This window comes from Phyllostomus discolor, chromosome 4 (genome assembly GCF_004126475.2).
Source record: "Phyllostomus discolor isolate MPI-MPIP mPhyDis1 chromosome 4, mPhyDis1.pri.v3, whole genome shotgun sequence".
NCBI classification, from domain to species: Eukaryota; Metazoa; Chordata; class Mammalia; order Chiroptera; family Phyllostomidae; genus Phyllostomus; species Phyllostomus discolor.
In genome coordinates, this window is record NC_040906.2 from 95,523,117 (window position 1) to 95,654,583 (window position 131,467).

General features: G+C 39.8%; 1 pseudogene; it reads left to right on the top strand.

Annotated features, from left to right (window-relative positions):
- The first annotated feature begins 20,402 nt into the window (after nt 1-20,402).
- LOC114494887 lies at nt 20,403-103,054 on the top strand (annotated as a pseudogene).
- The last annotated feature ends 28,413 nt before the right edge of the window (nt 103,055-131,467 follow it).

The window sequence follows — 131,467 nt, forward strand, 5'->3', positions numbered from 1 at the left end:
TTTTTACTCTTTCTAAAAGCTGGACTCGTGTAGTTATTAAGTGATTAATTACTACATTGGGTGAGAGGCAGTCACAACAACAGACAGAGAGATGTAAAAGTTAGAGATGGTTCTCCAGAGAATTCCAAAACAGTAGCAATAAAACTTAGCAACTAATTGAGTGTGATACATAGATGGGACCCCTCACTCCTGGTACTTGTGGCAGAAAACGACCCATCAATAGTGTCTACACTGCCCTGGCTGGCATAGCTCAGTGGATTGAGCACAGGCTGTGAACCAAAGTGTCGCAGGTTCGATTCCCAGTCAGGGCACATGCCTGGGTTGCAAGCCACAGCCCCCAGCAACCGCACACTGATGTTTCTCTCTCTCTCTCTCTTTCTCCCTCCCTTCCCTCTCTAAAAAACAAATAAATAAAATCTTTAAAAAAAAAAAGTGTCCATGCCCTTGTCCCTAGAACCTGTAAATGTTACTTTACATGACAAAAGGGAATTAAGTTTCCAGTTGGAATTGGATAGCTAATATTGAGGTGAGAAGGTGAGCCTGGATGATCTGGGTAGACACAATGTAATCACAAGGGTGCTTACAAGTAGAAGAGGGAGGCAGATGAGAGATGGCAGCACCAGGACTTAACTTGCTGTTGATGGATCTGAAGATGGAGGAAGAGGCCAAGAGCCAAGAATTGTGGGAACCTCTAGGATCTGGAAAAGACAAGAAAGCAGATTCTTCCCTGGAGCCTCCAGAAAGAATGAAGCCCAACAGATACCTTGATTTTAGCCCCTGACACCTATTTAGGATTTCTGATCCATAAAACTGTAAGACAGTAAATGTGTGTGGCGTTAAGCCACTAAGGTTGTGCTAATTTGCCACAGCAGCCATGGGAAACTAACACGGCACCTTCTTCCCCACTGCCCTGCCTTCCCCAAAACCCAGCCCCAAACCATGAGCCTTATCCATCAGCAAGCTGGTTCGAGAGGAAGTCCATACTCACATTTTCACCAAAAAACTTTGTTATCCAAGTGGAGCTAACAGAACTCTGTGTAGTCAGTAAGTGAGCACAGTGAGGCTTTAAAGGGCTCTGCTGACAAGTTGAGAACACTAATTGTCAATTTATAGAAAATAAACTCTAATGTCAAACAGCCAACTTTCTAATGAATATTTGGAATACCTCATATTGGTAAAATGAATATTGCCCATGATCTGTGCTGGTGGTTAACTGAGAGCCATCAGTTGCAGACTCCAGGCATCCCAGAAACCAAACTATTATTCATTTTCAAAAGTTTGAAATCCTGGCTTGTGATCTTGTCCAGAAAATCAATGTTTTAGCAGAGGCCTGCATGCTGCATAAACCTAGGTCAATACAGAACATTTTCTCAAAAAAGAGCTCAGGAAATGCATCTCTCGGCACCTTATTGAGATTCCCAATCAACTGGGAATTGGGAAGTCACATTGCTCAAAAAACACATCTGTAGATGTTTTGCAAAGAGCACATTGAACCACTCCTGGAAGCTCTCGCTCAGAATCATGTAAGCTGGAGTGTAATTCTAGACTCACTTAATCAGACAACAGGGGTGGCTATAATAAGGCACATGTGATATACTGATGACACTGGGTGTCCAAATCAAATCACAAAATAGATATTAAGAAACATTTTATTGTTTCTTCTTATAAGTAATGTGAAATTATGTCTCAGTTTTCCTCAGCTAGTCTCAGCTTCATCTGCTGCCTCTTCTCAATTATTAATAATTTCTCTTTTTACTCTCAGAACTGTGCCAGTTTGATGACAAACTATACGGTCACCATACATATAAAAGTCTCAATCATAGTTTTCTTATACATTTTGTTACGTCAGACTACAGTTCCTTGTGGTTTCTCCTAGGTCCAGTGAGACTCTGCATATTTGACTTGACTCCATGGGGAGAAGAACAGGACGGAAAGGAAGAGGGCTTTAACTGAGAAGTGGATGATTTCATAGGTGATTATAAGTAGATAATTACAAATTACACCCATACACACTAGCAGCACAATGCAACTAAGTGGCAAAGCTATGCCTGGCTCTATCTGTGTGTGTATAATAAACTCATTCCCCAGTTCTCATATTTACAAACCCCTGGCATAAGCCATGTATTTTTTCATCAATGGCTTGGAGATAGAAGAAATTCTTGCTCACTATTGGTAAGAAATTTAAGCATATTTTCCCAGAAAAATATTGTTATCTAAGCCAGTAGACCTACATGGGCTCAATAACACAAATATATGTGTTAAAAATTGTATAATATATAATTATATAGCAATATTATATAGCTCATATGTACACACACATACAGGGTCTGGCACAAATAATGCCCTTTTTTATTATAAAATATTTTATTACAATATCATAAGCATGTAATTCTGCAACATAACAATATCACAACTCAAGCGTACCATATGACACTGTAGGTGAGATGTTCAAATTAAAACTATAAATTACTATACTCATATTATCACCCTACCAACCACACTTGAGCAGGCATTACTTCTGCCAGAAGTAATTATTTCATCCATTAAAAAAATGAAGTACAGACACATGCTATACCATGAATGAACCTGGAAAACATTATGCTGGATGAAAGAAAGCAGTCACAAAAGTTCAGATATTATGTGATTCCATTTATATGAAATGTCTAGAATAGGCAACTCTGTAGAGACAAAAAGTAGATTATTGGCTCCCAGGGGCTGTGAGGTAGGAAGAAATAAGTGACTGCCAATAGGTACAGTTTTTTTTTTGAGGGAGTGATGAAAATGTTCTGGAATTTTATAGTGGTGACATGGCATAACTCAGAATATACTAAACCACTGAAATGTGTCCTTTAAAAGAGTGAACTTTATGATTTGTAAATTATATCTTATTTTCAATAGAAAAATAAGAATAGTAGCACCTCTATCTAAAGGTTGCTATGAGGATTGAAAACAAGGAAAGACACATAAAACAATTAGCACAATGCCAGACCTGATGATGATGGTGGTGGTGGTTGTGGTGTCGTCTTCAGGAATGTCTTATGCTGACAGGTTTAAGGCCTAAATTCAAACCCAAAAGTGACCCATCTGCACGCTGCTTCATTTTCTCCCATTCTCCTTCTCCCACACTCCTACTCCACTGTTCCCAGACTTTCTGAAACTGGCACTGGGCCCAAACTCTGCTATTCAATTCACTCCAAATACTTGTATCTGACTGAGTAATCTCCTTCAGTCTCTTTCCTGCTTGGCTGGCAAAGCTCAGATGTGTCAAAACTGTCCCAATTAGCTGAGTCCTCTGACATTGCACTAGCACAGAGACTGGATCAATAACAACCCACACAGCAGAACAGAATCCCCAGTTGATCAGGTGAGCAGAAGGGATAATTTTGGAAATTGGATGGCTATGTCAACATTTTAATGAAATAATAACAGAATTTCTTGATTTGCACCCATTTGCGATATTACTGCCCAACAGACAAGCTTCTCAGAGAAGGTGATTTGTCAGTCAGCCACCCCATTGAGAGCAGGGAAGAAACAAATCACCATGCTACACACATCATAAAAATGGAAATCAAAGAGGCTGTTCATTAAGGCAGATTAGTTTTAAGTTTGAAATGGCTCTGCTCTGCCAAGATTAATAACACACACAAGAAATTCTCAGTGGGCCATGGGTCCTTGGCAATATAGAGTCCTTATTACCTTGCTGACTAATGAGCCTTCCAGCTCCAGAAGAACAACTTCGGATGGCCCATGCTCCCTGCAGATGGACAACAGAGCAGAGCTGCCTGAAACAGGCATCCCCAACTCTCTTCCCCACCCCTCAGTTGCTTTGTCCTCATCAAAACTAAAGAATGATTTTGTATTCAGAGTGTCCTCAGCTTTCAACAAAGCACTGAGTGATCAAAAGAGTTCATGGCTAAAGGCAGCCTATTGTGCTGTCCTTCAGTATCAGAATAAAAATCTATTTTAAAGACAGCCTTTCATTCCATAATCAAATTAGAGTCAGTGTGATATGGAGCCAAACCCAGGAGTACAGGCAGCTCTGGGCAGGCACTGCTGTGTTTGCAGCAGCCTGCCTCTTCTATTCCACTTTCCTCTGGTCTTTCTTTCTCACTTTTTCTTCTTCTTTTTCTTTTTTCTCCTTCCCACCTGCCCTTTTACTCCCTCCCCTCCTCATATTTGGTCATAATCCCTTCCTGAATACATCACTCTGCTTTTTCTCTTAGAATTTGCATAATAAAAATACAAACATTGCACAAAACAACATGTGTGCCTTTAATGACCCCAACTACATCAACAAAGGCAGTCATTTGTGGATATTCTTTAAATAGTAAACCCTAAACCTATGACCTCCACATTTTTTAGATCCTCTCCCAAAGATATGTTTATTAATTTTAGAAACAGAGGAAAGTGGGGTGTAGAGAGAAACATGGATGTGAGAGAGAAACATTTGTTGGTTGGCTCCCACATGTTCCCCAATGGGGCGAAGAACCCACAACCTAGGTACATGCCCTGACCAGGGAGATAGAACCCATAAACTTTTGGTGACAGAACAATACTTCAAACACTTTTAATGTGCCACCATATAAGTAAATGATTTTTAAATGTACTCATAACTTGTATATATGTGTATGTATATACACACACACACACACACACACATATATATATTTATAAACTATGTACCTGTGCCACTACTATGTACTATATAAAATACTGGATAAAACATTCACAAATTTAAAGGATAAAATTAAAATAGGGGTCAGCAAGCTTTTTCTTAAAGCACCAAATAGTAAATATTTTAGACTTTGCAGGCCATGTGGTCTTAAGCAGACAACTACTCAGCTCTGCCCTTGTCTCATGAGAGCATCCACAGACAACATGTAGACAAAAGGACATGGCTGTATTCCAATAAAAATTTATTTACAAAGACAACTGGTGAACTGGATTAAGTCATGGGCCATGGTTTACCAATCCTTGAATTCAAACATAAGAATTAGTATAAGTCCTAAAGATTTCCCATACCACCTTGGAGGCCACTGCCTAAGAATATAAAGAAGAATATGACTAGACTTTCCAAAATCAACAACTCTTGATTGTTACTACAAAATATAATTTTCTCTGTTATTTCTATATCCAGAGACAAAGAGTTTAAAACATATCCAGGTTTAAACACAAATGCTAAGCTCTGGGCTTGAACTCACTTCCAGGTATATAAAGTTACATGTCTCACAAGTTCTGTGATTCAAATTCATGCTTCAACAAAATGTCAAATCATGTGGTACCTTGGAACTTTGGGGGTTTTAGGAACTAATCAGAGACATAAATGTTAAATTAGAAAATCCCAAGGGACTATTGAATAATCAAAAATAAAACCCCAAGTAAAATTCTAAGATGTGTGTGTATTAAGTTGCATAAACAAATCTTGTCACCTGCCACCTTGATTTTTAAAAATGTTATTGTGCTGAACCCAATATATCTCCTTATAAACAGGGATCTGAAAATTTTTGACTAACTATTATTGAGATACCTGTATTAAACCCAGTTGAAATAGGAAAAAAGGCTGAAAAAATGTAACAGTTTTTGAGTATCAGGCCAGAATCACTGATGACTTTTTTATCTTGCTTCACTGGCATAGATAAATTTAACACTGCACTGGCATGTATAGAATGCCAGCACAATCAACCTTCTCAATGCAGATGCTCCCTCCATGATGCTCTGCTAATAACTTCACCAAACAAATGGAAGAGTTACTTTAATCACTTTAGTCAAATTAAATGTGTCAAGGAAAAGAACTGTAAAGACAGGCAGCACTAATTCCAAAACATGCCTTCAGTCCCTGTGATTTTGAGTGAGGCAGAGAAGAGATTGCATGACCAACAAAAAGATGCAAGCAATTAGGAGACCTGAGCTCTAATGCAATTCAAATGCAAACAATTTTGATGTTCTGACCTCAGTTTTTGTATTAATTTTATAATAATACATGACTTACAAATCTATTGAGAGACTAAAATAAAATATGCATGTGAAAGTGTTTCATAGAGTGCCTGGAACATAAGAGGTGCTCAATAAATATCTTTCTCCTTTCTCTATTATATACCTCAATATTATCATCTGTAAGAAAAGAAAGCTATCAAATTTATATGAATACTATGAAGATTTAAGAAATAATTAAAGAAAAATGCCTTGTGAAATAAAAAATTCTCAGTTCATGGAATACATGGGTACAATTAAAATTAACCTAAAGTAACTTGATATATAGCAGTCTCCTAATACTCCACATAGGACATCTTTTGGCCACCTAAAGAAAAAGATTGTCTACATCTCCACTACAAAAGAATTAGTGCCAAGATGATGCTAAAAATTCATCCTCTAAACAGGTGCTTTCCATGCTATCAACAAAAGCTTTTCCGTTTGCTATTTCAGACACTATACAAGAAAAACATTTTTTGCCCCAGAGACAACTTTTCTGTAAGTATATCAACACCAGTCCTGACACACCCAACCAAAACTAAAGGTGATTAAAAAGAAACAAAGGAAAACTTTTACTGGTGTGGCTCTGTAGGCTGGGAGTCATCTGTTGGGAACAACAAAATTAAGAACTAAATGTGACCTTAGTAAACAGGAACCACATTGTAGCTAAAAGGAACTAACAAGGGAGACAGAGTGCAGGATGTAGTTAAGCAAACGTCCTGTGTTGTGCAGATGTTCTCCCCTGTGTATGCTAGATAAGCAATGCTTTGTTTAGTTTTAGAAATTTGAATTTTACCCTGTTCCCACTCACGGTCTCTGTAAGCAAATAGCTAACTGCCACATCAGCTTCTGTGAAACGCTTGCTTGCTCGCGCCAAAACCCTTATATAAGAACTTAGCTGTAAGTGCTCGGCGTGACTCTCGTCTGCAGCCCTTGTGGGTACCGTGTCTCCGGACACTTTGAGAGTTCACCCCTGCACAGGTTAAACTTGGCCAATAAAGCAACATCTTTGATACCCTGAAAGTCTCTGATATTTGTTCTCGTGTTTGCTGGATGTAACATCATCCTGCAAAGCAAAAGTTCACTGATTCATTTCTCAGTCAGGGCACATCCATGGGTTGTAGGTTTGGTCCCTGATCAGGGCATGTATGAGAGCAACCAAGTGATCTTTCTCTCCTTCTCTTTCTTCCTCCCCTCCCCTCTCTGTAAAATTAAATGAATAAAATCTTTTAAAAATAAAATAAAAAGGAAAGAAGCAATTCCTTCTTTTTCTTCTCCAGTATCCCAAGATATCACACAGTCCTCCAAAGAATTTCCATGTTTTACCTGGGAGTTGCTCTAGATGGTCACCCATGTAAGTGTGACTTGAGGCAAGACAACCTGTCTGTTCAAAACTGATTATCATGTGTGATCTAAAATCTCATTACCAACTATTTTAGTAATGGATAAATTTACCAAATATTTCTGTTGTTCACTTTTCAAGGTACATATTAGCATTCTACTTTCTACTCCCTCTTCTTTGTGGCTAGGTGTGGCCATGTGACCAGTTCTGGCCAATGAGTGGCCACTGAATGTCTCACATGTGCCCTGGCTGGTGTGGCTCAGTGGATTGAGTGCTGGCCTGCAGACTGAAAGGTTGACAGTTTGGTTCCCAGTCAGAGTACCTGCCTGGGTTGTGTGGTCCACGTCCCCAGTTGAGGGCATGCAAGAAGCAACCAACTGATGTTTCTCTTGCACATCAATGTTTCTCTTCCTCTTTGTCTCCCTCCTTTCTCTTCTCTCTAACCATAAATAAAATATTTTTTAAAAAGAAAGTCTCACATGCATCCCCAGCTGGGGAACAGAAATGGGAAACCTTCAGCAATTTTTCTCCACTAATATGGTGACTTGCAATATTCAATATGATGGATGCTCTCTCCACCCAGGATGAAGATATATAACCAGAGTTCATAACTGCTTCATCGTAGACATGTGGCATGAACATAAAATAAACCTCTCTTGTTTTAAGTCACTAAGACTCTGAGATCATTTGTTAATGGAGTATAATGTAGCCTATCCTGACAGTTACACCAGCAAAACTAGTGATTGAGTTTCCCTCAAATGCAGATTTGAACACAACTGTTAGCAGTAATTAGTATACAATCAGTTAATAAATTAACCATAGAAAAGAGCACATTTTTGAAGAATTGAAACATATGTAAACATAAATAATTAACACTAAGTATTTCAAAACACAGCACAGTCCCAAGCAGGCAGACTAGAGTTAGACAGTATTAGAAATTCTTCAGAGCATACAATTGCCTGAGAGCTATAATATATCTATAGTTAATGATTAATATATTCATAATTGCAAATATCTAATGAGATCTTAGTAAATATTAAGCATTGTGCTAAGTACTTTACATCAAATATGTTTTCTCATTTAATCCTTATAATAACCTTCCAAGGTAAAAAGTTATCTCAATTTTACATGGACAATGAAGAAAGCAATAAAAACATAAGCCACTTGCAGCTTACTTACAGGTCTGTCTAAAGCCAAACTAATCTCTCAACAGAAATGATAATAGATATAAAGAGATAGATAATAGATAAATCTATCATTGTTTATAAGAAACAACGGGAAAAAATACCAAAATATATTATCTCTAGAGGATGAGATTGGTAGAGTTTTGTTTATTGTATTTGCTGTGTTTTCAAGTCCTCTGCATAAGCCTACACTTGTAATGTTTATAATCAGAAAAAAAATAATAAATTTTATAACATATAGAAATTATTTGCTCTTGGTAGCACCTCCAAAACTACTGCTAGCTCTTATAATAGGGGCAAACAAGATGAACATTTATGTGTTGACAAATTTATGTTCATTATTTCATTTAAGCTCACAACAGTCCTATGATATAGAGATCGAACTTTTTAACTGAAAGGGAACACTGAGATTTATGGAGGTTTAACAAATAGACCCACAATCCTATGACTAGAAAGTGGCAGAATTTTAAATGCAGATCTGTCTAACTTCTACAACCTGGACACTTTCTTCTATCTCTCAAATAGTAGAAATAGTTAAATAATTAATTATTAAAGTGATATTTACCTTCCAAGTCTCAGATGTGATTGGTAAAGGAAACATGGGTTCTGAGGACTGTGACCATGCTGGAAATGAAAGTTCTCTGTCTTTAAAGTCAAGGCCTAGATACAGGACTCCAACCCCTAGATACAGGTCTTCTTTCCATGAAGCACAAGAAAGCTTCAGAACTTGAAGAAATGTGGGAGCTGAGCTCAGTCATCAAGTAATGAGCCTTAACAAGGAAATGAGGTCACTGCCTATAGGAGCAGAGAAGACCAAGATACAGCAGTCACTGCTCCAGAACACAGGTTCCCCAGCAGCCCACCTGGCTTTCCATTGCTCTTCCAAAGATTTTGGAGGGAAAGCATTGTGTCTTTTTACTATGGAGCCACACTGGGGCTCAGAGTGAAGCAGTTTCTGGCTGGAATTCCCATTAGATGGCTGCAGAACCAGCTCTGTGGATTTGAGACAGATACTTAAGAGGCCAAAGTGGAGTTTCATTCTACTTATCCTTCTGTGAAGAGAAACTCCACAATTTACAGTTTACACTGTTAACCTTTTCCAGTTATCTCACAAATGCCAGTATTGGACTAATCAAGGCTTCAGGGAGCCTGAGGGGGAACCAGAGAACAGTGGATCCTTAAACAATATGGTTTGAAGTGCGTGGTTCACTTATACCCTCCTTTTATTTTTTTCATTTTTTTATTGTTGTTCAAGTACAGTTGTCTGCATTTCTCCCATCACTCCCCCCTACCCCAGCCATCCCCATCCTCCTCCCCTGATTTCACCCTCTCCTTGTTTTTGTCCATGTGTTCTTTATAGCTCTTCTTGAAATCCCTTCCCCTTCCTCCCCTCATCATCCCCTCCCACCTCCCCTCTGGTTACTGTCAGATTGTTCTTAATTTCAATATCTTTGTATACCCTCCTTTTAAAATAAATAAGTAAATAAACAAACAAAAAACAAACAAATAAAGCTAGTCTCTTATAGCTGCAGGTTTTGGGAATCTACCAACTGTGCTCGAAAACCCTTTTGCATTCCCAACCATAGTTTCCCAACCACAGATCAAAAGTACTGTTTTCAATCTGCAGTTTGTTGAATCCCCTTGTGTAAAGGACCAACTAAAGTCAAAATTTATAGGTGGATTCTCAACTATGTAGGGGTATGTTTCCCCTAAATGACATCCTACACCCTCCCTGTTACTCAAGGGCCAGTGGTACTTTTGATGAGCCATCTTTGACACCTGTGACTTTAAAATACTGAGCCTTTTTGAAACATTCTAAAAACCCATGTAATCAGCATGTCACTTATTCCAATAGCACACCAATAACTTCTCATCATTCCCAAAACCACTATATGACCATGAACAAACTGAAAAAGAAAACAATTTATGGCAGCTGTAGGAATAAGATGAGGGGTCCACTGGCAGATCAAAAATGTTTGCAGCCTTCCAGAAGTGGAAAAAGGGATGGGATTATACCTGTTGATAAATAGATGAAAGAAGCCACATCCCAGAATATGCTGAAGAGAAAATCCGTGGCAGTGAGAGTTAATCTTCCCTTTGGTTCTATAGTGTTTCCATGACTTGGAATATTAGATTACCATTGTTGTTATAACAAATTACCATAAGTCCAGTGTTTTAACAACATCAGTTTATTATGTTTTAGTTTTTGAGTTCAAATGGATCTTATGGGGCTAAAGTCAAAGAATGTGTTCCTTCTGGAGGCTCTAGGAAAAAATTGGTTTCCATGCCTTTGCTAGCTTCTGGAGGCTATCCACAGTCCTTAGCTTATGGCCACATCAGTCCTAACAAGTCTCCTGTTGTTGCATTTCCTTCTCTGACTCTGACCTCACTGCCTACCTCTTATAAGAAACTTTATGATTATATTGGGACCATCTGGATAATATCTCCATCTCAAGATCCTTAACTTAATCATAGTACCAAGTCCCTCTCAGTAAGTAAAATAGCATATTCACAAATTTTAAGATGTGGACTCCTTTTGGGGCTATTATTCTGCCCACTACAGTTGGTGAGGAAATACAGAAAGTGAAATGAGAAACAAGAGAAGATATAAGGCCTTTGATGTAAGACAGTTCAAAGCAGCTACAGAGGCTAGCTCTACATACTGCATTCATAACAGTTGACAATAGGAATGTTTACCCCTGAACAAAACTGGATAAACACTGTCCAACAAAACTGAGAAGTCTTTTGACAAGGAAGGTTTTGTATCTTATACGAAAGAGGAAGCTCAAGATGAACACACAGAACAACTAATCCTGGACGAAAGAGAGAAGCGGGGTGGGAGAGAAGATTTAACACTCTTAATTAGTATTCTCACAAGATTTTAAATGTGTTACATTAATAAAACAAGAATAGTCTATGATACCCTGGCTGGCGAGCTCAGTGGATTGAGCATGGGCTGTGAACCAAAGCATTGTATGTTCGATTCCCAGTCAGGGCACATGCCTGGGTTGCAGGCCATGGCCCCCAGCAACCGCACATTGATGTTTCTCTCTCTCTCTCTCTCTCTCTCTTTCTCCCTCTCTTTCCTCTCTAAAAATAAATAAATAAAACCTTTTTTTAAAAAAAATAGTCTATGATGAAAATGGGAAAAATCAAAAAAGTTCCTTGGAAAATAAAGCAATGATATGAAAGATAAAAAATAAAATAGAAAGCCTAGAAAAAAAATTGAGGAAAACTTATAGAACAGAAAGTAAAAAAGACAAGAAACAAACATATGAATAAAATGGAAAATAAATCCAGAAGCTCAACATCCATCTAACAACAGTTTTAGAAAGAAATAAACAGAAAAAGTTAAAATCATAAATAATCAACAAAATAAAAGAAGAAAATTTCTTGAACTGAAGAGATCTAGATCTATAACTCTCCTTTTGAGAGGGTGAACTCAGTGCTAAGCAAAGTGAATAAAAATAGTCACTCTGAAACATAACCTCACAGAATTATAAAACACCATGATAAAAAAGAAAGACTCAAAATTCTCTCAAGAGATTAAAAAAAAAAAAGACCCCACCTACCAGGGAATGCAAATCAGTTCTCAGTGGCAACATTATGTAGAAGACAATGAGCCATGTTTTTGAAGCCCAGTGGAAAATTGTAATATTGAATCCACAATTTGAATATTAAACAAACTATCCCTTATTGACAAAGGAAAAATCAACATATTTTCTGACAAGTTTGCTCAGGAGATGCATTCAGGAAGTTGTAGCCTTCATATAAGGTACTGGAAGTATTGCCACCAATAAAGAGAAATGCAGAAAGGGGAAGACACTACAGCTAACTCACTCTATACCCATTCCCACCACCTTTTTTGTGCCTAGTACTACAGAGCCTATAAATTCAAAAACTGCCATTCCCTCTCTTTCTTGCACTAGACACCACATGTAGGGTGATGCCATACCCTAAGGCAGCTGAGGTCCAGCTTTTTTTTTTTTAAGATTTCATTTATTTTATTTTTTAGACAGAGGGGAAGGGAGGGAGAAAGAGAGGGTGAGAGACAACAATGTGTGGTGTTCTCTCATGCATCCCCTACTGGGGACCTGGCACACAACCCAGGGATGTGCCCTGACTGGGAATTGAACCAGTGACCCCTTGGTTCACAGGCTAGTGCTCTGCCCACTAAGCCCCACCAGCCAGAGTTGAGGTCCAGCTTCTGCTCCCTGCTCTTTAATGTCCTAGGTGCTAAGTGCCAACAGCAGAGCAAAAAGTTTCCATCAGAACTTCCCATCATGTTCTTGGGGGGTCCCTCCTGGCCAAATTATTCACTCCTGACTCAGTCACATCTTCTATGAAGGACATAGATATTCTGTAAACCACCTATTACCCTGGCATGAATCACTTTCTATTGAAATAAATTAGTGTGGATTCTATTATCTGTCTTTGGGGATTAGAGATAAGAATGAGAAGGGATACAACAATTGGTTATTGCTTTCTTTATAAAAGCTTCTGTATTATTTTATTTTATGTATATGTATTACTTCAAATAGAAATTTTAATTTTTTAATGTAGTAATGGGCAAAAGAAATACGGCCTTTTGTGTACTTCAAGGAATAGCAAATCTAAATAGCCCAGAAACATATGTACAGTTTTCTACTTCAGTAGTAACAAAAGAAATGCAAATTGAAGTTATGCTATACCCAGCAAACTGACATAAATTTAGAAGTACCACATCTATTGCAGGTTGAGATGTAAAGAAAATGTGCTTTCAAGTGGATGTGTAAAATGTTAGAGACTTTCGGGAAAGCAATCTGGCAACACCAACTAAAATATAGATTAAAATTTTAAACACATGTACTCTTCAATTCAACAAACCTGGTCTAAATAACATATTATTAAACAATAAAGGGGTCTGCAATGAGATCAAGAAAGAAATCAAAATGTGCTTTGACACAAATGAATATGAGGACACAACAATCCAAAATCTGTGGGATGATGGGAAAGCAATCACAAGGGGGAAATTCATAGCATTACAGGCCTATCTCAAAAAAAAAAAAGCTCAAATAAACGATCTAACTTTACACTTATGGGAACTTGAATATAAACAACAAACAAAGCCTTAAGTGAGTAGAAGGAAGAAAATAATAAAAATCATAGAAAAAATAAATAAAATAGAGTTTAAAAAAATGATACAAAAGATCAATGAATCCAAGAGCTGGTTCTTAAAAAGATAAACAAGATTGACAAAAATTTAACCAGACTTATTAAGAAAAAAAGAGAGAATACCCAAATAAATAAAATCAGAAATGAAAGAGAAGAAATAACAACTACATCAGAGAAATACAAAAGATTGTAAGAAAATATTATGAATAACAATCTGCCAACAAACTGGACAATGTGGACAACATGGATAAATTCCTAGAAACTTACAATCTTCCAAAACTAAATCGAGAAGAATCAAAGAATCTAAATAGATAGGGTATACCTAGTGAAATTGAAGCAGTAATCAAAAACTCCTGCACCAAAAGCCCTGGACCAAATGGCTTCAGGGGAATTTTACCAAATATTCCCAGGAGAACTAAAATTGCTCCTTCTTAAACAATTTCAAAAAATCCAAGAGGAAGGAAGGCCCCCAAGCTCATTTTATGAGGCCAGCATTACCCTAATTCCAAAATCAGATGAAGATGCTACAAAAAATGAAAATTAGGCCCATATCCCTGGTGAACATAGATGCTAAAATCCTCAACAAAATATTAGCAAACCAAATACAGCAATGCATCAAAACAATCATACACCATGATCAAGTGGAGTTTATTCCAAGAATGCAAGATTGGTGCAGCAGTCCCATTCACAATTGCTTCAAAAAGAATAAAATACCTAGGAATAAATCAAACCAAGAATGTGAAGGACCTGTACTCAGAAAATTATAAGATACTAAAGAAATAAACTGAAGATAGAAATAAGTAGAAGCACATACCATATTCATGGATAGGGAGAACTAACATCATTAAAGTGTCCATACTACCAAAATCAGTCTATAGATTCAATGAAATTCTTATCAAGATTCCAATGATATATTTCAAAGAACTAGAATAAATATTTCAAAAATTTATATAGAGCCACAAAAGGCCCTACATAGCAATAATTATCCTAAAAAACAAGAACAAAGTTGGAGGAATTATACTACACAATATCAAACTATATTGTTAAGCCATAGTAATCAAAATAGCACGGTACTGGCATAAAAACAGACACATAGATCAATGGAATTGAATAGAGAGCCCAAAAATAAACTCACACCTTTATAGTCAGTTAATATTCAATAGAGGAAGTAAGCATATGCAATGGGCTAAAGTCAATCTATTCAACAAATGATATTGGGAAAATTAGATATGTGCAGAAAAACAATACTAGACTACCTTCTGACAACACACACAAGAATAAATTCAAAATGGATCAAAGACTTAAATGTTAGACTTGAAACTATAAACATCCTTGAAGAAAACATAGGCAGCAAAATCTTGGACATAGCTCATAGTAGTATTTTATAAGATATAATTCCCCAGGCAAGGAAAACAAAAGAAAAATAAACAAATGGGACTACATCAAACTAAAAAGTTTTTACAGAGCAAAGGAAAACATCAACAAAATAAAAAGAAAACCCACACAATGGGAGAGCATAGTAGCTAATACATCTGATAAGGGGTTATTATCCAAAATCTACAAAGAACATAGAAAGCTCAACACCAGAAAAATCAAACAATTCAATTAAAAAATGGGTAAAGGACCTGAACAGACACTTCTCCAAAGAGGACATACAGATGTCCAACTGATTTATGAAGAAGGGCTCAATGTCGCCAATCATCAGAGAAATGAAAATTAAAACCACAATGAGATATCATCTTACACCTGTCAGAATGGCTATCATCAACAAATCAACAAACAACAAGTGCTGGCAAGTATGTGGACAAAGGGGAACCCTAGTACATTGTTGGTGGGAATGCAGACTGGTGTGGCCACTGTGGAAAGTAGTATGGAGTTACTGCAAAAATTAAAAATGGATTTGCCTTTTGACCCAGTGATCCCACTTCTGGGAATATATTCAAATGAACTGAAAACACTAATTCAAAAGAACATAAGCACCCAATGTTCATTGCAGCATTATTTACAATTGCCAAAATATGGAAACAGCCCAAGTGTCCATCAGCAAAATGGTAAAACAACTATGAGACATTTACACAATGGAATACTACTTGATCATTAAAAAGAAGAAATTTTATCCTTTGCAACCATATGGGTAGCCCTGGAGAATATTATGCTAAGTTATATAAGCCAGGTGGAGAAAGAAAGTTCTGTATGATTTAACTTATATTTGGAATCTAATCAAGAAAGTAAACTAACAAGCAAAATAGAGACAGACTCTACATGGAGAGCAGGATGACAGCTAAAATAGAGGAGGGTAGAGAGTGGAGGGATTAAGCTAAAAAGGAAAAATGGCTCGTGGACACGGACAACAGTGTGGTGATTGAAGAGGGAGGGGGATGTAAGGGGACTAACTGTAATGAAAAAATACCATAAAGTTTATTTTTTTAAGTGAAAGGAATTCCCAACTTCCGGCAAGATGGAGGAATAGGTAGATGCACCGTACCTCCTCGCACAACCAAGATTAGAACAACAACAATTTACAGCTAGAATAACACTCAGAACTGATAGAGGACTTGTCTGAATGGAAGTCTGGCAGCCAAGAAGTTGAAGTAGACCAGTACATCCAGACTGGTAGGAGAGGACCAGCCGGGCGGGCACGGGTTGGCAGCACGCAGCGGTCGGGGAAAACTTGGCGCAAAATCGGCGCGCAAGAACGCAGCCGTGGTCCCTGAGTACACAAGCTGCGGCTGGCGGACCCAGCGAGGCAGTGATTCTGGACCAGGGCAGAGCTTGCAGCCCAGGATCACAGAGAAGGGACTGAGATCCCAGGAGAACGGAACTACGGCCATTGTTTCCTCCCGTCCCCACTCCCATCCCCGCCCCAACATATAACGTCACAATCTAGCGACTGGGGTGCCCAGCCCCGGTGAACACCTAAGGCTCCGCCCCCCACTGTAACAAGAGCGACCAGCCCAGAAAAAAAAGGAAAAAAAAGGAGAGACAGGGAAAGATATGTTTCCAACAGAAGAAGAGATCAGTCCCCTAAGACTCATCCTTTTGAGCGACCAAGAAATAGCCAATCTATCAGATGCACAGTTCAAAACACTGGTGATCAGGAAGCTCACGGAATTGGTTGATTTTGGGTGCAAATTAGATGAAAAGATGCAGGTTACCATAAAACAGATGCAGGAAGATACACGGAGGAGAGCCAATAGTGAAGGGAAGGAAACTGGGTCTCAAAACAATACAGTGGACCAGAAGGAAGATAGAATCAACCAAGTAGGAAGCATGATGAAATAAGAATTCAAAAAACAAGGAGAAGCTTAAGAGCATCCAGGACATCTTTAAACATTCCAACATCCGAATTATAGGGGTACCAGAGGGGGGAAAAGCAACAAATTGAGCACATATTTGAACAAATAATAAAGGAGAACTTCCCCAATCTGGCAAAGGAAATAGTCTTCCAAGAAGTCCAGGAAGCTCAGAGAGCCCCAAAGAAGTCGGACCCAAGAAGAAACACACCAAGGCACATCATAATTACATTAGCCAAGGTAAAAACAAAGGAGAGAATCCTAGAAGCAGCAAGAGATAAGGGGACAGTAACCTACAAAGGAATTCCCATCAGACTGTCAGCTGATTTCTCCAAAGAGACCTTACAGGCAAGAAGGGGCTGGAAAGAAATATTCCAAGTCATGAAAGACAAGGACCTACATCCCAGATTGCTCTATCCAGCAAAGCTCTCATTTAGAATGGAAGGGCAGATAAAGTGCTTCTCAGATAAGGTCAAGTTAAAGGAATTCATCATCACCAAGCCCTTATTTTATGAAATGCTAAAGGGACTTATCTAAGAAAAGAAGATAAAGAAAAAACATGTATAGTAAAATGACAGCAAACTCACAATTATTAACAACCACACCTAAAGCAAAACCAAAAGAAACTAAGCAAACAACTAGAACAGGAACAGAACCACAGAAATGGAGGTCACATGGAGGGTTAGCAACACGGGGGTGGGAGGAGGAGAGAGGGGGAAAAGGTATAAAGAATAAGAAGCATAGAATGTAGGTTGAAAATAGATAGGGGGAGAGCAAGAATAGTACGGGAAATGTAGAAGCTAAAGAACTCATAAGTATGACACGTGGACATGAACTAAAGGGAGGGGGAATGTGGGTGGGAGAGGGGGTACAGGGCGGAGGGGAGAGAAGGGGGGAAATGGGACAACTGTAATAGCATAATCAATAAAATATATTAAAAAAAATGGAAGGAATTCCCAAAACATTTCAGCAGCATTTATCTTTAAACATATAAGATTTAAGCAAGTTTTAGTTTCTTCTACTTTTTTATTTTTCTTATCAGTTTAATTTTTACTCAGTTATGTTATATTTTATTTTTATCAATTCTGAAATTTTTTTCTTGTTGTTCAAGTACAGCTGAACCCAACCCATTTTCACCCAACCACGCGCCCCACCTCACCTATCCCCACTGCCCACCCTCAAACCTACCCCCTTTGGTTTTGTCCATGTGTCCTTCATACATGTTCTTTGATGGCCCTTTCCCTATTTCCCCTATTATTGCTCTAGCCCCTCCTCTCTGGTTACTGTCAGTTTTTTCTTTATTTTAATGTCTCTGGTTATATTTTGCTTGTTTGTTTGTCTTGTTCATTAAGTTCCACTTATAGGTGAGATCATATGGTATTTGTCTTTCAGTGCTTGGCTTATTTCACTTAGCATAATGCTTTCCAATTCCCTCCATGCTGTCACGAAGAGTAAAAGTCCTTCATTTGCTACAGCAACAAGAAAAATAAAGTACCTAGGAATAAACCAGACCAAGGAGGTAAAAGACCTATACTTAGAAAACTACACAACACTGAAGAAAGAAATTAAGGAAGACACAAATGGAAGCATGTACTGTGTTCATGCATTGGAAGAATTAACATCATCAGAATGGCCATAGTACCCAAAGCAATTTATAGATTCAATGTAATCCCTATTAAAATACCAATGACATATTTCACAGATATAGAACAAACATTTCAAAAATTTATATGGAACCATAAATGACCCCAAACAGCCACAGCAATTCTGAGAAAAAAGAACAAAGTAGGAGTGATCACAATACCTGATATCAAACTATATTACAAGCCCACTGTAATCAAGAGTATTGTACTGGCTTAAGAATAAACATATAGACCAATGGAACAGAATAGAGAGCCCAGAAACAAACCCAAGTTTCTACAATCAATTAATATTTGAAAAAGGGGGCAGATGCATAAAATGGAGTAAAAATAGCTTCTTCAGCAAATGGTGTTGGGAGATCTAGACAGCTATGTGCAAAAAAACAAAACTTGATCACCAACTTACACCATACACAAAAATATGTTATATTTTATAAACACAACAGTGCTATTTTTAAAATCAATTTACAGCTCTCTAAGTTCAAAGTTTAGAATATCAAATTAACTTCACTAGATTTAATAAAATCATAACTGACATTTATTGAGCATTTACAATATAACCAGTGCTATCCTAAGTACTTGTACATATATTAACTTACTTGTCTTCACAACAAACTTATTAGACTAATATAATTGTTATCCAAATTTTATAGTGAGGAAAGTAAAGCATATGAAGGTTATTTATTTTAGAAAACTAAACTGTTATATTTTAGAAAGGTTTTCAATGATTTAACAAACAAGAAAAAAGCAAAAAAGAAAAGTTTTTTATTCAACATCACTCACCCCATTATCTATGAGCCAATTAACCAATCTCTTTCCTAAGTCTTGTTTCTTTTAGCATGAAGATTTAGCTTTTTTTCTGTTCATAACTATGTGCCTTTTCCCTACTCTATTTTCTGCCACTGTTTAAAGCACAGCTATGGTGAAGGCTTTCTACTTGTATAGGTTATGTTTATTTACATGCACTAGTATATGTGTGGTTATAAAAATCACCCTTTGCAAAATTTCCTTCATGCAGCAACACCTAGAAGGCAAAGGGAACATAATAAATTACTCTTAAGCTTTACTACTTAAAGTGTTATGATATCAGGGGGGAAAAGAAGGCTCAACAAACATAGCAACCCAGCACCCACCCATGAACTTCACATTTCAGAGCTCATAATGGAAGAGATGTAATTACTATGGTTAATTGCTTCCTAGTAAAATGTCATTGAGAATGAGAACTCATTAATACATCATTTCAATCACTGGAGATACCAGGTGCTCTTACTCAGAGTCTGTTCTGTGGTATCAGGCCTGACATCTTTCTCAGGGTCACTGACCTCTTCAAAGGAGAAAATATAAACATCAATTTGCATATTGTGATTTGGAATGCATTCTCTACAGTTTTTGTAAAAAATTATACAAATTATCCAGTCAAGTAAACTTCTGCATGATTCAGGGAGATCCGCATGAAATTTCTATCTAAAAGCCTAACCTTTATTCATTAAGCAGGTGTACTGAGTTTGATAAATATAAATGTAGACAAGTAAAAAATACTCTCTGACTTCATTATTAATGTTATTTAGAATTTTTTGAAACTGATGGTGCTGAAAGGAAAGCTGTTACATCAGGATCATCTCACAGGTCATGTTTTTACACCACAGAATTAAGTCAGACTTAGAGATTTAAATAGTTTAGTAAAAAGTCCTAAATGTATTCCACCAATTTTTAATATCATCTCTTCTGTTCTCATGTGCCCCATTCATATAATTCCCAAATCTCTAAACAATGGAGGTTGAAATGGGAATAAGAATAATAGTGATGAAAGTAATGAAGGATGGGAAGGAGGAGGAGGGAAGGGAGTGGGGAAGAAGAAATAGGAGCTGGGAGTGGTGTCGATAGTGGTGAAGATGATGCTGGTGGTGTGATGATGATAAAGGTAAGGGTGATAGAGAGATGATGGGTGTCTTTTTGCATTAGCCACAAGTGTGCACTTCTAGGTTCTTAACAAACATGGACACATTAAAAAGACAATCATTGGCACCAAAGAGAGAAGCTACCTTTCTACATTCGCTAGTTCTTCATTTTATTTTTTTGTTTAGTTGTTATTTTTAGTAACCAGTCTCCATATCACCTTCCATGAAAGATAATTCTAACATTTTGAAACTTGCAGAGGTTTGTTTTTTCTTTAGCTAAATATCAAATGTTTGTAGGAAGGGATTTTCTCTCTAGAAGCATGAAATTGTCTCTTGCACAGAAGAAAGACTGGGTAGCTTAGAAGAACACAAGCTTTGTCAGGAACAGACTACTATGAGCTAATAAACCAAACTATAATTTTCTATGAAGATTTTTCACATGAAGACAATAATATATTTATTGACCAAAAGCTAACAAAATTTTTCTCTATGCTAAAGAGTTTCTTCCTTAAAAGTATTTGTACTTTTGCACACAAATCAGTATTCATTAACAGGGAAAATTGGTCTTAAAATGTTAAGTGAAAAAAATGAGATTACAAAATAGAATGTACAGCATGATCATCAGAGATATGACATCAGTATACAGTTAACTCTGGGTTGTAGAATTGTAAATGATTTTGTGTTCTTGGGCTATTTTGTTTTTCTGTATTTTTATGTTTTTTGCAGTGAACATGTGATACTTCTGTGATTTAAAAAAACACATTTGTATGCTTATGCAAAAAAAAAGTATATTTTCTCTGGCTCTAGCTGGAATACTATTAATAAAACTATGAAAGGAATACTTATGTAGAGAAAGCAATGAAACCTGAAAATACAGTCATGACCTCTCTGCTAGGCTGAACTTAGAGCAGCAAAAGAACTCTCAGGAAAAAGAAATAACATGAAGTGTTGATGAGGAAACATTTGTAAGGGTCAGGGAAAGAGGTGTGAAGGAGACAGTGTTCATTTCAGCTCAACAAATACTTATTTATCACCTGCTCTGTGGCAAGCATTGAGCTCACAGCAAGAAAGAGAATAAGAACATACAGGGAACCAATAGTCCAACAGGAGAGAGAGAAATGGGAACATATGGCATCAATGTGGTGAGAGAGAAGAGTGATTTGTGGGAGTGGGCACTGGCTTCCATAAACTCCCAGAGAAGAAGCCTGGAAGGGGTGAGTGAGGGTAGTTTCTCAGAGACATAGATGTAAAGGGTGAGTGGAACTACAGGAGAGGAAGATGAGAGAATATATGGTCCAGGAAAAAAATAGAAATGCCACTGACAAACACACACAAGTGAACAGCAAGGTGTGTTTGAGGAGAACACACAGGGTGAGCGTGGGTGTGTAGATACAGCAAGAGTAATCAGCAAGGCAGCTGAGGCTGATGGGGTTGGGGAGGCCCACTCTGGGGTATCAGATTAGAAATGTTGGAATTTAAGTAGTGCAGACGAAAACCCATTCCTACATTTTAAGCAGGTTGATAGTTCTGAACCCTGTGATGAAAGAGGTTCCAGCAAAAGGGGAAAGGTCTGTGTTTGGTCTTGTCACAGATGATCAAGGGAGACACCCATGTTTTTACATGAGTTGGGACAAAGAGTGGATGATGTGTCTTGTTTAAGTTACCACACGGAGAGGGTGGTTCTTTTTCATAAGCCATTTCAGGAACACAAAATGGTGGGGGCATTTTTGACAATTATTATTTTCTAAAAGAAATCAGGCACGGACTGTATGAGTTTCCCTGGGCAGCCATTTCAGAATACCACAAACTGGGTGGCTTAAAACAACAGAAATATATTGTCTCACAATTCTAGATTCTACAAGCCTGAGAGGGCCATGCATTCTAAAGACCATAGGAAAGAATCTGTTCCATTCCTTCCTGTTAGCTTCTGTTGTGATAGGAGATCCTTGGAATTCCTTGGCTCCCAGCTACATCACTCTAATCTCTGCCTCCTGTGGTCACAGGGTGCCCTCCATGTAGGCCTCTGTCTTCACCTCTTCTTATAAGGACACCAGTCATCTTGGATTAAGACCCACCCTAATGATCTCATCTTACCTTGATTACATCAACAGATCCTATTTCCAAATAAGGCCAAGTTCATGAATACTGGAGGTTAAGTTTTCAACCTATCTTTTGGAGGGCCACAATCCAACCCATAACATAAACCCTTCAACTTCCCATTCTTTATCTCATGAATGATTATGGCTGCTTGTTCCCCCTAAAACTAGCTAACTATGGAGTGGGGGAATTTTTCTGTTTGGATAATTGACAGAGGCTTCTCTTCTTACAAAGCAACCCCAACTATAAATCACTCATTCTGCAATGTGCTTACCCCCCTACAAAACCTAAGGCAGAGCTTACTCCACCAAGACACTCTAATCTTCAGATCTGGGTGCTTTCCCTACTGCAAAAGGATGAATAAAACCAATATCCTTACTTGTACAGTGTTTGTCTTTGACAGTAAGGTATTGTGGTCAAATTTTCTCATGTGTTTTGACTAATAATCAACAGGGGGCCAAGGCAGAGAGGGCTGATAGTAGATGCTTGACAGCACATGCTATGTAGACATCATGATGCTCAGCCAAGATGCCTCTGCCGGACCCCTGCACTCATACCCTCCCTGTTGAGCACATCAGCTACTGACAGATCCCAGGCTGAGGCAAGTCTCTAGCTGGAAGCTGCCTCAGCTTATTCACTGTTTTTACTCTGTAGACTAGACATATGGGACAGGCTAATATATATGTGGTTTCTCACTTCTAACTATAGGTATTTTCTTTTCCTACCCTCCAGAGAATGCAAAAAGGGATCCAGGCCTGGTGTTGCCTTTCTTGTGTGCTTTTGTGTTACAGTGAGTAGTTGATAGGTACCCAGGAGATAACTCTTCCTTCCCCATCCTGCCTTTCATGTGCAAGACCTGTGGCTCATTAAAGTGATTAGGCTGAATGGTCCCAGAGCAATGGAGTGGGTTAGGCAGACCATATGAAAGCAGCTATATCAAAAGCAACTGGTATCTCTTTCCAAAAGAACCTAGAAAGTAGACGAGGTTTTGCAGCCCCTTAGAAAGAAATACCAGAATTTGATTGAGGTACTGGAGAAACAGACCATTAAGAGAGGTGGCTGTTGGAACAGTGATTGGAGATGGCATGCCAGTGCTTGAGAGGGAAGCAATAATACCTCCCACCTCCAAATGGACCACATAAGTTTGAACAATGAGGATCTTAGTCATCATAATTATGGATTATAGACCACAGATCCTTCCACCGCCACCACTCCCCTGAGCCTTATGCACCTGCATGGAGATGGAGCAGCCTTCCAAATGGGACTGAGAGCTCATTTTTCACCCTCTAGAGAGGTAAAGCTCAAAGTCAAAATAAATTTTACTTATGAAAACAAGATATTTCTTGAGCTCCAAGAGTATGGATCAAATTTTTAATTATTATATAAGCAAATGCCAGCTAGACAGACAGTATATAAATAACACAGTTCCCAAATGCTGACTTGAGCAGCAGTGTGTCCCCAGACTTCAGCCGAAAGATCATGATTAAAGCCCTCTGGAAATTTCTATTTCTGGGAACCATAGAGGGCCACTGTTCCCAATGCTCTGCAAACAAAAATACCTCCCCTCTCTTCCTTGTTCCTCATGTGTTTTGTAAACAGGAAATTAAACCGCTGTCTCTAAGTCTAAGCTAACCTAAGCCCAATTACACAAGAAGTTCAGTGGGTCTTCCTGCTCCCATGGAGAACAGAAAGAAGGAGGAGAGTGCCCCTCCTTTCAGAAATTCCCCTCAGTTGAATCTCAGAATATTATGAGAAGACAGACTCTCAAATTCATGTGGCAACAACAAACCAACAAGCACATGTCAGGGAGAAATGCTGGCTGGCCGCTGGTAATAATCAGCTTGCTGGCCCTTGTAGGGTACAAGGGGGTGGGGATTGTACTTTGGTGGAGCTCTGTGTCATCTCCCTTCCATTTCATTGGGCAGCATCTTAGGACAACTCCCACAGTTTTCCAGTCACTCTCAGTTATTTGAATCATTTAGAGTGAATCATTTAGACTCACTTTTCCTGCCCAACACAAATAAAAATCCCATCTCATATGCAATGTAAAGCCTTTTCCCTCCTCCCACTCAGGCAAACCTATAGCTTAGACAGAGAGAGAGCCTGGCCTGTTTCTTTATTCCCTCTCCCCACACTCCTTCTCTCTCTACCTGCTCTTTCTTCCTCCACCAGAGCTGGGGATCAGGATAAAGCATGAGAGAAGGGGGACTAGTGCTGTTTCCCTTCACTAGCAACACCACTGATGTGACAGGTGTTTGACACAGGGGCTACATGTAGGTTTGGGAGTGATCCCAGGGGGACATCCATGCCACATGACTCCTGGACTAGAGGGTGAACTCTTTGCTGACTTTCTGTAACCTTCCTCTCCTCACCTCTTGCCCCTTTATACACCCCATAGATTTTCATAACTGAGAATCCTCCACTGGAAGGCCAGCCCCTTCAGTCCATGTTCTACTGTATCCACTTTCTCCACAAGACACTGACCAGTACTCGGCAGGCCAAGTGCTGGAAACCCAGGCAGTTCCACAGTCCCAACATCACAGACAGCTCCTACCTTCCCACACCTTCAAATTTCCCCTGCTCACCATGCCCTCTCACTTCCAGGCACTTGTGTCAAGTTCTCCCAAGAACTTCCCACCATGCTCTATGCAAGGGGGAGCCCCAAAGTGGGTCTACAGCTTCAGCTGCTTAGCATCAAACTCAGGAGTGGGCTGGCAGGCTTTCTTCTCTCTTGTCTCAAGAAGGGAAAGGGGGTACAACTCAGTCCTCCTCCATGGAAGGGAGAGAAAGCATCCACCACTTTCACTCAGCAGACCATCTACCATTAAAAATCCCAGCAAGAACCTCCTCTTGCATTATAATTGTCTGTTTTTATAAACTGGTGAGAGGGTTTGGGGGCACAGAAATGGAGAATGGGCAGAATCCAAAGATGTCTTGGCCACCTCTAAGTAAGCCTTGTCTAGGTCTTACAGCTCCTTGGAGAGCTCTTAAGAGTTAAGATTGTGAGAGTAATCAGGTCATGTTGTTTTCAGCATTTGGAGCTCTGTAGAAACTTTGAAACAATGAGATAAGTTTTGTACGTGATTCTGTTACATAGCAGAATGTTCCCAACCCTCCAAAACCCCACCCCAGACGCCAACCCCACTGAGAAGCCATTTTGCTCTGACAACAGTGGCCCTCACAGAGAGCTCCTGTTCTGGAACATCCAATGCACTTAATGTCAGAACAACACATTCTGATGAGGAAATATATTCTGTCTCATGTTGGTCTCTTCTTTCCCCAGGTCAGTCCCAATTTCATGCAGACTATTTGAAGATAGAGACTATGCTTTATACTTATTTTGTATCCCCTATGGCTTTTACTACTTTGCTGCCAACATAAAGGTACTCAATACATATTTGAAGTGAGTTGAATTGAATTTTCAATGAGACACATGCTGGATGGAGAGAACCTCAATATGGTTAGGGGTGCAGTGCACACAGCAGAAAGAGAGATTGAAGACAAAGTTTCTTTCTGATATTTAGGTGTTGTAAAGTTGAACAGAGACTTTGTAAAGATAACATATGCTGCTGTTCCTTAGAGTTGGATGATGTTTACACAACTCTGGGAATAATAACCTGGGCTCAAGATCCAATGTAGAGAATCCATTTGCATTGGCAACCCCAGGGCATTAACACTCTGAAAATGGAATGAAGAAAGAAGCAAGAATTTGGGCTCCTTCCCCTCATCAGCTTAAATGTCCTCTTACTCAGAAGGTTTGGTGGCTAGAAAGGAGTGGTAGAGTCACAGATATGGCAAGAAATTCCTGTGGAAGCAGGTTCAGTGGATTAGATGGACATGACCCCCTTCTCTTCCTCTCTTTTCCTCCTCCTCTTTCTTCTTTTAAATCTTTATCTCACACACACACCATGCACATACAAAGGCATACACACATGCAGTGAATCAGGAGGGAGTTCCTTGCCAAGATGCAAGTAAACAATAGGTACTGAGCGAATTCCTAGTTCTGCTCTTCCTTACCTTTGCACATGTTCTCCATGGACAAGGAATTTTTTCAAGAAGATTGTAAAACTACCTAGCACCCTCCTAGTGCACTTTAATACATCTAACTGCAATGTGTCCATCTTGGATAAGAAAAGAAGAACCCAAGGTCTTGGAATCCACCAGATAACAGGTTCAAAATTACTTAAATTAAAATATGACACCCAAAATGACATGACTGCATCCCCACAGGCTAGAGCAGGAAATCCAGATTTAATGCATTGTACCCCCACCCTCTCCTGTATGGCTATGGGACACTAAAGTGTGCACTCTTACTTGCTTTTAAAGCTGGTGTAGTTAGGGGTCCTGAGCCTCACAAGCATCCAACTCCTCCCTTGAATGCAGAGGTCAGGCCCAAGGCCTTCATCTGCATCTCATCTGCTCCTCTGCTCTTCCACCCTTGCAAGATGACAGTGGCCATGCTCTCCTAGATCTGGGGGATCAGAAGGTCCTCCTACCTTTGCCAATCAGGTTTCTCTTATGAACACCCTTCCCAAACCTTTCCCAGGAGCTCAAAAGTTATTTGGAGATGATAATAATACAGCATAAAAGTGAAAATAATTTATTTCCAGTTGTAGATCATTAATATTTGACTTGTCATTTGTAGCAGCTAAAAGAAGTAGGACCAGAGAAAAGGCTTTGGGATCTTTCCTCAGTCCCTTTGAGTCCAGTTAACATCCTCCAATCCTACTAAAAAGGGCACTAAGTGTCAAATTTTAACCGTAGTCAGTGGAGATATTTGGTGTAGATGAGTTGTATCTCTGCTTGGTCCTGTGACTAATGGCATTGTGTTCTCAATATAATAATTCTTTTTATGTGACAAGGAGTTGGAGAAAGAGATGCTGAGCAAAGGAGTCCATATATTCCCCATAACTCGAATTACTACAATGAATTGCTACATTACTCACCTTTGCACTGGGCATTAATCACAAAAACAAAAACTGCAGAGCCAAGGAGTTAGAGAGGATGTGCTGCTTCAACCAACACCCAGTGCCAAGTGTATGCAGCAGTCATGAAGGTCTTCAAAATTCCTCTTTCCCATCTGCTTTTAAACCACTAGTACAGTGGCTTGTGAGGGAAAGTCACAGCTGGGATTAAGACAGAGCCAAACCCTTAGTCATTTTTGAGGGCCATCTGCCTGCAAAGAGCTTTCCAGATCCTCCTCAGGGTCCTAGTACTTGCAATTCAATGTACCTCTACAGGCTCATGCTTGATTTTGTCAAACTTCTAAGAGCTGAAAATATTAAAAACATCCAAATTATGGAATATTATATATCTTGAAAAAAAGATTAAAATTATTTATTTTATGTCACAGAAAAGGGTAAATTATTAAGCTGGTCTTGTTTTTTATTTGTTTTGTTTATCTTTTAAAAACACTTTTATTGAAATATAATTTATATACCTTAAAATATACCCATTTTCTGTGCAGAATTCAATGAATTTTAGTAAATTTTCCAAATTGTTTAACCATCACCATAATCCAGTTTTAGGACATTTCCATCACCACAGCAAGACTCTTTAGAACATCTGCAGTTGCTTCTAGTTGTCACTCACAGACCCAGGCAATCCCAGAATTTCCCCCAGAAGTATTTCCTTTCTTCTATTGCCTCTGCACACTCTCCAGTTTCTAGCAGAATCTTGGGCTTTAAAAATAAACACCAGAAATTCTTCACAAGTTATTTCACATTTCAACTTGCCACTCATCTAAGATATTGAAAATCAACCTGGCCAATTGCTTGAATGATGAAAAAGAGAGGAGAAAATTAACAGAGGAAGAGTATTTGGATTGGTGCATAGCTGTGGGGATAAAATTAGTGGAAAATGAAAGGGCACTTTGACTTCTTAATCTATATGCTTATGGGTTAATTTTGAACTTAAAAAATAAAGACTATAAAAGATGATGTTTTTACTAAGAATAAAAATACTTCCTGTTTCTTTCTGTTGAAATAGCCAGGCAAGTGAGTATTCTATTATTTTTTTCATACTGTTGCTGAGTATTTTTCTAGGGAATACTTACCCACAAGAATTTAAAAAAACAAAACAAAATAAAAAACCCTGTAAGCCCAATGGAAAATCATAGAAGAATTTGAAATTTCCAAATTAAAAAACAAAAGTCTTCAAAAATACATAAATCTCTATATGCTTATTACAGCTATGAAAGAATATGAGTTTTAGAATTTCATTTGTTCTTGAAAAGGTCCATTTCACCAAAGCTTGTTGGTAATAGTGCTTGATCACCACCTTCATTGCATGGCAAATCCTGAGAACTTGTCATGCACCAAGCACTATTTAAAGCCCTTACATACTAGTTTATTTAATCCTTTCAATACACGTAAGAGGTAGTTATTTTAATCATTATCATTTTGCAGTTAAAAAAGAATTGTAATTAACCACGGAGATTTGCCTGGCGGAGCTGAAGCTTTCAGCACTGTATGGGTTGGACAGCACCTGTTCCCCTGTTTTACACTACCTCACTGTCCTGGTTGGTATGTATGCAACTGCCCCTTTCCCAGTCAAATCCCATAGTGTTTTGCCTGTCTCCACTCCGAAATCTGACTGTTATTTTCTAATGGGAAAACAGGGAAATTATTGAGGAGAAGGAGACTGAAAGAAAGGGAAGAAAGTATAATTTGGAAATGAAGATTCCCTGGTAGATGCCCCTACATGTTTCCTCAAGCTGAGACTAAAGCTATATTTGTTGGAAGGTGAAACCCAGCTGCTGAAGGACCTAATGTGACAGGACTCTTTCTGGAGGTCTGGACACCAGCATAATAGGAAACCTGGGACCCAGACTTGAGGGAAGCTTTTCTCCATCACCCACACACATAGTTCAGGAAGACCGAAATCTACTACCTAGGAAGACTGCTACCTTTGAACACTAAGAAGAAGATCCTTGGCAGGCTTACTAGTATTCTCTTATAGGCATCAAGCAGCAGCATTTTTAGGTGACCCAGTGGAGGAAATTGATTAGTAAGTATCATAGAGCCTTTGAATCTGTAGTTTTGTGGATACACTGGAGAAATATTCTCCAGGTCATGTGGTACAAAACAAATGCCCAGATGTACAGAATAGGACATCCTGCTTGAGCAGGAGAGCAGTGTTGATATGGCTCCTCCATGCAGGCTGGTGAGAATGACATTTTTACCATGATTCTTGTCCTTATGTACAGTTCTGAGTTCCATTCTGTCAGCAGACTGATGAAAACTGGGAGGTGTGACCAAGGTGAGAGGGTATCCAGGTAAAAGATAATGGAAAGGCACTTGGGGCCTAACCTGAAAAATGGAAGACCTGGTAGCTCTCTGTAAGCATTTAAAGGGCTATAATATGAAATATTAATTAATTTTTTAGCTAATTCCAGAAAATAAATGAGATCTTAGAAGAGTTTATGGGGAAACAATGTTCAGCTCAAGATGAAAAAAAAGTTATGATAATTTTGGCTGGTTGGTTTCTGAAGAAATGGGCTATTCATTCCTAGATATGTTGAAGCCATAAGAAAATAGCTCTATCCTGGTGATGCCCTACACATTGTCTGGGAGATGGGCTGGATGACTGCTCTTTCCAACACTGAGAATTAAAATCCGCATGTCAAAATCTCTCTTCTCGATTCTTAAGGACTCTGACCAGGGTTTTGTTTTCTTCTCTATAGAAGCCATTGATCACATTGAAAGATTCATTGGTCTCTAAAAATGCCTTCACATAAATTGAGCATAATGAAGAATAGGATGTTATAAAGAGAGCACTGCAATAGGTGATTAATAATCTGGGTTCTGCTCCAGAGAATTCTGCATTTTACTGTGTGACGTGTAGTCACTCGGGCTCTCTGGGTATCAGTTTCCTCATCTGTAAAACTGGTATAGGTGGTAAGAAGATAAAGTCCTTGGAGTAAATCAAATGGACTTCTAGCTACTGGAGCATTCTGAGTATTCCTCTAAAGTCAACACTGGTCCTTGGCAAGTCAGGGAGACAGGATACAGTTCCCCTCTCATGCTCTCACTTCTTCCTTTTCACAATCATTTCCACACTTCAACTATAGCATTCCTCTCAGAATCTTGTACTCTATTGCTGCCACTTTTCCCCTATATCATAAAAAAAAAAAACAATCTGGAAAGATCTTGCAGAAAAAGACATTGGAGATTTTAATGTTTGTCCTTGCAGAAAAGTTAAGATTTAAAAAAAAAGTCATCCTTGAGAGAAGACAGTGCTGAAACCATGATTAGGATCACAAACTCCATAGTAACCAAAAATAGAGCTTTAAATTTGGCCACAGAAATCTTCCTGGCATGGCTGGAATCATCAATGTAGATGGCTTAAAAATAAAATAATGCGGAACCCAGAGATATTTTTTTCTTTCTTCACCAAAGGGACAAGCTTCAAATTGAAGAATGATTGAATGGAGTAGCACCAGGCGCTGTCTCCTGATCAATACAGCTGCAGGAGGCAGCTTAAGAAATGTGATTTTCCACCCTATTTGGCCAAAGCTGTTATCATCTAAAATATCACTTACATGAAATACACTCTCTTAAAACAATAATCAATATTAGACACCCGTCACCTTCCCGTTCAAATCCTGTTATACACGGAGATCTGCTCAATGATGAACTGTGAAAAAGAAAGAAAGCCTTCTGAATTTGTTTCATTACTCTCTTGAGCCAAGCACAGGGGCCTGGATGAGGAAAAGGGGAGGGCAGTCATTGGGAAGGTCATCTGTGAGGCAGGTAAGGGGTTCAGTCATTTCTTTTTCTTCTACTACCATCCCCTAGTGTGTGTGCATATGGAGGGAAGCTACTAGCATAATAACCTATCAATATTATGCCACAAAGGGAATCATTATTAGCAAAAAAAGTTTTTGTTACTGAGATGCTTTAGACATTTGAAAGTCCAACACTGATCACAGAAAAACTGGTTCTGCACCCTCATTTCTGGGGCAGTGGGCATAGTTTTCCAGCCTTGACCACCTGGAGCAACTTGATGTAAATAGAGCCAGAGAGGATGGAGGGTATTGAGGGAAGGAAGAAGGGAGTCCAAGAGCAATGAGACCCCAAGACCCATCCAAAGCCTTTCTTCTGAATGTTTGTGACTACTCCCTAGTAAAATAATACCATCTATTCACTGTGGATAACTGCACTTATAGGCAGTGGGTGTTAATGTGGGGGTCACACTCACTGTGGAGTAAGAGTCCATGGAGCCAGAAGACTAATCTGGGTTTAAATGTCAAGTGCACCATTTTCTGCCTATATGACCCCAGGCAAGCTTCATAATTTCCTGGACACTCTTTTCTTCATTGGAAGTAACACTGTATGAGGGTTAAGGTCCCAAACTAATGATTAAGCACTTACCTGATTCACCTGACAAACATATTGTCTGATGATGGTAGTTGGTGTGTGTCATTCTGGATTTCTGTGCTCTCATTAATTACCAAAATAGTGGTATTTTCTTGGTAAAATACCAAATACTTTAATTTGCAATTAAAAAATATTCCCATCTGGAATTTCAGGGGAGAATGGGAAGGGTTTACAGGAACAAACTTAAAGGACACATGGACAAAAACTAGGGGGAGGGTGGTAATGGGAGGGAAGTGGGGAGGGTTGGGTGGGTGGGCTGGAATGGGAGTAAAAGGGAGAAAACTGTACTTGAACAATGATTAAAATAAAATTTTTTAAAAATCCCATCTGAAATGTACCTGAAAAGTGATATAGGCCATGGAATGTTTAATTTAGAAAGCATTCTTATCTCCTTCCATAAGAGGAAGAAAATGACAAGAAACAAAGCAAACATTCTATTGCAAGGGTCCATTTCTGGATCAAAGAGTTTCTGTGTAAATGGAATATGAATATGATGGTGTTAAAATGAATACAGGTGTATTTGCAGTGGAATATCCATCTATACAAAGTGAAATAAAGAGAACAAGGGCAAACCAACATAGCCTTCTTTGAAACAAAAGCTTCAGCTGGGAAGGAATTAAAAAGATTGTATTTCCTAAGAGAAAAGTTTTAAAAGATCTCATCATGTTTAAAGAAGGGAAGGAATCATTTGACAGGGAAGAAATCAGAACAAAAAAATTGGAGTTTGAGTATCACTCTCTCTTCTTCACCCTCACCCCCACCTGGTGGTATGTCAAAACAGGCCATTTCATCACTGAAAATTTTTGCACAATACTTAGTTGTCAATGACTCAAAGATGATACATTATTACATTTTTTCCTCACACGTTTTTGTTGTTGTTGTTGAAGTATAGTTTTCTCCATTTCTCCCCATCATTCCCCCCTGCCCTCCCACCCTCACATCCCACCCTCAATACTACCACTTTTAGCTTTGTCCATGGGTCCTTTATACATGTTCGTTGATGACCCTCCCCCTTCTTTCTCCCCTTATCCCCCTACCCCTATGGTTACTGTCAATTTGTTCTTTACTTCAATGCCTCTGATTATATTTTGCTTGTTTGTTTGTTTTGTTCATTAGGCTCCACTTATAGTTGAGACCATATAATATTTGTCTTTCAACACCCAGCTTATTTCACTTAGCATAATGTTCTCCAGTTGTAGTCATGATGTTTGGAAGGGTAAGAGCTCCTTCTTTCTTTCTGCTGCATAGTATTCCATCATGTAAATTTACCATAGTTTTTTGATCCACTCATTTACTGATGGGCACTTAGGTTGTTTCCAGAATTTGGCTATTATAAATTGTGCTGCTATGAACTTTGGGATGCATAGGTTCTTTTTTGAATTAGTGTTTCAGAATTTTTAGGGTATATTCCCAACAGTGGAATTGCTGAGCCAAAAAGTAGTTTCATTTTTAGTTTTCTGAGGAAATTCCATACTGTTTTCCACAGTGGCTCTACCAGTGTTCATTCACATCAACAATGTACTTAGTGTTCCCTTTTCTCCACAACCTCACCAGCACTAGTTGTTTGTTGATTTGTTTATGATAGCCGTTCTGACTGGTGTGAAGTGGTACTTCATTGTGGTTTTAATTTGCATCTCTCTGATGGCTAGTGGTGCCAAGCATCCTTTTGTATGCTTCTGGGCTCCTGGGAGCCCATGTGTTCCTCGGAGAAGTGTCTGTTCTTGTCCTTTGCCCATTTTTTAATTGGAGTATTTGTCTTCCTGGAATGGAGTCATGTGAGTAGAAAATGATGGAAGGTTTTATTTTTAAAAGGATGATCAGGAAGGAAGACCTCATTCATAAAGTGCCATTTAAGCAGAGGCCTAAAAGAGATAAGACAGCATGATGGATGAAAAGTGTCTAGTGGAGACGAGGTCGATGTGGAGAAAGGGCTGCTTGGAAATCCAGAATCTAAGATTTATTGGGGTCAGACCACCTGAGCTTCCATCTGTTGTTCAACTTTCACTTCATACCCTCTCACAAGAGATTGTGGAGTCTCTGCTGGCATATGTCCAGTGACATGGAGCTCAGTATCAAAGCATCTCTTTTCCACTCTACCTACACTTCAGGATCACGCATCTAAGTGCCACAAAGGAGATAGAACATTTAAGGGCATTTTATGCCCTCTGGGAATTTTATGGGCAAAACAATTGCTACAATGACTGTCAAGTTCCAGGAACTCATTAAGCCCGATGAGAGGACAAATGTGAACATAAGGTATTCACTAAATGGGGACACAGAGGGGGCATTCTTGCCATGAGTGGTTAGTTCTGGAACTCCACCCACTTCCTTAAAATCTTCCCTGATGTTAAGCCCTCCTCTTTGCCCAGTGCCCACCCAACCTTCTTCCTGTGATCCTCACTGGGCTTCTGTAGGGTATGCATCTCTGGGCCTGTCCCCATTTTGCCACCTTGCTCCCCAAATCCACTGGTACCATTTCTCTTCTATACTGAAGATATGGACATGTTTTTCACTCACAGTACTTCCCAACAGCATGGTATACAGTAGCCCCACCCCACTTATCCACAGTTTTGCTTTCCAAGGGTTAAAAATATATATGTAGTAGAATTGTATCCCTGCAAGTGCAAAGGCCCTGAGGCAGAGGGACCTGGATTTGCATAAGAGAGCCATTGTGGCTGAGGAAGAGTACAATGGACATGGACATGTACTCTCCAAGGTGTCAACTAACAGCCTCTAGTATTCTAGCTTCTTCAAGGTGTATCTCGGCTGCAGAGAGCTATCTGCTCAGATCAAGGTTCATCCAATAACGGATGAGACAGGTGTAAAGATGCATCCATATTGGCCTAAAGAGAGACAGCACTGGCAGGCTATCATAGATGGTTCAAGCTCCTTGTAGGGTTGTCTGCAACTTTATTAGGCTGCTTTACAGTTTGACTTATCTCTCTTGCCCCATCCTGCTTCAGCCTACTTCTCTCTACAGGTGTCAAGCCCTACTAAATAGTCAAGTCATTCTTCAGTGTGATTCTGAAAAACCCCACCTACCACAAACAGTAAGCATAAAGAATAGCTAGAGATAAAAGAAAGTTGTCTGGGACCTTTGGCTTTTACTGAGTAAGATAGGAGCTCTGGAAAGTATGGAGCAGAGAGCTGACTTCCCCCTGGCTGCTCTGTTACAGATAGAATGGAGAAGGACAAGGGTAGAAGGGAAAGGATGGCACATCCAGGCAAGAGATGATAATTTTCATCCAGTAGTTATGAGGTGGGAGATTGTTAGAAGTGATAGAACTCTGGATACATTTTAAAGAAAGATGGATTGAATGTGGAGAGGGAAGGAAGACCAAGGAGATTCCATTGCTTTGAACTGAGTGACTAGAGGAGCAAAGTTGCAGGTTTGCAGAGAGGATTAGAAGCTGGAAAGTGGTGGAAGAAAAATGAAGACAACTGTACTTAAACAACAATTTTTAAAAGTAGAAAAAAAAAGAATAAAAACTTGGATTTTGAACTTGTGACACCAGAGATGACTTTTGGACATCCAAATGAAGATGTGAAGAAGACAATAGGATATGAGTCTAGACTTCTGCAAGAAATCCAAATGGATATTTAAATTTAGGGGTCACCAGCATATGTATAGTATTTAAGCCATAAATTAGAAGGAGAATGAGTCTAGAAAGAGGAGAAAAGATCTAAGGACCAAATGCTGTGACATTCATCACATTTCACTGTCCTCTTTTGGTCCTAGCACAAGTCTAAAACTGTAAAAATCATCCCTTATGAAAAGCAGAGGTGCTAACAGAAGAGACAGGTGGTATAGATAATAAATAGAGTTTTATCTTAATTCTGAGATCTTTGTACACAGGAGCTTCATATTAGCTTTCATTTAAGCTGTCAGCATGAAAAAAAATGAATGATTTCTACATGGAGCCAGCCTTTACTAGACATCTTGAACCTCCTGATGTCCAATATTGACAAACCAACCAAATGCCCAAAGCACATAATCAAATATGTTAGCTAATGAAGGTAGAGAGTAAATATACCAAGACAAATGGGATTGCAGGTGATTGTCTCATTTACTAAATGAAGAAATTCAGATTTGCAGATGACTGCAACCATACCTGATTCTGGGAAGCAAAAGGCAGCATTTTGAAGCTATATAGCTTTGACTCTGGAATCAAGGTTCTTTACATTAAAGGAGCATGTCCAGAATGATCCCACAATCTTAATTAAAACAACTTTTATCAATTAAGTCACAATTTAATTTTGGTTGTCACCAGAAAAACTTAAATTGTAGATCACCTGGAAATGGTTTGACCTTTACTTTTAATGAGGTAGCAATCCACATTAAATAAAGTGACCATACAGTAATGATAATGGAGTAGGTAAATGCAGTACTCACATCTTCCCACAACCACATCAGAATTACAACTAAACTACAAAACCACCATAATTCAGAACCACCTGAAATCTAGCTGAACAGGAATCCTACAACTACAGATATAAAGAAGCCACACTGAGACTAGTAGGAGAAGCAGAAAAGCAGAACAGACTAGTCTTACACCTACATGTGGCAGATACAAATCAAGAGAAATATCTCAGCTTCAGAGGCCCCCCTGAGGAGTAAGGGATCCCAGCCCTAAACCAGGCTACAGCCCAGGTATCCAGTGAGGGAAGAGAAGTCCCCATAACTTCTGCCTGTAAAAACCAGCAGGGATATATGGCTGAGTGAGACAGAAGGCTGCTGGAGTCTTAGTCATTCCTCTTAAAGGGCTGAAGCATGAACTTACTCAGACTCACTGGCTCTGAGGTCCAGCAGAGGCAGCTGTTAAGATTCCAGGGACATATGTGGAGGATTTAAATTGTCCAACAAGAGTTAGAGAGGCAACTTTATTTCAGACAGAAGTGCTGGCAGAGGTCTTTGTTCCTTAGCTGAGACCTTCCCCTACAGAGCCAGCAGACAGGTGCCATAGCTAAGTCTCCATTAACCTCTCTAACTCTGTTCACCCTCCCATAGTGATTCCTTGAGACCCTGCCCCACCCAACTTGCAGGCCCACCTAAACCATGTACAGTGACTTTTCCATACAAGTGGACTGTCTTGACTCATGAGGATGACTTTTCTAAAACCTCTCAAAGATTCATAAACCCCAAATAAGCAGCATCTGGTCTGAGATTGCCCCATACTTCATAGTGAGTGCCCCCAGGCCCAGTACTAAGAGCAGTCAGCAGTGGTGCACAGCTTGGCCACAACGGGGCACCTCCAAGCCTAGCTGTCTGCAGATCACTTTATAGCTCATGCAGGGTGGCCCTGACCAGGTCACAGGCAGCAGCTAAACTTGATGTCCACTCCTGGGAGTTTTCAAAGCCAGAAAACTCAGTGGGCAGCTTCAGGCCATGTCAAAGCATCACTAACCAATCACCTCCACAAGCAGCACATTCAAGAGGTGACTCATTAGGCACCAGAGACTCACTTAAGCAAGTATTACTCCATGAGGTAGCCCTTGCATACTTGATCCTTCAAGGTGGTCTTAGCCAGACCTTGAAATCCATCAGCCTAGGGGTTAATACATCCCATTGATGTGCCAATAAAAATCAAGGCTTAACTGTAACAGAAGGGTGCACACAGCCCATACTGGGGCAAACTTGAAGCACCAAGCTCAGGTGAAAGGGGAGGCTGTGCTTCTGGGCCCCATAGGACACCTACTACATAGAGTCACTGTACCAAGACCAAGAGACATAGAAGCTCTACTTAATACATAGAAACAAACACATGGAGGCAGTCAAAATTAGGAGACATAGAAACATGTTCAAAGTGAAAGAATAGAGCAAAACTCCAGAAAAAGAACTAAACAAAGTGGAGACAAGTAATCTACCAGATGCAGAGTTCAAACTCTGGTTATAAAGATGCTCAATGAATTTAAAGGAAGAGTAGATAAATTTAATGAAAACATCAGGAAAGAGATATAAGAATGTAAAAATGGAAGCCCTGGCTGGTGTAGCTCAGTGGATTGAGCGCGGGCTGGGAACCAAAGTGTCCCAGGTTCGATTCCCAGCCAGGGTACATTCCTGGATTGCAGGACATAACCCCCAGCAACCGCACATTGATGTTTCTCTCTCTCTCTCTCTATCTCCCTCCCTTCCCTCTCTAAAAAATAAATAAATAAAAATATAAAAAAAAGAATGTAAAAATGGGATAAAAAATAAAAAAACAGAATTGAAGAATACATTATAGGCTATCAATATTATAGTAGATGAAGCAGAGGATAGAATCAATGATTTTGAAAGTAAAGAAGCAGAAAACACCCAATCAGGATAGCAAAAAAGAAAAAAAAGAATCAAGAAAATGAAGATAGTTTAGAGAGCCTCTGGGACTACTTCAAGTATACCAGCATGTGCATCATGGGAGTACCAAAAGGAGGAGAGAGAGCAAAAAGTTGAAAGCCTATTTGAGAAAATAATGACAGAAAACTTTCCTAACTTGGTGAGGGAAATAGACATATAAATCCAGGAAGCACTGACAGTCCCAAACAAGATGAGCCCAAAGAGGCCCACGCCAAGACACATCATAATGAAAATGTCAAAGATTAAGGACAAAGTGAGAATCTTAAAAGCAACAAGAGAAAAGCAGTTAGTTATCTAGAGGGGAGGTCACATAAGACTGTTACCTGATTTCTCAACAGAAACTTTGCTGGCCCAAAGGGATTGGTGCAAAATATGCAAAGTGATGTGAAGCAAGGACCTACAAACAAGATTACACTACACAGCAATACTATCATTTTGAACTGAAGACAAATAAAGAACTTTCCAGACAAGAAAAAGCTAAAGGAGTCATCACCTTCAAACCAGTACTACAAGAAATGTTAAAGTGTCTTCTTCAAGAAAAGAAGGAAAAAATCCAAAATATAAATGATAAATGTCAATAAATACATACCTGTATTTATCAGCAATTACTTTAAATGCAAGTGCATTAAATGCTTCAATCAAAGACCTATGGTGGTTCAACAGATAACAAAAAAAGACCTTTACATATACTGTCTACATGAAGTGAGTCTCCACAAACCGAAACTAAAGAGATGGAAAAAATATTTTATGAAAATGGAAACAAAAAAAAACTGCGGTAGCAATACTAATACCAGACAAAATAGACTTTAACAAGAGGCTGGATCCTTCTTAATCCAGCAATAATATTTCTGCATATTTATCTGAAGAAACCCAAAACACTAAATCAAAAAGACACATATATCCATACATTCACTGCAGCCAAGACATGGAAGGAACCCAAGTGTCTATAAATAGATGAATGGATAAAGAAGAAATGTTGCAACTTCCAGCCAGAATAGAAGCATAGATACACAGTGCCTCTTTGTACAACCAAAAGAAGGACAACAACAAATTTAAAAACAAAAAATAACTGAAACTGCCAGAAAATTGAACTGTATGGAAGTCCAACAACCAATGAATTAAACAAAAAACATTCATCCAGACCGGTAGGAGGGTGGAGACAGCAGCCAGGGTGGAGAGGAATCAAGATAAGGTGGTGACTGGCTGACGGAGGCAAGTGGTGGCTGGTAAACCCAGCTAGGTGGCACCTGGCAGACATGGACATGGCACCTGGCAGAGCGGGTGGTCCCACATTTGCTTGAAGATAAACCAGGAGGAACAACAGGGCACCAGACAGACGGAGTAACCCAGGGCTCCAGAGTGGGAAAATAAAGCCTCAGAAGCTCTGAGTGAAAAAACCTGTGGATTTTGCAGCAGCAGGAGAAACCCCCAGCCTCACAGGCAAGTTCATTGGAGAGACTCACAGGGCCTAGAACATACACAAGCCCACCCACCTGGAAATCAGCACCAGAAGGGCTCACTTTGCTTGTGGGTAGTGGAGGAAGTGACTCACAGCTGGCAGAGAGCTGAGCAAGTAGCATTGTTTCCTCTCAGACCCCTCCCCCACATACACCTCCACAACATTGCTACATGAGTTGCCCCACCCTGGCAAATACCTAAGGCTCTACCCCTTACTATATAACAGGTGCACTGAGACCAAAAAAAAAAAAAAAAAAAACAATGGCTCAAATGAAAGAACAGGTCAAAGCTCCAGAAAAAATAACTAAGTGATGAAGAGATAGCCAACCTATGAGATGCACAGTTCAAAACACTGGTAATCAGGAGGCTCACAAAATTGGTTGAGTGTGGTTGCAAAACAGAGGAAAAAGTGAAGGATATGAAAAGTGAAATAAAGGAAAATGTACAGGGAACCAACAGTGACGGGAAGGAAACTGGCACTCAAATCAGAGGTTTGAACCAGAAGGAAGAAATAAAGATTCAACCAGAACAGAATGAAGAAACAAGAATTCAAAAAAAGGAGGAGAGGTTCAGGAGTTTCTGGGACAACTTTAAACATTCCAACATGCAAATCATAGGGGGGCCAGAAGGAGAAGAGGAAGAGCAAGAAATTGAACATTTATTTGAAAACATAATGAAGGAGAGCTCCCCTAATCTGGCAAAGGAAATAGACTTCCAGGAAGTCCAGGAAGCTCAGAGAGTCCCAAAGACTCAAGGAAGCACACACCAAGGCACATCATAATTATATTACCAAAGATGAAAGATTCTCTCTGGGAGAGAATCTTCAAAGCAGCAAGAGAAAAGGAGACAGGTACCTACAAAGGAGTTCCCATCAGACTACCAGCTGATTTCTCAAGAAAAATCTTGCAGGCAAGAAGGGGCTAGAAAGAAGTATTCCAAGTCATGAAAGGCAAGTCCCTATACCCAAGATTGCTTTATCCAGCAAAGCTTTCATTTAGAATGGAAGGGCAGATAAAGTGTTTCCCACATAAGGTCAAGTTAAAAGAGTTCATTGTCACCAAGTCATTATTATATGAAATGTTAAAGGGATTTATCTAAGAAAAAGAAGATGGTCAAAAATATGAACAGTAAAATGACAACAAACTCACAACTATCAATAACTGAACCTAAAACAAAAACAAAAACAAACTAAGCAAACAACTGGAACAGGAACAGAATCAGAGAAATGGAGATCATATGGACGATTATCAGCAGGGAGGGGGATGGGGGAGAATGGGGGAAAAGGTACGGGGAGTAAGAAGCATAAATGGCCTACAAAATAGACAGGGGGAGGTTAAGAATAATATAGGAAATGTAAAAGCCAAAGAACTTATATGTATGACCCATGGACGTGAACTAAAGGGGGGAATGCTGTTGGAAAGAGGGTGCAGGGTAGAGGGGAATAAAGGGGGGAAATGGAAGAACTGTAATAGCATAATCAATAAAATGTATTAAAAAGAAAATGGGAAAAAAAGAAGAAATGTTGCATATATACAATGGAGTATGTCTCCACCAAATAAAGGAATGAAATCTTGCCATCTGCAATAACATGGTTGGACCTAAAGGGTACTATTCTGAGTAAAATAATTCAGACAAGGAAAATTGCCAGATGATTTCACTTTCATGTGAAATCTAAAAAGCCAAAATAAACCAACAAGCAGAAGAGAAAAGAGACTCATAGACACATAGAACATTTTGTTGGTTGACAGATGGGGGTTGGGGGTACAGGGAATGGGTAAAAAAAGTAAAAGGATTAACAAGTACAGATTGTTTGTTACAGAATAGTTATGGGGATGTAAAGTACAGCATAGGGAATATAGTCAATGACATTGTAATAACTTTGTATGGTGTCAAATGGGCACTAGATTTCTGGGGGTGATCACTTTGTAAGTTATGTAAATGTCATCAATGTGTTGTAAAACCAAAACAAATATAATATTGTATGTCAACTGTAATTAAAAATAAAAAGTATTAGAAAAGTGAACATAGAGCTCTGAAAAGAGATGCTAAAAATGAAAAAGTATAAACCATATATGCAGATGCTGAGTTTTTAATAGAAATCTTTCTCTTGCTTATCAGATTTGCATAGGAAAGAGGTAGGAGCCTAGTGCAAAGAAATGAGCAAAAATAGTAAAGGACTTTCCTTAGTTCAAAGCTTCTTAAACTTAATGTGCAGATAAATTACAAGTAATATTGTTAAACTACAGATTCTGATTCATTAGGATCTGGAGTAGGTTCTGGATTTCTGCCTTTTTAACAAACTCTCAGGTGTGCTGCTGCTGCTGCTGCTGCTGCTGCTGCTGGTAAACAAACCACACCTCCAGTCAAAATGCTTTAATTAACACTATCTGATAAGATAGTAAATTGACCATCAGAGGAAAGACCCTGCAGACACCCACTGGGAGACCTTAAACATAGGTGCACACTGACAGAGAGGGAAGACTTTTGAGTATAAACAGAATAATTCTAAGTAAATAATACCTGTTTGAGCCTGAGAAAATCTGGTTGACAAATCACAACATTTTACAGAATAGAAGTTCAAGCAATGATTGGAAACCACAAACCATTCTGTTAAAATGGTACCTAACTATGCATATATCCTTATATTTCTTCAACTTTTACAATCTAATTTGTACATCCTATTTAAAGGTAATGTTTATACTAGTACTTTAATGATTTACTTCAATGCTTTTGTTTATTTTTTAAAGAATAATTAGATGGAGATTTTTTTATATTTTCTTCTGTTCAGTCATCTCAGTAGTTCTCAATCCTGACTGCACATAATAATCTGGAAAGCTATCACTTTCCACCCCTAGAAATTATTATTATATTATTCTGAGGGAGGGCTGTGGGCTTCCATAAATTTTAAAGCTCCCAAAGTGATTGTAAAATGCAGCTCAGGGTGAGAACCACTCAATTTAACCAAACCTAAGAGAACTTGTGGGCTCCCTAGGACTATAATCTAGGAAACACCATCCACACAGTGGCAACATCAGCAGAAAACAACTTCTAGAAACTAAACCTGCACACCCAAATTTAGAAAGTTATAGCAAACATCTTAAAAGATTAACCAAATCCTTTGATCTCAAAATCTTCTAAGAATCCAGTCACTTCTCTTTTTTTTTTCATTTTTCCAAATCAAAGGCTTCAGATAGATTATCTTTAAGCAGGTTTTAAAACATTCTCACTGAAATTGAAATGTTGATTATTCCCAGAAGATATAAGAATAAAACTGATATGATGAACTGTTCTCAAGGTGTCAGAATGACCTATTGATCCTATGGTGCTTTAAAATATACAGAAGGAAGAAGTGAAGAAAGGGAGGAAAGAAAGGAGTAAGGAAGGAAGGGAAAAATGAAGAAGAGGGGAGGTAGGAAAAGAGTAAGCTCCTTTGAGATAATAGTCAATTTCTTTTGTGTTGTTGTTGAGGTGATTTTGAGGAGAAATAGTTCAAAGGATAGTTTTTAGAGCACCAATTTCTACCTTTGACTCTAAAAATGAAAATACAAGTTGAAAAATAAACATCAGATTTCACAGTCAGTATGGAACAGGTACATTAAAGATTGGACAGTGGGAGAGTCCCACAAGATAGGTTAGATCAATTTGTGGAACTACAACAACAGTAAGATTAAAGCAAACTAATAAGATCTCCATGTAAATCAGTTCACTTCCCTCTATTCTCCGGCCACTGACAGCACCCCCAAATCCACCCAGCTATTTTAGAAATGTATTCTTCTGAATAATAAGAAAATTCAGTGAGAATCAGTGCATGGCTCAGGGCAGATCTATCCCACTAACTGGGAAAATCAATGAACTTTATAGATGAGGGATGTCATAGTTCAACAATATTATCTTTGGTTCTTTTATCTGTTAACCAGGAAAATAAGAATTTGATTTTTGATTATGAGAAATCAAGTGATAATCTAAAGTGTAGCTGCTGCTACTTCTTTGCCTTTGATTTCATTTGAGTTTCTACAAATAATCACAGTATGAGAAGATTATCTAAAAATTATCCTTGGTATTTACTCTGGGTTTGCCAAACAAGGAGCCAATGTGGAGAAGGGATTCCTCTTCCCCAAGTTCAACTTCCCAAAATTCAATTTCCCACAACAGAAGCAACAAGTTCCCATGGACCTGAGGCCACCAAGTTATTGGCTTTCCAGAATACCTCTTAAAAGAATGGCTGGTACCTATAATAAATTATTTGACTTCTCCAATTCCAATTCCTCCCATTCTTAACCTCCCTCTTTCTATTTTGTACCTACCATTTATGCTTCTTATTCCCTGTACCTTTTCCCCCTTTCTTCTCTCTGGCCATCCCTGCTGATAACTCTCCATGTGATCTCCATTTCTCTGATTCTGTTCCTGTTCCAGTTGTTTGCTTAGTTTGTTTTTGTTTTTGTTTTAGGTTCAGCTATTGATAGTTGTGAGTTTGTTGTCATTTTACTGTTCGTATTTTTGACCATCTTCTTTTTCTTAGATAAGTCCCTTTAACATTTTATATAACAAGGGTTTGGTGATGATGAACTCTTTTAACTTGACTTTATCTGGGAAGCACATAATCTGCCCTTCCATTCTAAATGATAGCTTTGCTGGATAGAGTAATCTTGGATTTAGGTTCTTGCCTTTCATGACTTGAAATACTTTTTTCTAGCCCCTTCTTGGCTGTAAGGTTTCTCTTGAGAAATCAGCAAAAAGTCTTATGCGAACTCCCTAGTAAGTAACTAACTGCTTTTCTCTTGCTGCTTTTAAGATTCTCTCTTTATCTTTAACCTTTGACACTTTAATTATGATGTGTTCTGTAGTGGTCCCCTTTGCATCCATCTTGTTGGGAACTCTCTAAGCTTCCTGGACTTGCATGTCTATTTCCTTCACCAATTAAAGATGTTTTCTTTCATTGCTTTTTCAAATAGATTTCCAATTTCTTGCTCTTTCTCTTCTCCTTCTACAACCCTTATGACAGGAATGTTGGAAGACTTAAAGTTGTTCCAGAGGCTGTTTATAGTGCCATAATTTTTTTATTCTTCTTTCTTCTTGTTGTTCTGATTGTTTATTGCTTCCTTATGTCCCAAATCATTGATTTGATTCTCAGCTTCAACCATTCTACTATTGTTTCCATGTAAATTGTTCTTTATTTCAATTAGTAAATCCTTCATTTTTGACTGGATATTTTTTATGCTACTGAGGTCCTCACTAAATTCCTGAGGATCCTTATAAGTAGTGTTTTAAACTCTGCATCTGATAGATTACTTATCTCCCTTTTATTTGGTTATTTTTCTGGAGTTTTGATGTGTTCATTTGTGCCATGTTTCTTTGTCTCTTCATTTTGGCAGCCTCCTTGTGTTTGTTTCTATGTATTAGGCAGAGTCGCTATGACTTTCTCTGTTGGTAGTGTGGTATAATATACTAGGTGTCCTGTAGGGTCCAATGGCATAGCCTCGCCTATCACCCAAGCTGTATACTCAAGGTGCACCCTTCGCGTGGGCACCCTTTTTTTGTAGTTGAGCCTTGGTGGCTGTTGACAGATCAATGAGAGGCATTTACCCAGGCCAGTCAGCTACAAGGACTGGCTGTGTGCATTGACCACCAATCTCTGCCCTCCATGGAGAATCAGCTGTGCAGGGGCAGGGTAGTGGTGCTCCATCATGGCCTGTGGTTGTCCACTAAGTGCACAGGCTCTGGGGTGACCTGGGTGGTGCAGGCCAAGATCAGCCCCCACCTATATTTTCCCAGGGCCACCCTGCCTGAGCTAGAAAACATCTGAGAATGTAGCTACTTGTGCTCAGTTTTGAGATTCTAGGTGAAGCCAAGCTGTTAACCTAGCCTGCCTGTTGCTAGTGCTGGGCCTGGATCATTTAGCAAGAGGTTCTGAGGCTAGGAGCTCACTAAGGTCAGTTGTTGCTTATTTGAAAGAATTTAGGAAGTTGTGAAGCATGAGCCAAAACCGGCTACTCATATTGAAAAGCCTCTGCTAATAGTTTGGGTGGGCCCATAATTTGGGTGGAACAGAGTCTCACAGGATCTCCAAGGAGGGACAAAAGTGTTAGGTTGATGGAGTCTCATGTATGGCACCCACCTGCTGGCTCTGTTGCTCTATGCGGGGAGGGTTCAGAAAAGGGACAATAGCTTCTGCCCATCTTTCTGTCTGTGCTGAAGCTGTCCCCCAGGTGTTGCCTTGATATCAGATATTTCAGATTCTTCCTGTTTGCCAATGGTGCTTTTCAAACTGCTACCTTGGTGTGGGAGCTCAGACAGAGTGAGTCAAATTTAATTCCATGTGTGATTTTTTCAAGAGAAACTGCTTGGGACTCCTGAAGTTCTTCCACTGATCTAATCCCCACTGGGTTTTCCAGCCAGAAGTTTTGGAAACTTATTTTTCTGGCACTGGAACCCTGGGCTGGGGGGCCTGGTGTGGGCCTGGAACTCCTCAATCCTGAGATATCCTTCCTGATTATCCACAACAAGTGGATGTGGGACCAGCCTATTCTACATCTCTGTCCTTCCTAACAGTCTATATAGATGTGCTTTCTTTACTTCCATATTTTTCAGACTTCCACTCAACTCTATTTCTAGCAGTTCTACAATTTAGTTGTAATTTTGATGTGGTTGTGCAAGGAAGCAAGCTATATTTATCTATGCTGCCATAGATAAATTTGTCATTTATCATTTGTCATTTGTCACTTCTAGTAGTTTCTTGATGGATTCTTTAGGGTTCTCTATGTATAGTATCATGTCATCTGCAAATAAAGAAGTTTTACTTCTTTCTTTCCAATTTGGATGCCTGTTATTTCTTTTCTTGTCTCATTGCTGTGTCTAGGACTTCCAGTACTATGTTGAATAAGAGAGGTGAAAGCTGACATTCCTGTCTTATTCTTGCTCTTAAAGAAAACACTTGTAGTGTTTGTGCACTGAGTATGATGCTGCCAGTGGGTTTGTAATATATGGACTTTACTATGTTTAGGTATGGTCCCTCTCATCCCACTTTTCTGACAGTTTTTATCATAAATGGGTGATGGATTTTATCAAATGCTTTTTTCTGCAGCTATTGAAATGATCATGTGGTTTTTATCCTTCATTTTGTTTATGTGGTGAATCACATTTATCGATTTGTGAATGTTATACCAACCTTGCATTCCCAGAATAAATTCAGCTTGATCATGATCTTTTAGATGCATTGTTATATTCAATTTGTTAATATTTTGTTGAAGATTTTACATCTATGTTCATCAAGGATATTGGCCTATAATTTTCTTTCTTTGCAGTGTCTTTACATGGTTTTGCAATTAGGGTAATGCTGGCCTCATAAAATGAGCTTGGGAGCCTTCATTTCTCTTGAGTCTTTTGAAGTAGTTTGAGAAATACTGGTGTTATCATATATATCTCCCCAGGCAAGGAAAACAAAAGAAAAAATAAACAAATGGGTCTACATCAAACTAACAAGTTTTTGCACAGCAAAGAAAAACATTAACAAAGTAAATGACAATGTAAAGAATGGGAGATCATTTTTGCTGATATATCTGAGAAGGAATTAATATTCAAAATTTATGAAGAACTTACAAAACTCAACACAAAACAAAACAAACAATCCAATTTAAAAAATGGGCGAAGGGCCTTTACAATCAAAGAAGACATACAGATGGCCAATAGACATATGAAAAAGTGCTCAATGTCACTAATCATCAGAGAAATGCAAATTAAAAGCACAATGAGATACCACCTCACACCTATCAGAATAGCTATCATCAGTAAGTCAACAAAAAACAAGTGTTGGCAAGGATATGGAGAAAGGGAAACCCTAGTGCATTGTTGGTGGGAACGCAGACTAGTACAGCCACTGTGGAAAGTAGTATGGAGATAGCTCAAAAAATTAAAAATGGATCTACCTTTTAAACCAACACTCCCAACTTCTGGGGATATAGCCAAAAGAACCCAAAACACTAATTTGAAAGAATGTAAGCATCCCTATGTTCATTGCAGCATTATTTTCAATTGCCAAGATGTGCAAGCAGCCCAAATATCCATCAGTAGATTAATGGATAAAACAACAATGGGAATACTAGTCAGCCATAAAAAGAAGAAAGTTTTACCCTCGATGACAGTATGGGTGGATCTGGAAAACATTATGCTAAGTGAAATAAGCCAGACAGAGAAGTATAAATACCATATGATTTCACTCATGTGGAATTTAATGAATAAACTGAACTAACAGGCAAAACAGAGACAGACTCATAGATAGAGAGTCAGTTGACACCAAAGGTGGGGAAGGATGGTAAGGAGAGACTGAGCAAGAAGAAAAAAGGACTCATGGACATGGACAACAATGTGGTGATTGGTGAGAAGGGCAGGGTGTAAGGGGGCTAAATGGTGATTAAAAGAACAATGAAAAATTTGGGAGAAAAGAAAGATAAAAAAGAATACAACCTAGAAAAATGAGCAAAAATTGTTCCTTTGGGTGTATCTGGTGAGCACTATTTACCTAAAGTCTGAAACTATTTCATTTCTGAATTTCATATGTAATAACAAACTTTGTGTCATGCATAAATTACTAGAGGTGTTTGGCTACTTTCAGTTTTTTTAAAAAATCTCATTTCATTAAACAATGTTGATCTATCCTCATAAAAAATTAAAAATGAAATTAAAATAATAAACCTCTGCTTAGGTCACATTTGCTTATCTTCTATTGGCCAAAGCTAGTCTCGAGGAGTCAGCATAGGGTAGCACTAGCAAAGAAAGTAGATAGAAGGAGGGAAATAACTTGTGGTTCTTTTTGCAGTCTACTACTTATTGTGATGGAAATATATAAAAATTGCCCTACTCTTGCCCCTGGAGAACTCTTCCTGGGAGAGTTCAGATACCTCTCTCCAGAAAAAGAATTTCCAGTGTAATGAAATTCATACTCATGGGCTACAACTTATTACACTGTCAATATGAACAAGTCAGGCAATTTCCTTAACAAATGAGAAAAGCAATCCTCATTCTTCCCTTCCTCACACAGACCTTATAAGATCAGATGTGAAAACTCTTTGGAATAAATGTGCTCTGTCAGTCTCCTTTAGTGACATATGTATTGTACTGACCAAATTTAAGGTATCAAGCAATGTGGATATTTTGAATCAACATTAAGTCATGTAGATATGTTTCTAAACATTGCCCTTTAACAAGACACTTCAGAATGCAGACTAAGTCTTTCAAGTGACATTGTGACTGTCACTGCTAAGTCTCTGTTAAGCTAAGCTCTCTGTACAGTGGTCAGTAAATAGCATAAGATTTCCACAGTCCATTTGCTCCAATTCAATTTGAGTGGTGTCAGAATCTTTGAGGTTCCAAAAAACCAATGAGCACAGAAAATGAGGTTTTATAATAAATGCTTCATAGGAAACAACAAGGTCAGACATTTATCTGAATCCAATGCATCCTTTTAAGACACAGCTCTAGCCCTTCCTAGTCCAGGACACTCTCTCTGATCATCCTTGCCCACAGAGATCTCTCCTCCTGAACTTCAATAACATTTTATGAATGGACTCAATTTAATAAGAAGCAAGCAAAACCTGATTATTTTTCTCACCTTTCTCCATAAATTTGACTAGCACAGTCATACCTTACCACCTGTTTTGGTAAGATTTGAAGAAGATTCCCTTTGCTTTGGCCACTTTTAATTTTGAAAATGTCCAGTAGAAATTAACAATACCAGAACATCAACCCAGTCCATTCTTACAATCACACAACTTTAACATAGGCAATGTCATAGCCAAACTCCTATTTAATTAAACCTTCTCCTGTCTGGCAGCAGCCTCAGGCTTGAAAGAGGAGGAGGAAGAGTGGTCACTTTCTGTACCTGCCTCTCTTCTCTGCTCCATCTCCTCTTCCTTCACTGGCTGCTGGCTGAACTGAAACCTGGGGATGGTGTCTATTAGCCAGTGCAGATGTACAAAAAAGACTCTTCCTCTCCTGATTTGATTTTGCTGACAACCAAAGTGTTGCAAGTTCGATTCCCAGCCAGGGAACATGCCTAGGTTGCAGGCCATAACCCCCAGCAACCGCAAATTGATGTTTCTCTCCCTCTCTCTCTCTCTCTCTCTCTCTCTCTGTCTCTTTCCCTTCCCTCTCTAAAAATAAATAAATAAAATCTTTAAAAAAAAACTTTTTTGTCCCCAAATATTTTTCCCAACCCAAGATTTACTGTGTCTGATATTCTACCACTAACATGCCTTTCAGTTAAGCCACACCCTTTGCAAGCATTATTTAATAAATCCAAGTGTTCTCAAGATTGGTGATGCCTGTGTGTCCCCAACACCTTGGTGTGGATGCAGTCTGCAGGCTGCCTTCTTCCTAGTTACAGCAACAAGGGAGTGGGGAGATGTGAAGCCAGCAGCAGTCCCAAAATGGCTGGTGGCAGAGGACTGACTCAGCCAGTGCCCAAACTCTATGCTCACAATTTTGTTGAGAGCTGACTGTATCCCTGCCTTGTCCAATATCATCTTCTAACTTAATAGCAAAGTCAAGAAAAGATTTATTATTCAGTTCTTGCTTTTGTCTTGTAACTGTAATTTCTGGAAGTCAAGTCAGTCTTGGCTGGATTAGCATACCTTTTCATTGTTGTAAACTGTTCGGGCTATAAGGAGAAAAGTACATGGGAATGAAAATACTCAGAACAGCATCGTCATGGGCATTTCAATAGCAACCAGCCAAATCAATCAGGGTAAAAACTGGCTAAAGGCCACTTCTAGTCAATCCTGGAAGAGAAAACTTAGTGGCATATGTTCCCTTAAAATGGAAAATTGCAATTCATTCCCAAAATAATCATTTGTAGCTCCTGCCCCAACTTTTTATGCCTCTCTGAACTTCCTAGATGCATTTACAATGTAAAACTTTCTTCCTGTGTATGTGTTCACGCTGTGTTTTATTTGCATTGCAGAATATCACTGTAGCCCTCCCAGTCCTTATAAATTAAGTTTATTTTAAGATAGGAGGAATGGAGCAGAAGTAGTCCCTGCTGTGACAATGTTGTAAGAGTTTATTTGTTTGTTTGTCTTGGAAACTATATTGATGGGGCAGGCAAAGAAAAAAAAAATAAAAAGACAGAAAGCCTTCCCCACTCAATGCCTATTTTCACTCTCATTTTTAAAAAAGCAAATGTATCCAAATAATCTCCTTCCAGATGTACTCAGATCAAATGGGGACACTGGGTAATTGAGAAACAAGATTTCCATCTGCACTATCAATTGAAAGGCAAAAGTGGAAGACATAAAAAAAAAAAAACCAATGGAACCAATCTTTCCCTGCCTGTGAGCACTGTTGCTGGGTGGATAATTCAGGTGCTCTGGGAGCTGGGAAGAGCTGGGATCCTTGAGGCAACCACAGTTCCAGCTCAGCCACGCAGTGTCTGTGTTCCAAGGCTTTCTTCAGAGCCCAGATGAAGCCCTCCATGCCCCATTTCATTGGTTATTATGTCTCCTGTTCCCCGCCTTCATTAGCCATCTAGCACACATATGTATTTCTCAATGCAACCACTAAATACTAAATATATTAAATTTCTAGATTTTTTTTCATTTTTTATTTTGATTGTATATTTTCCATTAAATTTATCCCCCTTGTACCTCTCTGCCCTCCTTTTTCCTTTTTGCTCCATCCCTGTATCCCTTAACGCTCCCCGCCATGTAGAGCTTAATAAAATCTTTCTGTTTGAAGATTTTTTTTTTCCTAGAGCACCTTGAAGGATCCATTTCTCAAAGGCACATGCAGATACCACAAATAAGGCTCTTTATGTCATAGGCTCTCCTGTTGGAACCAATACCAGTGTTTCATTCTCTAGACAGTGTGGAGGGAGAGAAGAATTTACCTTTAACAGTGCTTTACACTTTTTATAAAGATGCACTACTTCAGTTAATTCTCAGCAACTCTTAAGAGATAGGTAATTAAAAGCGGTGTTAGCACTGATACTATGCAGGTTAAGAAACCAAGGCATTTAAGAGGTTAAATAATGTATCCAAGACCATATACCTACTCAGCAGCAAAGCCAGGACTTAAACGCCAATACCTGTTTCCCAGTTTCTGGTCTGACGTTCTTTCCTCCATACCTGGGTGTATTTTTTGAATGGTCAATGTATTTCTCATTCTCACATTCTGTAAGTTTTGTTCCACAAGTGCCTTTTCACAGGCACATCTGTAGGAAAGGATTTGAAAAAGGCAGTTTTTACAGTCTTGCTGGTTAAGCCAGTCATTGCCCTTGCCAGGGACCAAGAGCATCAGCCTCATCCTGTGAGCTACTGAGAAATGCAGAATCTTGGGCCCATCAGGACATATTGAACCTGGATCTGCATTTTAACAAAATCTCTGATTTATATGCACACAAAGGTTTGAGAACCACTGCTAGGACAAAGCAGCATCAGCAAGTAAGAAGTTGAATGTTCTGAGTGGCTCTGTGAGAGTTAAAAGTGTATCCTATGTATTTGACTACACTCAGATATTGACTTGGTAAGCACCAGCTGGGACTCATGCATGACAAGAATGTGAAGGATGTTGGCACCTGCCTTGGACTTGGACCTGTTGCAAACTTCAAGCAGCACACACTGGGGAATGCACAGACAAATGCTGTACACCTGGCAGTCTCTCCCACACAGGAAACCTAGGGGAGGTGACACACACCTAAAGAGATATACACACAGATTTTCTGCCCAGAAATAGGGTATTGACCACCACCAGTGCCTTGCTCTGTGCTCTCTGATGCTGCAGTAGGGTGCTGTGGGCCTCAATGTTCTAAACACACAGATCCAATTCTGTTTGGCATAGACCAGAAAAGTGACTCTTTGCATTACACATTAATGCTTCCTGAGTTAATATTATGAAGGTCTGTCACCTTGTCAGTGGACAGGTGGTAGTCTGAATTGAATTAAGCCTCCTCCTCCTACCCCAACTCTTCTTGCCAGCTTTCATGCCAGAGGAAGTCTGAGTCAAACACTATTTTTTATTTTCATAAATTGTCTCTATAGGATGGTGCTCAGACTGTAATATGCACAGTGTTTTACAGAACCAGCTTTTAAAATTTGTCTGAAAAAGCTAACACATTGAGAGAGCTTCCACACTGAGACAAGCAACCACTAAACCAATACCTTAATGGTACTGCAGTGGGTTGAATAGTGTCCCCCAAAATTCATGTCCATCTGAAACCTTGAAATATAACCTTACTGGGAAATAGGTTTTTTGCAGGTGTAATTAGTTAAGATAAGGTTATGCTGGATTAAGGGTGGGCCCTAAATCCAAAGCCTGGTATCCTTATAAGAAGAAGGATGTTATAGGAGCTACACAGACACACACAGAGAGAAGGTGGTCATGTAATGATGGAGTGATGCAGCTACGAGCCAAGGAATACAGAGAGTGCTGGCAACCACCAAGAGCCAGGAAAAGGTGAAGAAGGATTCTCTGCTAGAGGCTTCAGAGAGAGTTCAGATACCTTGATGTCAGACTTCTAGCTTTCAGAACTGTGAGAACATAAATTCCTGTCAAATGAAGCCATCCAGTTTGTGGCACTCAGTTACAACAGCCCTAGGAAACTAACATAGTATCTAATAACTAACTTCACTGACATTGTTTTGAGAGCTTGCCATTTGCCAGGCACTGCTCTGAGCACTTTACAGGTATTTATCCATTTAATCCTCAAAGCAACCATCTGAGGAACATAGAGTTATCCTCACTTCACATAAGAGATATTAAGTCACTTGCCCACATTTGTTATCCAGCTGATGGTGGTCAAGCAGATCCTAACCCAGGCAGTCCCAATCTAGAGCTCCTACCCAGATCCTCTGAACAACAGCCTTGAAGGGGTAAAACTGAGACAAACATGTGGGCAACAGTTGGTGTGAATACGCAGCATCCAGGTTCCTGCTGCAGCTCCACCCCAGTGATGAGTAGAAGTGAGTCACAAGGGCAGGACTCTTAGGAATTAATTGGTTGATCAGGAAGCTCAGCCACCCGGTGGTATAAACTAATGCTATTTGGTTCCCAGGAAATGGAGTTAATAGTGAGTGTTCTCTATTTAAAAAAGCTCCAGTGTGCTAACCTAAGCTAAAAAGGACTCAAAGTCTCTGTAGCTGGTATGCCTGGGAGCATCAGTGGGGGTGAAGTTTCAAAGAGAGCTGACAGTACCACTGGGACAAGACATGCTTCACTCCTGGACTCTATCATAAGTGGACTTAGAGTAGCGATTGGGAGGAGAGAACCAAGGAAAGAGTCATCTTGCTGAGTTCAGATGTTTAATTCTTTGAATATATTTCCCTGAAGTCTCTTATGGCATTTATTATAAACCATTTCTAAAATTACTGGGTTCATGTATAGCTCAGTTAGTTTAAAAGGTAGGCTGGTTCTCTAGAATCTTTGAAATACCTGCATTCAAAGTGACCCTGCTGTTGAGCCACAAACTAGAAAGAGCTGGAATGCCGGGTATTGGCAGACAGTTCTCATTGTAAACAGGATACTTGAACCTTGAAAAGGATGCATGGAATGAGCATATCCAACACAAAGAGTCTGTATTAGGATTTCTCAGCCTTCTCACTCGATATTTTGGACTGGGCTTGTTCTTTATTGTAGGGGAGCTGTCCTGTGCATTGCAGGATGCTTACCAGCATCCCTATCTTCTTACCCACTAGATGGCCAGAAATATCCCTGTCCCAGTGCGGCAACCAAAAATGAAACTGGAGGGGTAAAATCACCACCCCCTGCACCACTAAGGATTGCGAGTCTGTATAGCATAACAAAAATATGCCACCATCAATCAGGAGAAACTTCATGTTTACAAGCTATATTTGGTGGCTAAAGAAGAGATAGGATAACATTCCCCAGTCACATCAGCTCTGTTCATACACCCTAAGAAGCCCGGATTTGCCCACCTACCTTCAAATTTTGTCCTATTTCTCACTTTTCTCTTTATCTTCTTTCCTTTGCTCCATTCCCAACCCTTCTCATCCTCCTTTCCTGACTCTTTTTCCTTCACTTGCCCCTAAAATGTTAATATTCCACCAGTTTCCCTTTAACCCTCCTGCTTGCTTTCCCTGTTAACTTTCATTCATCCCATAACCCCATTTCTCACCTGCACGCTGTGACAACTGACTTAAGCCTGATCTTTGTCCTAAGCTTTCATTAAAAAGTACTGAATGAGAATTTCAATATTATCAACTTGGCATCTATACATGTTCTACAAATGTTGCAAAAACAAATTATCTAAAACTCTGTAAAATATTTTTTAAATTCCAGGCAACTTTGTCTCACTCTGTCACTTCATTCTTGGGATCAAAATTCCATCAAAATTCTGAAAGACATCTCTTCTGTAAAGAAGTCCCCCACAATCAGCTAGTCACCAGGCACCAATACAGATTCTCCTTGTGGCTGAGTTCTGAGGTCCAAACTTGAGTCTCCACTCTTGCTCTTGCTGCCCTGGCCCAAACTCTTTTTTAGGACTGTAAACCTGGGCCTCTCCATCTCTTTCTGTTGCCACTGTTGCTAAGGCACCATTCAAAAACACAGGATCCAGTTCCCCGTCCCTCTTGTGCTTCTAACACAATGAGAGGCTCCATGATCCACCACAACTCCCTCATACTTCCCACTCAACCAATCAACACAGTCATTATCATTCTACCTAAAATTCATCCCCTCTTTTTCAACTTCTGCTACTTAAGTTTTTAGCAACCATTCTATCTTGCCTAGACTATTTAATAGGTCTCCCTGCCTCCAATACTTGTCCCACCCAATTAATTTTGTACATAGTCATTAGAATAATCTTTAAAATTGAAAATCAGCCATATAATTCAATAATCCTACTTGTGAGTGGGTACTTATCCAAAAGAAATGAAAGCAAGATCTCAAAAAAGTATTTGCATACTTATGTCCATTGCAGCAATATTCACATTAGCCAAGAGGTGGAAGCAATATAAATATCCATGGATGAAAATGGATATTTTGCTAAGTGAAATAAGCCAGTCACAAAACAACAAATAATGATTCCACTTACATGAGGTACCTAAAATAGTCACACTTATAGAAACAGAAAGTAGAATAGTGGTTATCAGGGGCTGGGGGAAGGGAAGATGAATTGTTGAATGGGTGCAGAGTTTTTGTTTTGCAACATATACAAGTTATAGAAATCTACTGTATAACAATGTGTATATACTTAACACTACTGAAATGTACACTTAAAAATGGTAAGCATGGTAAATTTTGTTACATGGTTTTTACCACAGTTAAAAATTTTTAATATAAACCTGTTCATATAATTGCCTTTTATAGGCACTTTCCTGGCTCACTTTCTCTTCTGGCCTTTGCCAATTTGTCTATGCTACATAGAATCTTCTCTAAAATCCCTCCCCTACACCTCTCACTCCACTCCATGCAAAGACTTCTCTGACCTGCCTCCTTTGTGCTCACATAGCCCCTAAATTTGCCCCACTGGGGCACTCACACTAAACAGTCATTGCCCACTTTCTATGTCTGCTCATCATAAGGAATTATGAAGTCCTCACACACAGGTCCTTCTGCACTTTCATCTCTGTGTCTCTCAGAATAATCCGGAGCTCTAAGAAGATTTTTGTTCAGTTGTATTTTCTCTGTCTTATTCCACCTAAAATGAATGTTGTTTCTCTTTTTCCTCCATCTGATTTTTCTGTCTCCCTTCTTATATTATCTCCTCAATAAACTGCCCTTCCTAGACTGGTCCTGCCTTGACTAACCTCAGGCTTTTGCAGACAATATGCAGAATGACCATTGAATGGAAATAAAATCTCATTTTAACTGAGGCCAACTATGATATGATAAGGCAGTGGCCAGTCAGAATTATTTACATGTAGTTTTAAGGATAATCTTTAAATTTACTACTTTGAGTGATTGGAGAGCAGATTCATGAATATTTCTCCATCCCCTTGTTTTAAAATGTAGAATTTATTATTACTCCATTCTGATGTGGCCAATAGATGAGAAGATGCCTGTCGTTGGAAGAGAGTTCATTACTCACAGTTCCCAAGAGTGGGGGCAAGCCACATCAAAAAGGGCCATACAGGAAGGACCGGGAATGGCCAGAAGGCAGAGGGAGCTAGGGAAGGGGTGGGTACACAAATTTCTCATGGTTTTGGTGGGAAAGAATGAGTGATGCAGGGTAAGCAGGCTTAAGATTGGCTAGTTTGAAAACTTTCAGTTGGCTCCACAACATGGAGGTTGTCCTTAGTTGTGTGGTACCTGTCTCTGGAAAGACGGTGGAGTGTGAGAGCATGAGGTAGCTGTGGAATGAGCTTTGAATTGGTTGGTTTGCATGTGAAAGGTGTAAGGGAGTCTTCTGTTATGGTTTGGACAGGCTTACCCTATGCGATGAGAAGGACAGTCTTTCCCTTAACTACAAATCTGTAAGAGGTTGAGGCATTATAAAATACAGAAAATAAAAACATAATTAATACACTGCCCATACCACAATGAGAACATGGAGTAGGGAGTGTGGCTGCAGGGAGGACAAAGAGGTAGGGAAACAGAATAGCACTGCTTCTAGCATTGCAGGTTACCCTGACTAGAGCATTCTCTGACTTTTACAAATTTGACAAGAAAAATTCTTCCAGCTATGGATTAAAAATAACCACTCACTTTCCGAGAAGTAAGCTTCTGAAACATTTACTTTATATTTTTTTATGTGAAATGATAAATATGTATTTTTCCCATGGAGAATATTTATGAAAACTTTTCTGGGAAATGTTTTTTCACTAAATATAGGGTCTCTGGAGATAGCTCAGGAAAATAGTTCCCCAAGTGTGCTGTCAATTTTGGCCTGACAGTCTGAATTACCATATTTTTATACTGTAACTCACATCTTTTAATGATATATATATTCTATTAATGGGGTGAAAGAGATGGGAACTGGCAGCTTTAATGGTGTGTGATATATGTGCTCCCTAACCATTAAATATGAGGTTTCTGCCTGAGACCAGAGGGTGCTTCCGCTGGCCTTCATCTGGCTTCAGCACAACACTCAGCAGAGGTGACTTGGGTGATGGTCTGGTGTGGCATGTGAATCCCATCTCCCTACTGCACATTAAAAATGACTGGAGAGCCAGACTTGGAGAGTCAACAACTTCTGAACCTTTTATGTGCCATTTTCTCCAAATAGCCTCACACACACATACAACGCACACACTTGGGTCCCTCCTTCCTTGGAATTGCTTGTCAATTCAAATGATTGGGGTCATCCTGCTGGAGGAGAGATGTGACTGTGCAGTCTGCATTTTGGAGACCTATGTGCTTAAAACAAACCTAATGCAATGGTTATACCTTAGGACACCAGAATGTGCCCCTATCTGGCAGGTGAAGGGGGCCACCACACAGTGGTGTCCTATATTGTCTTCCATTTTTGCCCTCTATCCCCTTTTAAGTTCCCACTCCACACAGCCAGCCACTGGGGAAGAAAGGTGAATCTAGAGTGATGGGATGGGTTACCTGATTGTTCCTTTCTGTCCTTTTCCCCCCACGATACCCTTTTATTACCCAGCTCCTCTTCATGCACCCAATGCCATTCTCCTGGCAGAGATAAAGAGAAAATTCAGTCTAATAGTCCTTGCTCCCAGGCAAGGTAAGCTTCTTTTCAGAATGTGGAATAAAGTAGTCAAGTTCTTCTCAAAGAAATGTCAGAAGAGATTCACCAAGTAGAAAAAGAATGATCTGGCAAGTGGGAAGGGGGCCCTTCCTGGGGTCTCTGACACCCCATCATGCTGGCAGCCTGTGGTCCCCTCTGCTCACACGGAAAGCACCAGTGCCTTCTTCCTGTTTGGATGAGCACTGAGAAAGGGCCCAGGCTTCCAAGCTTGACAGAATCTCCAAATGGGGTACATCTGTCATCGCCACTTTCTGTGTAATGCTTGTTTACCCAAAAAGCGACATGGGTTGTGCTTGTGCCTAATGGAGCCCCATAAGCACCCCCCTGGGCACCACTGCTGCCACCTTACCTTCTACCAGCTCTTCTCCCTCTCCTGCTCATTCTTGTCATTGAAATCTGCAAACCTGCCTTCCCCAATCCCATCAATCTTTGACTTTATTTTGACTTCTAAACATCAGGTCTACATATTTAGGACAAAAATTATACAGATACTTAGAAACTTAATACAATGTCAATCAAATTCTCAAAATAAAGTTTTTCTTCAAATTTAGTACATATTAATCCTAAAGTTTATCTAAGAAATCAGATAAGCATAACAAAGGAGAACAGCAAAATACATCATTTAATTTAAATGGAATAAATGGTCCTGAATTAAACAATATTACAAAATAAGAATTTTATATATAATAAAAAGATACAAATGAATGAAGGCAAAGTTATAAATATTTAATAGTGTTGGTTTTTCTGATTAATATTGACTACATATTAATATGGAAATATGACTTTAGACCCAAGCAATATAATAAATAAATTTAATATTAGGGAATTAAATGTAAAACTTCAACCATGAAAATATGTAGATACACATATAATTGAAAAATGAGTACATCTGGAAAGTTTGGAGAGAAAAGACTCTTAGATGTGATAGAAGAAATCAGAGAGAACAATGAACAGATTTGAAAGAAAAATTAAAAACACCTACAATCCTAGGAAAATTATTAAGCAAAAGAAAGGAAAAAGCTGGATAAATATGATTATGAAAGTGATTGATATTTTTAGAATATAAAAGTTCATATAACTTTCAATAAACACATTAAGACCCCAGTACATAAATTAGGAAAATAATAAGTTGATAATATTCACAAACATGAAAAATGACCTTGCCAATTATAAAATATAATGCAAATTAAACAAACTTAAAGTACACATTTTGCAAAAAGAGTTAAAATAAAAGTTTAATGGTAATTTACATTGCTAGTAATGGTGTATGGAAAATATTGTCACATACACTGCATATAACATTTTAAATTGATACGGATCTACTGAAAGTTACTTGGCAATATAGTTCAGGAACTATATGAAAGACTATATTGTTTATCTTGATAATTCTACTTTCATACAAAATATTAGAAAAGCTATATACGTTTATCACAAGGTTATTTTAGTAGCAAAAAAACAGAAGTAAACAAATGTCCAATAATAAAAGAATAACTAAACTGGTTGTGGAATGGTGACAATTTAAAAATATCTCTTCAAATATTTTCATCCTCTGCCAGTGAAACACATTCCTTACCATTGAACCTGGACTTGCCTTGACTACTGATTAGTCAATAGGGTGCAGCTGAAGTGGTACTGTGTGAAGGTTATAGAAAACATTGTAGTTTCTGCCTGGCTTGCTAGATGACTCTCACTGGATTCCTAAGCCACCACATAAGGAGCTGTAGCATCGAGGCACCACCATATTGCAAGAAAGCCCAAACTAGCCCAAGTGGAGAGTCCACAGTGAACTACCTATAAGGAAAAACAGGTGCCAGCCAGCCCCCAGGTGCCCCAGTCCCCTCTGTCCCAGATCCAGCCACCATATGATGCCAAACACTTGACCCTAAGCCATGTAGACAAGCCTTTCTCAAACACCTGACACATCAAAACTGTGAGAGACGATACAATGGTGGTGGTTGTTTTCAATAACTACATTCTGAGTGGTTTGTTGCTCTAGAACAGAAATAGGGACGTAGAACAGAAATCTCTATGAGGTAGAACATGAGGCTACCATTGAAAAGCTTAATTTCACAGAGAAAGATTCTTTTACATAATATTTAATTTAAAAGAGACAAAATTGTTGTTCATTACAAGTGTAATTGTTAAAAATTCATTTCAAAAAAGACTATAATGGAGTAACCACAATGTTAAGAATTTTGTTAGGTTGGTAACATTAGAATGGTATGATTGTTCTATCTAACCTTACTAAAATGTAATTATAATGATTGTGTAATTAATTAATGAGAACTACTTGTCCCCCTCCAAAGAAACACCTATGTGTTACATTTAAGATACTGGTTTAGCAAAACAAAAAACAATTGAAGACATTAGAAGCACAATAGTAATATGCCAAAATTTACCCATTTCCTAAGAGTGATTATGAATTGGAGTGGAATCCCTGAGGTTTGTAGGTTAAAATTTCAAAATTGTATCTTCTGTTGTTTACAAAGTTTGAAGAGAGCTCATAAATCCACAGCCAAATATGTGCTGCAGAGTTGTTCTTAATTTACTGCTTTTATTTTTAACACAAAAATTATACAGATATTTTGTATAAAATGTAGGCAACATAGAAATATTTACAATGTCTAAATGAAACAAGGTTTTAGGGCCGTGTCTCTTGGGACTAGAGAGTACCTTCAAGTTCTGTCCACTCATTCATATCATGTGACCTCAAGGTCATTAGAAATGTGCATAGCTCCTTGTAAATAAATGAACAATCTACTAAAGGCACATACACACACACTATGGAATGATGGAGTAACATTCATCAGTGGCAAAAGGAACAGCTGTTAGGGAAAGGGGACTAGAGAAGCATATTAGTCACTGGCCCATTGTAGTTTATCAAATCCCACAGGGCAAGGATTGCAAAGGCCCCTTCTCAGGCTGCAGAGTCAGCTGATTGACGGCCCATCTGAGATCTGGTGTGCTGTCCTCGGAGACTGAGGTAGGCTTTGCAGAGTGAGTTCTTCTTGGAGGCTGACAGTCAACTTCCTGCTGATGCAGATTTGGGACCAGCGACATGGCTTCAGGGATTGACTGGTTATAGACTTTCACAGGTGAATATTATAGTTACTTAGAGCAATGAATTCTCTCAAAAATATGCTAAGCTTCTTGTCTATTTATTTCCCTGCAGTCACTCTGCATGCAAGATCTCCTCCAGACCTAACCTTGATGCGTAAGACTCCAGTCTAGAAGTTGGCAAACTTTGTCTACTCAAAAGCTAGATAGTAAATATTTTGAGCTTAGTGAGACAAAAGTCAAAATCAAGAGTGTCACATATGTACTTACAGAATAAAAGAGGAAACAAACGTCCACATGTTTGTCACCTGTTTAAGGTCAGGATAATACAAAAACAAGCAATAGCTCAGACTTGCCAGACAGACTGCAATGTGCCAACCCTGCTCTAGTCTGTTACTCACTGGCCTCTGTGCCCTACACCCTTCTCTTTCATCTTCATAGTGTTCACCTTGAAGCCATCTGAAAGAGTAGGCATTAGATGGAAGGCAACCCTCTATCTGATCTCTGTCACCTTATTTTCCTTTGCTTATGGTGATGCAGTGAACTCAGCTTAGGATGCTTGAGAAAGGTTTGCAACCAAAAGTTCATGTCCTGGTAGAGCTGCCTTTTCAGAGATAATATGAACCACTTCAGTTTGCAAGACAGATGTACTTGGCATTTTCAGCCCTACTAGGTCCCCAGTTACTGAGCCCTCAGTCAAATTAGATAGCAGGAAATGGGGAGAGTCCTATTCAGCAAAGCCATACTTCCTTCCATCAGTGCCTCAAGCTGTTAACCCTGGCCAGAGTTCCTCCTTCTTGTGTCAACAGTGTCAAGACACTGTCGACACACACCACACAGTGAAATTTTCCCACCAGTTCCCTAACCCTGTGGATTCAGATTGACCCTGCTCTGCCTCCCAGTGAACCCAGGGAACAGTTTATACTAAATGTTTTGTCGCCACATAGCAAGGTTCACCAGCTTACTAGCCTTCAATAAGTGTGTATTCCCACTTAATACCTGGCCTCTTCAACAAATCCCATGTAACCTGCTAAACTTGTGTTACTCATAGCCTCCCACTTCAGGAACCAAATTCCATCTTATAGCTATTCTTGGACTTGTAGCTATTATGGTGCAGGATTATAGCATCAGCTCCAGAGAGCAGGATGGAGGAAGAGAAAAAGTTAAAATGAGAAAGGGGTGTGTGCCAGGTGTCTTTAAAAGAAGGCTCTTAGAAGCTACTAAATGCATATCACTGGACAGCAAGTGGAGACACAACCATACCTAGCTAAGAAGAGCTATTAAGTTCAGCCTCCATCCTGGGAATCCATACACCCAGCCAAAAAATGGGGCTTTATCATATTAGAAGTAAAAATGGTAAATAAGAGCTGACTGGTAGTCTCTGCCAGAGACAGGTACTAGTAAAATTCCATTTTGAAGATGAGTCCACTAAGGCTTAAAGAGGCTAAGTGCTGCTTGAGAGTAAATGGTAAAACCAAAATTCCAACCAGGGATCTGACTCAGAAGTCTGATGTTCTAAACAAAGACTCAGCTAGCTCTTTTTTATCATTTTTTAAAATTTTTATTCTATTACAGATGTTCCAATTTTCCCCCTTTGCCCTCCCCCATCCATCCCAGCCCCACTCCCACAGTCAGTCCCCACGCTGTTGTCCCTACCCATGGGTCATTCATACATATTCTTTGAGTACTCCCTTGCCTTCTTCCCACCATTATCACTCTTCCTCCTCCTCTCTGGTCACTGTCAGTCTGTTCCATGTTTCCATGCCTGTGGTTCTATTTTGTTCATTAGTTTATCTTGTTCATTAAATTCCTCATTTATGCAGGCTTTTACATACGTAGTTCAGGGTGGGCCTCCAACCTGTGCATAAACAGAGTCTAGTGAAGGAAACAGCTGTGGGCTTCCTCTTTGATGACTTTTGGAATCATAACATTTCTTAGCAAAAATTTCACACTGAGTTTGAGAAAATAGAGGGGGGAGGAAGGTGTGGTTCATGAAAGGATGAATGGATAAACAAAATGCATATATCCATGCAATGGAATACTATTGGCCATAAAAAGGAATGAAGTACTGATGAGTACTACAACGTGGTTGGCTCTTGCCAATGTTGTGCTAAGTGAAAGAAGCCAATCACAAAGGACCACATATAATCTGATTCCATTTCTGTGAAACACCCCAAATGAGCAAATTCTTATAGACAGGAAGTAGATTAGTCATTGCCAGAGCCTGGAGAAATAAGGGCTGGGGGAGTGCCAGCTGATGAATACAGGCTTTCTTTGAGAAGTGATAAAAATATTTTAAAATTGATTATGGTGATAGTTGCAGAACTCTCATCCTTATATATTATAAAGCACTGAATTATAAACTTTAAGTGGGTTAATTATATGGCATATGGATTATATTTCAGTGTAAGTGTTGCTGAGAGAAAAGGCCAAATGTGACAGGGAAGTTGATACAAGGCAGTACCTTGATGTACACATGAGTGTGTTACCAGCTTACAGAAATAGTGCATGCTATTTATCAACCATCCTGTGTGAAAGAGTGTCTCAGTGAAGCCACATCCATTTTAGGAATCACGGGTTGTTGTGGCTATGGTCAAGATTAACAAACAGAGAAGGAAAGAGTGAGGAAGAGAGATACAACAATCCAGGAGTACAGGATGAATGAACTTTCCTTTTAAACTGGAAAACTATTTTTATCTTTGTTACACTGATTAACCATCCTTAACATGTGTGTGTTTTAGAGAGAGGGCAGAGGAGGGAGAAAGACAGGGAGAGAAATATTGATATGAGAGAGAAATATTGATCAGTACGTGCCCTGACCAGGAATCAAACTGCGACCTTTCTGTTTGCAGGACTATGACCAACCAACTGAGCCACACTGGCCAGGGCCAGCCTTGCCAAGTTTTGTAATTCAATATAGGGTCAAACAATATAGGGCTTTTTATTTTGGCAACAAAATATATTGAAAATGATTCACATACTATATCATTCATCTATTTAAGATGTGCAATTCAATTTTTTTTTGTATCTTCTCAGTGCACTGGCACAGAAAATCATGTGAGAAACAGGAGCTTCTCTAGCTGTGTTGCCTTGTAACCTTTTGGCCACCTTCCTTCTTCCTTGAACACAACACTCTATTCAAGCTGAATCTTGAGATGTCTCATAATTTTTTCAGGTTATAATGATAGCAAAACTAATACATCAAAACTATCTACATAGTAATTCATGAAAAGAGTACTTCAGAACTTCTTTTAACCATACACATATTTTTATTATCAATTACTGAGTACATGATTGAACTAGGAGTGAACATCTTGAGAACAGACAGTGGTTCTTACTCAACTTTGTATTTCCAAAGTACCTAACACTGCTTTTGCACAGGTGTAAAAAAAGTCAATATTTACTAACTGAACAATAACTCTCTGAACTTTCTGATCATTCTCAAATGTGAAAAAGAAAGAAGGAAATCAATGCCTTGGGCCCTGTGACACAGCTGACAGTTATCCCTCAGGATCTATTCTGCCTTTATTACATAGTAAAAGATTTTTAGTTAAGGACCTGGCCGTCTCTCTAAAAGTTATATCTCCCAGTCTCCTTTGCAGATCAGTATGTGATATGACTAAGCTGTGGCCAATAAAATGTGAATAGCAGTGCTGTGTGCATACTCAGGATGGTATATGAAGAAAGAAAGCCTGCCTTCTTTCCTCCTTTTCCACTCTCCATTGGCTGAAATAAGTGCATGATGGAAGAAGCTAGAGCAGCCTTATTGACCATGAGGTAAAGTTGCATGCTGAAGATGGCAGAGCAACAAGAAGAAAGGAACCTAGGTCCTTACTGTGGTGAAATTCTAGGCTGCCAAACTGCACATATAAATAAAAGAAAAGTTAGCTTCAATTTTCTGTAGGACACTAATATTTTTATCCTCTCTATTGTAAAGATCAAACCAATTGATTTCAGAGAAATTGTCCATACTTAAAATATAAAAGCAGCTTACCCAATCTTGCCCAACAATTGGAGTTTCCATACTTATTGAAAGACATATTTGGATCCAAGTCACAAGGTTTGGGGGAACCCCCAAATTAGCACTTGGATATACTCTATTCAGTTCTCAGGGATTATAAAGGGTCTTCTTCCTTTCATTTTTTTAAAGAATCTGTCATTTTCTCTTAAACATTAAATGGGCTGGTATTTCCTTGGGGTTGAAATTTTTCAAGATTCTAAAAGCAGATAATTGCATACAATTTCAAAAACACCAAGAAACATTCAAAGAGGGTAGAAACAGAGCGGGAGATAAAAAGAACTTGAGTAATCAGGAAAGTAGACCTGCCTAGGTGACAAGCATTGCTGAAGAGGTGATAAGGTGAGTGGAAAGGCTTCCTGACCCTGATGCTAATCTCCCTGTGACCTTTAGCAAGTCACTGCTATTCCCTGATCTCAGCAAAGCAGGTGTGGTCTCAATGGTCATGGCCACTAATTCCCTCCCAGCTGTGAAATGGACTTTAGTTAAATGAGAGGGACCTAGTTTTCCAACCTTCATTTACACCAAAATAAGTGTGTCTCCAACCTTAGAAGTCTAAGGAGAACTGACCCAGGTCTACTGGCCTATTCAAGGTCTGTCTTCGGAGGTCTGTATGAAGTTCTCCTATTTAACAAATGTAAAAGCCAGTTGCAGAAAGCTCACTTGAGTTTCATGAAGGCAAAGTGGATTCACTTTAAAAATGTGTGTGGAACTGTAACACCATGAGATGAGAATCTGAGACAGCTCTAGAGATGATCCATTGCCCAGTCTCTCATAGCAGATTTGCTTCTCTTTTCTCTGCTAAACATTCTCTACTCTTCTTTAGTGTTCTTTCCTCTTACAACCTCTTACAACTTCACCTTGCATGGGTCCTCTCATGGCCTTCCCTGTTTCTCCCTTTATCACAGCCCATCAGCTTCTTCTCCCACTGTTTAATGCACTGGTTGCACAGCACTATACAACTATTTGTGCAGAAATCTCTGCACAAACTTCATCAGCTCAGGTTACCTTTCTAGTTATAGGCCATGTCATTGGTCAGTGACCATTCTACAGACTGGCTGCCATTGTGTTACAATGCCGTCTCAGATCCCATCAGTGGTAGCAAGGGAGATCTCACACTGCAGCCCAGGACTTCTCTGAAGCAAGGTCCATAGAGAAAGGAAGCTTGAGGGGTGTGCCCAATATTCTATAATGGAATTGCCACTGCTTACACCCTATTTTCAGTTTGAATGAAATTGCAAGGCAGTTGAAAAAACTGTGGTTGTAAAGTCTGGGATCTAGGTGACATGGACCCTCTCAAGCTCTGCTTCCTCATCTGTTGGGTAGAGATCATCATTCCTGCCTGCATTATTCAGGAATCTCCAGAGAAACTGAATCAGTAGGATATATAGGGAGAGAGATTTAGTTTTAATAATTGGCTTACTTGACTGTGGGATTAGCAAACCTAAAATTTGTATGGCAGGCCAGCAAGCTTGAAATTCAGGTAAAAATTGATGTTATATTGTTGAGTCTGAATTTTGCAGGGCAGCAAACTAAAAACTCAGGCAGGATTTTTATGTTGCAGTCTTGAGAGAATTCCTTCTTTTTCAGGAAACCTCAGTATTTGTTATTAAGGCCTTCAACTGATTAGCTGAGGCCCACTCACATTATGGAGAGTAATCTGCTTTACTTGAAGTCAACTGATGGTATGTGATAGTCAGGTGACTCAGCCGGTTGGTACATCATCCCGCACACCAAACGGCTGTGAGTCTGATTCCTAGTCAGGGCACATATTTAGGTTACAGGTTTGATCTCCAGTTGGTGCATATGCAGGAGGCACAACCAATTGATGTTTCTCTCTCACATCTGTGTTTCTCTCTCTCCCTGTCTCTGTCTCTCCCCCACTTTTTTTCTATCTCTCAAATCAATAAACATATCCCTTGGGTGAGGATTGCTTTTAAAAAGTCAATTGATGGTAAATGTTAATTATGCCAAAAAAATACTTTTATATGGACATCTAAACTAGTGTTTAACCAAACAACTACTCACCATAGTTCAGCCAGGTTGACACATAAAATTAACCACCACACTGCCCTTCTTGTTTCACAGGTTGTTGAGAAAACATCATTCTTATGTATTTTATTCATTGCTTTATCTCTAGCACCTACGTAGTTTTGGACACACAAGAAGCACAAAATAAATACTTGGTGAACACATGATGTAATAACATTTTGAAACTATGAACAATTATACATGATAGGCTCTGATGGCTGTGGTTTGTGTATATTTTTGAGCTCATTGAAGTCTCACTCAGCTACACTTTGAACTAATTATTCAACTAACACACTAGCCCAGCAATTCTACTTCTAGAAATTATTTTTATGAATATATTCACACAGATTTGAAATGACTTAAGAACAAAGTTATTTACTGTAGCATGGTTTATAAAGGAAAAAGTTGAAGCCCTGACTAGTGTGGCTTCAGTGGGTTGGGTACTGACCTACAAACTAAAAGATTGTCATTTTGATTCCCTGTCAGGGCACATGCCTAGGTTGAAGGCCAAGTCCCTAGTTGAAGGCATGCATGAGTCACCCATCAATGTTTCTCTCCCTCTCTTTCTCCCTCCTTTCCTCTCTCTCTAAAAGTAAATAAATTATTTTTAAAGCAGAAATTAAAAATAACCTCAATGCCCATAGATACAGAATTTTGTTAAATGAGCTTAAATATTTTTAATAATTCTTAAAATAAGGAAGTTTTTATTATGTACTGATGTGGATTTACTAAATAGATATACTATTAAGGAAGAAAAGTGAAGAGGATAACAGTATAAAATGTTACCAATTATATGAAAGAGAGAAATGAGAGTTAAATAAGATGTCCTTCTTTATGCATAATATATTCCTGCAAAGGTACATAAGAAATTAATCCTATTGGAGAGTGACTAAGACAGGGAGGTGGGAATGAGAACTTTTACTGCATACCCACCTACACCTTTGAAATTTCAAATCACATAAGTATATTACTGATATAGAAATTAAATTTTTAAAAAGAAAGAAAATAAGTTCACCTAGAACTTGATATAAAAGTAAACAAGCAAACAATCGGGGGGATAAACATTTTTATGAACTTCTATCTGCTCCTGAACTTTATGTCATCTCTTCTGGGGTCTGAGGATAACTATCTCATAGAATGAGAACTATTGAGAAGACTGATGCAGGCTCAATTTCCATAGGGAAAGTCCTAAATTTTCGATTTTGGGATTGATACTTGGCTTGTAATAGATTTTCCTCTGGAGAAAGAAAAGAAAGACAGGGAGCAAAGGGTTCACTTAAAAGAAATTCCAGGAAATTGATCTGAGTCAGAAGCAGTAAGAAAAGTTTTTTGAGAAGACAGCCAAAATACATCAGCCCAAACATAATGAGAGTTCAAGAGAACCTCTAGTTATTTAGTTGAAAGACAGAATTCCAATGCTTTTTTTATATATGCAGCCCATCAGAGCTGAAGCTGAAGAGCCAGAAGACTGTAGACAATATTGTAAGAAGCATATCCTTAGAAAACACAGCTTGCAAGTTTAGCCAACTCTCAGTTGGCCAGAGGTTGGCAGATCAATTCAGACTAATTCTTCATCTCTTTCAGATCCCTGCTATCTGCTTTTGAACACTTCACAGACTCCCTCAAGCCTGGGAGGAAGCAGAAAAAGAAAAATCAAAATAGTTCATCCTGGAATTTGGATTATCTATGCTGTTTTTCTTCCTGTCAGTAAAGTGATATTTCTCTAGATCACAATCTCTGCTATTTGTCAGATTTTGTGGTCTGTTTCTTTACTAGTCGGGTTATATTAGGTTACTCTACAGTAATTAACCCCAATATCTTAAACACTTAAAAAACAATGGCTTATTTCTCAGTCATGCCAACTATCCTGAAAGTTCTGGCACCTTTCAGGGAGCTCTCTTTGGTGCTGCACCACTGTGTCATCATAGTGGTCATTGTCTGCTTTCACTATTACTGCAGGAGACCAAGAGAGAGGATAGAGAACCACACACCAGTTCTTAATCACTTCCATCCTGAAGTGACCTACACTGCTTCCATTCACATTTCATGGACAAAAAAAATTGCATGGAATGTCCACCTTCAGAGGCTGGGGAAGTACAATTTTACTGTTTGCCTAGCAGAGGTGTCCAATTTGTGGCCCATGGGCCACATGCAACTCAGGATGGCTATAAATGCGACCCAACACAACATCTAAATTTACTTAAAGCATTAAGAGGTGGATTTTTTTGTGTGTGATTACGTGTTGCAATGCATTTAATGTGTAGCTAAAGACAACTCTTCTTTCAACATGGCCCAGAGATGCCAAAAGGATGGACACACCTGGTCAAAGGAAGGAAGGCAGAATGCATGGGTGAACAGCACTAGTATCTGCCATACCTGCTCTGCTCCCCAAAATAAAAAATCTTGTTACTGTTTGATTTTTACTCTGATTTTTGAACCCCCAGTGTGTGGTTGGGAGGTCTATCCTAATGCTGAAGGTATGAGTGCTTGAGCACATTAACTTCTGAAATAGGTCTGGTCGACTTTGTCCTGCCTATCTGACATAAATCACTTCTTCAAAGCTACCCTCCCCACACTCAGGTGGCCCTCAGGGCTCCATCAGTAGTGCACATTCAATAGGGTTCCATTTTAATGAGCTGTTCTCTTTCCTTTCATGACTCTTCCTTATAAATAATGTCAAGCACCTATAAAGCTAGAGTCTTTTGAGAGTTTGTAACCAAGTTTCAGAATGTCTAAACTGATAAAAACCATTAGAAAACACTTTCATTTCAACCACTGCATGTTACAAAGGAGAAACTTGATGTTCAGAAATGAAGTGCCTTGCTCAAAATCAGAACCTTAATAACATGAATATTAAGTCACTAAATGAGTGTGATTTGTTACACAGTGGTAAAAAAAACAATACACAGTTATTATCTCAAGAGTAGTTATATTTTAATTAGGTCCAAATTAAAACATAAAGCAGTAAAAGCAGTAAAAAGACCTTGACATCCCACAGTCACTACCATAAGTAATTTAAAACAAAATGTTCATTTTTTTAAATTACACACATAGTTTACATATATTGTATAATTACATTTCTTAGAGATTTTATGATTTCAAAAATCTTTATCATTCTATCAACATAAAAATTTTTTACTCTCTTTTAACCATTAATTTTTAAGATAAGATAAGAAGCCTTAAATTTACAAAGCAAACATCCAATTATGGAATTTGAGAGATCAGGATAGGAATGGGGACACGTAGATGTCACAGACAGGGACCCTTCCCCAGGGTCCAGAAACCACCTCAGTCTCCGTTATGCTTCCAGTCAGCAGCCTGACTACCTGGGTGACCTGGTTTCATGAAGCGAGGCATTACCAGATGGTCCCCTTATAATCCTCATTGGGTTCTCTCACTCCTTCCACATTGCTTTTGATTGATGGGTCTACTGCCAGCCTCTCCATACGCATCAGGAAACTAAACACACAATGGAATTGCCAGATGCCATTAGGACCAGAGGTGAAATCGTGGTTCAGGTTGCCTCTGAGATGGGAGGAACCAGTGAGGCATGGTTGCCAGTCTTAGTGTGGGCTCATGCTATCACGCACCTACAAATAGCTCAAAAGCTGCTGAGTCAACATCCCTATTCAGGGTAACCACTGCCACTGCCATCACCACCCTTCATAGACACTGTTTATAGAATAGTGGTTTGGGACCAAGGGAAGGAGAGAAGTAGAGAGAGCAGGTGTTGATACCTGGATTAGAGAGCAAATTTCAGGTTTCTGCAAGTTTTACACACCTTGATCATCAGCAGAAACCAACAGGGCCACAATCAAAGCAGTGCTGTGAAGCTTCAAAGTATGGCTTTGGCAGGCTGCACTGTATTTTTTGCTGCCTGTTGTCCTGGGCAAGTTACCTAACTTTAGAGAAGCATCTGTTTCCTCATCTGTAAAATGGAGCGGATGATAAGACTAACTCCATCATGGCAGGGTGGGGTGAGTAACTCTGTCATGAGGAGGGAGGTTGTTGAGGATTAAACAAATTAAAACATATAATGTTCTTAATGTGCTTGGTCTAGCACATAGAAAGTACTCAAAGTGTCTAGTGGATAGAAAGTACTCAAAACTCTATTACCAAGGCACTCTTTCTAATATTTGGTAAACTTTCTTTCACCATGGAAGGAAAAAAAAAACACCTCCACCTTTCTTCATACTCTTGTCTCAACTCCCAGCAAGAGCCTAGGTCTTGTTTAACCATATCCACTTCCCTTGCTTACAGGATGAAAGCAAGGACTATTAGATGAAGTTTATTTTGTGTTTTGAAGAAGCAGCTTTTGATTTTGCACCAATCCTATATTTGAACTTCAACCACTGCTCATCAAGTCAGACCCCAGGAGCTGCCTCCAGTGCAGCAGGCAACAGACGGGACAATTAATTTTTTCCCCTAAATTGGTGTCCACAGGCAATGACTTCTTTTGAGCAAAGGAATCATAGCTCTGATAGTTCCCAATGGAGGGGAGATCTGGACTGAGTGCAAAAAGAGGTTGTGTCTCCTTCTATTCCAAGTTTCCTGGGGAATGAATCTGTGTGGAGGTGAATCCCAGCATAAGCATGCAGCCTGAGTGTTGATGCCCACCTGAGAGAAGAATGCACAGATCCCATTACACAAAGCAGTTAGCAAGACCCAGAGCAGCACCTTGAGCTACAGAAAAAGCAATGACTTAAAAAAGAAGAAACACAATCAACAGTATTGTGACTTTAAATTATGCAGTCTTTATTTAAAGAGGTAAACTGCCTTTAAACCAGTATAGAGAGACTAATAGAACCACAAACACCAACCAACTTCTGAGTCCAATTTGCAAAACTGCATCATACATACTGTAAAGAAATTACTCAAAAGGACTTTAAAGTCATAGTTCAAAAATTACATTTCCCCGGTCAAACTTTCTAGCTTGTCCTTTGGAAGAACTTTCTCTTCTGCTCAGGATAAAATGAAAATAGAAATAAAGGGTTCTAGTAAACTATGATCCCCAAAGGGCAGGTCCAATGGCCCTAACAAACTTCAGAACCTCAGAGTAAAATTGTCTGTCACTCAAGTTATAGGTGGAAAATTCAGATTCCCAGAATCTCCATGGATGAGACAAACCAGCATACATACAAGGAGGGACAAAAAAATGAAATTACCTTCTGGAGGGCAGGCTTCTTGTAGTACAAGCTTCCCCTGCTAGGTGAGTGTTCTAGGAACCCATCTCTATCAGGATACCAACTGACATTGTTGTGAGAGCCTGCATTCGGCTTCAGTGAATTTTATTTTGAAGACTCAACATGTTTGCCCATTTCATGAAGAGTGATTTCCAAAACCAGCCTGACCCCTATGCCCCACCCTCCCTATTCACTTGATCTCACCCTGAGAAATTATGTTTCCCTGGATGAAAAAAAAATCCCCAAAGGGAAACATTATGCCAATGTAAAAGCGGTAAAACCAAAAGAAGAAAGGAGAGGAGAGGAGGGGAGGGGAGGGGAGGGGAGGGGAAAGGAGGGGAGGGGAGGAGAAGGGAGGGGAGGGGAGGAGAAGGGAGGGGAGGGGAGGAGAAGGGAGGGGAGGGGAGGAGAAGGGAGGGAGGGGAGGAGAAGGGAAGGGAAGGGAGGGAAGGGAAGGGAAGGGAAGGAAAGGGAAGGGAAGGGAAGGGAAGGGAAGAAGAGAAGAGAAGAGAAGAGAAGAGAAGAGAAGAGAAGAGAAGAGAAGAGAAGAGAAGAGAAGAGAAGAGAAGAGAAGAGAAGAGAAGAGAGAAGAGAAGGAGAAGAGAAGAGAAGAGAAGAGAAGAGAAGGAAGGGAAGGGAAGGAAGGGAAGGGAAGGGAAGGGAAGGGAAGGGAAGGGAAGGGAAGGGAAGGGAAGGGAAGGGAAGGAAGGAAGGGAAGGGAAGGGAAGGGAAGGGAAGGGAAGGGAAGGGAAGGGAAGGGAAGGAAGGGAAGGGAAGGGAAGGGAAGGGAAGGGAAGGGAAGGGAAGGGAAGAGAAGAGAAGGGAAGAGAAGAGAAGGGAAGGAAAAAACAGCAGAAGCACTGAAAGGCATCAGAATCAATGAGTTCAAAAACTCTTGAGCAGTGGAAAAAATCTCAATAGGTGTATTGTGTCAAATGGAGAGTACTTTGAAGGTGACTGAAGTTTAAACATGTAAGAATAAATACACAATTTTTTATAAATAAATCCCAGTTTGGAGGAGTACCCCCCTCCTACTCTCTGAGCAACATTAAGTTGAGGAAATTTTTCCTATTTCCTTTTCAATGTAGAATCATCTAATGTTCTAAACCTCATGGTTAGGACATGGAGAGTTATTATTCCAAAATGTGCTGATTCCATTTGTCCATGAAGTGGATGGTAATGTGCTCCTTCCCGAAGAGAGCAACAGCAAGAACGGAAATGTAATTTATTTTTATTGCTGAGCTGGGCTTTTTCAAGTGATTTTTGCAGAAGGATCTTTAATAGATTTTCAGACATATTATATTTGTTGAAAAATTTCCATGCCTTGCATAATTTCAATTATTCAGTAGAAACCACAGTTTGGGGAATTGTTTCCAACCACTTATTCAGCCCTTTGAATGAGCCAGATTCTTAATTTGAATTGATTACTTTGTCCATTTGGAGATTAGTCCGGATGAAGGGGGATTAAGAGAGATCTTTGTTTCAGATCCCTTTTCCTTCTACAATCACACAGGAGCCTTTCATTTCTTTGGAGCAGCCTATGAACAGCTTGCAGTCTGGCCTTTCAGGCCACTGGGGAGCTGCAAGAGAAGGAAGGTGTCACTGAAGATTCGAGGATGTGTTTAGCTGCAAGCAACAGAGGTCTGTTTATTCACAAAATAAGAAATTTAGAGATGGGCAGTCACTGTTCCTGGTTCAGGAGATCAACAAGGCCCCTAGCCAATGTCTCAGGGTGTTTTGTGACCAAAGATGGCTGCTACAATTCAAATTGTTGCAACCACGAAGAAGATTAAAAGGGAAAGGCCACCTCAGCATCACCTTTGCCTTTTCATTGGAAATTAAAAACTTTTCCAGGAGTGTCCAGCTGATATCCACTTATTTTCACTACCCCTTTGCCCAAACCACTTTCATATCACCCCATTGCCTTCTAGTTTTCTTCATGAACCTTCTTTCCCTGGCCCACATTCTGTCTTTTCTCAATTTAGCAACCAGAATGAGCCCATTAAAGTCAAAATCAGATTATGCCACTCCTCTACTTTGAAATCCAATAGCTTCCCTGCACACTGAAAAGCCCAAATCCCTCAGAGAGTCTTAGAAGCTACTTGATCTGGATACCTTGTTTCTTCTTTGGCATCACCCCCACTGCACTGACCTTGCCCATTCTACTCCAGCCACATTAGTTCCCATTATTTTATTAAGGCCAGCCTTCCCCCTGTCAGGGTACTTGCTCTTCCCTTTGCCTAGCATGGTTTTCCCGTCTATAACTATATGGTTGGCTCAACTCCTTCAGCCTTTGCTCGCATTCAACTTTGTGGTGAGGCTTTCCCTGACCACCCTATTCATAATTCCAGCTTCCCTTTCCTCATTCCCTTTCATGTTTCATTCAGTTGTTATTTACCACATTATCTAACAGATATACCTATTTATAATTTTTAATGTTTCCCCCAATGCTCAGAACAGTGCCTGGCACATACAAGATGGTCACATACTATCTGTCAAGTGATGTGTAGAAACATGAAAAAATGCTGGGACAGAACTAGCTTCATGGCCTCTCCTAGCAAGTACTTAAGGTACTCTGACCTCTAGGGCAAGAGGCTTTGAGGAGGAAAGGGGCTGGGAATAACTTGTGAGTGATCGACAAATAGTGAATGATATGGACCTGCCCACCCTACTCCATTAACACAAATTCCCAGTCTTCACTACTCATGAATGATCATAGCAAAACTGCTAAAATTAACCCTGGATTTTCTAATTAAGTGAGGATCCTGAAGATTAGAGTGTTAGGGTTAGGGGAAAAAAGAAAAAATTAAAACATGTCATAAGTCTTTTCTTTTTTCAGCTATATGACCTTTCTTTTTCTTTTTTTCAGTTTCTTTTTATTGTTGTTGTTCAAGTTGTCTCCAGCTTCCCCTCAACACTTTCCGCCACCTCACCCACTCCTACCTCCTCCCCTCAGTCCTACCCCACTTTGGCTTTGTCCATAGGTCCTTTATACATGTTCCTTGATGACCCTTTCCCTTCTTTCCCCGTTATCCCCCTCACCCCACCCCTATGGTTACTGTCAGTTTGTTCTTTATTTCAAAGCCTCTGGTTATATTTTGCTTGCTTGTTTGTTTTGTTGATAAGGATCCACTTATAGGTGAGACCATATGGCATTTGTCTTTCACCGCCTGGCTTATTTGGCTTAGCATCATGCTCTCCAGTTCTACCCATGCTGTCGCAAAGGGTATGAGCTCCTTCTTTCTTTCTGCTGTATAGAATTCCATTGTATAAATGTACCATACTTTTTTGATCCATTCATTTACTGATGGGCACCTAGGTTGCTTCCAGCACCTAGCTATTGTAAATTGTGCTGCTATGAACATTGGGGTGCATAGGTTCATTTGAATTGGTGTTTCAGGATTCTTAGGGTATAATCACAGCACTGGAATTGCTGAGCAAAAAAAGTAGTTTCATTTTTAGTTTTCTGAAGAAATTCCATGCTGTTTTCCACAGAGGTTGCACCAGTCTGCATTCCCACCAACAATGTACTAGGGTTCCCTTTTCTCTACAACCTCACCAGCACTTACTTTTTGTTGATTTATTTATGATGACCATTCTGACCAGAGTGAATTGGTATCTCATTGTGATTTTAATTTGCATGTCTCTGATGGCTACTGATACTAAGCATCTTTTCATATGTCTATGGACCCTATATATGTCCTTGGAGAAGTGTCTGTTCAGGTTCTTTGCTTGTTTTTTTAATTGGATTGTTTGTCTTCCTGATGTGGCAGCCTATGAGTTCTTTATATATTTTGGAGATCAAACCCTTGTGCAAGGTACCACTGGCAAAGATATTTTCCCATATAGTTGATTCCCTTTTCATTTTGCTAATGTTTTTTTTAGCTGTGAAAAAGTTTTTTATTTTTATGAAGTCCCATTTATTTATTCTTTTCTTTATGTCCCTTCTTTTAGGGGACATATTGGTGAAAATATTGCTGTGTGAGATATCTGAAATTTTCCTCCCTGTGTTCTTCTCTAGGATTTTTATAGTGCCATAACTTATATTTAAGTCTTTTATTCATCTTGAGTTTATTTTTGTGTATGGTGTAAGTTGGTGGTTGAGTTTCATTTCTTTGTATGTAGCTGTCCAGATAGGAGCAACTCTGTTTGTTGAAGAGTCCATTTTTACTCGATTTTTTGATTCTGCCTACTTTGTCAAATATTAATTAACTGTAGATACGTGGCTTTATTTCTGGGCTCTCTACTCTAGTCCATTGGTCCATGTGTCTATTCTTATGCTAATACCAGACTGTTTTCATTACAGTGGCCTTGTAATACAGTTTGATACCAGGTATTGCGATCCCTCTGACTTTATTCCTCTTTCTCAGCATTGCTGAGTCTATTTGAGGTCATTTATGGTTCCACATACATTTTTGAAATGTTTGTTCTTATCTTTGAAATGTGTCACTGGTATTTTAATACGGATTGCATTGAATCCATCAATTGCTTTGGGTAGTATGGACACTTTGCTAATGTTAATTCTTCTAATCTATGAACATCATATATGCTGCCATTTATTTGTGTCTTCCTTAATTTCTTTTTTTGGTGTTGGGTAATTTTCTGAGAACAGGTCTTTTACATGCTTGATTACATTTATTCTTAGGTACTTCATTTTTCTTGTTATAGCAAATGGGATTTTTTCCCCTAATTTCTGTTTCTGATATTTCATTGTTGGTGTACAAAAATGCCTTTGATTTCTAAGTGTTGACTGTGTATCCTGCTGTTTTGCCAAATGCACTTCTTACCTTGAGTAGTTTTTTGGTGGTGTCTCTAGGGTTTCCTGTGTACACTATCATATCATTTGCAAATAATAAGTTTTACTTTCTCCTTTCCAATTTGGGTGACTTTTATTTCTTTTTCTTGTCTGATTGCTGTTTCTAGAACTTCCCATACTATGTTGAAGAAATGGTAAAAGCGGGCACCCTTGTCTTGTTCATGATCTTAATGGGAAATTTTTTAGTTTTTGCCCCTTCAGCATGATGTTGGATGTAAGTTTCTCGAATATGGGTTTTATTATGTTGAGGTGTGCTCCCTCTACTCCCACTTAGCTGAGTGTTTTTACCAAATGCTTTTTCCATCTGTTGATATGATCATGTGACTTTTGTCTTTCCTTATATTTATGTGATGTATTGTGTTTATTGATTTGCAAGTATTGTACCATCCTTGCATCCCTGGATGAGTCCCACTTGATAATGGTGTATGATCTTTTCACGTATTGCCAGATGCGGTTTGCCAATATCTTGTTGAGGATTTTAGTGTCAATGTTCATCAATGTTATTGGCCGGTACTTTTCTTCCTTTGTTGTGTCTTTTTCTGTTTTGGGAATTAGGATTATTCTGGCCTCATAAAAAGAGTATGGGAGTCTTCCCTCTACATGGACTTTTTGGAATAGTCTCAGAGGGATAGGGGTTATCTGCTCCTTAAATGTTTTGTGAAATTCTCCCATGAAGCCATCTGGTCGACTTTTTGTGTGTTGGGAGTCTTTTGATTACTGCTTCAATTTCACTAGCTGTTATTGGTCTGTTCAGGCTTTCTGCTTCTTCTTGATTCACTTTTGGAAGATTATGTGTTTCTAGAAATTTGTCCATTTAACCCAGGTTTTCAAATTTATTGGCATAGAGGTGTTTGTAGTAATTTCTTTCAACATTTTTATAATTTCTGTAGTATTAGTTGTTATTTCTCCTCTTTCATTTCTGATTTTATTTATTTGGGTCCTCTCTTTTTTTCTTGATAAGTCTGGTTAAATGTTTCTCGATTTTATTTACCTTTTCAAAGAACCAGTTCATAGATTTATTGAACCTTTGAATTGTTCTTTTAGTCTCTATATCATTCTATTCTACTCAGATTTGGTTATTTCCTTCTGTCCACTCACTTTGGGCTTTGTTTGTCATTGTTCCTCCAGTTCTTGTAGGGTTAGGTTGTTTATTTGAAATGTTTCTATCTTTTTTTAGGTAGGCCTATATTGCTATGAACTTTTTTTTGGAACCACATTCCCTGTGTCCTAGAGGTTTTGGACTGTTGTGTGTTCATTTTCATTTATTTCCAGAAAGCTTTTGATTTCTGTCTTGATCTCATTATTAACCCATTCATTATTTAATAGCATAGAACTCAGTCTCCATGAATTTGAAAGCTTTTGAGTGTTTTCCTTGAGGCTGGTTTCTAGTTCAGGTCCTTGTGGTCTGAGAAAATGCTTGATATGATTTCACTTTTCTTGAATTTATTGAGGCTTGTTTTGTGTGCTATCATGTGCTCTATCTTTGAAAATGTTCTATGTACATTTGAAAAGAATGTGAATTTTGCTTCTTTGGAATGAAAGGTTCTGTATATATCAGTAAAGTCCATTTGATCTAGTGTGTCATTCAGTGCCACAATATCCTTGTTGATATTTTGTTTGGAATATCTATTCATTGTTGAGAGTCGGGTGTTAAAACCCCCTCCTACAATTGTGTTGCTATCTCTATTTTTCTTGAAGTCCTCCAAGATTTTCCTTATATATTTGGGTGCTCCTATTTTGGGTGCATATAAGTTTACAATATTTATGTCTTTGTGACAAATTCTTCCCTTGAGTATTATGAAGTGTTCTTCTGTGTCTCTTTTTATGGTCTTTGCTTTGAAGTCTATTTTGTCTGATATAAGTATTGCTGCTCTACCTTATTTTTCTTATTCATTTATCTGGAATATTTTTTTCCATACCTTCACTTTCAGTCTGTGTAGGTCTTTTGTTCTGAGGTGGGTCTCTTTTAGGAAGCATATTTTTAGGGTCATGTATTCTTATCTACTCAAATACCCTATGTCTTTTGATTGGAGAAGTTAATCCATTATATTTAAGGTTATTATTGATAAGTACTTATTCATTGCCATTTTTCCCCTTTGTTCCTGTGTTCCTGTCTCTCACTCTTTTTCACCATATTCTTAAAGCAGATTCTTCAGCATATCTTGCTGGACTTGTGGAGGTGTATCCTTTTAGCTTTCTTTAGTCTGAGAAACTCTGAATTTTGCCTTCCATTTTAAATGAGAACCTCGGTAGGTAGAGTAGTCTTGGTTGCAGGCCTTTGTTTTTCACTGCTTGGAATTCATTTCTTGCTGTTCCTCTCTGGCTTGTCGTGTTTCTCTGCAGAAGTCAGCTGCTAGCCATTTTGGAGATCCCTTGTATGCCACTTCCCATTTCTCCCTGGCTGCCTTTAAGATTCTCTCTTTGAATTTTTCCATTTTAATTATAATGTGTGTTGGAGTGGGCCTCTTTGGGTTCCTCTTGATGGGGACCCTCTGTGCTTTCTGGACTCATGTGACATTTTCTGTTATCATTTAGGGAAGTTTTCTATCATTTCTTTTTCAAACAGGTTTCCTATCCCTTGCTCCTCTTCTTCTCCTTCTAGTACCCCTATTTTACAGATATTATTACATTTCATGTTGTCCCTCAGTTCCTTTAACCCCTCTTTTTTCTTTGATTCTTTTTTCCTTTTCTTGCTTTTTCTGGGAGTTTTTTTTTTCCTACCATTTTCTCCAGTTTGCTGATTCAATCCTGTGCTTCATCTAGCCTGCTTTTGATTCCTTCTACTGTGTTCTTCAATTCAGAAATTGTATTCTTCATTTCTTCCTGACTCATTGATAGTTTCACTATCCTTTTTCATGCTGATGTAGTTGTCAGTAAGTTTCCTGTAGCTTCTATGTAGTTTTTTGTTATTCCCACTGAGCTCATTGATCTTCCAAATAACCATTGTTTTGAACTCCAAATCTGATAGTTGACTTGCCTCTATCTCATTTAGTACTCTTTCTGAGGATTCCTCCTTTCCTTCCAGTTGTGGGTTGTTTCTCTGTCTTTCCATTTTTGGGGAGACTCTTCTTGATTGTTTCTGCTTCTTAAATTCATCTGTTTTGACTCTTAGTGGTGATTACCTTCTTTGGTAGGACACCTGTGAGATTCAGTGGTGCAGTCTCCTTGATCTCCTGAGCTTGATGCTTTGAGGATGTCTTTATGTCTTTATGTGTTTATGTTGGCTCTCTGAGTGCAATTGGGTTTTGAATGCTGTTGTGTCATTCTTTGGCGGGTCCTTCCCTCAAGCTGGTTGACTGTCACTCCACCCACTGAGTCTTGTATGCTGTTGTGCAGGTGCTTCCAGAACACAACCACAAAGCCCAGAAAACAAACCAACAGCCAAACAAGTAATTCCCCCTGTAATCCCACTATCAACACCAAATGAACTGTATTGATCAGGGTATAAAGAGATTAAGACTATTATAAAAAAAGAGAGTGAATATGAGATGATCTACTGAGTAAAAAGTGATTTTGAGAAGGTAGAGCCAGGAGCACTAATAACAGCAGGGAATCAGAGCACTACAAAGAGAGGAAGTAAAATTTACATCATAAATAAAGAGGGACTGAAGAAGGTAGGACAGAGTAGGAAGGGATATATATAATATTAGGTTTAAACAGACATTTAAAACAAATAAAATAGAGTGAAAGTGAGAAAGAAAAAAAATTAAATAATTTTTTAAAGATTTTATTTATTTATTTTAGAGAGATGGCGAAGGGAGGGAGAAAGAGAAGGAGTGAAACATCAACGTGTGGTTGCTTCTAGCACACCCCATACTGGGGATATGGCCTGCAATCCAGGAATGTGCCCCGACTGGGAATCAAACCGGTGATGCTTTGGTTCGCAGGCCTGTGCTCAATCCACTGAGCTACACCAGCCAGGGCCTAAAAGTAAGTAAATAATTTAAAAAAAGGAACCAAAGTGGAGAGAAAGCTCCACCACTGCACTATCAACAACAAATGAGATAAAATTGATATAGGTGGGATGGAAACAATAGGGGGAAAAAAGAAAAAGGAAAAAAGGAAGGAAGGAAGGAAAGCTTAAGAGATGTCTAGAGGAAAGGGAAGTGATTTTGAGATGATAGAGGGAGAAGCAATACTAAGACTGAGGAACAAAAACCAGGTTAAGACAGGGAAAAGTTAAAATTTGACATGGAAATAAAAAGAAAAAGAGGCAGGATGAAAGGGGGGAAAACAGGCTAAGACAGGGCAAAATTAAAATTTGAGATATAAAAAGTGTAAGAGGGGGAACCATAAAACTTGAGATTTGAAGTACAAACTTAGTGAACATCTAGAGATAAAATTGAAAAAATGCAACAACAACTACCCTATCCACAACCAACAAGCAAAGATTGCTGAAGGTGAAGAGATGACACAGATATTTTAAAAGCAAGAAAAAGAATGTGAGATGACCATTGACAAGAACATTGGTTTTGAGAGACTGGACAGGGGAGAAATAGTAAGAATGCAGAAGTTGTAGCAAGAGAGAAGACAAAATTTAAAATGAAAATAGTAAGAGGAAAAAAGAAGGTAAAATGGGGTAAAAGAAGGGAGGGGCAAAATATGTGAATTGAAATGAACTATAGTATAAAATCTAGTGACTTAATGCACAAACTTGAAGGACAAGAAATGAATGTTTAAAAATTGTACAGGAGAGGAAAATATTGCAAATCATGTAGAAAACCATGGTGGCTTTCATCTTGGTAGCATCTAGTACCTAACACTGTTTTTTCTCTCTGGATCCACCTGTGGTGACATCAGATCATGCCCAGTCTGGCCTTAGGCAGCTTGTTCGAGACTTCCAGGCTTCTACTGTCTGTGGCTGACTCCTTCAGTTGTTAATCCAGTCACTCTTTACTCAGCAGTCAGGCTTAAGTACCGCAGGGCAGGTCAGGGTGCTTCCTGGGATCGGGGTATTGTTTGCCCTCAGGCTGCTGCCACTCAGAGGGGAGTGGATTGCCTGAGCTTGATGGCTGCTGCAGTATGGTGGATGGCTCAGCACCAGGATTCCGGCAGCTACTCTTTCAGTTGTCTTCCCAAAGCCTCTGTCCTCAGTCTCTCCTCAAGCATCTCTAGCCTCTTCTGCCTTTACCAGAGCCCAGGGTAAGTGGCTGCTAGTAAACATTTATGTGTTAGCCCTTTAAAAAACTCTTTATGTCTCCAGCCATCATCTCTAGCAGACAGCAACCCTGCCACTTTTCACACCTGAATGTCATCTCAGTACTTTTCGAGGTCTAGTGGTCTATGCTGGGGATCCCAATTGAGGGCTTAGACCCCCACTTCTCAGTGGGATCCAACTGGCCACTTAAACATCTCTCCAGTACCTCAGTGTCTGGGTGCTCAGCCAGCCCTCTTGTGTCTCCACTGCACTCCTTACCAGTCATGTCATGCTGAAGCAGATTCTTCTGTTTGTCTGTGCTTATAAGGCTTCTCTCTCACTATTTTTCAGTTGTTTGTTCTGGGTGATTTCTTCACAATTTAGTTGGAATTCCAGATCAGTCCTGGGAGGAGGTGAGTGTAACTGCCACTCACTTGTTTGCCATCTTGGGTCTCTCCTGCTGGAAAACTCTTAATAATAGTTTTCGGTATATAAAACAAATGCCTTTCACAATAATCATTCATTCTTGCAGCACTTTATTCTGGCAGTATCATTTTTTCCTTAAATATAGAATTCCCCAATGAAAACATCTGGGACTGCTGCTTTCATTTTGAAGGGTCATTAATTATTGATTCACTTTCCTTGAATATAACTATTCAGATCATCTATTTCTCCCTGTGCAAGTTTTGGTAGGTTGTGCCTTTGAAGGAATTGGCCCATTTCATCTTCATTATCAAATTCATGGGCGTGGACCTTTAAATAACATTCCTTGATTTTCCTTTTAGTGTCCATGGGAATGATAGTAATTGTCCCTCTTTCTTTTCTGACAGTAGTAACTTACATCTTCTCTCCTTGGTTAACCTAGGTAGAGGTTTATCAATTTTACTGATTTTTTTTAAAGAACCAACTTTTGGTTTTGTTGATTTTCTCTATTAATTTCCTGTTATCAATTTCATTGATTTCTGCTTTTTTTAATCACTTCTTATTTTCTGTTTGCTTTGACTTTATACTGTACTCCTTTCTCTAATTTCTTCAGGTTGAAGCTTAGATTATTAATTTTAGATCTATCTTCTTTTCTAACATGTTCACTCAATGCATTAAATTTCCTGTAAGCACTGCTTTTGTTCCAGCCTACAAATTTTAATAATTTTCATTTCCATCTGAAAAATTTGAAAATATTTTCAATTTTTTTTCTTTTGAGCCATATGTCATTTTACAATGTGTTGTTTAATCTTTAAATATTTTGAGATTTTATAGCTATCTTGTTAAATTTCTAGTGTAATTCAATTATGGTCTGAGAATATAATTTATATGATTTATATCCTTTTAAACTTATCTAGATTTGTTTTATGACCCAGAATGAGGTCTATTTTGGTGAATAATCCATGTAAGCTTGAGAAGAATGTATATTCTGCTCTTAATGGGTGAAGTATTTTATCAATGCCAGTTAGAACTAATTAATTGACAATACTGTCCATTTTAGCAACATCCTCACTGATTTTCTGCATGTTGAATCTGACAACTACTGATAGAACCATATCTGTTCCTCTTCTTATAACACCAGTCACCCTGCTTCAGCATGACCTCATCTGAACTGATCCTATCTGCAATGATCCTATTTCCAGATAAGGTCACATTCTGAGGAACTGGGGTGAGGACCTCAACATAGTCTTCTTTTTTGAAAGGGAATAAGGGATACAATTCAACCCACAAAAACATCATTCACAATCCATCCTTACCTAGTGGGTGGTGGGCCATGGAGCCTGGTGCGTAAAAGCAGAGGCCTAGATCCTGAGAGATCAACTTCAAATCCCAGCCTTCTTACCAGCCATAAGATACTGGGCTGGTACCCAACCTCTTCTTCTGCCAAAGTGGATACAAACATAAGTACCAACCAGGTCATTACAAAAATAAAACAACCTGTAAAGCGCCCATCGTTGTGCATGTTGCAGGGTCCATAGGTGTTTAAATTAACTGTACCGAGCAGTTCAGTGGGCACAAGTGAATGATCAGCTGTTGGATACAGACTCCACTATACCATAAGGACACATCTGCTGAGCCAGCATACATAGTGAAGATCATCCAAATGCCCCATAACGAGAAGGGTGACTTTGAAATCTACCATCTCTTCTTTTCCTTTGATTCCTTTTCCCTTCCATGGAGGAAGTTACATTTCAAGGCCAGTGGATTGTGGTGAGGTGAAGGCCTGGGGTGGGAAGTCAGCAGTGCATTTCAGGCTGAGGAGCTTAACCACAGAGCCCCTCAGATTCCACGTCACTGTGGCTGAAGTGTGGAGTGAGGAGAGTGAGGAGTGAGGCTGCTGCAGAAGCAACAGCCAGGTCAAGAGTCTCACCTACCTCTTGAGGAGTGTGGACCTTGCCGAGTGAACACACAGAGGCTCTGAAAGGTCTTTGGTAGAAGAAGAGAGGAGCAAGACTAGAGGCTGGCCCACTAGGAACTGCAGTGATCATTGCAGTGAACCTCACAAGAGGTGCCTTGCAGTGGCTCTGACCTATGATGGTGGTAGTGAAGTGAGATTCAGTAAGTGATGTTGGCAGGACTTGCCCAGTCCTGGATGCCCTGAGGGGCCAGCTGCTGTGTTGGGAGAGGGAAGCACTTGGTCCAGGATTTGTGGCACATAATCAGCCCCGGCACAGCCCTCTGCCGCCACAGCAGCCCCCTAGCAGGAACATGGTTCTGTCTGTAGTCCAGTTTACCCCCCATTCTCCCTGGTAGATGATACACAGTGGGACAATATTTCATGAGCAAATGCCCTTGACTTCTGTTTGGTGGCAGAAGGAAGGAGATTCCAGCAGTACAGTGACAATCCCAGTCCTCATAAGAGGATATGGGGGCATTATATCATTATCTACTTGGATATCTACCTTCATCACCAGGCAACCATCACCTGTGGCAGAGAGGATGTTTTTATTCACTACCAAAGGCAATACACACTTCAGTTCTTAAACTCAGGTGTGGTGGGCCCATGGCTTCCTCATTTTTTCCAGGGTTTCATTTTTGTTTTGAGGGTACTTAGTCTTGGTTAACTCAGAAGCCTTTTCCTCTTTCCCCAGGAACACACAAGTGTGGCAGGTGAGGCTTTGTAGAGTGTGGGGCAGGGTCAAGCCCAGGCCTCACAGGCTTCTTTGGTCCACTCCAATCAACATCCAACATCCCTGAGAAACTCTAGCAGGCCAGGACCTGGACCATCAGTTCCACAGGCTGTGCTAACCCATCCAGAGTCCTCTCTGCTTGGATACTGACCTGCTTCTTCCCCACTCACACGCAGAGATCATTCCATGTTTCCTAATGTAGAACCCAACCCCTCTTCCCAACCCCAGGACTGACTGGATGAGGTCTCTCATGGTTTTCCATCACCACCATGTGTGCAGGGGTCAGCCAGAGTTCCCATGCCAGGCTGTGTGGAGGATACCGGCCAGCAGTATCCATCTCAGCTGCGGATGTTCATCAAAACATGCTACAAACATACACAGAGACTACCAGGTCCTGTGGGGGAATAGGAACAGAAGGGCCACTCCTCACGTGGGGAGCACCTTGTGTCCATACCCAAGCAGATTTTTATTGAGAAAACAGACTTAGTTTGTGGATTCACAATCTGGCAGAAAAGATCAAAAGATATAAACAACTTACAAAGGTAGAGACAGAACTGCTGAGATTCCAGTCAAGGTTTGGGGTTTTTAACATACTGCTTAAAGGGCTAGTTTTGGTTTCCTGTCTATGCTTTTAAATTCCAAGATAATAACATCTTCCAGCAAATAGATCTCACAGGATCTTGCATATTCTATGTCCCAGGCCTGATTACCCCGGGGGGTCGCTCTTTCTGGTCTGGGCTGCACCACCTCTGCAGGCCTGAGATAACAGAGAAGACAAAGGCAGCCAGGAGACTTGGATTTCTTACATCCAAGAGCAAAGACTCAGGCATTGGCAAAATTGGTGATTGATGTCGATCACCCCGTTATTTCCACAGCCCCATGAGTCTTGTCCCTGTCATTCCTTCATGAACGCGTCTGTTCTCAGATTCATTCTCAATCCAAGAGAATTGTTACCCATCATTGACTGCCGTTCAAGCATGAAAAGGAATGAGGCATATGAACAGGGAAATGCCAGGGAAATAAGTTTTGTCTCCTTCAGTGGCTCCTGATCCAGAGGTCTTTCACTTAGCCTAAGTTATGCGGGGTTACAGCTTCCTGAGACTGTTACAGAACAAACAAGGGGGGCCTGGGACAATATACTATTATTGAAAAAAAAAGCCCCCAGGTCCATCATGTCCGCCACCCGGGGAAAGATGTCTCTCAATGCCAGAGATCCGTGAAAAGGAAAGGGAATATTTATTTAATGCTATACAAACTTAAAGTAGTGACCTAATGTCTTTATCAAAAAATCCTAAAGTCCCTTAAGAGACCCACAAACACAGTCCTTCCTTCCTTCCCCCTTTGCCCAGTCCAGAATACTGTATCTCAGGAAAGGAAATAGAAGTCCATGGCTCAGGCAGTCCTCTGTTTTTTCCCAGTTAGTATTCCATCTCGACTGGGAGACCTCCCTGGGTTCCCAGCACCCTCAGCTGAGTCACCGGGATCTCTGCTAAAACCAGGTGGTGGTCCCCCCTTCTAAAGCTGCGGGGGTCCCCACTCTGGCAAAGGCACGTGGTCCTCTATCCCAGGGCCACGGTAGTCCCCACTCTGCCAGAGCTGCGTGGTTCTCTCTCAATGGCTGCCGTGTCTGGGTTTAAATCCCCATGCCAATCTTCTTCTGCAGCCCCATTTCTGACTCCTCCTACACTTGGGCACACTTGCCCTCAATCTGCTGTCTTCTCCAGCTTTTCTGGTCGCCATCGTGGGTCTGGGCAGGTGTCACCCCATGTCATGGAGCCAATCTTCTCCCAGCTCCCACACAGGCGCTGTAACTCAGGGGACCTGCCCCCCAGTCCCATCTTGGGGAGAGATCCCTTTCCATCCCCCTGGCCTTGAGCCTGGCCATAGCTATTTAGCATATTTAAGCAACCAGCCAAAGGCTATAGGTATGTTAAATGACCACACCATGGATTAGCTGCAAAGCTGCCCTGCATGTTCTTGCTCTGTGTGCCCCTTCCCCCAACTCACACCTGTGGGGGAAGGGGTGAAGACTTCTTCAAATCTTCTGGACACCTTGAGTTCTGGACCCCATTTCAAATGCCCATTTGGGGTCCCCCCTCTTGGTTGCACCCTGTAACAAGACCAGGCAGGGTGGCCCACAACAAGGCTGGGCCACTGTGATCTCTGGGAAGCTCAGCACATGGCCCCAGCCTCCACCTGGGCACAGGGAGTAGCCTGGCCCTTCTGGCTTTCTGGTGGCCATGCAGTGCCTGAAGCTCTGCCATCCCCTCCCCACAGCTTCCTCACTGTGAGACTGTGAGAGGCTGGCACAGGGCCCCTTCTCAATGACCTGCCAGTGTCTTGGGGTATCTGCAAGGAAGCCATTATAATGAGTGCACATGGAGGGAGAAGGCAGGACAGTGAAGAGCTGGTGGAGTAATGGATGGGGCCCCAGGGCCCTGAGAGGGGCTGGGATGGAGCACAGGGGCCAATGTGGGTGGTGGCATCACAAGAAACAGACATGAGGGTTGGATCTGTCATAGGACAGCTGCCGTTGGTGGCTTGATATGGTACTGGCTTTCTGGGGCATTTGCTTGGGGACAAACCAGCACCAAGAAAAGATAAAGGGTCACTGAATCTGTGAGGTGAGTCCCTGAAGATTCTAGGCCCCTAGATCCCTTAGCCCCAGTTGTCAGGCTCATGGAAGTTCTAGGAAAAATCATTCAGTCACACGTGGGAGGATGTGGGTTTGCTCCTTTCCATGTCAGGTTTCCTGAGCCTGGGGTCCAGCGCAAGAAAATTTTCACCATTGTCATGGAAGTCTCCTCGAGGTCCTTCCTGGGATCCAGAGAGCAGGGGATGTTACTGTGTGAGTGACAATGACCATACAGAGGGGTTTCCTCCCTGACTGCGGTCACAGGTGTTGAGTATGTCCACAGACCTCAGCTGGGATGTAATGCTAAGGGTTTTATTCCAACAAAGTTATTTGCCACCCCACTGTAGAAGCCTGCACCACCCACTACAGGGTTCATCAGCCACATCGGCACTTGAAGTGTGGCTAATCCAACTTGAGGTGTGCTATTAGGATAAAATACGCACCAGAATTTTGATAACTTAATATCAAAAATGTAAAATAGCTTGCTAGAACTTTTTTATATTGATTATATAATGAAATGAGACTATTTTGGACATCTTAGGTTAAATAAAATATACAATAAAATTAATAACGCCTATCTGATTTTACCTTTTTAACATGGCTACTACAAAATTTTAAATTACATTTGTGTCTCAGTATATTTCTGTTGCACAGCACTCATAGGGACAATTCATCACATGCTGTCATTATTTGTTTTATCTCTAGCTATCCCACTAGACCGGAAGCTCAAGGCAGAGAGGAAGAATATCTTCCAGTGGCCAGGGAGAGGCTTTATTTATAGTATATATTCCACAAAATGCTTGTCAAATGAATGAAGCTATGACCAAAATAAAATAAAATAAATTGAACCTACAACGATTCAATGATTCTGAAGTAACCATTAAATCACTTGGAATTATATGCTATGAATTGTTATTGAATTGACATTAATCTCTTCAGTGTGCAGATGACTTTCAATACATATGGTTGGTATGTGTGCCCCTATATTCCCACTGGTGTAAATATTCCAAAACTACACTTAGCCTTATGTAACTCAAGTTTGCACATTTATCCTGTGGGTGAGTTGGACAGGCTATTAATTTATAAAATGTAGTTAAGTGACTGTTGCCTTTTCTTGGAATTTGGCTGTGTAGTCAGTTGTTTCATCTACTCCCTTATTACCCTATTGGTGATTCAGGACCAGCAGCATGAGCATCACCTGGGAGCTTGTTAGAAATGCAGAACTTCCATTTGCACCTCAAACTTATTGAATCAGAACAAAATCTATTGCTAAATATATACACTTAAATTTTGAGAATCCCATCCCTCTCCATTCTCTACAGACATTTTTGCTAAAAAAAAAAAAAAAAAAGTTTGAGCATTCAGTTTGGGTAAGATGCTGTCCTAGGCCCTGAGACATGAGAATGAACCAGATACATGGCTCTGGGTTCTGATACTTGTTTTTCCCATTCTTTAGCCCTCACCCTTTGTGAAGTCCCAGAATACAGTGGGAACTAGAGTCCCAGAGAGCCTGAAGGAGAGGAGGACAGGAGTGAAGGGGTCAGACATGGTGCAAAATGATCCCCTGTCTATAGTGAATCTATAGAGAGCTGCTTCACAAATCATGCATTATGAGGATGTCCAGAGGAAAACAGCCAACCCTACCCTTCTCTCCAAGAAGGAAACTTTCCCAGAAACTGCCCATTACCTTGGAAACACAAGAAGCTGCAAAGCCTCCATCAGTTTTCCAGTCCCTAGGTTCATATTCAAGCCACCTTAATTCCCCCTTGTCTGGGCCTGTGGGGATCATGAGTTTTCTTACTCTGGAGGTTGTGGGTTTTTCCCAGTATTATCTATGTGTTGTGGAGAGCAAAATCAACTCAAATTTGATCTCAATAGCAGTCCTCTCTCTGTGGCTGGTCCATTGCATCATAACATCAATCAACTCTCACCCAAACAATCAGAAATTCAACTACCAGAATTCTTTTCCTCTATTTCTACAAATATAATTGTATTAACCTCATTAGTCAAATTTCTTGAATACTTACGGTGCCTACTATGAAGTCTACAGAATAGCACTTCCTAACAAGAGAAACTGATGTGTAAACAAGTAATAATTTAATACTCTCCCGTGGCTCTCATTACTTCAGATATGGAAATTATCCTACAAATGCTTGTCTTACCCAGATCTGTGTCTTTGGCAGCCCCTGGCTCATCTCACCCACTCCCTCCCTGCACCCTGCACTCCAGCCAGTGTAGCTGCTCACTCTTCAAGGGCCTTTACCTAGAATGTTCTTCCCATCTCCCACCTCCTTCACCTCTTTCTTTGCCTAGTAAACTCCTATTCATCCTTCAGATCTCAGCTCAGGGATCTCTTCCTCGGGGATCTGGATGCTCATCAGCCTGCTTGACTTGGGTCTTGCCCTGTGCTCCCAGAGCCTTTCTCCTCTCTCACACCTTCACCACTTGTCCCTTAGAGTGTGCACCTCTTTACTGACTGATACAGACTTTAGTCTACAGACTCTAGTCTGCAGACTCTGGGAATCTGAAATTTTTTGAGCAAGGGAGAGATGAAATTAAAGTTTGAGTAAGATAAATTTTCAAGTGTGAGCAGAGTATATTAAACAAAGGAAGAGATTGCAGGCACAGGAAAGAGACTAGAATGATTATCTTTTAAATGTCAGGCCTGGGGCTATTTTAAAAATATTATCTTATTTGTTCTTCATCACATATCTCTGAGGAAAGCATTGATATCCCCATTTTTTAGCTGAAGAGACTGAGACCGAGAAGGGTTTAATAACTTGCTCAAGGCCACACAGCTGGTATGCCAGACTTGCCTGTCTTCTATAAAAGTCTGCCTCTCAGGGCATCTATCATAAAAGCTCCTTTACAGGAAGATAATGGAAAGGAAAGTAGTGACCTGACAGAGGTTATAGAGGAAAATTAACATAATGTATTGAAGACATAATGTGGGGACAGAAGTATGGGAAAGGAACTCATCCAAGAGGACTGAAGTTCTTAACTGGCCACTTCCTTCTGGAAGCATTCCCAACACCTTTCCCTGTGTTCACTCCATCAGAGCATTTTTCAAATAGTTTTCCAATTCCCAGTCTCATCTGCCTGACTTCCTAACTGAAAGTCCACAGTGAGGGTGACAGCCTACAAGTGCCCAGTAAAGACTTGCCACATGAGCACAAGGCAATAGATGAACAAAGGACTAGGTGATTGGGAGAGTGGGGATGCCAATGACAGATTCACAGAGAGAAGAGCTCAGAGTAAAATGCCAATGATCAGTCAGCCAGAGCATGTAGAGCAGCTCTCTGAGGCTCACCTGGAGTGTTTGTCTGTGAGGACCTCTGTGACTTAATCCCACTAAAGAATAGGATGTTCCTGGTAAGCTTTAGTGGTTGGATGGGGCAGGGCTTCCTCATCCAACTTTAGAGGAGCCCAGCTTGGTGCATCCAAGGCTAGGTACAAAATCAATAATACCACAAATCTCAGAGAATCCCCTTAGTGATTTATTGGTTGCTACATTTGGCACTTGAACAACAATTTATGCCACAGCTTGTAAAACTTTAACAACATGAAGGATTGATTTCTCTTGAGAGTTTGCAAAGATGCCCTCCAGAGATAGAGGATCTGTATGTTGGCTCTTAAAATGGAAGCTACCCCAAACTTTCTCTAGTTCCAATCTTGGAAAGGGCCAAAGAGCCCTGCAAACCTGTGACCACCACTATGTTACCTCTGGAAGTTGCAAAAACTCCTCCTTGCACTCCAGGGAAGTCTCCATATCTCCTCCACATCTTTGTACTGGCCAACTTCTCCATTATCTCCTGAACAAACCATGGCAGCCATCTCTTAATCTGCTTCCAGTAGGTCTCACCTGCTTGCCTCTCCCTCCACACCGTTAGAAGATAAGTTTTTCTAAACACTGGCCAGAACTAAGAGTAAAAAGAACAATGCCTTAGGCTGTTTGGGAGGTTGGCAATGAGGAATAGAAAGGTGATAGGTAAAGGGTACTGAGTTTCTTTTTGAAGTGATAAAAATGCTCTAAAATTCAGTCTGGTGATGGTGGTATCTGTGAATATACTAAAAAAACTTTGGATTACACATTTTAAATACAATTATTGTATAGTATGTGAATTATATCTAAATAAAGCTGTTAGAAAAAGCTTCAGCCATTGTCCATTGGGGTCTATTTGTTACAACAGTTCAGCCTACCCTAACTAATACAACCCATAATTTCACAATCCAGTAATGTGCTTATTTTGATATATATCCTCTATACTTTGTTTTGTATGAACAGAATTTTTTAAAAAATAAACCAACAAATATTCTTTAACCACATTTATTCATTAGTTAATTATAACTATCTTGCTTTGCCAATACATATGGTCCTTTTTCATTTAATGTAATACTCAACATTAAAATTTTTCAGTTTTATTATAGATTGAAATCTTGTGTTCAGTAAACAGCTAAAATTTATATTTTTCAATTTTTATTTTATCATAATAATATCAATTTTTAACTTTGTAAATCTTTGTTGTTGTTATATTTTACATTCTAAATGTCTCCTTTACTTTGTATAACAATCCTTCTGTCATCAATTTTAAATTGCCAACCTTCTATCCTTTTCTCTAAACATTCTTTGTTTATAGCATCCTGTTCTTTTTTATGACTGTAAAGGCTCATGTCTCTAAAGATATTAATTACATGTTTTTGAAGTTTTTGTCTGGCATTCATATTACCTGTTTTCTCTGAGTTCTTTTGTTTTTTCTCCTGTTAGTTTTGTCCTCTTTCATCATAGAGTGTTCTTCTAAATATACATTCTTGATTGGCTTCTGTTCACATTTAAAAGTGAAGCACTGGCCTCAGCCGGGTGACTCAGTTGGTTGCAACATTATCCCATACACCAAAAGGTTACAGGTTTGATTCCCAGTCAGGGGATGTATCTCAGTTGTGGGTTCCATCCCCAGTTGAGGCTCACATGGGAAGAAACCAATCAATGTTTCTCTTTCACATTGATTTTCTCTCTCACATCAATGTTTCTCTCTCTCTCTGCCCCTTTCCTTTCTCTCTAAAAAAAGTCAATAAGGACTATATCCTTGGGTAAGGATACACACCCACACCCACCCCACCCCCAACACACACACACATAATCCACCAACTCTGTTTTTTTAAAAACTTAACAAATAATAAAATAAAAGTGAGTCACTAAATCATGACTAGAACCTGTGTGTGTGAGAAAGCAGTATGCTAACTTGTACACACACTGTATAGTCAGGGACTAGTTACTCCTCAAATGTCAGAATCTGGAGTTCTTCCATCTTACTCTAGATAGTTTCTCCAGGCAGAGGTCCTCCAAACTCCAGCCCTGCACACCTAAGTTATGACTGCCACATTCTGGTTGCCAAGGAAGGGATGTCAGTTGGAAGTCACGCTACTCAATATGTGGAGTTTCTTTTGATCCCACTTTATCCCCTTGCCTTACTTCTGTCCTTAGCTGCGTGGCCATCCCCAAGCTTCTCATTCTCAGTCTCTTCTCAGCACACCTCTCACTCTTCAACCCATTTTGACTGGCTTTCCATCCTGACCTCTGCCATGAACAGTCTGTTCTCCAAGTCCTCAATAGCCTCCATCTTGCTAACACCAAAAGTGTGTTTTTCTGTCTTCATCTTATGTGACTTCTCAGAATTTTTCACAGTTTTGTAATCCCTCTATGTAGAGACTCCTTATTTGTTCCACAACAAGAAATCTCTCTGCTAACTTGCAAACCATTTCCCAAAATCTTTTGTAAGTGTTTTAGGGTTCTTAGGACATAATCCTAGCAGTGGGATTGCTGGGTCAACAATAAGCAGTTCCATTTTCAGTTTTCTGAGGCAATTCCATGTTGTTTTCCACAGTGGCTGCACCAGTCTGCATTCCCACCAACTGTGCACTAAGGTTCCCTTTTCTCTACATCTTCTCCAACACTAGTTGTTCGTTGTTTTGTTTATGATGGTCATTCTGACCAGTGTGAAGTGGTATCTCATTGTGGTTTTAATTTGTCTCTCTCTGATGAGCATCTTTTCATATGTCTCTGGACTCTTTGTAGGTCCTCCTTGGAAAAGTGTCTGTTCAAGTCCTTTGCCCATTTTTTAATTGGGTTTTTTGTCTTCCTAGAGTGTAGTCATAGGGCACCCCAACATTCATAGCAGCACAACTTACAATAGCCAAGTGATGGAAGCAACCTAGTTGCCCATCAGTAAGTGAATGGATCAAAAAACTATGGTACATTTACACAGTGGAATTCTATACAGTAGAAAAAAAGGAGCTCCTACCCTTTGTGACAGCATGGATGGAACTGGAGAGCATTATGCTAGGTGAAATAAGACAGGCAGTAAAAGACAAATACCATATGATCTCATCTATAAGTGGAACCTAATGAACAAAACAAACAAACAAGCAAGCAAAATATAACCAGAGACATTGAAATTAAGAACAAACAGACAGTAACTAGAAGAGAGATGAAAGGGGGTAATGGGAAAATGGTGAAGCATTTTCAGGAACATGTATAAAGGACACATGGATAAAACCAAGGGGGGGTGGAAGCAGGGGAGGGAGTAGAGATGGCTGGGGTGGGAGGAGTAGTGGAGGAGAAAGGCAGACAACAAAAAAGTTTTGTACTTGAACAACAAAAATAAATAAATAAAAAATAAATTATATAAAACAGAATCTTTTGTAAATGTAAAACAAAAATGTCACTCTCCTGCTTAAAACACACTAAAGTGTCTCATCATATCTTGAAAGTGTGCAGTTTCTCTACTGTGACCCATAAGGTTCCATATCATCTCTGATCATCTTTTGCACTCATTCTGCCCAACCAACCTGACTTTTTTCTGTGGTTCAAATGCATGCAATTTGGTCACCTGTTGGAGAGTTGCACTTATTTCTTCCCCATTAAGCACTCTTTTCTCAGATCTTCCTGAGGTTAATTCCTCATTTTTCAATTCTCAGCTCAAACATCATCTTCTCACCCAATCCAGTAATGTATTCCTACCATTAATAGATCCACTACACTTACTGTATCAGTCTATTCTATTGCCAACATGACGTTTAAAATTAATGATATATTGATTATTTTTTATCCACAATTCAGTCTAAATCACCTACATGAATGGGAGCCCCACATGGACAAATGTCCATTTTTCTCAGCAGTACCAACAAATGGTGTCTGGCACATAGAGGGTCCTTGAAAACTAAGTGTGCACTGTGTGAATAAGTGAAGTGGCTGCCCAGTCATATGCTGCTCACCCTGTGAAAAATCCCTGCAATCCAGCTCAATGAAGTGTCCATTTCAGTTCAGAGTATCACCTGGATGGAACTCTTACCAACAGAACAGATTTAAATTCTCCTTGACCATCATAGTTCCCAGAACTACTCATCACTTCATGGAGCACAGAAATTCTATCCAGAAAGGCAGAGAACATATCTCACAGAGCCATTTCCCCTCAGTAGAAAAGCCTTCACTAGCAAACAGAAAGATCTTCTAAAAAGATTAGTTAAGGAAAACTTCTATGCTTCAAGACAGAACTTTTCAACAATTAAAGAATATTAAAAAAAGAAAAAAAGACAGAACTTTCGACAAGTACACAAGTATTTACTAAGTTAGTATTTATTTACTTAGTAAATACTATTTACTAAGAAGTTAGCATAGATAAGTGCAACACAAGTAGAAGTATATAAAAAATAGTCTAAAAGAGACCCCTGTGGTTTTAGCCACTTCCTTGGTGTGAAAGAACTAAAATTTGCTATCAAGACTTGCTGTAAATCTTTTTGCTTTTATGTTATATAAATATGCATGATGAATTGTATATAGGTTACAATAAAATGGTGATGGATCAGTCACTTTCAACAAATTCTGAACTGAAGAGTATGTCTTGATGTTCCATATATACAGCACACAAACAAATGAGCACTAATTGTCACTAATTGTCACACAAAGTGTGAACACTTTGTGGCCCTACAATTCTACTTTAAGGAAGTTAATCAAAAGAGCCAATTAAGAATGTAAATTTTTGACCATAAGGATAGTCATCACAATATTGTCTATAACAGCAACGGAATGTCCAAAAACAGAAGGCAGTTATAGCCATTTCAAAAGTTATTCTGTGGATAAATATTATTAGCATTGAATGAGTTCATTAGGTTGAAAAAGTAGGTTTTAAAGTAATATGATACCACTATTTATACAGTGCATATATATAGTTCAGCTCCATATATAGGAACATATATATGATATAAATGTAACAGAGTGAAAGGGTAAGGAAGAACATACACTAACTGAGATCTTAAAAGATCTTAAAATAAGCTTCTCTAGATAGTAATATTACAAAGGGTTTTTTAAGTATATGTTTTGATTTTGTGTATAATAATTTAAATTTTCTCTTTTTCCTAGAAAATAATAAATAGTTGCTACCTTTGCAGTACAAAGAAAAACTATAAAATTTTAATAAAAACCTTTTTGGTGATGAGAATGAGCATAATCAAGTAAAAAATATCCTCTAAGTGTTTCTTAACTAGTTTATTCCTCCTAAAACTGTCATATATCATGCACACAGATGACGACACAAAGATTTAAGCCCAGAATAAACTAATAAAGTCCAAAAAACACCTCCAGTTAGGACCTTTTTTTTTATTGTTCTTCAAGTACAGTTTTCTGCCTTTTATTCCCATCCCAGCCCGTCACCCAGCTTTCCCCACCTCCCTCCCGTTTCCACCCCCCCCCCTTGTTATTGTCCATGTGTCCTTTACACTTGTTCCTGCAAACCCTTCCCCTTTTCCCCTGAAATTCCCTCCCCTCTCCCTCTTGTCACTGTCAGCCTGTTCTCAATTTCAGTGTCCCTGGTTGTATTTTGCTTGCTTGTTTGTTTTGTTGATTGGGTTCCTGTTAAAGGTGAGATCATATGGTATTTGTCCTTCACTGCCTGGTTTATTTCGCTTAGTATAATGCTTCCCAGTTCCATCCACGCTGTTGCAAAGGGCTAGGAGCTCCTTCTTTCTTTCTGCTGCATAGAATTCCACTGTGTAAATGTACCATAGTTTTCTTATTCATTCATTCACTGATAGACACCTAGGTTGCTTCCAGCACTTGGCTATTGTAAATTCTGCTACTATGAACATTGGGGTGCATAGGTTCTTTGGGATTGGTGTTTCAGGGTTCTTACCATTTCTTCTTATATCTGTCTAATCCTTTAACCACCAAGAAGCCACTATTCCATGCATGTCACTTTAGCCTTCTCTTCGGTCCTTTCATTCTTTTTAATAGGCTTCATGCCTTAGCTCAGGCTACCATAACCAAAATAAAAAAATAAAAAATAAAAATAAAAAACAGTCTGGGTGGCTTAAACAGCATGAATTTATTTCTCACAGCTCTGGAGGCTGGAAATTTAGGATCAAGGTGCCAGCTGACTCAGTCCCTGGTGAGAGCTTTCTTCCCAGCTTGCAGACAGAACCTCTCTATGTCCTCAGATGACCTTTCCTTGGTGCATGCTTGCAGGGGGAGAGATATTTCTCTCTCTCCCTCTTCTTATAAGGCCACTAATTCCACTGGGGCGGGGGAGGGGGGTCACTCTCATGACCTAATCCAACACTACCTCCCAAAGGCCCCACTTTCAAATGCCATCACTTTAGGGGGTGAGAATTTTAACATATGAATTTGGGGGGAACATAAACACTCAGCCCATAACACTTTACTTGTTCTTATTAAATGTGAACATTTTCCAGGGCTCTGTCCTGATGCCCTACACATTCTCCATTTTTAACACATCGGTGGTTTCTGCCCCATCTTTTTTGAATTTCAAATATGTTCCAGGGAGACCCAAAGTCCAAATCCAGACCTAACTCCCCCTCCCCACCAAGTCTCACAAACCACTCAAACTCACATACCTTAAAGCATCTGCCCTCTTCCAACCCTACTACTCCTGTGATGCTGAGCCCTTTGGAGGCTGAATGGACCCATTTGCCTGGGCCAGAAGGCTGGGAGATGGCTCCGATTCTTCCCATTCATTCCTAGTGGCTTATCAGTATGAGTCAGGAAGATTGAAAAATGAAAAGATAAAACAAACTATCCTGAAAAGATTTGAAAGCTCCTGAAATATTGATTTGGTGACTTTCTGATAGCTATAGAGAGACAATGCAACTCAAACCCATCTTTTCTTAGCAAATAAACTACAAAAGATGACCCAGGGAAACAAATCTCATTGAAAACAATAGCTCTTACATGTGTGCTCTAATCAGAGGGTTTGAGATGTGATCTGCCCAGGCAGCCATTGACCTCTTCTGCCATTTTACATTTCCTTTTTAATCAAATCCCTACATTCTACAGCTCTCACTTGCAGAGATTTAAAAAGACACTTTGATTAATGGACTTGATCAGTGTCTGCTCTGGTTTAACCATGCTGTTCTCCTCCACATTTCACATTTCATACCTGCATAGCACCACTTCCATTTCATTACAGGAACTGAAAAATGTGATAGCCTGCCAGACAGCAAAGTAATTTATGAAAAACATATTTTTAAAAAGAGTATTAAAGCTTGAAAAAACCCCTCAAGCCTGTTGCTGTTGTAACTTTAAATGGGCTATGCAAATAATTAAATGTCAGGTCATATTGACACTATCAAATTTAGGGGAGTATAGATGCTATACAACCCCAGAGTCCTAGGAGATATTAAATCAGAGTTTGATTTCAACATGAAACAAGAGTACAATTGAATAAAAAATAACCCCATTTCCAAAGGCCTCTACATACTACAAATGTTTCCATATATACCACAATTCTTTAAAAAGAGATAAAAATATAAATGAACTCATAAACACATTTAAGTACTAAATCCCTCTTTGGTCTTTTATTTTTCTCAAGCCTCTGCTGCCTCACACTAGCCTATTTCAAATGTTGACTTCCAGGAGAGGATGGATGAGAACAGAAGATAATCAGGGCTAAGGTAATGGATACTGCTCACTCTACTTTAGAACAGTTTAATTTGGACATATACCTGAACTTTGCTTTGTACACTTAAGTCTCAATTATTCCCACCAATGTGCTCTGTGTACTAGGTACTGCTTAGTGTATACTAGGTACTGCATAGTGTGTACTATGGTACAGTATTTCAGGTTAGCATCAAAGTTGAAAATCCCTTTAAGATAACATTAAAAAATGGTCAGTAAATAAATATTTATTGTGTAAAGCATTTTGTTTTATTGTATAAGTCCTGTGATAAATAAAATATACTATAGAGGAAAGACAACAGCAGAAAACTTGCCTTTTTCTGTTTAAATTATTAATTGGGATTAAGGGGAATTCCTATTTCCAGAGCACCTATGATTTGTCATCAGAAGTAGGACCAGAATCAGGCTGACAGTCAAAATGATTTCAGTTTCACATCCACGATTGGTTAGCCAACAACAACCAATCCTATAAAGACAAAAGCTGGCCCTGATATTGTGACGTGCCCCTTCATAGTCCATAGCAGACATCACAAACCAATCACAACATTGACTGTCTAGTCCACAAGTGTTTACTGAGTGTTTTCTACATATCAGCATCTAATAAGCACAGTGGACACTGCGGTGGACAAGGTAAACCAAGTACCTGCCCTCTTGGAGCTTACATTCTAGTGGGAGAAGGCAGCACACAAAAAAAGACAAGTCATTTCAGATAATGTGAGGTCCTACCAAAGGAGAGAGAGTGTGGCTGCAAGGACAGGAAAGGGAAGGCACTTTAGCTGGAGTGGTCAAAGTCCTCTTGGTAGAGGTCACATTGGGAAGAAACTTGACCAGGAAGCAAGGGCCAGACTGACTCCTCAACAGAGCATTCCACACAGCCATTACCAATCAATTGCCAGTTGGCTGTTATTGAGGAGCCTGTGCAAAGCATTCAGTGTAGCTTTGGGAACATATTTAATATCAAATGCCCAAGATTTTGACACAGAGGGAGGAAGGAAGACTTGGAACACTTGTATTCTAGTCTTCTTTTTAACCTTTTAGAATCTTGGTTCCCTCATCAGTAAAATAAGAGGGTTGGAGCAAATGATCTATAAAATTTCTTTTATATCCTATGGTCAATAATTCTAACTAAAAAGTGAAGTAGGGCTTTAGACAATTAGAGAGATAGGGTAGACTAAGTAAAGAAGTCTTTCTGGGAACAGGATCATTTGAACAGTTAGAAGAGAAAAAGATGTAGCTATAGCTTTTTAGCAGCTTCTTGGTGATTTCAGAAAGAGCCATAGTCAGCCCCAGGTTGTGCAATCAGCTTCAACTGTCAAAATCCAATGCATTTTTCACCTTGAATTCTGAATGAAAATGAACTGGTGTCATCTTTTCAACCATACACATAGCCAAAGTCACCAACATCCCAATATGTCATTTGGTCATCTTGGGACACCAAGGGCTACACAAAGGCAAATCATCATGTCACAGAATAAAGAATAAAGTGTTATGAGAGATTCACCAGGAAGTATCCACCTGTCACTGCCACCTGCCAACAAGACAGACAGACCTTTCAGAAGTGCCATCCATAGGAGAGGGTTATAAGCTTGCATGGTAATGGTGTATCTAGATCAAGACGCAGATATTTGTTTTAAAAATTCCTGAAATTGCTTCATAGCAGCATTTAAAACTGTTCCCTAGTGCATAAAAATGTTCCCTTTCTTACAGGCAGTAGTTCAGTTTGGGTCTTCAGCCATAACACAAATACTTATATGCTACTGTGATATTGTGAGTTTAGATGATAAATGATTAAAATTCACTTTGTGAGTACAAAGTGCTTCATAAATACTTAATCTCCAGAGAGACTTCAACTGAGAGTTTCTAACTCTATTTGGTTTCTGTTTATCCAAGTCACACAGGGTCCCTGTTTGATTTGTACATATTTCAAGTTCCACACTATCCCTTTCCCACTTCCCCTTGCTGCTGATAGATGCAGACTTGGATCTTGCCATTGAGGCAGACTGAGAAATCCAGGGCAAGCCAGGAATGGCTTTGAGTTATTTATGATTTGCAAACAGCGCCACCAATGTACTGTTTCCCTGTTTTTCATGCCCTAAATCAAATATGAAACTATCTCTGTGACTTATTGCAGACCACAGGGATGGATGGTTTCACAGGAGGACACTTTCTCCAGAAAAAAGCTCATGCTACCAGTCTAGCACTTTGGGCCCACCAACACTTTATCAGCCAAAATGCAGCCTTCCACCCCCAACCCAGGAACCAAACAGGAGGATGACCAAAGACTCACATTCCTTGGAAACATACAAACAAGGGCAGAAGAATATCAACCCTCTAGCTCCTTCCCTAAGAAGTAGCAATTCTGAAGACACTTGCTCAACACAGCTTTGGTCTATATTCTAGAACCTTTAGGGCCAGGCTGGAGTCTTATTGGCCAGAGAATTCGTAGTTAGTAATGCAGCATAGCAGTGATACTACTTCATTTTCCAGGTCCTCAGTCTTCTCATTTGCAAAATGAAGGTGTGCATCTTCTCCTGAAGTTTTATAAATCATGCTTTGTGGATAAACTGTGTTCAAATCCTATTTCTGGCACTTACTGCTTGTGTTGCCTGGCTTTACTTTTCTGTGTAATAAAATAAAAAATGCCACACAGTGTAACTCCAAGGAACAAGTTAACTAAGTATATGCATGCATTGTTAAATTGGTCGGCTACACATTTAAAAAGTCCAGCCATTGGTAACATAACGAGAAAGGTTTGTATGACATTGATGTAACCTGGCAGCCAAGGAGAGTGGACTGGAATGTGCATGCATGAACAATGACAACTTCACTGTACTAGTCAGTGAGGGTGGTAGACACTGTTGAGTGAGCATGTGTACTGTGGGGCTGTCACATTCAAAATGACTGAGTGCTGAGCTGTAGTTAAGCATGAGAGGCAAATAGTGGACGCGCTTCTGTTCGAGTTTCTACACACAGAGATGGTGGCAGAATTGTGAGTGCACAAACCCAACCCCGATCCCAGGCCCCAGGGAACAGAAGATAAACCTGTTGGTGCTGGAGAGCATGGACTTCCACATGGGCCAAGCCCTGGGCAAGAGGTTGCCCTGGGAGACACTGGCCCTCAGGGAGGAGCTGGATGTCCTCCAGTTGCTGTGCAAAGACCTGTGGGTGGCGGTATTCCAAAAGCAGATGGACAGCTTACACACTAACCACCAGAGAACTTACATCCTACAGGATAACAGTTTTCCCCTGCTCATCCCCGTAGCCTTGGGCCTGCAGTATGTGGAAGAAGCACCTAAGTTCCTGGCTTTCACCTGTGGACTCCTACACAGCACCCTCAGCACGCTGGGCATCAAGAGCCTGGTCACCACCTCCATGGTAGCCCTGCCACCTGGTTCCAGGTGGTGATGCAGAGATCCTGAGGAGCCCCAGACCCCAGACCCCAATCCCCAGACCCCACAGAATATCACCCAGGGCTGCCAGGGAATCCCAGGCCCTGGGGATAGAGAGCAAGGCAAGCGATCCAGCCACCTCGGGGTGTCGCACATGATCAACAAATGGGTGTCAAAGGGGGAGGTGTGGGCATCTGGGGCAGGGAGGTCACAGCCACCATCTGGCCTGGTGTGGAAAAATTCCTGTCTGGCACATCACTCACTCCGCAGCACAGAAGCTCAATAAAGTTCTGTGTGTCTGGAAAAAAAAAATGACTGAGTGAGTAAAGCAATGAATCTGTATCAAATTTTGTGTTAAGCTTAAACATTCCTCTGTGGAAACTATTTGGATAATTCAGAAAGCTTTTAGGGATGATGCAATGAGTGCAGCACAAATAAAAGTGTGGCACAAACACTTCAAAGATAGTCAAGACTCTGTTGAAAGTGATCCACATTCTGGGAGGCCTCAACAAGCAAAACACCTGAGAATGTTGAAAGTGTACATGCTGCAGTCAACAAAGATCAGCAACTGACAGTGTGAGAACTAGAAGCTGATCTGAGGATTCCAAAAACTAGTGTCTGAGATTTTGGCACAGGATCTTGGCATGAAACCTGTCATGGCAAAATTTGTTCCGTGGCTTCTGCTACCAGAGCAGAAGGAATACTGTGCTGTAGTTACCAATGGTGCTGGGAGAAGGGTGTGAGGTCCCAAGGTGACTACTTTAAAGGGCACTAAGCCATAGCCATAATTGTCCTATGTACAATGTCTTTTTTATCTTCTTCAATAAATGTCTCTACTTTTCATATTACATAGCTGAATACTTTCTGGACAGATCATATATATGTGTGTGTGTGTGTGTGTGTGTGTGTGTGTATAGTCACCATATATATATATATATATATATATATATATATATGAAAGAGAGAGACCTCTCATATTACCATCTAGCACAGTTTCCTCCCCCATAGACCTCACTAAACACTAGATTGGCTACTTCTTGGATTTAAGCTGAAAACAGAGTTGGACCTGCAGTGTAGCCCAATCCCTGCTTGAATGAAGAGTTTATCTGGACAACCCCTGTTGAAGATGGAAATCCCAGGCTAATCATATCTTCCACTCATGAAATCTGGTCAAAGCATCCAGGCATGCAACATGAGGATCTAGATAAACAGGAAAGGAAGATCAGATACCTAGGGGTGACTATAAAGTGTATATGTATCAGTTCTATCATCTTAGTTGCTAAAGACAAAACCATATTATTATATCTTGTGATTTTGCCAGTCAGGAATTTAGGCCAAGTTCTGCTGGAGGACATAACAGTTCTATGTGGTATTAGCTGAAGTCAGTCTGTGGTATTTAGATGGTAGGCTGGACTAGAGGGCTCAAGACAACTTCATTCTTATTTTGGGACTGGCCAGAAACCTGTGCTCAGCTGGACTGTCAGCTGGAGCACCTACATGCCAAGCCAACATGGCAGTCTCAGGAGAGTCAGACCTCTTCAAGGCTTCCTCGAACCTAGACTTGGAAGTCATGTAGTATGACGCTTGCCACATCCTATTGGTCTAGTTGTTCTATTGGACCTCTAAGGCTGGTCCAGATTCAAAGAGATGAGTAGCAAAGAATTTTCAGTCATCTTTAATGTACCTCAATACTTGAGACTCAGTTTCACTTCGTATCAACTGTGGGTACCACTTCTTTCATCCTCTCATCCTTCCCAATGTCACACCAATATCTTCACTTTGTAATGAGGAAGTCAAGACTGAGGTGTCACCAGAACAACAGAGCACCTCAACAGGTAAGTTGACTTACTCTGACTTTCCACCATCTCAATTTTTCGTATGCTTCTTTTATTGTGGGTTGGCTGTGCCTTTGTTCTGCATCATCTTCACCCCAAGATTAAGACTGAGGAAGCAGCTTCTATATGGAACACTGCCTATTGTCATAGCAGAGATAAGGGTGAACAAGTGGCTCTTAATGCTTCTGTTCAGAGGTGACACCTGTCATACACACAAGTCATTGGTCAAAGCAAGTCAAATGGTCACACTGAATTTTACAGGAGATAGAATTCTCCCACCACAAGGAGAGGTTATGCAGAGAAGGGCACCCCAGTACCTGGTTAATAGTAATTTAATTCACCATAGTCTGTTTCCTGGACACCAAATGTGAAATTCTCTCCCCTTCCCAAACAAAAAGACACTTTTCCCTCCCCAAGGGAGACAACCCAAACCTCCCCTCCAGGTGCTGCTCTGAGATCAAAGCCCAGGATCTGTGTACATGGCAGGAGCATCACTATGACAAGTTTGGGGTGCTTCCTTTGGGTGGGGACACCTAAAAAATTAGAAAACAAGTCTTCTGCTCCCACAAGCAAACCCAGTATGAAATTAGGAAAAGGACACAATAAGCATGTCCAGTAGAAATGGAAGCATAGAAGCATACAGCAGGCCCTGACCCATAGTAATTTGAAAGTCCCCCCAAGCCTGTGATGTGAGCAGCAACTTTTCCTGAGGGTGAGGCAATGTCTTTGATTAGCCCACTCTGATTCATTCTTCAGAAGAAACTCCCAGTCTGTTGCATTCTATCTTCTTTGGCTCTGTCCACTGAAAGTTCCTTCTTTTCTCATTATCTTCCTTGGCTACATATCAAAAGAAATATGCCAAGTGTTGGAAACAACCTAAGTGCCCATCAGCAAATGAGTGATCAAAAAACTATGGTACATTTACACAGTGCAATACTACACACCAGAAAGAAAGAAGGAGCTCCTAACCTTTATGAAAGCATGGATGGAACTGGAGAGCATTATGCTAAGTGAAATAAGCCAGGCGGTGAACGACAAATACCATATGATGATCTCACCTTTAACTGGAACCTAATCAACAAAACAAACAAGCAAGCAAAATACAACCAGAGACACTGAAATTAAGAACAAACTGACAGTAACCAAAGGGGAGGTGGGATGGGCTAATGCGGGGGGAAAGGGGAAGGGATTTCAGGAACATGTATAAAGTACACATGGTTAAAACCAAAGGGGGTTAGGATCAAGGGTGGGAAGTGGGGATGGCTGGGGTGTGGGGGGTGATGGGGGGGTCAGTGGAGACAACTGTACTTAAACAAGTATAAAGAAAAGAAAGAAAGAAATATGGTCTCTGTTGGGGGCTGAACACAGCTCCCAGTCTCTGTCCTACCTATAAAATGTTAGGGATGCAAGGTCGTTTTAAGTATCAAGTGGGTACAGTCTGTTTTTTTCTCCAAACTCGTAGCTTCTTTGCCCATACAATTCTCTTAAAATGTTGGTTGGTTTTTTATATGTTTGATTCTAGTCAGCCTCCAGAACTAACTAGAAAAGATAATAACAAAATGATTACTTTTGATTTAAGCCCTTTAGTTTTGGGTTGGTTTGTTACATAGCCATAAATTAGCAGAACACACTATGAAAAAATACACACACCCAGGCCCTATCAAGGCCATTGAATCAGAATCTCTGGCAGAGAAGCCTGCACTTCACTAATTAATCTCTCCAGTGATTCACTCTTAAGCAGCTGAGGGTTGAGAAACTGCTGATCATCTGCAGGCAATGCCCTTGATCAAAAACAAAGAGCTATGCAAGAAGTCATCTTTGGCTTCTCTTTACAAGAAAGTACTTTTTCCATTCCCACGATGTTCACTGAATAGTCAGATAACTAACTAAAGAGTGACTAGATGGTAAAGGGTTAGAAACAATATTAGAAGAGGAAACAATGGGGAACTGTTTAATGCAAAGAAGAAAAGATGAAGGGCAACACTGAGTTGCCTTCACATATTTAAATGGATATGTCTGCTTATTAGAAATGAATGGCAAACCATTAGATAGAAATGACAAGGATAAAGATTATACTTGATATTATTTATTACAGTATAATAAGCTTGAAAAAGTAGTATTTTGTAGCAGCTTTTACCGGAAAATAGTTAACTGGAGCAGCAATTTGAGCTTTTCACAAGTAGCCTGGAACTGTCTCATCATGAGCACATTGTTGAATTCTATTTCCCTACCTTTTTGAACTTAAGAAGGCGAAATGACTCACTTTGACCAAAGAAATGTGATTGGAAATTATGTATATTACTTCCAAAGGAAAATTCAAGAGCCAGTGTACTAATTGCCACATCTCCTTTCTTGCTGAAATATTCACATAGTGGAGACACCATTAGCCTGACTGAGCCCAGAATGAGGATGTTAAGCAGAGACCCAATATGGAGTAGCCAGATAAAATACAGGCTGCCCAGGTAAAATTTAAATTTCATAAAATAATAGTTTTAGTATGCACTTTTGGAGATATACATATAAAAAAAATTCATTGATTATTTGAAATTCAAACTCAGCTGGGGGTCCTCAGTTTATTTTTTTTGTTAATTCTGGCACCCCTGTCCCCAAGGGACCCACATAGGTCATATAGAAAGCATTAGGAAAAATAAACTTTTGTTGTTTTAAGCCTAGAATCTTAGGGATTGTTTGTTATAGCCAAATAACTTAGTCTATACTGACTTAACTATTTCCCATCTTTGATGAGATGTTATTTTGATGAGGCACAGGCTAGTACTAATATTTGAAATAAAGCAGGACATTTATCTATATAATAAAAGAGATAATTGAGAGCTCTGGGATATAATTTGAGAAGGAGAAATGGATAGAAAACTGTTAAAACACAACATTAGTTATCAAGGAATTTTTTGTCTAACTAGAAAATAAAATTAGAAAAAATGATGGTAAAGAGTAGTCCTGAGGGCCTAGAGGTCATTGTGGGCTTGAGTAAGCATGGAATGACTTCATGGGAAAAGTAGACTTGCCTGATGTAGGGATGGCCAAGTAGTAGGATTTAGCCTACTGAAGAGCTGAGCACAGGAATGCACTGTGAGGACACGGCACAGCCACATTTGCTCTACGCTGCCACTTTCCAGCTTCTGGTCAGGGCTGGACATAACAGGGTAGGTGGCCAGCTGTGCACAAGTTCACAGGACTGCTCTGATGCTGAGAGACTGCATTCCCCGTTACAGATGTCTGTGACGTTTCTGGGCTTCTGGACACAGTTAAGTACTTCGGTGGGGAGTTGACATTTCAACACACAAATCCAAACATTTTTGCTAACTTTTGTTTAAAATATCTGTGTTATAGAAGACTCTTAGATAGCAAGGCCCTGGTTGTCTCCATCTTCAGGGTCTCCAAGATTAGTGCTTGGTAGGTGAAATATAGAGAGAATGTAATTAACAAGACGAGGCCCTAAGTGTGTTGTGACACACCATTAGCCACTGCAGCTGCTCCTTTTGGCCACCAGGGAGCGGCATGGCATCTTGAACTATAAACTGAGTTTCTAAATCAGAGTGGACTCAGTGATTCTCAAAAACAGTTGGTACCAGAATGCCAGTCTCTGCCTGACATTTTTCTAGGCCCTGAACAAAGGGAGACAGACTAGGGCAAAGCAGTTATTTTTTTCCCATAAATCTCTATCCAATTTAAAGGAATATCTTTTATTCTGATTGTTTTTCCCAATGTTTTGTCATTAAAATATCCTTTCTTTATGAAATGAAGATCACCATTTGTGATAAGGGTTTTGGTTGGTTTGTTTATTTTATTCTTAACATTCTTTTTTAGTCAAATAAATAATGACAACACTCTGGTGTACCAGAATGTTATTAGAAAATAACTTTAGGTTTGTAAAATCAAAAGTCAGAGATCCAGTAGCATAGGCTGTCAAAATCAGACAGGGCTTATGACAAAAATAAAAATAAAAATAAAAAACCTAGGGGAGTGTATAAACTTTACCTTTGAGTCCCCTGGGCCTTCTTTTCTGTTGCCCACTGTTACCTCCTTTTCACTCACCCATGGGTCTCTGCTCTCTCCCTGCCCAGCCTCCTCCCTCTGGTTGAAACCTGTTCTTAGAAAAGAATCTGCTATCAGCAGCTTAGATGTCAGTGAAAATTTAAATTACTTCTTCTCCCTCCCAGAAAAACCTGCCTTCCTGTCTTATCTCTGATTCCAGAAAGCAGGTGTCTGTGGCCAGTTCGAGGGATTTCAGACATCAGCAGACAGGAAGGTACAAGAGTGAAGAAGAACAGCCAGTGTCAGGGAAGCTGGCAGACCAGGTCTCAGACAGAGAAACCCCAGAAGCTCATTCTACCTTCACCTCTCTGGAAAGTCACAGGTCACACCAATTTGTGCTTATAATATTCTTGCCCTGATGTCAGGGAGTCTTCTGTCTATTGGACTAGCACCACTAGTGTCAGAGACGACACCCCAATTCATCAAGGGCCTGCTGCAGCCACAAACCAGGGGATACTATCCCTAGTGCATTGTGGAATACAGTGGTGTTTTTAATGGTGATTACACCAAACAAATAATGTCCCTGTAACATTAGCTTGGTGCCCACCTGCCCTGTGAGACTTGCCATAGAGGGGGGCACCAAGCTAATACTATAGGGACACCAAGGGTAAGGAAGTGGGATGGGGTTGTTGCTAGCACAAACACTGCAGACTGATTGCCAGAGTTGAAAAAGAGATGACCATTCATTTGGAAAACTCAGAAAGACTTCACCAGCTGGGCCTGGAATAACAGGTAGAATTTTGACAGGAAATAGGAAAGGAAAAACCTGTCCGGTGAAGAAACAATCTGATTTAAGGGCTCAAGGAGAAAGCACAGGGCTGTGTTCAGGGTCCAGGGTCCAGGGTCCAGCCCAGTTTGGTCAAAGTATCAGGCACATAGTAAGAAAAGAACAGAAATGATAATGAATGGCAGGAAGGCTTGGCAGAGGTGGCCTTGAGTCCCGCTACCACAGCAGACCCTTTGGTGGCCTCGACCCACTCCGTGTTCCATTCCTTGACCATCAGTTGTGGATAATGGTCCTTAGTCTTCAGAGAATTAAATAAGGGAATGGGTTTGTAATTGGTATTAAATTTTAATCTACAAACACAAATAGTTTTTTAAAAGTCTTAAAAGTAATGGTTACTTTTTTATCACTCAATTTCTGTTTTAAGCCTTGTTTTTCCTGATGTCAGAAACATCATCTCATATAGTTCGGGACTCCTGCTGCAGACAACCTAAGCTAAGGTGGTCCTACCCAGTGCTCAGTTGTCCTCTCTCTGTACTGGCTTCTCCAGAGATTTCTCTCTTCTCACCTGCTCCTCGGGTGTGGCCCACATGATAGCTTCCCCCTCAACCTTATTCCTGTCTGCATTACTTTGGTAGGGCTGCTGAAAGAGAAAATCACAAACTGTGTGTCTTAAAAATAACAGAAATTTACCCTCCCACACTTCTGAAGGCTGGGTACCTGCAATCAAGTGATGCACAGGGCCACGCTTCTTCTGAAGGCTCTAAGGATGACTCTGTCCTTGCCTCTTCCTGGCTTTGTTGGAAACTGGCAATTCTTAAAGATTTTATTTATTTATTTTTAGGGAGGGAAGGGGGAGAGAGAGAGAGAGAGAAAGAGAGAGAGAGAGAGAAACATCAATGTGCGGTTGCTGGGGGTTATGGCCTGCAACCCAGAAATGTACCCTGGCTGGGAATCGAACCTGGGACACTTTGGTTCCCAGTCCGCGCTCAATCCACTGAGCTACGCCAGCCAGGGCTCGGAAACTGGCAATTCTTGGCATTCCTTGGCTGCAGTCCTCCAATCTCCACCTCCATCTTCACAGGTCACCTTCCATCTGTGTGTGCATCTCTATGTCCAAACTTCCCTTTACTTATAAGGACACTAAATCATTGGATTACAGACCCCTAATCCTGTATGATCTCATCTTAACCTGATTACATAAGGGGGCGCAAAAAAACCAGGAATTTATTTTTTGAAAAATTGTGTATTTATTCTCATTAAACTTCAGCCACCTACAAAGAACTCTCCATTGATGCAATACACCTATCAAGACTTTTTTTTCCACTGTTCAAAATAGTCTTTGAACTTGTCAATTTTTGTGCCTTTTAGTGCTTTTTCCATTTTTTGTTTCACCTCTTCCACATCAGTAAAACGTTTCCCTTTGGGGACTTTTTTCATCCTGGGAAGCAAGCGAAAAAAGGTCTCTGGGGGTGAGATCAGTTGAATAGGGAAGGCAAGTCATGGGGGTTATGCCCTTTTTGGTCAAAAACTGTGGAATACTCAGCACGGTGTGGACAGGTGTGCTCATAAATCACCCATTATGAAATGGGCAAACACATTGAGTCTTCAAAAAAATTCACTGAAGCTGAACACAGCCTCTCACAAGAACACCAGCTAGTTTACTGATACAGATGGGTTCCTGGAACACTCACCTAGCTGGGGAAGACTGTACTAGAAGGTGCTTGCACTCCAGAAGATAATTCCAGTTTTGGGGGGATGCTCCCCTAGTACCTGCAAAGACTCTATTTCCAAATCAGGCCACATTCTGAGATTCCAGGTACACATGAATTTGGAAGGGATTCTGCATCCCAGTATACTTTCAGAGGTACCTTCCAGGCACAGATTCTGTGCTGCTGCTTCTTCTTCCTTTTTTTTTTTTTTAATCCTTACCTGAGGACGTTTTTTCATTGCTTTCAGGGAGATAGAAATGGAGAGAGAGAGAGAAACATTGATGAAAGAGAGAAGCATCAACTGGTTGTTTCCCGTATATGTACCAGACTGGAGATGGCACATGACAGAACTGGGGACTGTATGTGCCCAGACCACATCTGGACCATGCCCAAACCAGGGATCGAACCCACAACCTAAGTATGTGTCCTGGCTGGGGACTGAACCCACAACCTTTGGTTATGGGATGATTCACCAACCAACTGAGCCACACCATGCTGGTTCTGTGCTTCTTAAAGACACCTGGGTTTCTCTGGTCCTCTACTCTGGGGCAAGAGAATAGCCCTATCCTCTCTGAGATTTTCACAACCTTCCTATGTTCTCCCCAGCTGGGACAGCACAGGCCCCTCACTGGAGATCCCACAAACCCATCCCTCCTCAGAGAACATGGGTAAGGGTGGGTGAGAACAATGCAGCCTCCCTGCGCACAGGCCCACCAGCGCCCAATCTCTTATCACCACACCACCCTCCTCTCTCTCCCTAAGCTAAGAAACTTGCACAGATCTACCACATCTACTGATTTACCCAAATCTACTGAGTAATGCCTAAAATTCTGAAACTCAAAAGCCAAAAAGAACTTTCTTTCCTGACATGCACCTCACTGGCTAAATGGCACAAGGGCATCTGGTAAGAAAATACCAACAATAAAATGATTCATAACTTGAAAATATTATCCCACTGTCACTCTCGAGCTCACTGAATGTATATGAAGGTCTAGTGATGTCTCTAGTGTGTACATTCCAGGCAACCAAGAATGCCAATCACATAGGTTTGCTTTACACTTAGTATTAAGAGTAGGAAAGCACCAGTTGAAACAGGACACAATGGTCTCCACACAGTAAAGGTTTGGTATCTTTTGGTATCTTCCCTGACCAAGGATGCTACACAACCTGGGGAGATTATGTCTTGGGCCTTAGAACCCAAATGGTCAAACAAATGAGGAAGTCTCCAACAAAGGCTTTCTTTTACAGGACAACTGGCTAGCATTCCTGAGCACTCTAACAGCCCTGTGCATACTCAAAGGTATTTGCAAACTCGTGAGATAACACAAAGGCATCATTGAGGACTTCTATGGCCAGGCCCCTGGGGAGCTTACCTCAGAGCCCTTCCCTCACCTTGGCCTTCTCTGTAACCCTGTTCCTCACACCTGCAAGTGGCTCCCCATCACAAAAAAGACACTACACGTTCTGTTCCATATTCTTGAAAATAAAAACACTGTAGGCACCCCCACTGCCCCTGCCGCAAGATTCATTCATATGATCTTTCTTTTCCTGTAACCATAGCCAGAGTAGGCATCTCCTTCTATAGCTTGTCTGTGGGGCGGAAAAACAATTTGGATTTCCACAACCTGAAACCTAATTTCTGGTGGGAAGGTACCATCTGGTGGATATTTGAGAAACTGCTCACGTCCTGGGTTTGAACATGAACATCAGAGGGCAGCTGTCCTAACAAAATGCCAATGGAAGTATTACTTCCAGACTGAATGAGAGCTCAGCAATCAAATATGGGCTGATTCCCTTAAATAGCTGACTCCACACTCAGGCGATTATTCTTAGAACTAATCAGAGGCAGCTCACAGAGTCTTCTCTGCTTTCTGGTCTCCTTGGTCCAGCTTATAATAAATTAAAACAGCTATTCATTGCCTATCCTCTTTCTTTTGAAAAAGAATTCTTATTCCTCTTTATCCTGGATATTTATCTGTGAAAGTTGTATCTTGAGAAATCTAGTCAGACCTCATTCAGAAGCCTTCTTCTTGTCACACATTGGCCTTGACACGGGTTGGTTCCCTCCCCAGCTTACCCACAGCCCCTGGCTCTGAGACAGTGCACCCTACTGAGGTGGTGGAGACTTGTGCAACAAGTCTCAGCCACAGGTGGTTGGACAGGGGTGGCCATCTCACTCCTGCTGAGCAGCCGGATGCTCACTCTCCTGGGATTTGGGATTTGGAAACAGTATTCAGAAATCATGACATAGTGAAGCTAAATCAGTGATGAGGTGGACTCCAGCACTGTGGGGCACTACTGTTGCCCTACACATAGGAAAGCAGCCAAGGCTGACCTGCCAAAAGTGGACCCCAGCCCAGAAACAAGTGAGCTGAGTCACCTGGGCCCCAGCTTCTGTGCCTTTCATGTCCCAGGCTGCCCGAGTGCCCTTGGACTTGTTGAGTTTCACTGTGTCTAACAGGGACGGGCCCTCTTCTGCTGGAGCAGGCCCTGGGGGTTACTTGCCCTTAAAGATGCACATGCCCTTGATGAAGGTCTGATTATCCATAGATCCTGAGCCTGAGCTGTCAGAACTTTGAGGTCTCCTGATAGATACAGGGACTTTTCACCTCCAGTGCCCAGAGGATTTCACAGAAATGAAAAATTGCATCCAATCAAAAAATTCTGAGGGACTTCACTCTGTGTAACAGAACATCTGTGATCAACAGTGAGATAAACTGACTGGCCCTGTGCCTGTCTGAAGGTTCTAGCAAGAGAGGTGGCTACTCTCTGCCCAGCTGCTGAGCAGGTTTCCTTTGATCATCTTCCCTGATGTAGACGGTCTGGGGAGGAAGTGCGAGTGATGGAGAAGTACACGCTCATATCCCAGCAGCACCTGGAGTGTCAATGGAATGACAGGCAAGGCAGCCAGAGGAGAGGTTCCAGGACTGTGCCTGGGTTCCTACGGAAGCTGGCTCTGAACAGCTAGTGGGCAGGATGTTGGGGGGTGGGATGGGGTGCAGGTAGAAGCAATAGGGGTAGAAGCAGTGGGGAGCACAGGAAAATGGAGCTGTGATACAATCTAGGAACAGCCTGGGCGCCCCTTGTAGCCTGGGGTGTAAATGGCTGGCTAGGGCTGCCTGACTTGAGCCAAGATGTCCTGACCTTTATGTTCCAGCAAGAGTCAGCCATTGGATGTGAGTCACATGGCAAAGGCCAGGACCTTGGACAAGGAGGTTTTCTACAGCTGAAGGCTGTCTGTTGGCATGCCTCCTAGAGGTGACACTTTGGGTGACAGGTCCAATGGCTCCTTCCCTGAAGGAGTCCCTGATCTATAAAAACCAACTGGGCTCTTAATGTGGTGTTTACCTCTTGTTGAGCTCTCATTCCCACTAGGAAGTGGCATCTTTCATGTTCTTTTCTTCCTTACCCTCATACAATGAGAAATCAGCTTTGGAATTTACCTAAAGTAAATTAAACCACCAAGACCTGGACCTATGTAAGGAATATTGTAAAGTCATCAATATCTGTTCCACTTCTACTTTGTTCCTTTGCCCCTTCCCTTCACTGTACTGTTTCTCCCTTTTCTTGGTTTTCTACCCTCTCTCCTTTCTCTCCTTCTATGGTGAGAGTTTTTGTTTCCTAAGAAGATAAGCAACAGGACAAACTGATTCATACTATAGAATGAATGCTTGCTAAATGATTATTCCCATTCAATGCAAACATCTCAATTCCTGCTGTGGTCCAGATGTTCATCACAACTGTATTTAGACAATCTCCTCCTTGGTCTCCCTTCTCATTTCTTCTCTAGTTCACCCTGACCACTGAAACCACCCAAACCAGTAATTTTTAAATTCACTTATGTCATGTCACTCCCATGTTCAGCGTCTCCTCAATCCCTTACATGCGCAGTCCAAGGACAAGGAGCACTGGACCAGGAGTCAAAGACCCAAGGGGCCATGCAGCTCAGAAATTTAAAAAAGCCCAAGTTCTGGGGCCCAACTTCCTGGTGTGAGTCTCAGTGCCATCTCTTACAGGCTCTATGGCTTTAGGAAAAATACGTGTACTCTTCTTCCTCAGTTTCTCCATCTGTGAAACAGAGGTGAAAGTAACCTAACATGCTATATAAGCTAAAGCACTTAGAAGAGTGGCTGGCATATAGTAAGTATGGTGCTCTATAATCTTAGCACCGTTAGCACTATTATCAGTAGTATTGTTACTAGTATTTTTATTACTCTCATTCATATTATTAATTATTATTAGTTATTAGTACTAGCAGTAGCAGTGCTATTAATCACTGAGTGCCAAATAAGAGAGTGACCTTGACCTTGACCAAACCACTTCATCTTGCTAAGGAAGGGCTTCAGTTTCCTCATCTTTAAACTGAGGGGATGGCCTAGTGTTACTTCCAGCTCCCAAATATTGTTTCTCTCATCTTCTTCATGTCATTCAAGCCATCAACACGCATTCCTACACTGCCATATAGTGGCTACTCAGTAGCTGTGAAGACACCCAGTGGATGTCTGTAATCTCCAATAGTACTATATATACTCCAAAAGCCTATATATACTATGTTTTTTCCTATACATATATACTATATACTATGTTTTTCTATACATATATATTATAGACTATGTTTTTTCCTATACATATATACATACCTACAGGCTCAGTAAGATTTTACAGTAACTAAAAATAAAACAAGTATAACAATATACTGTATAATAAAAGCTCTCGGAATGTGATCTCTCTCTCTCATAAATCTTATATTGTACTCAGCTTTTCACTTAGAGGAAGCACTTTCTGGCCTGTCTTTGGTGTGTCTGAGTAACCAGCATCAGTACTCTCGAGCACTGAGACCATTATTTAAAGTGAAGTAAAGGTGGCTTGAACATAAGTACTGATACCACAATAGTCCCCCTGATAACCAACAGGACCACGCAGTGACTAATGAGGGGGAGCAAACAGCATCCATGGTGGGGATGGATGAAGGATGGGTCCGCGTCTGGGGTGGAGCTGATCTGGACTCGAGAGGCTGCCTTGTGCTACACAGCATGGCCTGGTTTAAAACTTATGAATTGCTTATTTTTGGAATATTTCATTTAATATTTTCAGATCTTGGTCGACTGCAGATAACTGAAACCAAGGAAAGTAAAACTGAGGATAAATAAAGGTGGACTAATGTAATTTTCAGCTCACCCCTACATAAGCCTGTTTTCCCTATTCCTGCTCTGCCTTGAGTTGTTCCTGAGCCATGTGTGTGGTCAGTCTTACTAGATAAAGGACAAAATGTAGGTCTGTGATTTCTGAGTGTGCCTAGTCTGCAACAGCTTCTTCATCATAGGCAATCAGGAAGTGTTTTTTTGACTAAACTGAGTCCAAGCACCAAAAGTTTTGGCTACTTTCCAGCTATTTGTCCTGCCTGCTCTCCCCCTCTGGAATTACTCCTCCAGCAGAGGGCCAGGAAACGCTCTGGCTTTTTCAATTGCCAGTTTAATTTGCCACCATCTGCCACGGAGTATGAGAGTTCCCAGAGGCCTGCAGCACGTCTTTCAGGCGCTCAGCACTGTTTCCATTCCAACTCCAGGCAGAGAAATAAATCCACACACAGAAAAGCCCAGGATCATTGTGGGAGGGGTGAGTGAAGGCGGAAGCTGGAAGGGGTCACACAGCTGCAGCCTCCAGTTTCTGAACTATCCCCACTCAGTGTTCATTGACACAGTTTTGGAAATTGATTTCTAAACATTTAGAAAAATGAGTATCCTTAAGTAATTTGCCAGAAAGATAGCATCCTAGATATATTGTTTATTCTTTTGTATAACACCTATAGTACCTACCACAAAGCATTAGGGTTAGGCCATGCTAACGGAAGGAATGGATAAATCTTAAGATCCACAGGTGTGAGAAAGAGAAGTGGAAGGTGACATTTTTTTTCCTATAGGTATCAATGATCAAATCTGTAATATCGGATAAAGAAACTAACACAATGTGAGTAAGTGGAGCAGCCTTAGACCAGTGTACTCTACCTAGAACATCAACAAGTACATTTATAGCACTTTTAGTCTGTGTATACTTGGGCCTGTTATATTGGCCATACTATGTTACACTAGAATACTAGCTGGGGTTACTAAAAATTATAACATTCATTTTGAAAAATAGCCAGATTTCTAGCAACTTCAGCCCTCCAGCACACAACCAGGAGCCTGGAGGTCAAGTAAAAGATGTCACTGCCTCTCTGTACCACCAAATGGTGTGCACTCAGGACAGAATCATTCTAGCCTGAGCAAACAGTGTGCCCACAATCATCATATTAAGTGTGAAACCCACTTAATCTTCTTGGAGTCCCTTTTGTGCTGCAGATATAATTTTGAAAATGAACGCCGACAAGAAGCACTTCTGAATTCAAAGTCTGACATGCCCCAGTTTCGCCTTGCCAACCTCCTCAGCCAATGCTAATCCCAATTGTTAATGCTGGGTAATTCCATCCCTGATTAATCCAATCAAAGAACATGTGCCCAGTGTCCCTTGTTAACACATCATGGTTTGGTTCCTAACCTACAGCTTGCTGCCATCTGCCACAGTACGAACGGTTACAGGTTGACTCTTGAGAGAGCGATCTCTACCATGTAGCCTTGAGCAATTGGAAAGTCCTCTATATGTGCTGGTTTGAAATTCAACCTCCTAAACGCTAAAAGAGATATTTTATAAACTTCACATATTCAGAGTAAATAGAACAACAACAACAAAAATCTCTTAAGGAACCATGCCATGCTAAGGACAACCCACTAGAGCTGAAACTTCTTCATTCCTACCCAGGAATGCCTCACCCATCCTCTCTCCTTCTACTGCTTTCTGAGAAGAGAACCAACCCATCACTCTTTTCCAGGAGCTACCCCACCTCTTCTCACTTTCCATACCACTGTCTCTTACCTCTTCTGGGAACCTGAGTCAGAAAGCACTCTCTCTCACCCAGTCCAGGGCATGCTCAATTCTCCTCAGGGGAACAAAACTACACAACCTGTCCTCCATCCTTTCCTTCCATCCTCCTATCATTGAGCCCTTTTCTACTCCTTTAAATACTCACTTCATGGGGAATAAAAACAGTTATTTACAATTGTTAGATCTGTCTCCGCACTCTCTCTCATCCCCTAGCTCCTTGTGATCTGCTTCAGTTCCCATTTCTCTTCTGAAATTGATCCTCCAAAAGCCACCCATAATCTTCCAACTGGGAGATTTAATAACCTTTTATTCAATCTTCACCTTGGTCAACTCTGCAGCTTTTGGCATTTCTGTCAGCTATTCCCTTTATGTCCTCTGTTGTCCTGGTTCCCAGGACACACCACTCTCTGCAGTTCTCATCCTAATACCATGACCACCCCTTCCGTCCTCCTTTGACTCTGTCTGCACAGTGTTGTCCAAAGACTTATCCTTGGCTTATTTTCTTCTTCAACTTTCTTAAGATTTCAGCATTTACTTCTTTGTGAGTGGTGAGTGCTTAATCTTTGCTTTCAGTTCTGAAGATGCTATTAAGCTAATATTTCTATTTGCACCTGCCTGGTGGACATTTCTATTGTTACCTTTCATATACCCCTTAAAAATCAATAGGTACCAAACCGAACTCATCATTTTCCATACTAAACTTACTCTAGGCCTATTTTTGCTATTGCCACCAACATGCATTCTCTCCCCCAGTCATCCGAGTCACCACCCAGGCTAAGCTACGCAGCATTGTCCTTCCTCCACCTCTGCCAGAACTAATTATGTACCAAACTCCACCAATGCTGTTTCTGAGCTAGCCTTCTCATACCACTCCTCCCCCTCTTCCCATGCTCCACTCCCACCCAGACCCTCAGCATCCCTCCTCTGGGTGATTCTATGCATTTTGTGTTGCCTTTCCCCTCCTCTCTTCTATGAAAACAGCTAAACATCTTGTGCATCCTTTGTGCATCCTTAAGCCTTTCTGACTTTTATTGGAGAAAGTAGTTAATGCCTTTGAAGGCAACAAGAGGAGCGGGAATGCTTTAAGGAAAGAGGAGGAGAGATCAGCAGACTTAAAAAAGAAAACAAATGGAATACTATTCAACAACGACAGAAAGTAATACCAAGCAAAAAAAAAAAGAATAAATTTTGACATACACAACAATGGATGCGTCACACAGGTACACTGTTGGATGAAAGAAGGTAAAGGATTTTATTCGTACAAAATTCTACAACTGGCACAATCCTCTATGGGGATAGAGCTCAGAAGAGTAGCTGCCTTGAGGCAGGGGGAGGACTGACAGGAAGGGGGCACAAAGGAACAGCATCCTGTGCAGGGTGGGTTCCACCTGGTACCCTGAGCTTGCAAGACAGACCACCATGACCCTAAACTAGAATAAGTGAGCTGGAAAATAATCTTTTTTCATCTTTCTTAAATGTATGTAAAGCTCATATTTATTTCAATGTTTAATATTAGAAGTATTTTGGGTCTTTATTTAAAAGTTTGGTGATGATTTGGTGGCCAGAAATATGCCATAGGAACTTAACTCTTGTTTATATCAATTAGCTTAAGGTAGCACTGGTTTCATTATACCTTGTTTACTTAAAGTCAGAGCTTTCAAAAACCTATTGATGACACTGAGGACTTACCTGCATCTGGCCAGCCTCACTGTTGGGGACATCAAAGGTACCTGATGGGGGTCTGCAGCTTGTTGGCGCTGCCACAGCAGGGGTGAACTTCAGACAACTGTGGGCATGATGCCTCCAGGCAGAAGACACCGAGGGCACAGGCCAGGAATTGTCAGCGAGGTCTACAGCTCCCACCAAGCTATAATGAATCTGTAGGATTAGGGACGAGACTGGCAGGAACAGCTTGTGGAGGACAGTTAACTTCCCACCCTCCCAGCCCTCAGGGAGCCAGCAGGGAAAAAGAGCAACAGGAGGGAAGCCAGGCCCTGGGCATCTTCACCTCAAGTTGCCTAAGCAGCCTTGCCCAAGCTGAGCTGTTCAAAAGGGCAAGAGCTTTGAAACGACTTGAGACTGCAGTTCACATAACTCGGTCAGACCACAACGTAGTGGTTCACAATGAATTTAACAGAGTAGATTGGGATTTACTTCCTCCTGGTTTCTTCACATGCACTTAGTGGAGGGGAAAATAAAACTGTTCCAGGTGTTTCCATCACTGAAGTGATCTTGATTCCTCAAAGCAGTAAGCCCAGAGGAATGCGCAGACAGAAACACAGATAAGTCTCTCGTCAGTAGCTCAGAATCTAATGTACCAACATTCCTTAGGTAACCAAATACCAGATAACAGAGCTTTCAAGACTGCACGTCGAGTGTGAGGGAACCGAGACCAGCAAGGAAAGAGGATGGACTCAGGCAGAATGTGGACTTTTATCAAATCATTTCTAGTCGCCAACTTCTTCCTACTATTTCCTACTTCTGCTAGTTTATGAATACTTGCATACCGAAGTCTCAAGTAAGGAAAAGTGTAACTTCGGGTTTAAGTAGGTGACACAGATTCCCTTCAGACCACTGAGAGCTGTTTCTCACAACTCCTCTGCATCAAGGGCAGGGCCCACCTGGAAGGTAATGTAGTAAATTGAGACTGCTTTTCGATGTTGCTGTATTCAGATCTATTAATACTTCAGTGGTTTCCCTGAGTTATATTTAATTAATGGTTTATTTCACTGTACCTCAATCAACGTGGTGGATGAACAAAAGTAAATATACAAAGGTTTGAAAAACAAATCAAGTTCCAGCGCATTTACTCTGGCCCATTTTCAACAGCAAATGACAATCTGTATTTCCTTAGATTGGAAATCTGACAGCTTATCACCTCTTTGAGTCCCTGTGCATCTATTTGATCTCTAATGATAGTGCTAATGGGGGGCCTATTTGCACTCATTGCACATTATGACAAACACATCTATCCATTGACATTTAGGTAACTGCAGACAAATGGAGCTATAAAAAGCTTCAATTGTGCATTGCCTCATTGCCTAAGGGTGATTTGTACTTTATTAGACAGAGGTGGGATTGTGATGAAGAGGATACCACAATCTGTTATGTTTCAAACTTGGGTAAAGGCTCAAGGAAACAGCTAAAATGTGAAGCTTTTGGTTCAATGTAGAAAATTTTTATTGAACATCTACTACATGGTCAAGACAAAAAAATCAAATGGAATTTTTAGCACAGACTCCACCCTCCAGGAAGAGATAATTACTTTGTGAAATAAAAGTGTCTACATGCAAAACCATTATAAGTGAAGAAACAGGATACAGGCAGATATATAATGTATGTATTATGTAAATACATTACACACATACATTTAATGATAAATTGAGAATCGTCAAAACAGAAAAAATTATTTCAGTTTACTTGGTCTCATATCTATAATATTAAATAGACTGTTAAAAGTGACATCTAAAAAATTAATGCAACTGCCTTCTTGCAGTGTACCTGATAATTCAGTTAAAATCAGTTTCTCCATCTTTTTATGCTTTATACTTGGAATATACTTCCAGACCAACAGGTTGAGTTCAGGACCAAACCAATAGCCTGACAAAGTCAAATTTGTTGACCCACTACTATAAAGGAGACTACATGTGGAGGAAATGTAAAAATTATAAGATTTGGGGTGTGGACCCTGAGAAGACAGATTGATTCATTCTGTAAATGCTGAGAAAGAATTCATCTACTGAAACAGACTCCCTAAGAAGAGCCTAGTGGCCATTTGCTGACAGACGCTCCTCAAGTACTCTATACCTAGAAAAAACGCAGACTCAACTCTGGGCTTCCTGCACAATGCTGGGCTTATTTATAGGATCTGCTTAACCACAGCAAGGAAACCCTGGTTTTATCTACCACCAAATTGAGACCTGTCCTGTCCAATCAGAACAGCCAATTTGGATGACTCATTTACACAAAATGAACCTAAGAACCTAGGCAGAAACTTTCACTTTAAAGAAGTCCTCCCCTTTGTATTGGTGGAACAAATTGCTACCTGAATCTGTTTCCTGGGCTACAGCAACTTGTTGGCTCAAATAAATGTTTTTTTTTTTTTATTTATTGCAACCTAAAATTAATTTTGATTTACAGGGGTAAAGGTAAAATTTAAATAAATCAGCATGAGAACAGGCTCAGAGCAAAGCAGGGCTGTGTCAAGGGCCAAACCTGAGACTGGAACTGCAAATTGGACCTTAGGGCCCTCTATCCTTAGAAACTACAAAGTTTAGATGTTGTGTCCCTAAACCCCTTTTCTGAGGCTCTGCATTTTGTTTGGGAATTGAGGCAATTTTTGTGTCAAATTATGTTATAGTGGACACTTTCATTTCATTCTAATATAATTTCAAATAGCGAAATTTCTGATAGCTTATGATTTTGGAGAGCAGCGTTTCTCAGCAAGTAAAAAACCAGTAGTGGCTCAAAGGGAGCCATTATGACATGTTACAGCAGCAGCATGTTCTTGGGAGAAACAGTTTCCCATTAACTCTGCAGCTGACTTCATCTGTATCTGATAAAGGGGAAGGCATATTTACATTTTCTCAGTCTAAACTAATTTTCTCTTTCTCACCTCCATTACAACCTCAAACACACAGCACCCTGAGTTTTGGTGGGTAACGTTCAGGACTCTCTCCATGCTAGCCTATAAATACAAAAATGCTCAGTGTCCCCACCAAGGTCTAGCACAGTCTCCCACATGGTGGATGCTCAAAAAGATTTCTCGGACTGAACTTGATTACCAAGAAATAGCCACATTTCAAGTTCATCAAAGATGGTAAAGATCGGGTCCAAGTAAAATGAAGATTAGGACAAGTCAAGTGGCAGGTTAAGGAGCTCTTCCACAACAAAAAGACCTCCACACTTGCAAAACTGAAAGATGGGCATTCTTTCTCAGCTGGAAGAAACATTATTTTAACAGGATTTCAACAGGAATCCATTCAGCACAGTTTCAGCCTACAAAGGGAACTTTCAAAGGAAATGAGCTGCTACACTGCCCGTTAGCCTTCTGTGTAAATCCTGCTTAGGAGCAATACTACTTTCAAAACTGTGTTCTGACTTTGCTTTTTATGAATGGTGACAGTCATCAGCTTTTTGTCTTATCCCAGGAATACATTAATTGCTTTAAAAGGCAGAGCCTATCAAGTTTTTATTGCTCAAGTAATATATGTTCAATCATCTCAGCTTAAATATGTCATCAATAAACAATTACACCCATTATAGAGAACATAATGAAACCATTGGGAGTGGAAACTGTTCTTAACCCCACAGAACCCCTTAAGTGAAGGGCTTTTGTGTCAGAGGAACACTTTCCACTTCATCTCACCATGAAATGTTAACACACTGTAGAGTTGTTTGCAAACTGGTTTTTTGGGTATAAACCAGAGAGCAGAAAGTACAGAAAGCTGTTGTTCACAAGACCTAAAGGCATGATTAGAATCCCTCATACATTTAACAATTCTAGGGTAACTTTACTAGGATTTGGTGAACACAAAATTTCTCATCTGATTAAGCAGTTCTGATTCACACCAAATTGCAAGCAAGAGTTCATCAGTCAACATTTAGACTACTAAAAAAAACAACTGGTTTTAAAACACATTCCTCACCAAGTATTCCACAAAGTCCTGTTGTCAGTCACAGCTAGGGGAACTGGCCCTCATGTCAGGGCGGTCACATAAAACACACATTCAGAAGCAGCAGTGATAACAAATGTCAGCAATGCCACTCGGATGAAAGATTGCTTTGTCTTCATTCAGTGTGTGGAGCCCCCTCTTGAGAACAAGGCGACGTGACACATGTATTACTACAGCTGTGTCTTAGAGCCCACAGTGCCCTTCTTTGTGCAATTCAAAAGCTCCCTCACTAGAAGGTATCTCGAGACAACCTAAAATACTTATGTACTGTAAAAATAATACACGGACATTTACTCCATTTTTAAAAACATTTGTATCTCAGGCAGTGTTGATCTAAAAGCTTGTGCTATTTGAGTTCATTTTACAGGTTTTAGGAAGATGCACCATATAAGAAAGAGCACAAAGAATGACTTATTTTTCTTGAGAAAGTATAACTTCAGTCCATGTCCACTTACTTAAGGAACTTGAATCACTTCCTTCTGCTACAATTGCTCACTTCTGAGAATGAGCCCAAGCAGGAAAGCTGCTTGGAAATGAAAAATAATCTAGCCAAGAATGTAGGTGACCCAGCGCTCACTAAATCCAAGTCTCAGAACACCACAAATTTTCAGTTGTTATAATTTCATGGTTTTGACCAGCTAAAATGTTAAAGATTTTCTGTGGGATATACTAACCACAGAAATGATCAGCATACCAAAGACAGATTATATCCTAAGTAAATATATTCTGGAATATAAAATCAAAATTAGTCCTCTCCCATGCTAAAGCTTAAGTATCTCAGGATTGGGACACCTATGGTTAGTTCTAGGCTAACAGCAAGAGCAACTGGCTAATTTCATACATAAGTGTAAAACACATCATTCATGGAGTCTAGGTCACATGTTGTAAAGTGAAAATAGTTTTTGAGCTTTTTTTTGGTATAAGAACCTTCATTTACACTATATACAATAATAGAAAAATGGAGGACATAAATTGATGGGTGTCTCATAGCTGCACGAATAAAAGGCAATTATCATGTCTGTGTAATCTAAGTAAATCAGTCTTACATTTTTGTTGACTTTGCATCTTTTCAATGATCTGTGCCACTAAAGAAAACTTGTACAAAGTTTTACCTTAAAGAAACAGAGAGAACAAGTACTTCCAGCCTTCCAACTTGTTTCATCCAGCCCAGCTAAAAACTAAACTTTAAGGATGAAAGTAAGCTTAAAATGTTACCCAATCCTTTACTTTTTCTGGCTTTCCTTAATGCAAGAATATAAATGACTTTGGTTCCGATACTGAAATTTGAATATACTTTGCTGTGGCTTGGATATCCTTTTAAAGGGGTGTCAAACTCATTTTCACCAGGGGCCACATAAGCCTCGTGGTTGCCTTCAAAGGGCCGAATATAATTTAGGACTGTATAAATGTAAATACTCCTTAACTAGGGGCAAGAAGCTCAGCGGTGCTGCCAGGTTGAAACAAGGTGCTGGGCTGGATAAAACAAGTTGGAAGGCTGGATTCAGCCCACGGGCCTTGTGTTTGCCACCTGTGTTTTAAACCAGGTTTGTTTTGCTCACTTATATCCTTAGCACCTTCAAAGTGTTTAGCATATAAAATGTTCGAAATTGATACTGCTGAATAAATAAATCCCACTGTGAATTACTGTTGAAGCCTAAAAAAATCTTTGTTTTTACTGGTTATGGATCCATACTGTAATATGGATCTATTATGGATCTACTACATTCTTTAAATGGGAATATAAAATGTGTTATTTCCATAACCCAGATCCAATTTGCTTTTCACAGCAGCAAATCTAATTGATGTAAATTCATTTATCAACAAAGGGAGACAGGAGACACCTAGTGGATGGATTGAGAGACTAAACTCAAAACTCGTATCTGCCACTCCTCCTCCTGCTGTCTGAAAAAGTCATTTGTCTTTGTGAAATAGGTCAAAAGCAAATAGTTACTTCAATTTCAAGAATACCAGATCCTCTGCTTGGGGTTTAAGAAGTCATTCCCTTCCCCTTGGGGGAAAAAGAGAGTGCTACTTAAAACCATTTCACTCATGCTTCTAGTGCCCTGAGGAATGTCAAGTTGCAACTCCATTTCATAAAGGCAAAGAGATAGGAAAAGACAGCACTGCTCAGATCAGATGCCACACATCTTTCTAAAGTAGACACTACTCTGCCTGTGTCTTAAATATTCTCTTTAATTACTGAATCAAAACAGTGAGAGGATCAGAAATACCATTTTACAAATCTTTTTTAACCCATATAACTTTATTCAACAAATACTTCAGCATTTGCCACAGGTCAAGAATTAGATTTCATAACATTATCACAAACTTCACTTTTATTTGTAGCGTAAAAATGTTTTCCCAGGCTTAAAATTAGTTGACGTACTTTCTAATTCGCAAAAATCCAGTTACGTCACCATGAAGTTTAAATTTCAGTAAGATCTGAAATAAGGTACACAACTTTAGCACTGATTTGGAGATTTGTGGACCAAATATGCAAAGAGCTCAAATAAGCACTTGGCCTAGATCAAGACAGTTTCAGAAGTTCCAATTGTTGTTCTGTATACAAAGTCCTTTTTGTCCAATTCAGTCTCGAATAGACTGGTTGAGTTTTAGGCTCTTGCGATGAGCTCAACACTTCAGCCTGGTAACTACAGGCCTCGTGCACGATTTGGTAGACGTATTTAGGTCATTTGATACCTCTCCCCTCAGGAGCATCTACCACAATAATGTTGATATCAGCTCTCCCAACAAAATGGGTCAGAGGCTAACTAATGTTGCCAAATAAATTTTGGAGGGAAAAATCTAATAAACCATATGCTATTTAGTATAAATAAAGCATTAAGAGAATTATTACTGAGTCCTACTCTGCCACTATTTATATAGTCTTTGCAAATTCCCTTAAAATGTTCTCATCTGTAAAACATATTTGGGCTAGACCAAACTCTAAAATTCCACAATGTTAACTAACTGATGTCAAGTGTGTGCATGTGTGATTTCCAGTTTAACAGCATCAGTTTTTAAGTTTTTCTGTCAATGTTTTAGAGTGGCAGATACCCTCCAATTTTATCCCTTAGTCTTCTAATTCACTCACAAATCTCATCATGCTCACCCTTCCCCCAATTACTTACAGACTGTTTAAAACATCTTGCTCACCTACTTTCTATCTACCAAATTTTATTCATCTTCCAAGGTCGTGGGAAAAAGAAATCAGTCTATTCCAGTAGAAACTGTCCTGCATAAAATAATTTAGTCAGCTCATAAATATATATGACATCCCAACAAAGCATATGGCACCAAAAAACAAGTCTCAGATTTTCTTACTGCCCAATCCTCTAAACTGATGCAGAATTCGGGGAGAATACCAAGCACTCTCAGTAAGAGAAAAAAAACATGGTTCCAATTCCTGTATCAACTTTCTAATAAACCTCCAAGTTAAGATTAACAATCTACTGCACCACTGACTCACACACTGAAAATGAAGAAAACTTTCAAATCATCTCTAAATTAATTGGTTTGAAATGGGATTTAGACAAGAGAAAATAAAAATTGTTAAATAAAATTTAGATTTGGGAAATAGTGTTTCTACTGTTGTTCCATGTTACAAAACATGTAAGAGCATTTCAGTTAGCATTGTACAATGCTGATTTAGAGCACCCAATCATTTACACCACGGTGACTTCAATGTGATCAAAGATGCCCTGCTGGAGCAGCTCAGTGGATTAAGTGCTGGCCTACAGACCAAAAGGTCACCAGTTCAATTGCTAGTCAAGGCACATGCCTGGGTTGTGGGCCCCAAATGGAGACCTGTAAGAGGCAACCTATTGATGTATCTCACACATCGATGTTTCTCTTTCGCCCTCCCTTTCTCTAAAAGTAAATAAAATCTTTTAAAAATCTATGATCAAAGAACTAATTAAGGAACTATTGAAAACATACATCCAAAAACTTATGCTAACAATAATCCTCCAGTTTTATGTAGATTGCCACTGTTTTATTTTAAGGCAAACACTGGTGGAATAGAAAAATGTAATAAACCAGTCTTACTTTCTTGATAAATAGATATTTTTAAAGGAACAAAAGTTGTAGTTCAAGTAATTCAGCTTTAATTTCAAAATGAAGGATGATTTTATTCACCCATTCACTAATCTGTCAGACACATTCACTGAGCCACTACTATATGCTAGGCAAAATATAAGGCACTAGAAATACCAAGTGAGTAAGACAGATCCTACTGTGGAATTCCTTTTTTTAATGCTTCTTGCATGTAACATTTATCATTTTAAGAATTTTAGGTGCACACATTTAAACCATAGCCACACTTATACCTGAGTTCCCCGCCCCCCACCATCAACTTTATGAGAATTTTTTAAATAACATCGCAAGGGATTTTTAAATTTAATCCTTATTGTATTTTTTCCATTGCCATATTAGTTCTATTATACCGCCCTCTTCCCAGCAATCACCACACTGTCGTCCATGTCCATGAGTCCTTTGTCCTTTTTCTTTTAGTTCAATCCTGCCATCCCTAAACTTCCTCCCACCACTAGCTTTCATCTGCTCTCCCATCTATTTCCTTTGGAAATTTCTCCATCAGTCTTTCCCCATTTTCCTTTTAGTTCAGTTTATTCATTAGATTCCACATGAGTAAAATCATAAGCTTAGTAAGAACTCTCAAATCTTTTTTTAAACTTTATTTATTTCTTTAGAGAGGGTAAAGGAGGGAAAAAGAGAGGGAGAGAAATATCAATGTGTGAGAGATACATGTGTGCCTCTCACATGCCCCCAACAGGGGACCTGGCAGGCAACCTGGGCATGTGCCCTGACTGGGAATCAAACTGGTGACCTTTCAGTTTGCAGGTTGGTGCTGAATCCACTGAGCCACACCAGCCATTAAGCTCAGAACAGAATGTTTTATTCATTTTCATGCATAGTACTTGAACAACAGTAGACAATCAAGAAATATCTCTGGGATTGGAGGCCCAAGATTTGATACTATTACATAGGTAGTATAAATGATTTGTAGCATTTGAATAAAAGTGAAACTATTTTGATTCAGTATCTTATCTTAGTTTCAATGTAATGTATAAGTGACCAAAAGTGGTAGAAGACTAGAAAATAATAGAGATTAGTAATTTGCTAAATCAAAATAACAGAAACAGTACTTCTAATTTTGTTTTTTCCTTTCACGTTTCTTTTCAGTTGTCATTTTTTCTAAATCATTCATTTCTATTTTTTGTTCCCTTTTATTCTGCTCCTGTGATCACTGAACAATGTTAATAGAATTCTAAATTCAGATAGGTATTATTTAATTTCAGCTTCCCAGTTCCAAATGCATCAGTTAAATTGGGTTTTGGCATAAAGATTACCAAAGACAACCACAGATTTTAATTTTTCAAGGCCAAGCAGGTTTTAACAAAATATCTGGTGTGCTGAAAAGCAAATTATGGAAGAGGGATGAACATTTCCACAGTACCGAAGAGTTATCAACAGTGTGTAGCAGGAATCCCTTTTCACTGAGGTCTAAAAACTTTCCAGACCCTCCAGCAGATTCAAGCAGTCCTGCTTAAGGTTAACTTAGATGTGGTTATGTCCCTAATTAGAAAAACAAAGTGCTTATTTTCAGGATATGCTGTGAAAGTTCCCCATAACCTCAGTAACAACTCTGTCCTTAGCCAACTGTATAGACTAAGTGCTATTAAGATATATGTTCTAACACAGGTTTCCAATCTGAGTGGGAGAATGTTTCACTCTCAAAGTTTTTGCACATATTTTAGCTAATATATTTGGTGCCCATTAACCTAAGTTGGAATCTGGGTGCTAACAGTTGAAGAAGACTGCAGAGGGCTATCCAAGGTGCTCATGCCTGTTGATTATGAACTATAATAAATGAGGGAGTAGAGGGTCACAGAAGTAAAACTGGGCTGGTAACAAAGAAAAAAATCACTGGACTTTACTACTGACAGATTAGTCCACTACTGGGAAGAATGACAACTCTTTACAATGGTACAAGTTTTTATACTTCATTTCCTCAATGTTACAAATACTATGATACCATTTTTAGGGTAATCTGAAAGTTTCTATTTATACAGATATATTCTCCAGGACTTCTCTGTCCTAGATAATATAGTCTATTATCACTATAACTCATATTACTTTTAAAGATTATTTTTAGAAATAACTGTAAGAACAGTTAGTTCAATAGTTAAAGTAGTCTTGAAAATAAACCAAAAAATTATATTGAAAGACCTGAATAACTGTGTTATCTCATGAGAAAGGACGATAGATCAGAAGAGGGTGATTACTTGCAGTATATGCCACTTACTAATGATTAAGGGTTAGGTTGTGAACATTTGCTTGCTAAAAAGAGTAGGCATCAGGTTAGCCAGGCATCATCTATTTTATTTCTGTCCATTAATATTTCCCATAGATCAAAGCTCTATTAAGAAGAAGACTGCTGGTTATATTCTCAGAACTCATAAAAACTGCATAAAGCTAGATATCATCATTACCTTACATACAAACTAAGGTCCAGAGAGTTCAAAGAAATTTGTCCAAGATTACACAAATATGTCCTTCATGTTTTAAAGATAACAACAAAAATAGCCCTGGCTGGTGTAGTTCAAGTGGATTGAGTGTGGGCCTGTGAAGCAAAGGGTCGCCAGTTTGATCCACAGTCAGAGCCCATACATACCTGGGTTGCAGGCCAGGTCCCCAGACATGAGAGGCAACCACACACTGATGTTTCTCTTCCGCTCTCTTTATTACTCCCTCCCCTTCTAAAAATAAATAATTTTTTTTAAAATAATCAAAATTGAAGGAGTTGTTATCAGCAATTTGGAGAACTAGAATGAAAATTTCAACCACTGAACTGTTTATTCAATGTACCATGTTCATGCAGCCTAACATCAAACCAGCGTTACAGATTTGAATTCATCTTGGTCAACCTCTACACATATACAACCAAAGATTCTATAAACTGGAAAAAAAAGATACACAGTGACAGAAGATGAAAAGAAATATGAGCACTGTTTCTATCATATTATTTCACTCCTATAAAAAAGCAGGGCAAAAGTCCTATCAGGAGTCTTGTTTTCCCAAATAAACATAAACTTAATAGAAAATTTTTGACCTTCACATTTTCACATAAGAGTATATTTATTTAAGTACGCATGAGATTGCAATCTGCAGCTTTGTAAACATGTTTTCTGGGTTCACTCATTCACTATTTAACCATCCCAGGTGTAAAAGGCATTTATGACAATGCTAACAATACTTTATGGAGCCAGGAGCGTGAAATTTTTAATGCTTATAAATTTAGGTCTATATCAAAAGATACTTACAACAGTATATATAGTAAAGCTCCTATCTGTGTAAAGGAGGTATATTCATCTCAATATGCACAGAAAAGTATAAGGACACACAGACATGTCTAACAGTGTAATGATGAGAAAATGAGACAGGCTAGGGTGGGAAAGAAACCTACTTCCACTATTTACTAGTACAATTTAAATAGCTTTTTTTAATGTTTATGAAATATTTCTTCAAGTAAAAAGAGATCTTTGATATTCATACAACTACAGCTATAGGATATATAATGTTCTTTACTCCCACACTCAATTAAGATTCATGTAAATAATTAACATAATTTTAAATATCCAGTTTCATTCCAAATAAAAAATAAAGTTTATACCCCAATTCTACCTTTACATTAGAAACAAACAACAGAAACACTTTGTTCTTTAACTTCTGGATAGAAATATGCTAATCCTATGTGTTATTTTCATGGGTAATGAAGTT